The sequence below is a fragment of the Pollicipes pollicipes genome, unplaced genomic scaffold, assembly GCF_011947565.3.
Source record: "Pollicipes pollicipes isolate AB1234 unplaced genomic scaffold, Ppol_2.1 Scaffold_7231;HRSCAF=8579_pilon_pilon_pilon, whole genome shotgun sequence".
Taxonomy (NCBI): Eukaryota; Metazoa; Arthropoda; class Thecostraca; order Pollicipedomorpha; family Pollicipedidae; genus Pollicipes; species Pollicipes pollicipes.
The window spans coordinates 28,812,841-28,953,564 of NW_023597034.1; the positions used below are offsets into that span (position 1 = coordinate 28,812,841).

General features: G+C 55.1%; 7 protein-coding genes and 1 pseudogene across 15 annotated transcripts in view; 6 read left to right on the forward strand and 2 right to left on the reverse strand.

Moving 5' to 3' along the window:
• LOC119109955 (lisH domain-containing protein ARMC9) overlaps window positions 1-1,111 on the forward strand; it is a 7,617-nt gene extending 6,506 nt beyond the window's left edge. The window contains exons 9-11 of the mRNA XM_037233700.1: window positions 1-15; window positions 312-339; window positions 1,012-1,111. The exon at window positions 1-15 is cut by the window's left edge and continues 82 nt beyond it. Coding sequence (XP_037089595.1) covers window positions 1-15; window positions 312-339; window positions 1,012-1,111 — 143 coding nt within the window. The remainder of the gene's footprint in view (window positions 16-311; window positions 340-1,011) is intronic.
• A 10,989-nt stretch (window positions 1,112-12,100) lies between these two features.
• On the reverse strand, window positions 12,101-24,570 carry LOC119110645 (transmembrane protein 164-like; annotated as a pseudogene).
• An 874-nt stretch (window positions 24,571-25,444) lies between these two features.
• Window positions 25,445-35,526, forward strand: LOC119110311 (phosphoserine phosphatase). 6 transcript variants are annotated; one of them, XM_037234087.1, is made up of 7 exons: window positions 25,445-25,593; window positions 28,922-29,078; window positions 30,623-30,757; window positions 31,175-31,320; window positions 32,948-33,109; window positions 34,196-34,212; window positions 34,680-35,526. In XM_037234087.1, the coding sequence occupies exons 1-7, from the start codon at window positions 25,560-25,562 to the stop codon at window positions 34,692-34,694; spliced, it is 666 nt and encodes a 221-aa protein (XP_037089982.1). In that variant the 5' UTR covers window positions 25,445-25,559; the 3' UTR covers window positions 34,695-35,526. The 6 variants fall into 6 exon arrangements, with proteins under 6 accessions (XP_037089982.1, XP_037089976.1, XP_037089980.1 ...); XM_037234085.1 differs by adding an exon at window positions 26,217-26,319 and having other exon boundaries at window positions 25,558-25,593; window positions 34,196-35,525; XM_037234081.1 differs by having other exon boundaries at window positions 34,196-35,525.
• Window positions 35,527-36,481: 955 nt separating this feature from the next.
• LOC119109135 (clustered mitochondria protein homolog) lies at window positions 36,482-60,023 on the forward strand. 3 transcript variants are annotated; one of them, XM_037232694.1, is made up of 21 exons: window positions 36,482-36,551; window positions 36,847-37,080; window positions 44,206-44,366; window positions 48,535-48,732; window positions 49,147-49,300; window positions 49,783-49,916; window positions 50,345-50,481; window positions 51,106-51,335; window positions 51,604-51,935; window positions 52,428-52,640; window positions 53,391-53,677; window positions 54,081-54,286; window positions 54,661-55,073; window positions 55,515-55,635; window positions 56,294-56,483; window positions 56,981-57,240; window positions 57,678-57,820; window positions 58,237-58,362; window positions 58,677-58,892; window positions 59,213-59,421; window positions 59,588-60,023. In XM_037232694.1, the coding sequence occupies exons 2-21, from the start codon at window positions 36,966-36,968 to the stop codon at window positions 59,748-59,750; spliced, it is 4,008 nt and encodes a 1,335-aa protein (XP_037088589.1). In that variant the 5' UTR covers window positions 36,482-36,551; window positions 36,847-36,965; the 3' UTR covers window positions 59,751-60,023. The 3 variants fall into 3 exon arrangements, with proteins under 3 accessions (XP_037088589.1, XP_037088590.1, XP_037088592.1); XM_037232695.1 differs by having other exon boundaries at window positions 49,786-49,916; XM_037232697.1 differs by lacking the exons at window positions 36,482-36,551; window positions 36,847-37,080 and adding an exon at window positions 41,913-42,220.
• Window positions 60,024-64,315: 4,292 nt separating this feature from the next.
• LOC119109137 (coiled-coil-helix-coiled-coil-helix domain-containing protein 10, mitochondrial) lies at window positions 64,316-68,078 on the reverse strand. Its single transcript, XM_037232700.1, has 4 exons — window positions 67,863-68,078; window positions 66,270-66,379; window positions 65,123-65,505; window positions 64,316-64,545 (listed from the first exon to the last, which is right to left on the reverse strand). The coding sequence occupies exons 2-4, from the start codon at window positions 66,374-66,376 to the stop codon at window positions 64,538-64,540; spliced, it is 498 nt and encodes a 165-aa protein (XP_037088595.1). The 5' UTR covers window positions 66,377-66,379; window positions 67,863-68,078; the 3' UTR covers window positions 64,316-64,537.
• Window positions 66,400-78,251, forward strand: LOC119109136 (GMP reductase 1-like). 2 transcript variants are annotated; one of them, XM_037232699.1, is made up of 7 exons: window positions 66,400-66,420; window positions 73,014-73,117; window positions 73,534-73,653; window positions 74,297-74,554; window positions 75,060-75,248; window positions 76,094-76,296; window positions 78,015-78,251. In XM_037232699.1, the coding sequence occupies exons 2-7, from the start codon at window positions 73,031-73,033 to the stop codon at window positions 78,211-78,213; spliced, it is 1,056 nt and encodes a 351-aa protein (XP_037088594.1). In that variant the 5' UTR covers window positions 66,400-66,420; window positions 73,014-73,030; the 3' UTR covers window positions 78,214-78,251. The 2 variants fall into 2 exon arrangements, with proteins under 2 accessions (XP_037088594.1, XP_037088593.1); XM_037232698.1 differs by lacking the exon at window positions 66,400-66,420 and adding an exon at window positions 68,853-68,897.
• A 30,718-nt stretch (window positions 78,252-108,969) lies between these two features.
• Window positions 108,970-126,614, forward strand: LOC119110476 (WD repeat-containing protein 86). The gene is made up of 10 exons (XM_037234313.1): window positions 108,970-109,042; window positions 109,730-109,837; window positions 117,541-117,673; window positions 119,392-119,513; window positions 121,800-121,945; window positions 122,432-122,617; window positions 123,404-123,529; window positions 124,566-124,740; window positions 125,189-125,363; window positions 126,225-126,614. The coding sequence occupies exons 2-10, from the start codon at window positions 109,759-109,761 to the stop codon at window positions 126,418-126,420; spliced, it is 1,338 nt and encodes a 445-aa protein (XP_037090208.1). The 5' UTR covers window positions 108,970-109,042; window positions 109,730-109,758; the 3' UTR covers window positions 126,421-126,614.
• Window positions 126,615-133,150: 6,536 nt separating this feature from the next.
• LOC119109956 (WD repeat-containing protein 86) overlaps window positions 133,151-140,724 on the forward strand; it is a 10,415-nt gene continuing 2,841 nt past the window's right edge. The window contains exons 1-7 of the mRNA XM_037233701.1: window positions 133,151-133,341; window positions 133,574-133,695; window positions 134,970-135,109; window positions 135,613-135,840; window positions 136,803-136,928; window positions 137,732-137,906; window positions 138,375-138,546. Coding sequence (XP_037089596.1) covers window positions 133,154-133,341; window positions 133,574-133,695; window positions 134,970-135,109; window positions 135,613-135,840; window positions 136,803-136,928; window positions 137,732-137,906; window positions 138,375-138,546 — 1,151 coding nt within the window. The 5' untranslated portion in view covers window positions 133,151-133,153. The remainder of the gene's footprint in view (window positions 133,342-133,573; window positions 133,696-134,969; window positions 135,110-135,612; window positions 135,841-136,802; window positions 136,929-137,731; window positions 137,907-138,374; window positions 138,547-140,724) is intronic.

Below are 140,724 nucleotides of genomic sequence, written 5' to 3' on the forward strand. Positions count from 1 at the left end.
TCCGGGCAGGCTCCGGTGCGTCCACGCGCTGACGGTCCGGTGTGGCTCGGATGCAGGGGGTATGGGATCATCAGATGCCCGAATGCAACCAATGACGTCACGATATGCCGTCCGTAAGCTCACACGTGCGCAACCGGTGTTGGTGCGTCGTTAGGTGAGCTGCGCCATCAGCTTGTCGCTGGCGTCCAGCAGGCAGCCGCTGCTTTATCACAGCTTCCCCAGCGAGCTGACGCTGACGCTGGCGGTCGGAGCCCGGCCATGGCACACGCCTGTCGCCTCATGCCGCCCCCCCCCCCCCCCCTCGTCCGCAGATGGTGCCGGCAGGACTGCAGCGCGGCGGTCTGACGCGCGGCCGGCGCGAGCTGAGCGGCGCCCGCGCGCCGCAGAGCCCGGCCGAGGGACGCCCGGCCGCGACAGGGCCGACCGTCGGCCGCGGAGGTGAGCTGACGGCCTCTCACACGGGTCACACTGCCGCCGGCGGCCGCTCACATGGATCACACCGCCGCCAACAGCCGCTCACACGGGTCGCACCGCCGCCGGCGGCCGCTCACACGGGTCACACCGCCGCCGACGGCCGCTCACACGGATCACACCGCCGCCGACAGCCGCTTACACGGGTCACACCGCCGCCGACAGCCGCTCACACGGATCACACCGCTGCCGGCGGCCGCTCACACGGGCCACACCGCCGCCGACGGCCGCCCATACGGGTCACACCACCGCCGGCGGGGCTCACACGGGCCACACCGCCGCTGGCGGCCGCTCACACGGGTCACACCGCCGCCGACGGCCGCCCATACGGGTCACACCGCCGCCGTTCGACGGAGCGTCTGCTCTGCTATTCACTGTTAAAGCAAGTTGGCCCAAGAGGCCGCTTCTTCGCTGCGCTCTCAGCTGTTAGGTGAGAGGCTGGGGTCTGGTGGGACGCCACTGCCGGCGGCTCGACACCGCAGTGTGGCCCGTGGCGTGTCCGGCCGGTGTGCGCGTGCTGACGCGGCGCGTCCTCCGCAGCGGTCTGTCGCCGCGTCAGGGCGGAGCGGTGCCCGGCCGACCGGTCTCGCCCCGTCTGCCGAGCACCGCCCACAGCGACTCGGTCCTCGTGGTAGCGTGAGTCTCCGGCAGTCGACCACACTGGGCGTCGCGTGCGCCCGGAGAGCATGGGGCATGCGTCGTAAATCGGTTAAGCGTGCATTTCGGTGTGCATGGGGACTGTCGTCAAATGTTTTGCTTGGCCGACCCTCGACGAGAAGTGAGACCGTGATGTGCGGAAAGCGCACATCATGTCGTGTGGTCGCGCCAGGCTGGCTGCGTGTGAGCGATCGTGCTTGGCAGCGCGGTGTCTAAAGTGCGGGCGCCGCCGAGCGCTGACGTACCGTGTCGCCGTGTGACGACGGCTGCCGCGGCGCGCAGGAGCCGCTCGCCGCCGCCGCCGGCCGCCATCCAGAAGAGCCGCTCGGAAGCGGAGCTGGTGGTGCGCCGGCCCCGGCCGCCGCCCGGCGGCAGCCTGGAGCGAGCCAGACTGCCGCGCATCACCGCCGCCGCGCTGACCACCGCACCGCCGCCGCCGGCCGAGAGCGCGTCGCGTTCCGCGGCCCGGCGGCGGCGGCGGACAGAGGCGCGACCGCAGCAGCCGCCGCCGCCGCCGCAGCAGCCGCCGGGCCTCTCCAGTCGCCTGCTGGAGCGGCGGCCCACACTCGAGGCCAACAAACTGCCGCCGGCTGCTCAGGGTGAGTCGACACGGAGCAGCGAACGCCCTACGACGGCTGACTGGGAGGAGTCTTCTGCGTGGGCGCGGCCGGGCGCAGCGGCGTTGTAAAGGTTAAGTGTGTTTTAGATCGTGTGCTGCTTACCGATCATTGTTTGGATAGACAGTGCTGGACATAGGTGTGTAGCTGAGCCATAACTCGGTGTTAGCGTTAATGACGAAAGTGTACTGGTTTTACAGTGGCAGCTGGCTCTGGACCCACCGCGAGGACCGACTCCAGGAGTCGAAGACGAGAGGGGGAGCATCACGCAGACCCCGCCGCGAAACGTCCCGGGCGCAAGAAGCCGGCTGTCGGGGCCTCAGACGCAGGCTTGAAGCCTCTGGACGGGAAGAGCCGGGCTCCGGACGGGCCTGCACAGGCCGCCAAGCCCGCCTCGTCGGCGGCTGACGACAGCGCCAGGCCTGTGAAGGGAGCCGCGCTGGCTGTGGCTGCGGCTGGCGCTGCTGTCGGCGCCGCACGAGCTCTGGACGCCGCGAGCCTCGCTCCGGCTCCCGCAGCCGGCCCAGGTGCGGTGCCAGCTCCGTCCCCGGTCCTAGCTCGGTCCCCGGCCCCGGTGCCGGCCCCAACTCCGGCTCCAGCGCCAGCTGCAGCGCCAGCCCCAGCTCTAGCGCCAGCCCCAGCTCCAGCGCCAGCGCCGGCTCCGGCTCCAGCGCCAGCTCCAGCCCCAGCTCCGGTGCTGGTCCCGCCGCCAGTGACGGACCCGCTCATCCAGCGTCTGCCGGCTCCGGCGTGAGTAGCCGGGCTCGCAGGTCCGCCGCCGCGCCGCCGGTCGCGCTCGGCCGGGCGCTGTCGGCCCCGGCTCAGGTGTAGACGGGCTCGGGACGGCCCGTGCTTCGCTCTGGAGCGGGTTCAGGCGAAGCTCTGCGTGACTCCGGTCCACAAGGTCTCTTCCCACACAGAAGCGCATCGTCTTGCTGTAGGGTGTATCCTGTCGTTGTCATGGAAACGAGACGGAGCTGTTGCGAGCCCCGGTACGGTTAGGGCCCAGCTCGCCTGTTGGACTGGTTCGCTGGCGGGCGGAGCTCCCAGTGCGTCTGCGCTGACCAGCCGGCCGCGCGCTCTGACGCCGCCCTGACCTGCTGTGATGGCGCGTTCCAGCGTGCGTGACTACGTGGCGGCGTTCAGCTCTCGGCCGCGGCTGTCGCGTACGCCGCCGCCGCCGGACACCGGTCCGCAGCGGGATGCCCTGCTGCCGCCCATCGGCTGATCTCCTGAGCTGAGCATCGGGCGGAGCAGCTCCGGCCACAGCGAGGTCAGCTGGCGGAGCAGTCCCGACCAAAGCGAGGTCGGCTGACGGAGCAGCCCCGACCAAAGCGAGGTCGGCTGACGGAGCAGCCCCGACCAAAGCGAGGTCAGCTGACGGAGCAGCCCCGACCAAAGCGAGGTCAGCTGACGGAGCAGCTCCGGCCACAGCGAGGTCAGCTGACGGAGCAGCTCCGGCCACAGCGAGGCCAGCTGACAGAGCAGCTCCAGCCACAACGAGGTCGGCTGACGGAGCAGCTCCGGCCACAGCGAGGTCAGTTGGCGGAGCAGCTCCGGCCACGGCGAGGTCAGCTGTTAGACCGACTCCGATCCGAGAGAGGTCAGATAACCAGCTTTGACCGGGCGGAGGTAAGCAGAGCCCCCACCGGACGAAGGTCGTCTCGATGTGTTCCGACCGGCGAGGCCGGTCAGCTGCGCCGGACTAAGGTCAGCTGAGGTGTCGCGCCCGCTCGCCGCAGCAGGCTCGGCTCAGCGGTGCGAGTCTTAGTGGCGGCCGTGCTCAATAATGCGCGCCCGAAACGGAGTGCCTTGAGTGACCATGAATCAAAGCCGTTATCGGGTAACGTCGTGAGAAGGGGCTGTTTTATTTGGTCGGTGTTGTACGAGTGCCGTGATCTCGCGCAGCGAGACGTTGGATCTGCAGGCGCGCTAATGGTCTGTAGTCCCGGTCCGAATCGTTCAAACCGCCACCCCCGATCAGCGGGTGTGCGACAGTCGGCGCTGACGACGTACGCCAGGCGTCACGTGACAGCCTGGCGACGCGCCCATGCGGCGGCTCAAACCAAAACGTCGGTGGTGATTGCAACTTCGTACGCATTGTGATATAGTGCCTATAACGTCATAGAGTGCAAGGGCCTGCTCTTTATGGCGATCGATGCTTGGCATGTGATGGTCGCAGCGCCGCTCCGCGATGCATATGGGGCGAGCTGTCATTCATGTGCGCTGCCAGCAGTGGCTGCACTGTGTTTTGGGCTGTTTGGCATGGTGCCTTTCAATACATTTACGTTGCATGAACCTCGTGTGTGTATATATGTAGCGCGTGCTCCGGGTTGTCCGGACTTAGGCCACAGATAGATTCGCCCAGCAGGTAGTTTCGTAACACTGAGGGCATATATCCCCGTTTCCCAGAGCAGGCCGCTGCCACCATCGTCACCACCTGTCTGAACAGTTCCGTACAGGTGCATTTCGGCAGTGGTGCGAGCTGACGTCGGTGGCACGGGGATGGTGCTGTGGCGGCAGCTGCCGCTCCCATGCCTGTCTGCCTCGTGGTGATGATGCTGCAGGCATGGCTCACTTGAAACGGACGCATGCCGATCCTCGTGGTGTCTGTACAAGTCAAGGGAGTACGGGGTTAATGATCTGAGCGTCAATTGAGAACGTATTAAGCCTGAGGGCATGTGGAAAAGAAAGCAGGCATAGGCCGCCTTTATGCATGTACCTGGATGTCCAGATCCCTTTCAGCGCCCAGGCTGCCCCAGGGGGCTACGTACCAGGCACGCGTTCGTTCACGCCAGCGTGAAAATATTCAAGGTAGGTGCCAACGATGTGAACATATATATATATATATATATATATATATATATATATATATATATATAGATATAGATTAGATATAGATATAGATATAGATATATAGATATAGATATAGATATAGATATAGGTATATATACATATATACATATATATATATATATATATATATATATATATATATATATATATATATATATACATATATATCATGTCATACGACTTCTGGCTCCGCCGCCTCCGGGCCTACCACGTTTCACTTGCTCCTAATGCGTCGTCAACCTTTGACCCCGGACCTTTATCCTAACCTGCCTGCCCGATACCGTCGCCCTTTGACCCTGGATCCTCATTCTGACCTGCCAGCCCTTTGACCTTGGATCCTCGTCATGACCTGCCCGCCCGATTTGCCTCTCCTTGAGCGCACAGGTGACGGGTTGACCGCCATCTAGCTCAATGCTGATTGGTCGATCTTGAGCGATGGGAGGAGCAACAGCCGATGAATCCGTAGACACGGGGGCAATAACACGGAAACATAACTGCGCCCCCCCCCCTTGGCACCCAAGTGGCTGACCTTTTCCACACTGGTGCACACTTCAACACGCTGGCGCTTAAATTTGTTTTTTTCTGGCGCGCATGGCCGAAATGAGTGCCCGGTCAAAATCTTGCAAAATGTGGCGCATGCGCAATACAAAACATGTGGATCGCCCTGGGTCGAGACGCCGCATGCGATACTGCCTCTGCAAGCAAGACATTGGGACGGTGACGACGGCCCCAACTGATATCCATCCCGGTGGCTCAGTTGGTTAGAGCGCCTGCATTCAAGTTCATTGGTTAGAGTGCCTGCATTCCGAATCACCCAGCCGTGGCAGGGTGAATTCGAGTCACTTTAGAAGTTCCCTATTTGGTCTCGACAGGTATGGCGCGCGGCCGGCGGCAGCGACCGCGATAAAGGTCAGATGAAGTCAGAAGGCAGGACAGACCATACCGCGCACTGTGGCACGATAAGCTTTCGCCACCAGACTGCTCCGTCGACATGGAATTACGCGATCGGATGGTGAGTGAGCTCTGATCCTAAAAATACATCCACTCAAAAGCTTCGATTTTTTAGCCACAATGTAGACAATTCCACCCGACTCGATCACGTACCGACGGGAAGACACGGCCGCGGCGACACCAATGTCTGTCCGTGCTGGGCCAACACTGTCGTGTGGGCTGTACGGTCTGTCTGCCCGAGCGTGGCCGACTACGGCCGGCGCAGCGAAGCGATCGGAGCCGACGCCGTCACGTGTGGGCTGTACGGTCTGTCTGCCCGAGCGTGGCCGACTACGGCCGGCGCAGCGAAGCGATCGGAGCCGACGCCGTCACGCGTCACTTGACGCCACCGTGAAAACGTCACGACGACAACAGGAGCATGACGTCAACAAAATGCTTCGCAACGGCGGGCAGTTTTTGTTTTTTTTGTTTTTTGCTGCGAGTGAATGTCACAACAATAATCAAAAGAGCGTGGGTAGCAACAGCACGTGAATGGATGCAAGCTGTCGTTTACGTTATTGACCAAATCAAGGGACCAGAAAATGTGTCGTGTTGTAAATGGTGCTGGACACATACATTGACAGCGTAAAAAAGGATTTCGCTTGCGTCTCCCAACCACCGCAATATTTGCTCAGAACTTGGGTGCCGCATTTTGGAAAGCCGTATTGCATACCCCTGCCCGGCTGCGCAGGCTGGTGACTCGCAATTTTGCTGCAAGTCACGCGGGCTAACTTCTGGTTACCAAAGGCACTGCACGTTGTGTACGTGTTCACCGTGCGTGACCGCGAGCGGAAATAGGTTCTTTGAAGGGGCTATTTCTACCCGCAGTGCGCCGAGATGCCCGGCAGCAAGAAGGAGAGGTTCGCGCGGTCGTCGTCGCGGCGCCGCAAGTCGATGCAGAGCTCCGTGCAGATGACCCAGGACGCGGGAATGACGGCCAGCGCGTACACGCTGACGGGCCAGCTGTCGGTGGACTTGCCGGTCGTGGCGCAGCAGCAAGGCCTTGAGTTCATCCCGCCAGTGCAGGTGGTGCTGCTGCCGCCGTCGGCGGGTCAGCCGAACGCTGCCGCTGCTGCCGCCGCGGCCACCGCCGCCGCAGAGTCCAGCCCGCCACCGGAGCCGGGCGCCGACGAGGAGCCGACCGAGCCGCCGCCGCCGCCGCCCAGCCACTACGAGAAGCTGCTGGCTGCCATCACGGAGCACTACCAGTTCTACCAGCCGCGCCTGCGGCTGCAGATGCGCGCGCATCTGGCGCAGCGCGACCCGGAGACAGGCCAGCTGACGGGGCCGGCCCATGGCGTGCAGGTGAGCGGCTGGCGCTGTGAGGCCGACCACCTGATCGCCATGCGCCGCTGCTTCGCCGCCATCGAGGGCCTGTCGACGCTCAGCCTGAACAACGCTGGCCTTGACGAGCCGGCCGTGGCGGCGCTGGCCACGCTACTGGCCGAGCGGCCGAGCATCACCACCCTCAACCTGGACTGTAACCCTGGCCTGGGGCCGCTGGTGGCGCGCCTGCTCGAGCCGCCGGTCAGCCTGCAGGTGCTCTCGCTGCGCAGCTGCGCCCTCACCGACGACGACATGGAGGCGCTGCGGCCGGCGCTGACGGCCGTCACCTCGCGCTCCAGCCTGCGCTTCAACTCGCAGCCACTGCGGGCGCTCAACCTGGCCAACAACCGACTGACGGACGCCGGCGCCGCCACGCTGGCGCGCGTGCTGCGCACCAACCGCCAGCTGAGCTCGCTCCGGCTGACGCGGAACCGCATCGGCACGGAGGGCGCCGTGGCGCTGGCGTGCGTGCTTCAGCCGTTCCCTCTCACGCACGAGGAGACGGTGGCGGGGCGGCGCGTGAGCGCCCATCTGCGTCAGGAGCTGGTGGCGCGTGTTGAAAGCGAGATACGCAGTCGGAGCAAGAGCTGCTGCGCCGGCAAGTGCAGCCACTCGAGCCGGCGTGGGGACACGGACTCGGGGTCCTGCGAGCGGACGCTCAGCCCGGCCGGCTCGAGCCGCGGCGGCGGGCGCGGCGGCGGCTCGCGTGCCGGGCGCTCACCTACCAAGCAGCAGGCGGCGGCGGCGGCGCGCCACGCCGAGGCGACGCCGCCGCCCACGCTGGAGCAGAGTGTCACCGAGATGCTGGCCGGCGTCATCCATCCGCTGATGACGTTGGTGCAGCGCGGTGACGGCATCGTCGTCAACCCCGGCAACATGGTGCTGGCCAGCCTCAGTCTGGCGTACAACGGCGGCGTGGGTGCGCCGGCGGCGGCCGCCTTCCTGGCGGCGCTGCGCTACCAGGAGACGGTGCCGGCCGAGGCCGCAAGCCGGCTGGGTCGCGGTCTGCTGCGGCTCAGCCTGGCCGGCACGCCAGCCGACGGCAACGCGCAGCTGGCGGCACTGCTGGAGCGCCGCCAGCCAGCGCTGGCCGAGCCCGACCCAGTCGCCGAGCCAGAGGAGCGCTCTCGCACTGGTCGCGCACGCCAGTCGGAGCTGGCCGTCCAGCCCTCGCGCAAGACGGTGACACGCTCCGGGCGCCAGCGCAGGGCCAAGGCGAAGTGAGGCGGCGCGACGGCGCGGCGGAGCGCAGGAACTGCGCCGGGGTGTGATGATGGTGGCAGATGGCACCACTGCACTCTGGACACGCGCTGACGGTGCCTCGCCGAGCCCGCGATACGCCACCTCTGGTCTGGCCGGTCGGGACACATGCTCCGTGCCAGCAGCAGCGATGTAGCCGACACCCATCAGTCAGCCAGCTAGCCGAGGCAAGCGGCCTCGGTCGATGTGCTGTAGTCGGGTGGCTGACACGGCCTGGCGCCAGGCGCGAGGGCTGGATAGTGGGGCGCCAGACACTGCGGCGCCCGTCGACTATGGTTACCAGCAGCGTCTCGGCTGTGACTGCCCAAGACCTGTTTGCCACACGCAACAAGCGTTTATAAGCCTGTTCACGCCACGCCGTGGTGACGCGCTCGACATCGGGTAACGGTGCTTAACTGCGTGGAATGGATGCATCCGTTTTACGTAATAAACACAAACATATTTAACTGAAGTCAATTAACCGAAGATGGCAAGCAGCATGAGATCTGCTGAAGATTCTCTCAATCGGCGCGCGACGGAAAGATACGCCGCGCGGCACGCCTGAACGAAACCTGTTCAATCTCGCCCCCGGGATTACAGATGAGTGTACACACCGCCAGAATAACTTACTAACACATCGAAAAACAACGTGTGGCCCACGGTGGGTAGGTAAGCCGCGCGCCAAAACATTAAGTGCATCTAAGTCATCGCCGTAGCATTACAACCTCCCCTCCCCCTCCTAAGCGTGTCCTTACAGCCGGCACGTTAACAGACCCTGCAGAAGCCGAGTGCGGCGCGGTGCCCGGCACAGACCTTGCAGAAGCCGAGCGTGGCACGGCGCACCGGCACAGACCCTGCAGAAGCCGAGTGTGGCGCGGTGCACCGGTACGGACCCTGCAGAAGCCAAGTGTGGCGCGGTGCCCGACATAGACCCTGCAGAAGCCGAATGTGGCGCGGTGCGCCGGTACAGACCCCGCAGAAGCCGAGTGTGGCGCGGTGCACCGGTACAGACCCCGCAGAAGCCGAGTGTGGCGCGGTGCGTCGGTACAGACCCCGCAGAAGCCGAGTGTGGCGCCGTGCACCGGTACGGACCCTGCAGAAGCCGAGTGTGGCGCGGTGCCCGACACAGACTCCGCAGAAGCCGAATGTGGCGCGGTGCGCCGGTACAGACCCCGCAGAAGCCGAGTGTGGCGCGGTGCACCGGTACAGACCCCGCAGAAGCCGAGTGTGGCGCGGTGCCCGGCACAGACCCTGCAGAAGCCGAGTGTGGCGCGGTGCACCGGCACAGACCCCGTAGAAGCCGAGTGTGGCGCGGTGCCCGACATAGACCCCCGCAGAAGGCCGAATGTGGCGCGGTGCGCCGGTACATGACCCCGCAGAAGCCGAGCGTGGCGCGGTGCCCGGTACAGACCCCCGCAGGAGCCGATGTGGCGCGGTGCGCCGGTATAGACCCCGCCAGGACCAAGTTGGCGCGGTGCACCGATACAGAACCCCGCAGAAGCCGAGTGTGGCGCGGTGCACCGGTACAGACCTCGCAGAAGCCGAGTGTGGCGCGGTGCACCAGCACGGGTGCGCAGTCCCGACCAACGGCCCATGGCATCTGGAGTCTCCGTAATTAGAGCCGGACGTGCCTGCTTCCAAAAACCGCGCAGCAGCCCTGCGGCAGCTCGCCGCGCCTGCGCCCTATACCAGCTCGACTGCTTTCAATGCTGACATGCATTCAATGCACCTTATTGAGTTTCTTGTGCGAGTTCGAACAGTTAGTGAGTTTTAGGAGGGCCTCAAGTGCGTTGGTTATTTGCACCAAGCTCGAACGTCCTACCCAACAATGACTATGGATAAACTGATATTGATAGTGGCGTGTGTGCTCATTTTCCCTCCAACTTGTATTGAACCGTTGCAAAACAGTCGGTTTGGTACAACACAGTCGTTTTAGGGAACGTGTCACGTTTGGAGACATTGAAGCGAACATCAGACATGATGAAATAGGCTGACTTATAGCCTAGTATCTTTTAAGTGGAAAAGACTGCTGTAGGCAGCACACGTTCTCTGCATAAGCTCCTCGGTCCTTCATTGTTAGATTGCGTCATCGCACGTTACATATTGAAAGCCCACTGACGGTCGTTTCGTTGGAAATCATGCCCACTAACGCCAGATATGAACGACTCCACAATTGTCTTTTCTTGATCTTGGCCAACGCCTGGCCAATGAAATGACAGGATAGCGATGACGTTATCACGGCGTCTTGGGTGGCTGGGTGGCCCTGAAATGGTCCGCACCAATGTCTGCACAGCCTTCCGGCCGTATAGCTAAAAAAATAGAGGGGTTTAGATCGCAAGAAGGGCGGGACTGTGAACTACACCAAATGATCTCCAGGACGGGTATTCCTGTTCGAAATTCTACACAAATGTGGAACACTTCCTTTAAATGTCAACTACGAAGGCGCATATCGTCCCGGAAAAGACCGGCGCAAAAGGAAAATCACGTCCGAGCTATTAACTGATGCCATCAGGGGCCATGCTGGGGTATCGTGACACGGACATACACCCTCCTCCGTCAAGCAGACTGTATTGAGTACCTTCATCCCACACAAGCCATGCGCTGACGCGGTTGTGCGTGTACGACGGTACACACCTGTAAAGAGATAGATGAATGGTCGCCCCACATTGAAACAGACCCACTCTATCTTCCCCAAAAACGGCGAGAATACAGCGACATTAGCGCCGGGTATCTGTTGAACACACATGGTGTGAGCCAAAACACAAAAGGCCGTTCCCAGCTGTCCAGTTGTGATTGTTCAGTGCCATCTAACATCCCCTTTATCACTCAGATCATGCACGGTCACAACTGTCAAAATGAACGCCGGTTATTTAATGAATGAACAACGCCGTGTGCTGTTTCAGCCCAGTCCCTCTCCCGAACACGATACACAGTAATGCCACCAACGAAGCACCAGACATTCGAAACCATTCAAAACACTCACAAAAAGCGCGTGCCTTTCGGAGGGCCGAGTGGCCGCTTTCCCTGCTGCGCGGACCCCGTCGCGGTGCCCGGGCGCGCGCCGCCTAGCGTTGGAGGACAAAATGACTAGTTTCCAACCCCGTCCGACGTGACGCGGCCGGGCGAGGTCGACTCAGGCCGTGCCGCCGCCCGGCCGGTACGTTGTGACCAGCACTCCTGCCCTAACAAGCTGCCAGCGGCAAAGCCCAGCGCTAACTCCGACCGAACCCTGAGCTCCACACAGGCCGCGCCCCCGACCGCACCCGGCGAGACGCCACATCACGGACTGCACAGCACCCACAGCGGCGATCCCAGATCAGTAACTGGCTATGTTGGCAGCGTGTACAGATTGCCGTTCGCCACATGCACCCAACAGAGGTGGACGATTGCGGGCGATTGCAGACGATTGCAGGCACTGCAGCGCGATGGCACGGAGATTGAGAGGGACGAGCCTGATGCCGCGGTGGGCGACAACTGGCCGCGTCGCTAGCTCGCATCAGTACAACTCTAAACATGGTTACAGTGAAGTGGCTTTCGCCAGCATATCCGATGCTGGCAATCTTCCAAACCGGCTCGAAAGCGCAAGACGTCCAGGGAGAGAGAGAGAGAGCGAGAGCGAGAGCGAGAGCGAGAGCGAGAGCGAGAGAGAGAGAGAGAGAGGAGAGAGAGAGAGAGAGGAGATGAGAGAGAGAGAGGAGAGAGAGAGAGAGAGAGAGGATAGATAGAGAGAGAGAGAGAGAGAGTAGAGAGAGAGAAGAGAGAGAGAGAGAGAGAGAGAGAGAGAGAGAGAGAGAGAGAGAGAGAGAGAGAGAGAGAGAGAGAGAGAGAGAGAGAGAGAGAGGAGAGAGAGAAGAGAGAGAGAGAGAGAGAGAGAGAGAGAGAGAGAGAGAGAGAGAGAGAGAGAGAGAGAGAGAGAGAGAGAGAGAGAAGAGAGAGAGAGAGAGAGAGAGAGAGAGAGAGAGAGAGAGAGAGCCATACAGTGTCGACGGACCTCCCAACGGCGCTCATCAACTGCCCAAAGACAAGTCACCCGCCCAAGACCTGGCGCCCGGGCCTCAGGGGATTGAACGATACATTTGAGGAAACCAACTCTTGGGCACGAGACAACTGTGCAGCGCTTATGGGAATGCAACGTGACCGGTCGGCAGATATGTGCGATATAGCAGCACTGCCCGCGCACACCAACATACCGAATATGGGGCAATAGGGTAATAAGTTCGGACACTGGGCCGGGCGGTGAAGACATGCGAAAACAAATCACGGCTAGAGAAATCCAGCAGCCTCCCGTAAGGCAGTCTAAGAAGCTGACGCTCAAGTCGGCCGTACCAGCGCAGACAGCGGTGGAGGTGTCTACGACAGTCGTCCCCGAGAAGACAAAACGCTCACAGCGCCTAAACCGAAGTCGCTCGAATGTGCGGACCGGGGCAGCCGCGGCTGGCCGCCCTCTGCGGCTGCCGCAAACGGGCCGCGCGCCGCTGACCTGTGGTCCGCACCCCTGACCCGTGCGGTCTGACCTGTGGTCCGCACCCCGACCCGTGCGGTCCGACCTGTGGTCCGCACCCCTGACCCGTGCGGTCCGACCTTCGTCCCGTCAAGTCCACGCGTCTACGAGCGCGGCCTGCCACGGTCACCTCTCAGCGGCAGCCCAGTGATTACACGCACATAGAGCCACGGCGAAGCAGTAAACCTGTTTGGGCTTCAGTATTGCCCGCGGTTGACGCGCGGCCCAGTGTAGAACACTGCTACCCAAGTCACAAAACCCGTCCAGAATGAGCCCTCCGGCATGCCACAAACTGAAATGCAATGTATAAACTCTGTGGACCGCGATAAGGCGGGCGGAATGTCTTTGCTTTCTGCGGCGCGTGGTACAATTTCGAGCATCAGCGGTAAAGCATGCCTGACGTATTTGCGCACGCCACGCAGGGCGCGCTCAAAGGGTCACAGGGGACAGTGGCCCATTTGAACTTATTCGGTACGCATTGCGTACATGCGTTCAAGCAGCTTTAAGCTGCATTTCAAGCTATTCACCGCGCAAATTGGACTTATGACCCTCTTTACAGAAATCATGTGCACATACGTCACGTCGGGTCCGTGCCGTGAGCGACCGGTTCGAGTCACATTTTATCCGGGGACACCAATAACAAAGAATAGCAAAAATAATCGTAACAGCTTTGACAGCTTTCTCAATCGATAGAACAACCAAAAAAAAACAGCTAATGGCAATAACAGTACCTCTGTCATTTCCAATGCCCAAACTCCACCTACGAACGAGTCTTGCTGTTTTGATCATACAAAAATGACCGCCTGAACGCCTGCCAGGGGAGCAGCCAACCGAAATCCAGCTTCCATCAGCGTGGATGGCAGCTATCCTTACGATCAACCCGGAGATTCTCCTCGATTCGTGTGCCCGCCACCACTGGGCCTCCGCGCGGCCCGCTGCTGCGGACCACCTCCTGCCCGGGGCCGAGAGCAGCCCCGCCCCGGGAGTGCAGCCTCCACGGCGCCCGCTCAGTCGGCCTTGTCGCCGCCGACGGTCGGACGCAGCCCGTCGCCGGCGCCGCCGTTGCTGTAGGTGCGCCGGTGGCAGCTGGCGCAGCGCGGCTGGGCGCTCCGCTGGTGCGCCGCCTCTGTCACATCCGTCCACAGGTGCGGCTTCACGGCTGTCGGCTTGAACTGCAAACGCAAGCGCGTCAGGCATGACCATGGTGGGCTTCGCTCACGATGATGGGGCGGCGCAGGCCCTGTCGTGCTCAGTCACGCGGTCGTGCGCGCGTCAGTGGGACAGGGGGACGATGGGACCACTGATGTCCAGGCAAACCGCTCAACCGACTCACGCGGGATACCCATATCAGGGGCTTTACTATTCGCTAAGAAAATACTTTTATGGCAGGCCCCTACATAGAACGCAGGGTTTAACAAGTCCGACAACGTACAGATTACATAAATATATAGGTTACCAGAAGGTTACAGAACAGAACTGATGAGAGTTAAGAACGTAATCAGATATCATGAATGAAACAATTCATCGGATCATTCTCGTCTGGTGTGTTAGTACGCACAAAAGGCTTCCTGATTAAACATCGCCCTTCCCAGCTAGCACTGTGGTAGAGCGCTGGACCAGTGATCCGAGGACCCTAGTACTAACTTCAGCTTTTCCAAGGAGACGGCTCCGGGTGCGATGAACAAATGCATGCGCGCGTGCGTGAAAGCTAAAAGCCATCTAATCCTTCGTGCATTTGATTTGAAACCGATGATCGACCAGGGGATTCCACCAGTACTGATGACTGACAACGGAATTTCACCAGGATCTATGATCGACCCGGGGACTTCACCAGGACTGATGATTGACCAGGGGATCTCACCAGGATCTAAGATCGACCCGGGGACTTCACCAGCACTGATGATTGACCAGGGGATCTCACCAGGATCTAAGATCGGCCCAGGGATTTCACCACCACTGATGATTGACCAGGGGATCTCACCGGGATCTATGATCGACCCGGGGACTTCACCAGCACCGATGATTGACCAGCGGATCTCACCAGGATCTATGATCGACCCGGGGACTTCACCAGGACTGATCATTGACCAGGGGATCTCACCAGAATCTAAGATCGACTCGGGGACTTCACCAGCACTGATGATTGACCAGCGGATCTCACCAGGATCTATGATCGACCCGGGGACTTCACCAGGACTGATCATTGACCAGGGAATCTGACCAGGATCTATGATCGACCCGGGGACTTCACCACGACTGATGATAGAGCTTTTTCGGGGGTTTCACCAGGCGAGCCTAGGAGTAAAAGCTCAAGCCGCGCACGACACTGGGAAAAACAAGGGGAATCATACTCACCTGAGTCAAAAAGAATCGGGCGATGACACAGAAGACCTTGCAGCAGAGCGGTATGAAGAGCGACTGGTGTATGAATGCCGCCACCCGGTACCAGGGCCCGTAGAAGGGGTCAGAGATGGCTGGGCACACCATCGAGTTCAGGTTGACCGTGGTCGCCTGCAGTAACACACGGTGGGTTGGAGTGATCACCCGGTACCAGGGCCCGTAGAAGGGGTCAGAGATGGCCGGGCACACCATCGAGTTCAGGTTGGCCGTGGTCGCCTGCAGTAACACACGGTGGGTTGGAGTGGTCACCCGAGGTCGGGGCCCGTAGAAGGGGTCAGAGATGGCCGGACACACCATCGAGTTCAGGTTGGCCGCGGTCGCCTGCAGCACGCACGGTCGGGTTGGCAGTGGTCACCCGGGGCGCGGTCAGCCGGAGTCCCTCGGCTACAGGCACGCAGCATCGGCACTGTGGCGCGGCAGCGACGCGGCGCGGCGCAGATCGCGGCCATGGTCGGTCACCCCAGAGCTGCCTGGTCGTTTCGGAACTTCGTGCGCTCCGCAGACATCAAGAAAAAAACGGGAGCAGTAGACACGTGGCCAGCGACATTAATATATCCGGTAATGATGTTACAGTGAACTGGCTCAAAACTCGCCACCGCAAGCATTTAGAAATGCATGAATGCACGCCCTCAGTGCTGTCAGATGGTCGCGGCCTGGAGGCGACGGGAATCTGGCTCCCTGTTGACTTTACTCCCAACGATGCTAGATAGATTAACCCACGGCAATTTCTCCGCATAATGCCTGCATGATACCCTGCCCACTGTCTGCTCGTAGAAGCCACAGGTAAAATACTTCCAACGTCAAATGGGGTCATTAATCAAAACTGCAGGACGTTCAACGATCAACACCACGAACGTTCCACATCCGAAACATTAACACTTTCGCGCAGGCAGCGATTAATTACCTGCAAAAAGTTTAAAGTTGCAACTGGGCTTCGAACACGAGGATCGCTGCGTGTTACAACAGTGCTGAAGTCAATGGTCAAAACTAGAAGCCGAACTACATCTGCCCATCCTGAGGAGGTGAGGTTGGCAGGAGCCAGAGGTCAGAAGTTAGAGGTCTCTAAAGACAGAAGTCAAAAGTCAGAGGTCTCTAAAGCCAGAGGTCAGCAGCAAGAGGTCTCTAAAGCCAGAGGTCAGCAGTCAGAGGTCTCTAAAGCCAGAGGTCAGCAGCCAGAGGTCTCTAAAGCCAGAGGTCAGCAGCCAGAGGTCTCTAAAGCCAGAGGTCAGCAGTCAGGTCCCTAAAGCCAAAGGGGGTGAGGCCTCAGCCTCTACGCTGCCGTCCGGAGACACAGGTGCATGGCACGTTTGTTTATTGTTTCATGACGGTCCACCCACCTGGCGTCTCCGCCCGGTGGCGGACGCTGCCGGCGGAACGGCTCACCACGTGGTACAGGGAGGGAGAGGGGGGGGGGGGTTGTCACGCGGGAGCGGCACGCGGCGCGGTGGCAGTGGGAACCGCGTGAGGTGACCGCCCAGGGGCGAGTCTTCTCTAAGCGTAGTGTCGTAGGTGCACATTCCTTGCGCCGACACGTGCGGCTGTGGTGTCCACATTGTTCGCATAGCGAAGTCCACGCAGTCGGTCTGTGGCATCTTATGAGCAATGATGCTACGAATGTCTGTAAGACAGACAGCCAGCGCCTCCTGAACACTCCACGTTCACGGGGAACTTGATCGCGCCAGTAGAGGCAGTCAATCCTGGCAATTAACACCAGCATCCAACGCTCCGTGTGTCTAGCTGAGGCCTCGTGCTCATAGCTCCGGCAAGTCGCCAGCGTTTCGTGTGTCTAGTGGGGCCTTGTCAGCTTAGCGCCCAGTTTGGGTAAGTCTCCAAAGCTGAGATGTGTGTCCAATGGGTGTCGGAGGGACGGTGCAATCAGCTGACTGCTCCGCCGGACGCACGTCCCATCAGCGACCTGGCATGACCGGATGTGGCAATGTGATGGAATGCATACCTCGCGTGAACACATCACACACACGCACGGCCGGTATGAGGTGAGTTGTCTGCATGCGGTGACGGCCGCGCTCGGCCGCACACGTCCGGCCGCCGGCGAGGCGGTCTGAACAGCGCCGTGTCAGCGGCTGCTCTCCGGTTTGCCGGCTCGACAGGCGCCAAAAACGTAAGCTACGGGTCCATCCCGTTCTTTATCGGCTTACTGCGCACCTTAGCATCTTGCCGTACAACACGTGGTGACGTTTTTAGTTTCGCCACTACTTAGGAAAATAAATGGGTGGAATAGATTTCGCCGCCAATGCCCGTGTTTAGACGCGAGTCTCCACTGGCAGATCGCTGCAGTCACAGAGCCACTGCCGCGTGACCTACGGCAGTCGATGCGCCCCAAAGCCCCAAATCACCATCACGGAGATACTCACGATCCCAATGGCCTGCAGCACGGTGAAGTGGTACAGCATCGACATGCCCAGCGACATCACCGACCACGTCATGTCCTGCAGCTTCTCGATGGTGTACACCCCTGCAGCGACGCAAACCAAAAACCGTTGTCAGGTTCCATATCACAGGACGGCATGGATGAAGGTCAGGCTGCTTTGTCTTGACGTTGATGCTTCTTGATTTCTAATGCACGCTGTTGTAACATTGCCAACAAAAGTACCACACGAGAGCGCATGCGCCCCAGAGTTCAGGACAGCAACACAGTGTGCACAATATACCATGACTGCGTCATTACATGAGCCGGTTGGCGAAAGAAACTGCCGTCTCTGAGAACGATCCTTTCAAAAACCATGCTTCTTCAAAAAAGCTTCCGCATGATTGACGAACAGAGGTGGTCGCAAAAGCCACGCGGCACGCGTCTGCCCGTGGGTGGCCGCTCAGTGTCGGCCCGGCCGCCAGAGGAGCCGGCGCCGCTGGGCTCGCGGTCCGGCGCCGTCCCCGCTCCCTCATCCCCAGCCTACCTCCCAGGCGGAGCATGTAGTATGGCACCACCAGCATCATCGAGTGCTGGATCCAGTACAACTCGGCTTCGAACGGCAGCTGGAACGCCGGCCCAGTGGTTAGCGCGTCGGCCCGACGGTGCCGGAAGAGCAGCGGCGGCTCCAGCCAACCGGTACCGGCAGGGCACCGGTACCGGCGGAGCTGCCGCAGGGACCGGTACCGGCGGAGCTGCCGCAGGGCACCAGCACCGACGGAACCCAGGGCACCGGTACCGGCGGAACCCACGGCACCACGCCGTCCCCCCCCCCCCCCCGTGTAACCTACGAGGAGGGGTGATCACGAGACACCAGAGCTATTTAGGATCGGCACGTGCTTGACGTGGCTCAAACGCCGACGACAGCTATCTGGCATGATGCGCCTGCGGACACATGCTATAATTCTGGGCAGGGGCCAGTCAAGGGCCTTGCACGGTCCCTCATATAGTTGAGGGCCCCCGAAATGTAAATGGTTCTTCCCTTAGCGTTATCCTGGATCCGCATAGGACAAGCACAAATGAACGGACACGGACACACGCGCAAATGAACATGCTGAAGCGGGCCAGCGCACCCTTGCTGAAAAGGACGACTTTGACAACCGACTATTCTTATCAATCGCCAGTTTGACATCGATGCACGTCTTCAACTGGTCCCGAACACATGGCGTCACGAAGCGGCGATTCGCCACACGTAGTACAGCTGACTACCAGTCACGTACCAGACGTGTGTTCATGACGGGAAAGAGAAGGGCCAGAACGGCGATTCGCCACACGTAGTACAGCTGAATATCAGTCACGTACCAGACGTGTATTCGTGACGGGAAACAGAAGGGCCAGAACGGCGCCGTTCATGAAGTTCAGGTGTATTCGGAATATGATGGTCGTATACTTGCTCGGCGGTATAGCCAGCAAGATAATCTGGAAGCAATCATGCCCCGATTAGGTTTGACAGGAGGGAGGGTAAATGGCAGAAAGGTTTACAGCAGGGTTGAGTAGCATGATGAGAAGTGAACACTTATCAGTGCTGATATTCTCCTCAGAAGGAACACTTCACTCAGCAGCACATGCGACCCCCAGTAAGTTGGACTCTGGTTCAAGGCCAGAAACGCCATCGCCCTGCGGCGGCAGCTGCGTCCCCACTCAATGACCTCCGGTGATGAAGTCGTCGCTAAACACCAACAACCATTATTCACTCACACAGATCAAACTGCAATTATAATACCACAGACGACAAAAGGAAGCAGTGGATGCCTGTGCATACGCGGCGCCTCGAATATCCTTCAATAAAATACAATTCTTATTATCTGACCCGACGGCGCACGGGACGACGACTGGCCGTCTGACCAGAAGTATTGATCTGGCTGGAATCCGGCCGCGGCTTGGCACGTTGCCGTGGAACCATAGCGACATGGCGCGACTGGATTTCATGCTGCCCGCGAGGGGCTCACTTCCAATCCGATCCACAGCGAGCCATACCAAAATCGTACGAACAGGAACAAAAGAATCAAAATCATCACGTGCACATTGAAAACGTACGCGTGGCCGAATGGATCATATCGAAGAAAATGACGTTATGGGGTGTCCACGCATCGCTTGAGCCAATTCTGTTGAGTTGCCATGGCGCAAGGCGGTGGTGAGCCGGCCTCGGGCTCTCCCCTCGGCCACAGCATTCCAGGGCCACACCAGACACCAGGTCCCGCCGAAGTCCTAGCCAGTCATCGGAGAAGGGTAAGGCCGTACTCGGCCCGAGCGGCCGGGCGGGCGGGCGGAGCGACCGCCCGCTGGGCCGCCCTGTCCGTCCGTCCGGCCGACCGGCCCTCGAGACCACGCGGGCCGGTCCAGCTCTGCAGGTTCGGCCGGCCTGAGCCTGCTCACCTGTGTGGCCGTGGTCACAGTGACACGGGTTCAGCAGGTAGATCAGCTGCCGCGTGGCCAGCTTGAAGCCGATCTCGATGCCGAACATGAGTGACATGACGACCAGCAGGATGCGGCGGACCGGCGCGGTCCTTCCTGCCGGCGGCCAGGCGGGCGGTCCGTCAGCTTCTGACACGCGCGTATCGGCCGGCCGACGGAGGGCACAACCGTCCGGCGACGCACGGCCAGACGGGACCTAAGGGGCCTCGCAGATGCACTGGACACTGATGCCTCAGACCTTAGATGCCTCACAGATACACTGGACACTCACGTCTCAGACACCAGACGCCTCAAAGATACGCCAGACACTCACGTCTCAGACACCAGGCGCCTCAAATAGACACTGGACACTTACATCTAAGACACCAGATGCCTTACAGACACTGGACACTCACGTCTCAGACCTCAGATGCTTCACAGATACACTGGACACTTACACCTAAGACACCAGACGTCTCACAGACACTGAACACTCACGTCTCAGACCTCAGATGCTTCACAGAGACACTGGACACTTACACCTAAGACACCAGATACCTCACAGACACTATACACTCGCGCCTAAGGCGCCTCGCAGAGACACTGGACACCTCGGCTTCAGACACCAGGCGCCTCACAGAGACACTGGCCGTTGCCATTTCGATCCGGTGTCGGTAAAGTGCCGCATGTTTGCGTTGCGATCCGATGGGAAACACGTCGCAATTTTATGCCCAAACGTGGGTGAGCCCACTTTACTGTGTCATTCGGCCACCTAGTACGTATTCCAGCTTCGAAAGCTGAGATCTAATAAAGGACCTTGTTTAGGCGCCGTCAAAGTGCGCAGCGACAACGCATGACCATCAAGTCATGGATAACGCCACGCCTGTTCAACGACGTTAAAATACGCCGCATAATACGCACCGCTACTGCACATTCGCGTGACAGCCAGCCCATGGCTATACCGAGCTTCTGAGAAAACCCAGGCCCGGGGCGGCCGTGCCACAGCATTTTGCGGCACGTAAAACCATTCGCATTCCTGGCTGGCGAAAGAACGGAGGCAAAATTATCCGTTGAGCTGGACGACACGATCTGTGCGGTAGGTTTGGGGTGCACGCAGCGAGCTATGTTTAGCCGGTACTCTGAACCCAAAGCTCCCATTGAAGACCACTCGGGATACACTTATTCAGAAAACAAAGAATGTCTGGGATCTCCATCTCCATGGGTAAAGCGTTGCCACGGTGGCTGATGCAACGAAACGACAGATTAGCTAACAGACTATTTGATGTGCTCAGGGACTTGAGGTACAGACAGCCGACACACAGCATTATCAGTGCACCGTGACCACAAGACCGCCGGGCGCTGCAACGTCAGGTGCCACACGAACAAAAAATGTGGGCTGCCCGGTATCAACGTCATCTAGACACTGGAATGCGACGAAGAGATTAAGCGTGATGTCCAGAACTTGACCTATAATCACAGCACCATTTCCAGCACTCAACGCGTCGACTTGTGCCACCTTCTTCCCGCGTCGTTTCTCAAACAACATCGTCAATTTGACGACCTATTCAGCCGAACGATCAGTGTTTTGTGTCATGCATACTTCGTAACAGTTTCGTCCTTGCTTTAAAGCTTTGACTAAAACCTTGCAACTGAATAGATCTCTACGGCCGAGCTCATGTCAAGCAGTGCCTGTTACGTGAAAACCGATACCACCATCACCACCATCTGAGCAATTCAGGTCAACGACGGAATTCCGTGGCGAATTCAAAGTTCACAATGTTGAACGCGGCCTGCTGACAATGTTGACCAGCCGCAGACCAACTCAGTCGTAACCAAACAGCACAAGGTTAAAACGACTCGAACCCACCCCGTCACGGGTGGACGAATCCAACGTCAAACGCGTAACGGACTGCCGCGCCGGGACGGACAAACTTCGCAACACAAATTTTGCTGAATTTCCGACCAATTTCATGGCGTTAACGGCACAGACATACACAACCGATTACAGGGGGTCGGCATCTCTTACACCAGTCTGCGTAAGCACGCGGAATCGTTCCAAACCACAGACAAGATAGTACTGTCCACGGGCACCTGTCACAGTGCACGCTAGGGACCAATATAACAGGCAATACGTCGACGCTTATCATTGAACCTTTTGAAACGGCAAACCATTGAGGGTACGAACGCTGCATTCAGACATGTATTTAAACCTTATGCTCTGTCGAATAAAAGCACGTTCCGCTCGTGGTACATGCAAACCATCAACACTTGCATGAAAACCAATAACACTGCAAACATCACGGACATTGTGAACATCGCCCAGACGCGCTCCCATCTCGCCAGCGCTAGCCCTACGCCAAGGTCATCTCCGCCCCCCCCCCCCTCCCCCCCGCCACCGGCGTCGACCCCGTGTCCGGCACTCAGTGCATCCGAGCGCCGGCCGCGTGTCCCGGTCAGCGCCGGTCGCGTGTCCCGACTAGCGCCGGTCGCGTGTCCCGGCCAGCGCCGGCCGCGTGCACCAGCTCAGCGCCCCGCCCACCGGGCTAAGCCGGCCGCCCCTGCGCCGCCCACTGACCTGATGAAGGAGGTAGCGCGCGGCAGCGTGACCTGCGAGTAGCCCCAGGCCACGTAGAGCAGGCTGATGCCGACGGCGATGACCGTCTCGATGACGCGCACCACGGGCGGCAGGAAGTCGCGGCACTCCTCGCCGCCGTTGCCCGGCAGTCGGAAGTCGACGCCGCCGTACAGGGCGTCGGCCAGGCCGGCCCATGTGTAGCCTAGCATGCTGATGGTGGCCCGAGGCTGGGCGCGGCTGGCGGCTGGCGGCGAGGCGCGGGCAGGTCATGTCAGCACGGACCGCGCAACGGCCGCCTCTCAGCGGACCGCGCCAGACATGCTCTGAACACTTCTGATGGCCTCCAGCCAGCATTCAGCAAATGACCACATCACAAAGCAATGTGCTCCTGAGATTTGAAAAGCTTTGAAAGCAGCCTGTGGTTTGGAATGATGAGTGCTTGTGTTTGACAGATAGTGGTCATGTCATATGAACTCAAACTTCTCAAATGTGTTAAAGTTGTATCAGGAGTAATATGGCAGGCATATTAACAGCTTCTGCATAGCATCTATACCATCTGTATGCCATCTCTGTGACAGGGTTGCCTGTGGCATCAAGTTCTCAGTAGCTGGCTTAAATTAGTCATTGTGCTGGAGCAAAGTTCCTGATGGTACATGCCAATTAGCATTACCTGGTTCTCAGAGTATTTGTCATGCTTATGTTGCCTAACTGGAGGCAGGAAAGATCATCTTGTTTTTAGGCCTTTACCCTTCAAACTACCTCTTCACCCTCCAAACCCCTTCAAGTCACCCTCTTTCACGACACCAGCTGGGGTCTCACAGAGCAATATCCAGCTCCCATCGGTCAAGTTGATGCCCTCATGCGCTGTTCAGGATCTTTTATACATCAGAGTTGTAAGAGAGCTCCAAAACTTCATTTTATGTTCAACAATATTTTACATCATTCTTCTTCACATTTACTAGAGCTGCCTCTATGTATCTGGAACAAATTCTGACCCCCATTTGATTGGAGGCAGGACTACAGCTCATATTTTACATATATCTAGTTCTGTATAGAATGGACACCAACTCAGTATGCATAATAATGTGATGGAAAGGATGAATTATGAGAACTGATCTTCATATTAGTGGACAGAATGCATGCTTAAATGACCATAAAAACTATCTCTGGACCACATAACTACAGCCTCTTGTCTTGTCTCGTGTTAATCTGATTTACTGTTCAAGAAGAGAAAAGCCAAAAAGTGACTTGGCAAGTCAAAGCATTAAAATAATATAACCATCCATGTCTCAAGGTAGGCCACATATTCTACCTGTGGCCATGTAAGCTCACTTGTCATGCACCTTCAGAACCTGTTCTTCCACAACTGCTGATATGGCTACAGTTCTGTGATTACAGTTCTTGCACAGCTAAAGTTGGAGATGCAACCACATCATGTTTCAGCACTTTCTTGATTGCCCAATCAATAAGTACCACCCTTCTCCTCTCTGACCTTGATATGTCAACACTGTCCTGCTCATGAATAATGGTTTGTGTCAACAATGCAACACAATTGCCTATGCGATACTGTAACTATTTCATTGTAAGGTTTGAAGGATAAGATCAAACACCTTTTCTCACTTCTATTTGCAGCAGGGTCTAAAGAAGTCATCTGTACAGAGCTTTCAGACATCATGTCAGTTTTAGTCTGCCAATGGATATTGACATTAAAAGCTGCAATAATGTATGACAGGAATTACAAGTAATCCTTACAATACACGTTTCACAAAACATTTTTATTCCACAACTGGCTGTTGGGTGGTAAGTGTAAACATTTCATGCACTTTGCCATGAAGGGAGCTCATCAAGCCCTTATTTATCACTTCCTCGTCACAACATTTCTATGCTCTCATATTTACGGAAAGGATGAACAAAATGTACAAATTATCAATGAACATAACACAATTTTCACGCGGAAGGAACACAAATACGTGGCTTCTTTCAGTGATTCAGCTTAAGAGATGAGCCTGTGATCAGATTACCAAATTGTCTACCAACCTAGATATCAGAGAAGCTGCAAGTCCCCTGACCGCGGCGGCACCCGCGCGCGACGCCGGCCACCAGACTGATATTGGAGCGGTGGGCGTGTGACGCAAATGCCGGATGAGAGGCAAAACTGTCCGGTGATTCTCGTTTAATATTCGTTTAACGTAAGCGTGACGTAACTGGTGCACAGGCTTTCTCGTCCTGAGGGCGAAAACATGAAAGCGTCCCTATTCACTTGGAGAGAAGAGGCCTCAGCCCTCCCCTCCCCCAACTTGGATTCCGGGCTGCCCCAACGGTGGAAAGAAAATGGGTCAAATTTGAGGAGAAACCTGTTTGTTGGCGTAGGTTGGAGGTAGGTTGGGTCATTTTCCACTGCTTTCCTCTCGTTTTGTGAAACTACATGCTGGATTGAAGGGAAAGTCCCACAGCTGGAGATATCAAAACAAACATAAGATCTAACGTATTAAGCGCACTTATATGTTAAATCTGTTGGTATGCTCTCTAGTGGAAGAGACTGCTGTTGACAGCACAATTTCTCTGCTTAGCAAATCATATACTATTGGTATGTTTTTACGTGGAGAAGACTACTTTATACAATAAAATTTTCCCCTAATGTTAGTACTCCCCCTTTCCAAAGCATTTGAATTCTATCGGTTTGGAAAGACTAGCCCACTAGACCATTGTAAATTGAAAAGCGCCAGCCAATTTATTTCATGAAGTCATAACATGTTTGTGCTTATCCGGTTCGTAAGAAAAACTAATTACGTAGTTTTAATATCCATGTAAGAGCAGGCACAAGGTAATTTCAAATTTACAAACATACTCTGATATCGACTTTGTCTGAAACCTTCATTCCAGAAGATGTCCAATGAAGGATGAAACGTGCATTGAAGATATCGGCACCCTTGGTGTTTCTTTACAACCCAGATACAAATTCAGACAACTTTTTTGGGTTCTATCGGCTTAACTGAAGTCCATTAGACCATTGCAACATAAAGAGCGCTGGCGATTTATTTCATGCAGTCATTTAATGGGTGATTTTGTCAGTTTATTTATCATAACCTTAAAGACAAAATTAATCTTATGGCAGGGTGGGAGCAGATCCCAGCTGTAGAAGGTAAATGTGTAACACGCACACACACACACATACACACACACACACACACACACACACACACACACACACACACACACGCACATTTATATATATATATATATATATATATATATATATATATTTATATACATATATACATAGAAGCATAACATCCTAAAGACCCAGTGATAAACTCTGAATGGTCTACCTCACAGGTCTCCTTTGCTCAGTTAACAATAAGTGAGTTTCTTTTCTGGCAGCCAGAAAGGCAGCGACTACCACCACGAGCGACCATCTATTTGCTTTATGCACGTCGGACGTTGTAGAAACGCTGTATGCAAATCCCAAATTAATAAGGTTGTGCGTGTGTACCCTCTAAAATGGAGGGCAGCCTTGACTAATCACAAATTCTGAAATGATGAGGTTGGGGGTAGAACCATGGGTCTGGATTACAGGAATGCTTGTAAAGTGCAAAGTGTGCATATTTTGAATTTGTATCTTTTATATCAGAATTTTATACCAGAGTTTTGTCACTTAGAGTTTGTCACTGGGTCTTTAGGATGTTGTGATTATGATGGATTTGGCCATGAATGTAAAAGCAAAAACATTGTAATACTTAGCAACCTTGCCTATTCTATTCTCAGGCCATGTAAAGTTGGTAAAAGTCAGCAAAGCTATGCACTGGGCCAATGAATGATCTATGCTATTTTGAATTATGAAGACCTGTTCTGGGGACATTTGGTTGAGGTGAGGTGAGGGCACTACAATACAAATTACTGGCATTTTGTGTTGTGTAGCAGAGTTGTTAAATAACATTTTTATTGCAAAGTGTGGTCTTGAGGCCAGTCCTCATACTTGGACTTGGGTCAATCATGAGTAATCTAACATATAGTGGAGAGAGGATGTTACAAGCTGGTATGGGCCACTAATAGGAAGGAAGAAGAATCAGCTGCTTTGCTGTGTGGTAGACTAGATAAATGGAGAACTTCATTGCCAAACTGCTATTGCAGCTCTATTTACAAAAAAAAACTTCACTCAATATGCCCATCTGTTTTAGGCTGTGATGCATTCACCCTTAAAAGCAAAAACTAGTGGGTTGGTCTTAGCACCTGATGAAGGTCAGGTAGCCAAATGCCTTAAATGTTTGCTACATACTACAAATACTACAAATGCATACCAGCAGAAGACAACAATGAAAGCAAAAACATATGACGTTTATTATGATTAAAGCTTGCCTTAATCAGCCCACAGAACCATTGTAATACCTCCTGTCTTGGTCCCATATGTTTTAGGGGCAGTCCAGATGTTTTTTTGTTTGCAGGAAGCAATGTATGCTGAATTTGACTTCAGATTTAGTCTCATGATTATGAACTGAGAGTATGGCTTCCATTGTAGTGAAATTAGCTGGAATTCAGCTTTGCATATTTAAAATTATAAGTCCAGGATGCAACAGTGCTGGATATGGTCAGAGAAAAGTGCTGTGTTCAGCCTAAAATTAGTCTTTAGTGCATTTTTATGGTTGACAAGCTTTTCGCTCAATTCCTACACAACCGTGCATGTACAAAAGCTGTCACAAAATATTTTCTGAGAAAAGGGGTAGTTTTGAATTTTAGCAGGACATCAGATATGTACAGGCAGTGAAATTTAGGTGACAGTAATGCAGGAGAATGGTGACTACAGTAGTTTATTTTGGTCATGCAGATATTAATTTCATAACATACCTAATTTGTGCTGTCTTGCAGCACATTGTAAAAAGATGTATTGTGATTCCTGGGCCAGTGGCCACACAGCATGGGAGGGCCACATTTGATCAGGAGCAGGTCCTCCCAGAATGGGACTTAGTTGTGCCTAAACCTTGACATGGACACCAACAAAGTAGTTTCCTGTCTACCAAGCTGCCCCATCCTGGTCCTGGTGATAGATGATAGCCATCCTGGCTGCTCTGGATATCACTGCATCAATCTTTGCCAGCCAGATATACCCGAAACATCACAGAATTACCCAGTGGGCACTAGAGCCCTGCAATGATCTGGACAAAAGCAATGTGCAGCAAATGTTAGAAGGATAACTGAATGGAGAGCTATGAAGAAGAGACCCTGGTGGGCTAGTGTGGAGCTAGGCCACAACATGCTCTAGATTGTCTTGTACACTACCCAGCATATGTATCAGCAGCATGGTCATATTGAAGTAGCATATTGCCTTTTCACTTTTGCAATGAAATATCTGGATGTGAAGGAACAAATCCAGAAACTAGTGTGACAAGATACCTTCAACAGCAACTGAGCTTTTTCACTGTCCAGCAACTGTTCCAGTAATTGATGCATTGGTCCATGTAATGGGCCCATGCATATGTAATGGAGCCACTTGATGATAACAAGCTCATGTAAGCAGCATGGCATGCTGTTCCACCTGACATCATATGCCCATGCCTTCCCCATGCTTGGTCAGGTGTGAAGTCTGATCCAGAAAATATAATTATGCCCAATATAACCATCCTGAAATAACAAGTGCTTGGTCCAAATGCATGCTCTTGTTTCTGTTGTCAACTCCTGCTTCAGGATTTCTCATTTCATCTGGTTAGTCTAGTCTTATATGTGTCTTTTCCAGAATGATCCCTTTGTTCAGTGAATGCTGCTTTTTTGTTAACGCAGAGGCATTTGCAAACCCTCTGTAAAATCAACTTGAAGTATTTGGTGACGTGGTACATATACATTACACACGTCACCAACATGGCCATAAGGTTATCATCTGCTGCTGGTGGTGGCCAAAGCTTCCAAGGGCTTTATTTTGATAGCCAACGTGCCCTTGAAATCCCCACATGTCAGGAGGTCCAGATACTGACGTTTCGGTTTTGTTGTGTCACCTGAAAAGCAGCGTTCTCTATGACGGCGGATGCCTTTGCAGCCACAATTGGGGATTGACTGGGATAAGAAGTCGAGAACTTGGATTATGTGTTTGAAGTAATGTGTCATATAAAAGTAATTTTTCATGAAACATTTCATAGTTTTCCCATTCCCTAACAATTTCCTGAAATAAGAACCACTGCATTATCCTGGATTAGGTTAGCAAAGTGACATTCCGGGACTACATGCGACTTAAGAATTATAGACATTCCCCCACAAAAACGGCCATGAGAACGCCCCTTGTTACCTGACCTGGAAAATCATCAAAATGTAGCCAGGTCACGGGATCGAGGTGCGCGCCATACGCGGCGGCCGTGCGCCGCTGGGTGGCGCAGCGCCGGCGTGATGGCCCGCCTCTGATCCCGGTCCCCGAACAGCTGCTGCCGCGTCGGTCGGGCCCCAGTGCCGGCCCGGGCCTCAGTTGACCGACGCCGCCCGGCCGGCAGAAGAGGCCGCCATGCCAACCGACGCCGAGCTGGAGGCGCGCCGACTCTGGCGGGCCGCTGACGCCGTCTGCTTCGACGTCGACTCGACCGTGATACGCGAGGAGGGAGTCGACGAACTGGCCAAGTTCCTCGGCAAGGCGGACGAGGTGGCGCAGCTGTGAGTACGTCGGCCGTTTTCTTGGGTACGCTGTCATTGTCTCGGGTCTGCAGACGTTGTCTGGGACCCGGCGCCGTTGTCTCGAGCACGCCGGCCGGTGCCTTGGACCGGCCGCTGTTGTCGTCTGGTCCTGATTTCGGCGGCGACATCAAATTACTAGCGTTGGTACTGGATGTGACGATTTCTTGCGACCGGGTGAGAAGGGGGTGGGGGATAACAATCAACTTCAAAAGACCGTTTGATAACCGAATTGTCGCAATCAACTTCAATAGCTGTTAGTGTAAACCAACCGCATGCTACATGCTTTGCTGATTGTCGATGTGTAACACCTGCTCAGATAAGTATCATATGCCGACGTCGCGGGCGAGTGTAAGTCTCTTGCAAGACCTGTCACATTTCTAGCTCTCAACTGGTACGACGACCAGTAACCTCAGTACGCGACTTTGCTGCCACTATTTTGCGGTGCTCAGAATGCTGACTACGTTGTGTTAAGCCCTGTGGCTTGTCTTGGTTTGATACATGATTGGATGCAGCTTATTGACTGCCTGCTGCCCATCGACGCGAGACTGCGTGCGTCTCCGCTTCGGGTCATATATTCCGGCTAAGCGCGGGAGAGTCCCTGAGACAGCTGTGACGACGCTAAGACCGCCATGACGTCCGTGAGACGGCAGTGACGTCGCTGAGACGGACGTCACGTCCCTGAGACGGCCGCGACGTCTTTAAGACGGCTTTGGTATCCTTGAGACGGCCGTAGCGTGCCTGAAACGCCCGCAACGTCCTTGAGACGCCCAGAACGTCCTTGAGAGGGTCGTGATGTCCCTGAGACGGCCGCGACCTTCCTGAGACGTCCGTCGCGTACCGCTGAGGCGGTAGTGTCGCCCTTGAGATTACCATGTCGCCGCAGAACGGAAAGCTCAATGTGCGGGACGATGGACTTGCGCAGCGCCGTGGAGCGCACCCTGGCGATCCTGAGTCCGTCCCGGCAGGACATAGCGCGCTTCCTCGGCGTCCGCTCCCTCCCACTCTCACCTGGCGCCAGGTGAGCCGCCCCGCGCCGACGGGAGACCCCTCCTTCTCCGGCACGCTCCTGTGTTCAGCCCGGCCGAGTGGGTCGTTGTGAGGCCTGGGTGGAGGCTCGGCGCCCGCACAAGCCGTGGTGGCCATCCGTCGTGTCGTTCCGGTTGTCTGAGGTGACAGTCGGGACCGGTGCGTCATTTCCTTCTGTCTGGGCGTGGTTTGTGAAGAACCGGTGTTGCATCGTGCTCGTAGTCAGGAGGTGTGATAGTATGCGGGCGATAGGCATCCACGGTGACAGACGAGTGCCCCTCTCTCTCCCTCCTCACCCGACGCCCTCCCAGCACGCCTGACCGCGGCTGTCCCAACGGCCACCAGCACGGGATCGGTAGACGTGTTATCGGCACCCTCTCCCGAACTGCCGGGTCACCGCCCCGAGCTCGTGATGGCGGGCCGCGTGCGGCAGCGGTCAGAGGTCCTGCACGCCGGGAGGATACCGGCTCACGCGGCTGCTTCCGGCCCGTTCGCAGAACGAAGCATGCCATGAGTGGCGCGCTCGAGTTCCGCGACGCGTTGAGCCAGCGTTTGGGCCTGCTGCGGCCGTCCCGCGCGGCTCTGCTCGAGTTCACCGAGCGGCAGCAGCTGACCGTGTCCCCAGGTATTAGGTGAAGTACCCTCGTCGCCTATCTGCATGTCCTGTGGCGCGACTCGTCGCGTGGCCCACGCTAGTGTGGATCTGTCGCTGCCTGGACTCGGCATACCGTTACGTATGTGCCGATCAAAAATCCATTGCATTCGTGACATACGTGCGTGATGTTTATGTGCCGGCTGCCGGTGCTAGCAGTATCGCAACCCTGCTCCGGCAGTTCAGCGGTAGCTGTGTTCCCTGGACCGGCGGAGCATCTCGACTGTGTCTTGTTCAGCCACAGCGCTGGCTTGTGTTTGCCGGGATGCCGCTGCCTGCTAACGCGTTGCTTCCGGTTTTCGCCGGGGACCGCCGCCCGCGTGTGTCGGCCGCGCAGCGCCGCGTCGCGCGAGACTGCGCCCGCGGGCGCCGTCTGACGCGCCTCCTCCGGCTCCAGCGAGCTGGTGCTGCTGCTGCAGCGGCGCGGCGTGCGCGTGTTCCTGGTCTCCGGCGGCTTCCACTGCCTGATCGCGCCCGTCGCCCGGCTGCTCGCCATCCCTGAGCAGCACGTCACCGCCAACAAGCTGCTGTTCGACTTCGATGGTGGGTGCTCAACACCAGCGGCCCGCCGTACGACTGGTGGTCCCGGCGGGCTGTGCAAACACGAGCCCGCTGGATAGGGTGGCTCTGGCCGGCCCAGGATAGGCCATTCGAGGATTATCATCCAGGATGTCCAAATATCGTGCTAAATCGTGTACTGCTGTGGTTAGTAGTCATGCCTCCCTGCGCCGTCCAGTTGGTTTTCACCGGCTACATTGCTGTCCTTGCTACAACACATTCACGGTCTTGACTGCCAAGTAAGTGCTCCTGTTAGACAAATCTGAGTGTAGGAGGCGACACCGCTGATTTAACAGCGCACTTTTTTAGATCAGATTTGGGTCGCGCTGTGCTATTATTTTGTTTACGAGCACCTATGGTGCCGTGGCCAAATATGGTCATTGTGGTTTAGCAAAGCGTCCAAGTCAGTTTTACCCAAGACTGTCAAAGGATTAAAACCACCTCAGCATCTACATGCCACCCGTCATAGCTGGAATGTGCTGCACGAAATATCATACAACACATCTTTTGAATTTACCCGCCTAGCAGTAACAGTCTAAGTTACATCGCAGGACGCCAAAACGCGCAAAATGCGTGCCGACACCCGATTTCGTCATAACCGTCCCGTCGTGGATCATTAAGTCGGTAACATCCCCACCTGCAGATCATTAGCGCACGGGCTGTGCTCTGGTGCAGCTGTCTGTAATTGAACTGTCGTGCTAGAACAAAGCGACACACCACTCATTAGCATCCCTGTTGTCGAATGCAGGAACGGCTCCACTTATTTTGTTAAAAGAGCGTGGGGCACAAAACCAGAGAACCAACGGAATGTACTTCATCCGCCACGCGGTAAGGATCACGAGCGTATTTGTTTCAGCTCAAATCCGAAACTTTTGAATGTCTAGTTTGCCTGGAATCAGCGCCTGTGTCAGGCGGTGCGTACAGGCTGGTATGGGCTCAGTTGACTGACGGGTTGTGTTCGAATTTGCAGAACCCACGAGTTCGGCGAAAGGACGGTGCACACAAGGGGGTTTCCGGCTTCAAAAACGGTCACCGGCATTGAGCAAAATCTGTTTGTTGTGAATGTCACGCTGAGGGTACGGGCAAGTTTGAAAGTTTGGCTAGTCTGGCGCTAGTTTTTTTAAAGCTTGAAACCGTTTGAAGGGATTGCGTTTTCCGAATGTGATTTTGTTTTGCTCATGGCCTACACAAAAGGCTCTGGAATGTCCTCTCGCCTCGTACAGGCCGTGGTTTTTACAAATGCCTGATCTTCTACAGGATTTTGTCTTAAACATGGGCACGAGGGACGCCCGGCACCCATACGTACTTACCATGACACTCAAGTCGTAACACTGAGGCTTTGTGCTGCGCGCCAACTCCGTGTAGGAGATATGACAGTTCGATCGTCGTTCACATTGGCTGCGCTTGTAAAGCTAACTTCAGCGATCGCCATTTACTCGCCGCCCCAGAACTACAGCTCTGGCAGGTCGTTCTCGTGATACCCAGGCGGTTGTTCAGCCCGGAGAAATGCTCGTCAAATGGAAGGCAAGCCAAGCTCGCGTTTCGGGTCTGTTTTCGTGCCTGCAATCGAGGTGCGATTAATATCACTGTGATCACTCCTTGTGATCTACAGGGAACTACGCGGGCTTTGACGAGTCGCAACCCACGTCGGCTTCCGGTGGCAAGCCCAAAGCCATCCAGCGACTGATCGACGAACACAAGCTTCGGTGCGTCGCCATGGTCGGAGATGGCGCCACCGACCTCGAAGCCGTTCCGCCAGCGCACGTGTTTATTGGTAAATAAACATTTTAAAGGGCTCGAGGCTCTTCCGCATGATCGAGAGCATTATGCGAGCCATTAACACCAAGCAGACCCTGTAGACGTGTCATAAGTTACTGAATTAAATGTCACGTGCCTACCAGTAATGTGTGAAGAAACCCGCCCAGATCGCCCCTTAGCTACAGCTGGGTTGCTTTGCGGAGGCGTGTGACGCCCGGGCCGTGTAAGACCGTGGTGGGGCGTTCGTGTTGTAACGGCGGCGTCGGCAGTCAAGGGTCCAGCCGTGTTGAAGTTTCCGCGCAACAGTTGGTGGGAGATCACGACAGCATTCGCCACGAATGCGTAACGCCGTAAAATAGGAGGCGTCGGTATGATCCAACTTGTCGACGGGTCGATGTTACCCGAAGTTACTGCTCGATTAGAGCATGCGCCTTAGTTGTATTCTGCTGCCCATGATGCTGATGTGAAGTATTTTTTGAGCGTCACCTAAATTTTTCGCTTCCCTCCAGCTTAAGGTCTCCACCCTTTGCCTTGAGTACTAACGCGTGGGGCGTCATAGTTGTCACCCTAGCATATTGAGGGTCGGATAGTTTCAGCATCAGAACCTAAACTGCCGGAAGCCAGGAGCTCGACGTTTGTCACGCTTTAGTCAATATCTCTTATCAGCACATCTATCACAAGCACAAATTTGTTACCGCCCTCAGCCACTGGGCCTATTTCACCGCCTGGCCGCCGCCCTTATGTGCTCTCTTGATGCTGCCAGATGTGTGACCCCGCCGCTGCCCTTGTGTGCTATCCTCGTGCTGCTAGATTGTGACGTCACCACGGTTCTCCACCCTGCCACTGCCCAGGTGTGCTCTCCTCATGCTGCCAGATGTGTGACGTCACCACGGTTCTCCGCCCTGCTGCTGCTCTTGTGTGCTACCCTCTTGCGGCCACATTAAAACGTCACCACGGCTCTGTCCGCTGCTGCCCTTGTGTGCTGCTTTCGTGCTGCCAGGTGTGTGACGTCACCACGGTTCGCCACCCTGCCGCTGCCCTTGTGTGCCATTCTCGTGTTGCCAGATGTGCGACGTCACCACGGTTCCCCGCCCGCCCACAGGTTACGGCGGAAACGTGGTACGTCCCGCGGTGGAGGCGGCCGCGCCCTGGTTCGTACGCGACTTCCGGACGCTGATCGAGGCCCTCGCCGACTGACGGCCGGGGAGCGGCGTCGCCAGTGCTAGAGAATCTCACGCGCGCCCGACCACGCGCCGTAGTGTCGGAGTGACTGTAGGGTAGTTTGTAGGCTGGTGCGCTCGATCGCATGGTGATTACATTGCTGGGGCGTACTAAAGGGCAGGGGCTCTGATATCAAGGTGTCTTTAGTGAAGATCTTGGTGGATGTAACCAATGCTAAACGTCAATGGTTCCAATTTCAAAGTGTCTTCGGGGAAGAAGAGCTTAGCAAATGTAGCCTGGATAGTTATTGATAGTGTATTGCAAACAGCCATGGTTCAGGCTGGCCGGATGCGTTAGAGCTGTTGGACAGCCTTTCCCAGCCTGTTTTGTATGTCATGCATATATACGCAGTACGCTTCCTTCAGACATATTGGCCATGAAAACCACCACATCAGTAGGACTGCTGGTCGGCCATGTGAACCATCACATCAGTAGTACTGCTGGTTGGCCATGTGAACCATCACATCAGTAGGACCGCTGGTTGGCCATGTGAACCATCACATCAGTAGTACTGCTGGTTGGCCATGTGAACCGTTACATCAGTGAAACTGCTGGTTAGCCATGAAAACCATCACATCAGTAGGACTGCTGGTTGGCCATGTGAACCATCACATCAGTAGTACTGCTGGTCGGCCATGTGAACCATGACATCAGTGATACTGCGGGTTGCCTCCTTTGATCCATCGCGTTGTTGCGCGGTTCGGTGTACCAGATAGCGGTGCCATGACTTCGCAATACCGTTAACCACGGCCTATCTTGTACTTTACCACCACGGACACTGGAGGTGTCATACAAAGACTGGGCCTAGTTCATGCCGCAGTCCGCGGACCGGGCTGCGGCGTTGCGCAACACGTGACAGTGCACACCGCTTTCCGGAAGTGTTGCAGTCATAAATAGTGTTCCGTTGGCTGCACAGGTGCTTGCTCAGATTAAGCGACTTTCGTATTGATCAAGTGTCACGTAGCGGCCAAATGTGAAAGACGACCTCCCGTTGGGTGATGCTGAACGTTTTTCGCCACACGAGTGCCAGATCGAGCTGTCTTTCGGTAAATGGAAAGTCACGGGTTCGAACCAGTAGGTAGAATGTCAGCGTACCTGAGCTTGCAATACTGTGACGACGTGCGCGAGGAACTGTACAGTGATGCGTGCCCAGTATCTCGTCCGCCAGCTGACGGCAGTGTGTGGTGCTTCCATTGCGCGGAGCGGAGGGGAGGGGAAATCGCGCTACCCGTGAATATACATTACTCAGTGCATTCGCGGTGAACCTCGATCATGTGACACCAATCTACTTTATTCGTCGCCCTCATGGGGACGAACTACCTCAAAAGCTCCAAGATCTCTGAGACTCTAGGATTCATGGTTCTAAAGATTCACTGTAATGGGCCCGAGTTGCCTGTTTCGGGTATTCACGGACCTGCATAGCCGCTTTCGGGGCCTGGGGACATTTTTTTACTACCGACTCCTTCAAAGGGCCTTCGATCGTTAAGATGGATATGTTATCTCCAGACCAGGGTTGTTACGGGTTCCGGTATCTCCCAGGGTTCATAAGGTTCTCAAACCACCAAGGCAACCGTATGGTTATGCCGTGCGCAGCAGTTCTCATTGCACCCCTCGGGGTAGCGAGTGCCTTCCATCGCATCAAGACGCCACCACTCTTCCCACAATTCAGTAGCCAACTAAGAAGCCTTCCCGAACGATGCGGTTACGCAGTGCCATGCGGAGTGATGCAAAATAGTCCAGGGGCTCGGAAGTTAGCTGCCTGAAGTTAAGTTAAAAGTTAAGACTGAAGTTAGCCTTATTGAAGTAACGTCCGCCCAAGAGGTGATTGCAGCCACCGAAGCGAGCTGTTCCACTAGTCAGCAATGCTGGGACTCAGGGAGACAGCCACTGTCTCAGTATGTAATACCTCGCTTTCTTCCCACGGTCTCATTTGCAGCCACCGAAGCGAGCTGTTCCACTAGTCAGCAATGCTGGGACTCAGAGAGACAACCACTGTTTCAGTATGTAATACCTTGCTTTCTTCCCACGGTCTCAAAACGCGGAAAACAGCTTTTCGTCAGTTCTCAACTTTCTTACGTAACTCGAATGGGCCCAGGAACGAACTGCAATCGATCCACTCGGAGGCATATCACGTGTTTTCCTGCGGCGTGCAGTGGCGCAGAGTTGCGGGAGGCCTTTGCACTCGGCTCTTGAGCGAGGGAGAGAGGAGGCGGTCTCTATTCCTCGGGTTCTCTGACGTGAGAGAGGTTTTGGTCGCCTGCGCTTGTTTTTGGTGCCCGAAGTTTGTCATCGCCTGCAGACGAAGCATTTGTGCACCTTGACATGTTGTGCAGACTTGAAGGCAGCGTGACGTTTGCAACATTGGTGTGCAGTGCATTCAAACTGACATTGCCATGTGGGGAATCGTGAATGGTGTACAAGTGCTTGGCTCAAACGACATATTTAGAAGTGAGCAAATATTCCATGATCAGTATGTGGGGAAAGGAGATCTATCATTCCATTGTGGTGTGCTGTATGTGCCTTGTGTTTCAGGTATTTCTAAGAGTTTTGAAGCATTTGTGTCTGCTCAAGACATCTCACCTGTAACTAAAGCCACAGTCTGCAATTCTCTAACTTTATTTCCTGTTAAAATTTGTGTGAGCTCAGAGCTTATGGCAAGAATACCTGCAGCTCAGGATGAAGCAAGTAACAGTAACCCTCACCAGCCAGATGCAGGAGAAAGCAAATCAGATCTTGGAATACCACCAAAAAACTCTGGTGATTATGGTAAGTTCACTTTTTTCTAACTGTTGTAAAGTGACGTGAATTAAAATGCCCAAGAGAAAGCATTTGATATCTGTTGGAGCAGATTCATCACAATTTTGCATCAGGCCCCTTCAATTTATGTAATACAGCACATGAATTAAAAACAGGCATACTTCAGCCAGAATAGGTGGTTTCACTGAAATATTTCATGGTTGCTGTTGGTGGACTTCCCTTCTCCTTTGATCACAACACTACAAACAGAATGTGTAATATGGTTTTGCTCACAGCCCTGGTCTGTTAGCACTAACTGTTGAATGGACAAGAGTATGTATCCTGCCACATAGTCAGAAACATGGTTGTAGAAATTGATCTGACCATAAAGCAATTGTGTAGTTTTAATTTGTGGGCAGGGCTGGAAAGGCTGATAAAATCATGAGGCTTGCTGTCATGATCTACAATTATAGGGCATGTGCCCTTTCTTTAGTGTGTCATTGCTGTTGGCATTTGTACCATTCCTTAATTGTCACCATTGTTGTCATTTCAGCTTTGCATTACACTCAGCTGACTCTACCACCTTGCTATAGATCACCTCAAAGTCCTCTTCCTTGTATGTTTATAATGTTCTTATTTATATTTCTTTAATGCATGATAGTATGTGCTGTTTGCATGGTGGTCTATACCAAATCCAGTGAGACTGGTTTAGAGTGTATGTATTCTTAAAGCCTTGCTTTGATTGTAATAAATTGGTGTAGGTATAGGATAGCAGAAATTTGTGTTAGGTGTGCTCATCTAGACACTCTGTAATATGTTCTCGCAGCATAGACTAATATGGCGGGCTGTGAACACAGCTGTTCATGACTTGGTTATTTTAAGGAGCTATTTGAGGCAGTCATGAAGCTAGCAGGTGTAGTGCCATCTATGAATCATAATGATGAACTACACATGCTTTTTCCAATAAGCAGTCTAGCATGGAGTTTATTGAGCTGAGAGACCAAACACTGCTGCTTCAGTGATGAAGAAAGTTTGTTGGCTTCAGGAGGTTGCAAATTGAGACAGGTTTGATTACAGAATGGTCACACTTATGTCAAGACTGCACACAGTCTATCAGCAGACAATGGTTGGAGTGGAAAGCTATGCTGAACTACAGTGGTGTGCCAATACAGCACTTGGATCACAGAAAGAGCCTCTTAATAATTTACCATGGCATAAGCCTGGAGCCGAACCTCAATCATTAATTTATGTACCGACTTGGCACTTCAAGTGCATTCAAGTGGAAATAATATTCTGATACTCTGATACTGTATTGGATGCAGGCATGCAGTCCATCAGACATAGTGTGATGTTGATTATTCATTTTCAATGTGACAGGTGATGACATCACTTCCCAGAGGTCAGCATCTCATTCAGTCTAAACTGTTACATAGCTGGCTCATAGTACCTGTACATGGCAAGTACCTGGCACACCAGGCAGCCCCAGCTGTTGCCCAAAGATGCACCACAGAAACCTAGACACCAGGCAGCCCCAGCTGTTGCCCAAAGATGCACCACAGAAGCCAAGACACCATGCAACCCCAGCTGTTGCCCAAGGATGCACCATGAAAGCCAAGACACCAGGCAGCCCCAGCTGTTTCCCAAAGATGCACCATGGAAGCCAAGACACCAGGCGGCCCCAGCTGTTGCCCAAAGATGCACCTCGGAAGCCAAGACACCAGGCAGCCTCAGGTGTCGCCCAAAGACACACCACAGAAGCCGAGACACCAGGCAGCCCCAGCTATTGCCCAAAGATGAGCCTTGGAAGCTGAGATACCAGGCAGCCCCAGCTGTTGCCCGAAGACGCACCATGGAAGCTGAGACACCAGGCAGCCCCAGCTGTTGCCCGAAGACGCACCACAGAAGCCAAGACACCAGGCAGCCCCTGGGCGATTCACTTGCCGTCTACTACAAGCTCATCACCTTAGCAGTCACTAGCTCACCACATGCTGGTGCCTTGTTTAGTCCCTCCTTGCCATTCATGCCACTTCATGCACGTCTCTGTGCTCCGTCGCGAGCTCTGGAAGAAAAACAATTTCCTATGAAATGAGTGGCGTTATTTCTTCGCTTCCTGGATAGGAGTGCCAATTTTGAAGTAAGACCTAATGATCTGGAAATGAGACTGCCTGGCGTATTCGAGAGCCTCCCATGTCGCCTAAATTACTGATTTTTGATGAAAACAACTTAGCACATCGCATGCGGCTACGTGGTGCTGTGTGCGCAGCAAGTTTCAACAACTGAAGTTCTGCCCTGGGCCAGAACCTGGTAGTCTTGGCATCAGACACGTGGCTAATTGCGTCATAAATCTTTGATGATTGTCAACCCATACGGGCAGGCGTGAGTGATCTCTGTATTGCTTGCTGACACACAACGCCGCACGCCCCGCATATTGGCCCGTCAGTGTCAGGAGGGGTCATTCCGTAGCTTTCTTTTTTAGACATTTCTAATATGACTGCGCTCGCAGGTGTGTTTTGTATCAGCCCCGTCAGCTGTTGAGCATCGACGACGTCGCTGATTCTGATCGACGTTTCCGTCGGGGAACGGTGCCAGAAAACCGGCCGCGGGATCCTGGTGCGAAGGCACTGTCCGGGCATAGTATAGGGGGGTGTTTAAACTAAATGACGGCATGCAAGCCGACAGGAAGCGCGTTGTTTGAAGCTGCGTTTTCCCATTCTGCGTTATTTTTGTTTGGTAATGTTTGTGTATCATTTCGCAGCACATTTACAGAGTATCATCACTGCCAGAAATATGATCGTTTTTAGCCTCCTTGCTGTCGTCATCAAAGATTCAAAACTGAGGTAGGTTTTATGGCTCGAAATGTTGCTTGACCCCCACCCCCTGTGTGAACAATTGAAACATTTTGGTAAGTCGCTGCTCTTGGATTGACTTTCTCGCCCGCGTTCGGGTGCACAGAACACAAAGGTACTTGGTATGTAAGAACATATCTATCCCCACATTTGTGAAACCAGGCCTTATTCGCTGGGCCACTGGTCTTTTAGGGTCGTGCTCTCATGGCTGTAGTTTTTGTTTTACTCCGATAGCTTCTCGACGAGGCACGCGCACTGTAGGTTTTCTGCCTCAGTAATTTTGGTTGAGTGTGTTGTATTTACATCGCGATGTTTCGTTTCTCATCTCTTTTGTCTCGGTCATGGTCGTGACGAAGTAGTTGCATTTCCACAGTCGTTCTTCAAAAGTCTAAGCTGCTTTCCTGCGATGGTTCGCCGGGATTGTCGGCCTCTTCTTCACAGCTGATCGCCAGTAGTGTGGACTCGGTCCCCGCAGTTGATCACTAGCAGACCATGCCTCATCTCCAGATCACATCGTAGACGAATTTGGCATCAGCAGTGTACACCTCGTCTCCACAGTGGATCTTGGGCAGTCTCAGTCTCGTCCCCAAGGCATCTGCAAACCGATGACTGTGTCTACAGTCGGGTGTCGACGGTGGGAGCGGTGACTCCACTGTCGTCAGTAGTCTAGCATCTTCTCCGTGTGATGGACCGCTGGGCCAACAGTCGGAGCCGTGTCGTCACAGCCGGCCCACGGTAGTCGGAGCCATGTCGTCACAGCCGGCCCACAGTAGTCGGGCCATGTCGTCACAGCCGGCCCACAGTAGTCGGAGCCGTGTCGTCACAGCCGGCCCACAGTAGTCGGAGCGTCACAGCCGGCCTACAGTAGTCGGAGCCATGTTGTCACAGCCGGCCCACAGTAGTCGGAGCCGTGTCGTCATAGCCGGTCCACAGTAGTCGGAGCCATGTCGTCGCAGCCGGCCCACAGCAGTCGGAGCCATTTCGTCACAGCCGGCCCACAGTAGTCGGAGCCGTGTTGTCACAGCCGGCCCACAGTAGTCGGAGCCGTGTCGTCACAGCCGGCCCATAGTAGCGTGAACCCGCGCAGCACCGCTCCCGGAGTGACGCGTCGCCAGTCCGGACCTCGCCCGCACTGGCGGCGGTCAGCAGTCTCAGTCTCGTCGCGACAGTCAGTCAATAGGCTCACCTGCCACTCCACCACACGTTATCAGCCGCGTGGCTTTCTCTCTACAGTCACTTGTCAGCAGCAGGAAGCTCGTCTCCTTGGTGGGACGTTAAACGTTCGACCGTTTTCTCCACATTCGGTCGTCAGCGTGAACGTCGTCTCGGCAGTCGCTCGTCAACAACCTGGTCAGCCCGGCCTGGTCCACATTCGGTCGTCAGCAGCGAGCGTCGTCTCGGCAGTCGCTCGTCAACAACCTGGTCAGCCCGGCCTGGTCTTTATTCGGTCGTCAGCAGCGAGCGTCGTCTCGGCAGTCGCTCGTCAACAACCTGGTCAGCCCGGCCTGGTCTTTATTCGGTCGTCAGCAGTTTGAGCCTCATTTCCGGAGTATGTCATCGCAGTTTGAATGGCATCTCCACAATCCACATGTTGTCGCCAGCAGCCTTATCTTTGCAGGCGGTTGTGAACAGCTTGAATATCCTCTCCACAGTCGGACGAACAATCCGTGCCCCGCCTCCAGAGCCGAGCGTGAACAATTCGAATCTCAACTCCGCAGACTTGGTCAACAGTCCCTCCCCACAGTCCGGGCTACCGCCCGAGGCGCCGCACCGCCGCAGCGAACCTCTGACGCGGAGATCCTACGGAGATGGCACGCGGTGTGTTTGCGCCGTCGGGTCGGCACCTGCCTCGGGATTGGCCTGCGCGCCGGACACACCCCCGTATCGACCAACCAGCGACGGCGGGCCTACGCTCGGCCGCGGCTTGGTGTCGACTGGCGGCGGGCGGGTCTTGCGGTGGCGCGCGTCCGAGGCGAGCCACTGCGCGCTGGCCGCCTCGCTGCGCGCCCGGTGTCCGTCGCTGAGGGACGTCCCGGCACGAGAGTGCCGTGCTGCGAGGGTGGGGACGCCGTGCCGGTGCTCGCTGGCGGTGTCGGCTGCTGAGGGACGTCCCGGCGCGGGAGTGCCGTGCTGCGAGGGTGGGGACGCCGTGCCCGTGGTCGCTGGCGGTGTCGGCCGCTGAGGGACGTCCCGGCACGAGAGTGCCGTGCTGCGAGGGTGGGGACGCCGTGCCCGTGGTCGCTGGCGGTGACGTCGCGACAGACGGCGTCTGATCTCTCGCCACCAGCGCTGTGCGAGCGGCCATCTGGTGTCCAGCCCCACGTGTGAGTGGTCCGGTGCCGTGATCCCCCCCCCCCCCCCCTCCTTACCCCTCCGGATGTCACTGGAGACTGGGACGGTCGCGGCGCCGCGCTCCGACCGGCCGGCGCGGATGGAGCGCGCTGACAGGACCGGCATCGGCTGGCGCGCTCGCCGGCCCCGGGCGCTGGCTGCCGTGGCCGCTGCATGATGCATGGAATGGACTTACCTCTAACGTCAGCTGTGACATAATGAGTTCGTGACGGCTGTCCGTTAGATATTCGGATTCGGCACAGAGGCGTTGCGAAACAATCAGCCGGTCAGTCTTGGCGAAACTCCAACATGGCGGCCCGCATGATGAACGCGTTGATATTGTGGACACAGTGCAAACACTGTTCAGTGTTTTCTCTGGGTCTCGATGGTCGCATCGGTGCTGCCGATAAGCGTCTGAATGCACCCTGCCCAATCGGACCGAAGGCGTTCTCATACGCAGATGTTTCTGGGGCGGAAAATGCGACAGGGACAAATATCCACCGCCGCCTGGTTTTGAACGGGAGTCGGCCGTGTTATCGAGATCGGCGCGATCGTTGCTCCCACGTGGTGTTATTTTCAGCCGCGCTCAAAGTCCACGGCCGCGGCCGGCCTGCCAGCGCGCCGGCCGTGGAATCCGCCAGTCGCCCGCAGACGCTCCCACCCCGCCTGGCATGTCAGAGGCGGGGTCTTGTAGGCAGCCGTCCAGGCTGCGTGGTCACGGCTGTTTTGCGCTGTTTGTTTGTCTCGGCAGATGAATGATGTTCATGTCCTCGTACTTTGCACGCGGGTGTTAACGCCTTGGGATCACATTGAGGCTATTAGGAAGCTGTGGATGTCGGCCAGACCCAAATGTCGGATCGATGTGGACTCACTGCTGACGCATGACTTGGCAAACGCGAAGGCATTATTCTATCGCATTTCTACGACTTCGGTGCGGAGCACTATTGAACTAGCTGGCGCATTTCTGTCGACTGCATCTGTGTGCCGCGGCCGTGAGCGCCTCGCACCGCTGCCACCGGTGCGGGGATCGGCGACCGGCGACACTCGCCGTGCCGTCGGCGGCGCCCGAGCCGTCGCGTCCGACGCAGGCGTATAAATAGCATCGGGAGCGGTGCCAGCGCCGGCGGCGGCCGGCCGTCCGCTCGCCCGCCCGCTCCCCGCTCGGACGGGGACAGGGGACGCGCGACCGGCCGCCGCGCTCCCCCGCACGCGGCGCCGCCGCCGCCCCCGTCCCGCGCAAAGGGGCGCAAGGCTCGGCCGGCACGCACATGGCGGTGGCGGCGTCGGGTGACGCCGGCCCCCCTGGACGTCCGCTGGCCGGCTGCGTGGAGGGGAGGGCGCAGAAGCCGCGTGGCTCGCTCCGTCAGGGTCGCGCCGCAGTTGGCCGTGTTTGTGTGACGTCACATACCGCGTGTCCTCGGACGACGCCAGCGGCTCGGCGCCGTTGTGCCTGTAACACCCCGCGGAGGTCTGGTGGGCGTAATGCTAATGAGGTGCCCGTTAGCCCGTCCTGGCGGCACCTGGCCGCGCGGGACGCTCGGCCGGTGACCTGTAGTTTTGCCCGGCCCTCTTTCGTTCTTGCAAGGGTGTTGCGCCCAGACTTCTGTGCTCATTGAGTGTGCGGCGTTTTTTGGCGATGCTATGATGTTGCTTGCCGCTCGTCATGCTGGTAACGTTTGGGCGGTGGTTTTTACAAGTGCTCGCCCTTTGCTCCGACCGTTTTTGTTTTCGTTGTGTGTAACAGACGCGGCCCATCGGGCCCGCTTGTTCGGCGCCGCTGTGGCGGCCGCTCTTTTCACTGGAGCCGTGACCCCGTGTTTGGATTGATCCGGTCCCACCGGCAGCACTCGCGGCGAGAGGGCTGCCGGTGGGCGTATCGCGGCGACCTGCGCTGCGGGCGTCACAATGCGCTGTTTGCGTGGCCCGATCGTCGCATGCTCTGGGTACTGATGGCGGCCTTCCGCTGGCTCGCCTCCAGACAACGCCGCGATGGAGACTGACGGAATGGAGAAGGACGGCGTAGAGAAGGCCGAACTGGAGGAGACCAAGGAGAGCGGCGAGAAGTCCGGCGAGACCAAGGAGAAGGGCGGCAAGGACCAGGAGGTCGTCTTCATCCAGGATGTGGGATTCACAGTCAAGGTAGGTACGAGAAGGAGGCGAGGGAAGGGGGGGGGGCGGCTTCTTTTGGTGACATCGTCTTTTCACCTGTTGCTCGCTTCGACCCTTCTTATACATCAAAACACATTCTGTAGACATCTCTTTGAGGCACTGTCAATCAAGAGTCGTTATTCTGCCAGTGATCTATCTTTAATATATCCGAGCGTGCTGGTTAACAATGTTATCAGACGTGCCTTGGTCATTTCGAAATCAATACACCCGGTGGCCAATGCTCCCTTGATGACGCCGTCTAACCATTGCCCCCGAGTATATTGGATGCCGACAGCAAATTGTCAGAATAAGAACTCGAAGCTCATAATGCTGAAAAAAACGGGAGGGAGATCATTTCTTGTTGATTTCAAGTACTTCCTGAGGGCAGAGACAAAGAAGACCGTGAATCCTATGGTTTTTGTTTTGTCTCGTCACAGTTTCGGCCCGGGCGTTGAAGTGCGGAGGCGTTTCCGGGGGACCCACGTGGCGTTTCGCTTAAAAAAAAAACTGGTGTCGCCTTTCATGGCCCAGGAGTGGTTCCAGGGTCAAATTGTGGGTGGCATGAAATGATAAACCGCAGTGTTTTCAGAAACGTCCACAAACAGGTTTCATCGTATTACTGAGAAAAAAATGTTGACTGACGTAAGTGCATGCCATCAAGTGCATCATAAACATTTACGGTATAGGTGGAGGACTAGATAATGTAGAGGATGTGTAAGGTTTGACTATGCCACGATGAAGCGACATCGGTGGCGAGGTAGACACATGTTTTCCTAGATTATGCTTCTTAATCCTTCGTCAAACTCGCAATCGGCGCCAAGTGCAGCCATATTGCAGAGGCGGGTAAAGAGAGTTGTAGTGGCGGACCCGGGAAAATGTTCCAGAAGGGGAAGGAGGGGCAGACCAGAATTTTGATTTAAGAACCCGAGGCTGATTGAGAATGATTTACAAAGATGGGAGCCAAAGTGACAATGAGAACGTATAAATGGACAGTCACATTTACAAACAAGCTAGGAGCCATGGGCGCTGCCGTTCTAAGAACTAACTTCGTGTTTCAGTGATATTTCGGTGAGATTTTCAGGAGAGGGTGGACCAAATTGTAATGCATAAACATGCGTCAGCTTTGGTTGCAACTCCCGCAGATCGACTCAGTGGCATGGGGGCGGCGAGACCATTGCATCATCATTATGCCATGATCGCGATACTGCGATGCATTACAAGACGCGTGCGGCTTGACCTGATACAGGCATAGGGACAGGCTATCGTAACTGGTGGACACTGGTGGGGTCTGCGGCCGGGTTGGGCACAGGCTCCGCCCCTGTCCCCGTCTGGTACGGATGCTGTCGTGGATCATGTCAGCCGACAGACTTTATCAGCGTACGGAAGGGGAGGAGAGTAATGGCGGCCCCCCTTTGCTGAAATCTCAGACTGCCTGATGTTGAAGGCATTCTTTGAGCGTAACGCATGATGGCACAAATTATCCCAGAATCGCTCGCCATTTGGTCTCGGGCTCACTTTGTCTGATTTGCTACAGAGATCACATGTTTATTTGTAGCTAGCAAGTGTTGTATCAGTGCGCCTTCGGTGTCGCGGAAGATTTTGACGAGGGTCAGTTGCACGCCAATTGTTCAGGTGACTATAGCGTAGCAGGCGTTCGCTGCACACCGGGTATGGTTCGTTTATTTAGCGGGATTTTGGTGTGCATGTGCGTGGTTGAGCACTCTTCGATTATTTGCAATTTAGTATTCTTATTTCGCTCCTCGGCTCCTCGGCTCGTCCTTCGCTCCATCAGGTACTGACGTATAAACCGACTCGGGGTATGCTTTTTTATTGGTAACCTGGCGTAAACGCTGAGCTTGCCATGAAGTTGGTGCCCTTTTTCTTCGAGCGGGGAAGGCGTTCTGATGCCCACTGCACGATGCCGTCCTGCTAGTCCCAGCTTTAGAGACTGATGTCTTTATCAGCATTCCTTTCGAGGGCACCGCCAAAAGACGACCGGTGCACCGCCTGCCCTGCGCTCAGTCAGCCCATCCGGCTGTTTGGCTGAGACCTCCCGCCCGGGATCCTCCACCGCGCGATGGGGAACGGAAAATGCACACACTAGAGAGAGAATAGTGTAGAGAAAATTATTTTAGAGAGTAGTGTAGAGAATATTTAATAATAAAATAAATATATGTGTAGAGAGAATATTTCCGGAGGACTGACTTTTCCATGTTCGGTCAAGCGTGTCCGTGCCTCGCTCCGAACACCTTTGCTCTAGTCTGAGACTCGGTTCTTGAGCATTCCAGTAATACAGGGCTGGGCGCGAATGGCCACAGTAGTCGACGCGCCCTAAAACTCCAACCGACAACAGCAACAACAGTAATACAGGGCTCTACAGCTAGAGGCGAAAGGAACGGCACACAGTTCGTTTTTCACCCGCGGCAGCTGTAGAAGTGGTGCTGCGGAAGACCGAGGTCGTCGGCTTGCTATATGACTGCAAAGTACTGGCAGGTCTCTAAGAATAGGAGGCTCTCTGACTTAAGTGGCGAGCTTGTTTGAGGCGGTTCGACGGTATAAATAGCTGGATGGGATGGGAACCGGCCATACGGGGCGACTTGAAAGGCAATGGAAATCGCAATGCCTCAGCGTGGGATCACGTCCAGAATATATCACATCGTAGTAGCTGCGTGTTTTTAGGATCTACCCGAATTTACCTAAATGTGTACGAGCCCAGTTATGAGCCTGAGTATGTTACTTGAATCCTTTAGTGGCAAATATCCCGCATGGTAGCGGTGTGACGAAGTTGATGAAAAAGGACGCGTTGGTGGAGAAGTCATCCATGACCCCACCCCAGTCCAGTCCAGTCCTGCCTCGTCGAGGCGTCGCCATGTGGCCAGGCAAACCGGTGACGGAGGGTAACAGCTGCCAGCGATGACTTCGCCCCCCCCCCCCCGCCCGCCGGGGAGCGCGGAGGGGGGATACGGCACCAGGTACATCGGCACCTCTGTAGTTTCACGCATTTGTATGAAAAGTGACCGCTGATTACCTTCCGAATGGAGACATCTAGCATCTTTGATACATATCTCATAATCACTAATTCGCTGTCCAGACGCGACACAACATGATTTGTTTCAGTGCGTGTTAGGACTGGAATGTTCTTTCTCCAGTTCGCACAATCGTCAAACCTTTTCCATAAGTTCAATCCGTTAAGCCCGCGTGAGACGAAGAGAAACAACTTTTGTGTTAATGCATGCATGATTTTGAAGCTGTTGCCACCGGAGTGAACAATATTGTTTTGATGCTGCAAAGGTCCAGGGAGTTCAGCACTACCGCTGGTAAGGCTTGGAGGCCGAAGTGAGGTGATAATTGTAAGCGTAGAAATATGTTGCTTGTCCTTGTTTGCCTTTGAGAAACAAATATGAAACCCAGCAAGGCGCACAATAGCGATAGCAGACCAGCGAACTCTGTATTCGTTCTTATCTGACCTAGTTCTCGCATGTGCTCGAGTTTTGCCGTGAAGTCCAAGATGCAATAAATATCTACCAAGCGGTACCAGGATCGGACGTTGACAGGACATAGGTAATCTTTGTCATTCAGAATCGCATACCTCAGTTGCCAAATTGTAGCGATTAGCACGACGCCCGTTGGTGCCTAGTGTGTGTGATATAAACACTGACTCGGTCGCGCAGAAACCAAGCCGTCGATTTTTCGCACTAGCTAAAGGTGTGCTGATGTTCAGCCGGGTACTCCTGCCTCCTGTGGGTGGGGACGTGGCTCAGACTTTCCATGGGGCCGAGGTCTCAACTGTCCTGGGGGCGAGCTCATCCGCTGTCGGTGAACGCCGCCGATCGACTGAATAGCCTGTGCCGTGCCCCCGAGTAACTTGTATAAACGTGTAGCCTGAGTTCGTGTCTCTCGCCAGAGCATAGCCTTCCATGGTCTGGTACGCAACGACCGAGTGGTGTGGGCTGTAGTACAGGGTCGTCCGCACCGAACACAGCCCATACTGAAGTGAAGTCCCAAAGTATGCCTGTGAGTCGGCATCGTCGCCGCCGGTCTGTGGGCGGGCCTCCTTGTACGGGGGTCCACCACGTGTCGTTTGGGGGGGGGGGGGGGTGCCGGGCGCGACGCGGGGTGACTGGTGCCGGTGACTGACCAGCTGGTGCCCCCGCCGCAGATGTACGCGCCCGGACTGGAGCCGTTCGACATCCAGGTGTCGAGCATGGAGCTGGTGCAGGAGATGCACCAGCTGCTGATGGATCGCGAGGACACATGCCACCGCACCTGCTTCTCGCTCCAGCTGGACGGCAACACGCTGGACAACTTCGCCGAACTCAAGACTATCGAGGGCCTCAAGGACGGCTCCAGCATCCGAGTACGCCCACGCCGCGCGGACCGCCAGCCGCTCATTTAACAGACTCCGCCCAGGCCTATCGTACGCTGTCCTGCCCTGTCCTGCCCTGCCCTGCCGTGCCGTGCCCTGCCCTGCCCTCCCTGCCCTGCCGTGCCCTGCCCTGTCCAGATTAGTGCCTAACAACGTCAGAATAAGAACAGCGGATGATGAGCTGGAGGCCGGAGCAGCCAAGCCATCTTCAGCCTGGCTCCCAGCTATCGTGATCTCGTGGACGACGGCGAGGCAGTGTAGGTGGTCCGTCTGTCATGACTGATCCCAGCCTCGTGCTCCTAGCTGGGTGAGCGTGTTGACTCGGGGCGCTGGGCGTCCCCTGTCCTATGTCTCTGTTCTCGCCGGCCAGCGTTGGTCCCTCACGTCCGCCCCCGCCCCCGGCAGGTGGTGGAGGAGCCGTACACGGTGCGTGAGGCGCGCATCCACGTGCGTCACGTACGCGACCTGCTCAAGTCCATGGACCCGGCCGACGCGTTCAACGGTGTCGACTGCGCCTCCCTGGCCTTCCTCAACACGGTCACCAACGGCGACATCCTGGGTACGTGCCGGTGCTGCTGTCGAGAGCAGGCGGGGAGATCGATGTCGGCACGTGGCGGGGTTGACTTTGGGAGGGAAAGGTGGGGTTACTGCGTAGCTGCTGCCGATGAAGAACGTCTGGACTGCAAGCCGTGGACGATCATTGGAGACTCCGCCAGTTGCGAGAGGGTACCGATTGGGTTAGTGGACTGCTGGCGGCATCCATCGTCGCCTTAAACCACCGCCTTTGTGTGAGACCGTGGATCGCGTCAAATCGCGAGGAAACTTTCAGAGAACCGTCGACCGAGTTAGATGGCCGCAGCGAGGTAAGCTCTTGCCAGGTGTCGCCGTTTCACCGAATTGGTTCATAGGACAGCCAGTCAGCCCAATGCCAGCCGCAGCCCCTCGGCCCTTGCCCGTACCCAGGCGGCCGGCTGCCGGTCGTCAGTCGTGTGCGCGTGACCGCGGGAGCGACTGACGCCTGGCCCGGCCGTCGGTGCCCAGCAGAGAAGAAGAAGGGCCGGCCGGAGTCCGTGGACTGCACGCCGCCCGAGTACATCATGCCCGGCTGCCGGGAGCGGCCGCTCGTGCCGCTGATGCCGCAGGTCCGCGAGCAGACCGGGCCGCAGTGTCTCAAGGTGGGTGAGCTGCCGGTGGTGCCGGGCTGCTCGAGTGAAGCATCTGGCCATGGCTCAAGTTGGGCTCACGTAACTTGCGGGTTTGTTCGCAGCAACAGATGGTCTGAACGGCGAGATAGTGCGATTGCTTTTGCATAGATGCGGATGTTTGTAACTTCTGCACTTAAAGGGTTTAGTATGGTTGAACAGGCGACATTGTGTTAGGTGTCGACACGGGGCTGATCACTGCGGCCGGCGCCACCCGTCGCGCGTCCCCGTGCTCTTCAATTTTGTGTCGGCAGGGTGGCGCCTGTCCTGACGCGCTCGCTGTTGGTCATCCGCTGTCTGCACGGACGGTGGCCGCCCTTCCTGGGCCTGTCCCGGCTTCGCATGGCACCTCACCATGCGCATGTGCCACAGCCTGTCACGGTGACTGCTCCTGGCGGCAGGTGCTGACGACCTCGGGCTGGAACCCGCCGCCGGGGCCCCGCCGGCTGCGTGGCGACCTCCTCTACCTGTACGCCGTCACCATGGAGGACAAGCGCTACCACGTCACCGCCTCCACGCGCGGCTTCTTCGTTAACCAGTGAGTGGCGCGAGCGTCGCATGCGGCATGTGCGTTCGGAGTGGAACCGGACGATCCGCCGCCGGAGGATGGTGATTGGCCGGCTTGGAGCGCGAACCGATGGCACAGGTGCAGTGCAACAGACGCGTGAGGGGACGGTGTGGATGACCGCGCGGAGATGGTGCGCAGTGCTGTAGTGTGGGTGTTTCTCGGGATGCTTTCATCACGTATCTGGACGGTACTGATGTTGGCGGCTGACCTTTCCGCAGTTTTCAGTGAACCGCGGGTGACCTGTGACCTCTAATGACCTGTGACCCCGGCTCATCCCGCATCCATGGCCCCCAGCTCAGGTATGAGGCTGGCTTGCCTGACTGGTGACCCCAACTCGCGTGTAACCTTTGTAACCTGTGACCCCGGCTCATCCCGCATCCATGGCCCCCAGTTCAGGTATGAGGCTGGCTTACCTGACTGGTGACCCCATCCCGCGTGTAGCCCGTGACCCCGACTCATCCATGACCCCAGTACACGTGTGAACCCGGCTGACTAGACCGTTGGCACCCCATCTCGCGTGTGACCTATTTAACATATGACCCCGACTCCGCCCAGCGCGTCCGTGACCTCGTCTGACACGAGCCGCGCCGGCAGGTCGACGGACGAGGAGTTCAGCCCCAAGCCGGCGTCGCCCAACTACCTGTGCCACTCGCTGATCGAGCTGATGGCGCAGATTTCGCCCGTCTTCAAGCGCAGCGTCGCCTCGCTGCAGAAGCGGCGCACCGGGCGGCATCCGTTCGAGCGCGTGGCCACGCCCTACCAGGTGTACACGTGGGCGGCGCCGCCGCTCGACCACACCCTGGACGCCATCCGCGCCGAGGATGGTACGGCATGCTGGGCGCCACCGTCCCCCGCACGTGGCAGGGGCGTGCGCAGACAAGAGGTGCTGTGTCGTCCTAGACGTGAACTTGTTACTGAAGCGTAGGAGGTCGGTTTCCGTGATCGGTCTCACCGGCTGCGTTTCGACCGGGTGAAGAGGCTTTACGCGTGGACAGCGAACTTGTCATAGCATGCGCCTGAAAATGCTCGTCAGCTTCTTGGCCGCCTCCCCTGACCCTGGTGATGTTCTGAAACCGCGCTTCGCCCCGGCAGCGTTCTCATCCAAGCTGGGTTATGAAGAGCATATCCCAGGCCAGACGCGCGACTGGAACGAGGAGCTTCAGACGACGCGCGAGCTGCCGCGGAACAACCTGCCGGAGCGGCTGCTGCGCGAGCGCGCCGTCTTCAAGGTGCACAGCGACTTCGTGTCAGCCGCCACGCGCGGCGCCGTGGCCGTCATCGACGGCAACGTCATGGCCATCAACCCCGGCGAGGACGCCAAGATGCAGATGTTCATCTGGAACAACATCTTCTTCTCGCTCGGCTTCGACGTGCGCGACCACTACAAGGAGCTGGGCGGCGACGCGGCCGCCTTCGTGGCGCCGGTATGTGGTCCTGCGTGGCCGTGTGGTGCCGGCGCTCAAGAGGTGTCAAACAGCCGATTAAACGGGGCTTAGACGGCTGTTTGGGAGACGAACGTCTTTGTTTGGTGTGACGCGCAGGTGGTACATATTGTATGCTTGTTTCTGGCTACCTGCTCTAATTGCAATTCGTGAAGTTAACTTTATAAGTACATCTCATTAAGAAAGAAGTTAACTCCCGACTCCATAATGCAGGGGCAAATAGGTGCATGTCAAATGATGACAGTAGGTTATCGTTAACACTGTAGGGTTGTAATAGTCCACTCTCAATTTTTTTATTGTTTAAAGGTTCCCGTTTCCCGAACCCTGACACTCTACCAAACTCCACCAAACTCCCGGAGATCCCAGCAGCGGCGTGTCGCCCTGACACTACCGAACGCCACCAAACACCGGGACATCCCAGCAGCGGTGTGTCGCCGCGCGCTCCACCTGACGCCGCGTGCGCGTGTCCGGCAGCGGAACGACCTGCAGGGCGTGAAGGTGTACAGCGCGGTGGACGCCGAGGGCCTGTACACGCTGGGCACGGTAGTGGTGGACTACCGCGGCTACCGCGTCACCGCCCAGTCCATCATCCCCGGCATACTGGAGCGCGAGCAGGAGCAGAGCGTCGTCTACGGCAGCATCGACTTCGGCTCGTCCGTGGTCAGCAACAGCAAGTACCTGGAGCTGGTGAGTGGCGGGGCCAGCTGGCGGCGGGCCGTACTGGCGGCTGGCCGGCTGGACGGAAGCCGGAGTATTCTCTCGCCAAGTTTTGTACAATGTTCCATATCCTCGACAAAGGCAGAATGATGCGGATGTTGTTAGCTGAACGAGGGGTTTGAATGCTGTGCATGTGGCAGGGCTGAAGACCCTGTGAGGACACAAAAAGCTGCTGTCAGACAGAAACAGGCCTCCATTGAGCTTTTCAAGGACCAGTTGGATAACAGTGTAGGATATTTTGAAGGTGTTCCTGTTGTTGCCCTGCTTGCCCTGTGGGGTGACTAGTACATCTGATAATAGCCGCGGGGGGGGGGGGGTCAGCGGACATTTTGGCCGAAAGTCCTCCTCAGTACTGCACGCACTGAACAGGACTGTTTGTTGATCGTCCTGCTCTTATTAGGGCTGCTCACCGCCGCCGCATGCAGAATAAAGACCAGCAACTATCAGGGAAAAAGCTTTTCACATTCTGTCTGGACCTGTGGGAAAGACAAAACAGAACGTCGCAGGGTTTGTGTGTGTGTCTGTCGGCCGCATATCCTCGATTTCCTCTGTGCACTACATGGACCGCACCTTGACCTTTCCACTGCCCCGATATCATATCCCCCGCACAATGTCTCCCTGTTCTTTGTCATGTGTACGTACGTATAGTTTCCAACGCTGTGGGCCGTTTCCACGTCGCTGTGTGGCATACCCCCCCCCCCCCCCCCCCCTCGTCGCCAGCTGAGCAAGCCAGGCCAGCAGCTCAAGATCGCCACGCACAAGGTCGTGAACGACAAGGGTGAGGAGGTGGAGCTCTGCTCGTCCGTCGAGTGCAAGGGCATCGTTGGCAACGACGGCCGCCACTACATCCTGGACCTGTTGCGCACCTTCCCACCCGACGTCAACTTCCTGCCGCCGGAGACGACGCAGCTGGAGCTGAGCCGGGAGGCGCGCGCCCTCGGCTTCCCCGTCCGGCACAAGCACAAGCTGGCCTGCCTCCGCCAGGAGCTGATCGACGCATTCGTCGAGTGAGTGCAGCGCTCTGCTGCTGCGCGCGAGTCTCTCGCCTCTCGCGGCGTCCTCGGGCGTTCCTTACGCAGGCGGGCTTGTTGCTCCCTTGCTGTTGTTCTCCCTGTCGTGTGTGACGCATACGCGCCGAGCGATGCGTACATGTGTTTTATGGTGGAAACCGCCCATTATGGATTGCTCCGTTTATCGTTCTACAAGTTAACCCGATTTTAACGCAATTAATTGTGATTGTTCCGTTTCAGTTAGAGACGGTCTTCCTGTTAGTGCGTCAGGTTATGTCACTTCTGAGGGTGACCCTGCACACCTGTGATATACCGCCCCATGTGAGGGCGCGGCGCGTTGGAGGCATCAGCGCGCCGTGCCGCCGCCGCTGCGCGCTGACCCCAGCCGTCGTCTCCCCAGGAGCCGTTACATGGCTTTCATCAAGTTCGCCGCCAGTCAGCTACAGCAGATCGGTGACAAGAAGAAGCAGGAGGCGACCGTGGCAGCGCGCGCTGTCACCGAGGCGGCCGCCGCCGGCGACGCCGATCCCAACAAGGTGGAGACGGACGAAGCCAAGAAGATTGTGGAGGACATCACCGACTCCATCACCGGCCAGAAGAAGGAGAGTAAGTGCCTGCCGCGACGTGTGCTGACAAAGGCAGGAATATTGTTCGGAATTGCGCCCCCCCCCCCCCCTGGGTCGTTTTGTCGCGCTTATTTTTAATCGTTCACACCATGGTAACGTTGTCCCGTATGAGTGGTTTCGATGCCCATACAGGTGCCTTGGTGACCCACTGTCAAATCTAAGGTGCACTATACGAGGCTGTGACACACTCGAGAGATCTGAGGCTGCCGAACGCCGGTCACCGGTCCGCAGCGCCGCCCACATTCCCGACCACGTCTCCACTGCAGCCGACAGTCGCGTATGCGGTCTCCGCGACCCTCATCCCCGCCACCCCGCCGGCGCGGTCGTTTGACACACGCCACCCGGCGCCGCCAGTGGAGGAGAGCTCGGTGGAGATCGTGCGCCGCGCCGCCGCCGCCGTCGGCTCGCTCAAGCCGTCCGAGTTCGAGCTGCGCTTCAACCCGGACGCCTTCTCGCCGGGCGTGCGCCACCCGGAGGCGGCGGCCGAGCCGCTGCGCGCCCAGCGCACGCTCATCCGCGACGCGGCCGACTTCCTGTTGACGGTGCAGATCCCGGGCCTGGTGCGCGACTGGCTGGACCACTCGTCGGCGCCCCTGGACGGCGCCACGCTGGCCGAGGCGCTGCACGCGCGCGGCGTCAGCCTGCGCTACCTGGGCACGGTGGCCGACATGCTGGCCAAGGTGCCGCGGCTCGCCTACCTGCACCGCATCGCCGTGGGCGAGCTGCTCACCCGCAGCGTCAAGCACCTCTTCACCGCCTACATGCAGGTGCGGCGCCGCGCCGGTCGGCTGAGCGCGGCGGCACGCTGCGCGATCTCGGCGGGCCGGTGCTAGCGGGGTGTGCGTATGCCGCCCCGCGGCCGCTGCGGTGAACGCAAGCGCCATTGGGCTGCCTCTATCCGACGGAACTAGTGCGGAGGGGAGGATGGCTGCGAAACTTTGTGCTAGCTTTCGCGCTTTGCTCCCGATTTTGTGGCATGCTGCCGCCGGCGAACGGGAGGCCGGGCTCGTATGGTACGGATCTCAGTGATCAGTGACGCCGCTCTGTGTTCGTTGTGCTGTGAGGCGAGCGTCTGCATCTGAGACGCCACCCAGCTGGCGGTGCTACTGCCGACGCCGTGTTCGTATTGCCGAAGTGTAGCCGGCCGGCGCATATCTCGGCCCCGGCTCGTGCTCGCCTGACCCGCCCGTGGCCGGCCTCTGCCGCAGGGCGTGGACATGATGTGCCTGTCGGCGGCGGTGAGTCACTTCCTCAACGCGTACCTGTCGTCGTGCCAGCAGGCGCACCCGCCCCTGCCCGCCGACGAGCTGCAGCCGAAAAACTCCAAACGTGAGGCCCACCTCGGGCACGCTGGGAGCGGACACTCTGTGCGACTGTGGAGGGTTTTGTGTTATCATGATGGGGTTTGGATACTTCCCCGACTCAGTCAGGCATCCTGATAGTATGGCTGGTCGGAACTACTTATTGCCGTCGGTTGGCCGCCACGGTCTATCTAAGTGGTGACGATTCATGATGATAGTTGGGCTCGAGTGCGGGCGATGCTGTCCATTGGACATGCTTTGGCGGTCCGTCCCCCGATCATTTATTTCACGCACGCCTTCTGTAACGTCAGCATCGTTGGGCTCATTAAGCCCCCTGCATTGGTCACATGGCGTCCCAATGGGCACCATATGACCAATGTAGTCAACACACCCTTAAACCTAAATCGTCATCAATATCACATCATTAAGACATCCGTTTTTACAAGCGTGGATTGATACTTTGCATCTCTCCCTAAGCCCCGTTCTTGACTGACGGAGACAGTCCGAGTAAAGAGGTTCCTCGGCCCGCGCTATTGCGCCGCTCGGCGATGTCGTTCTGTGACAAGGTCTGGGCCCAGCCCGCTGACCGCGCGCGTCGCCGACCGTCGCTCCCGATCCGCTTCGTGTAGTCAATGGTGAAGTGTTTCTCGGCCCCGCTGACCGACGGCGCGGCCGGCCGTCGGCAGGGAAGAACAAGCGGCGTCCCCGGCGGCCGCTGACGGCGCCGGAGAGCAACGACTGGGCGCTGGTGACGCCACGCAGCCTCTGGGCGCAGATCCGCGACGAGCTGACGCACTACTTCGGCTGGCAGCTGGCCACCGACGCCGTCGACACCACCGTGGCCAAGTACAAGCTGCAGAAGATCTCGCTCTTTCGGTGAGTGGACAGCGCACCGCCCGGCGCCCGGTGTACAAACACCTGGTGGATCGGGAGGGGCTGGGAGTGGTCGGTGGACTGTCGCTCCGCTCACAGGGGAGCGGCTGAAACGTGGTGGCAGGCGTCATTGGTGATCAACCTTATTGAGCATGATGGAACTGATGGATGAACTGAACTCAGTGCGGACTGTCGTTGTCGTTTCTCGCTGTCACAAATGCCACGCATGCACCCTGCTGCCCATGTTATTCCTGTCGGTGTTTGACATGGGTGGACTGACCCGGCCATCGTCTCGTCGCTCCGCACCAGTCGCAGCATACACCAGACTGGCGCCGGCCGCACCAGACACCAACCAGCATCGCCAGACGTCGACGTGGTAGTGCCGTCCGTTTAGCCAGGTCATGCCGTCGGCTGTGTGCTGTCCCGTCTGGAGTTGGACTGACGCTGGGGTCAGACCGCTCTGCTGTCGTGCCTCACGCTGCACCCGCCTGTGCCGCCAGGTCGTTCTGCGTGGCCACGGGCGTGCAGCTGCTGCTGCGTGACTACAACATGGACGCCAAGAGCCGGCCGTGCTTCAGTGAGGAGGACGTGCTCAACATCTTCCCGGTGACGAAGCACATCAACCCGCGTGCCTCCGACGCCTACACCTTCTACACCACCGGCCAGACGAAGATACAGCAGGGCTACCTGAAGGAGGGCCACGAGCTCATCACCGAGGCGCTCAACCTGCTCAACAGCGTGTACGGCGCCATGCACCCCGGTCAGTGGCGTGGCGGGGTGGGGCGCGGTTTGGAAAGGGTTTGAGTCAATAGCGATTAGGGCGGGGTTTTCGAGAGGGTTTGAGTCGGCAGCGATTGGAGGGGGGCTTGGGGAGGGTTTGAGTCCATATATTGGGGCGAGGGTTGGAGAGGGTTCGAGTCGGTAGTGATTGGAGCGGGGCTTGGAAAGCGTTGCCTGAATCAGTGTTTAAGGGACTTGGTTATGTGGGTCTGCATGAATATGATATTTGTTTGCGGAATCCAACGTGTCCAAGCTCTCCATGCCTCCTGTTTCGTTTGCACTCACAAATGCATGGTTGGGCATCAGGTAAGCAACAGTGATGGGCTCATGCACAGATCCCCATTGCGAGCTGTGCCTACTTAAGTTTGCTGAAAGCGAGTGAAACGGAATATGACGAGCGCTGTGGCCTGTTTGCAGAGATTGCTCAATGCCTGCGGATGCTGGCCCGGCTCAACTACATCATGGGCGACCACCAGGAAGCGCTACAGTACCAGCAGAAGGCCGTGCTCATGAGCGAGCGAGTGAACGGCATTGACCACCCGTACACCATCGCCGAATACGTAAGTCGCGTCTCCCATATAGTGGCGAGCAATGTCAATTCGAGTCGATTGTAAATTGCAATGCCAAGCACTTGGGTGTTAGGGTGTGACAGTTGCAGTGTCGGATATTCCGCAGTGTCAATTCGAGGTTTCCAGCGGATTCAGGCGAATCATTTGGCACTTAGCCCATCGAGTTGGGTGTTGGATACTGGTGGTGTTCAGCTTTATAGTCTTTTTAGGAAGACGGTCTGAGCAAAGATGCTGGCCTCCATCAGGTTTTGTTAGTTAGCCATCGTCGACAGTACAGCCGGGTGGCGATGTCCGTTTGTTTCCCATTTTCCTCAACTGTGGACGGCTCTTTTGACGCATTTTATTAGTGCTGCGTTGTACAGCGCCCGGTGCACGTGGCCGTAGCGTGACGGACCTCCATGTTGCAGACCCACCTGGCGCTGTACTGCTTCGCCAACGGCCAGGTGACGACGTCGCTGAAGCTGCTGTACCGCGCCCGCTACCTCATGCTACTGGTGTGCGGCGAGGATCACCCAGAGATGGCGCTGCTTGACGTGAGTCCCCTCCCCGTCCCCTTCGTGATTCCTGCGGAAGACTCCGCGACTGGTGCCGCTCCTTGACCTGCTGTCGGTGGTCTGCTGTCAGCTAGCCGAACCCCGTCCTGAGAGGCCATGTCAGCGCCATGGTGTTTTATCAGTTGAAATGTGTGATTACATTTACGTCATATTTGTTGCAAATCGGACCTGGTGACCTGAGTCGTGCAGGTGGCGGCAGCGTGCGGACGCGGCGCACGCGCTCAGCGGTCACGCTGCCCGCCGTCGTGCGTTGGTCGCCGGCGCCTCCGACCGCGGCCTGCCTCCGTCGCCAGAGCAACATCGGCCTGATCCTGCACGCCGTCGGCGAGTACAGCCTCAGCCTGCAGTTCATGGAGCACGCGCTGGCGCTGAATCGGCGCTACCACGGCGAGCGTAGTCTGAAGCTGGCTGTGGCGCACCACCTGGTGGCGCGCACGCAGAGCTGCCTCGGAGACTTCCGCGCCGCGCTCCACAACGAGAAGGAGACGTTCGCCATCTACAAGCAGCAGGTGCCGGCGGCGGCGTGGACTTGCGGGGGTGGGGGCCGTCGGCGCTGCCTGTTCGCGGTCGACGATTCTTCGCTCGTGATGATGGTAGTGCGATGGCTATCGTGAAGGATGTCGTGATGGTTGTCGGTACGAAGGACGGTCTGTGTGGGGATCGCTGGCTGGAGGAGCTCGCCTGGACTGTCGTCAGCTGTTGCGAGTGCCTCGGATCCCAGCTCGCATGGGTGTTCTAGGGAATGCGTCTGCCTTATTCAACGTCACTGCCGCCGTGAGACGGCAGCACCAGAGCGCGGTCGGCTGACTGTTTGCTGCCGCGTCTCCAGCTGGGGGAGGAGCACGAGAAGACCAAGGAGTCGTCCGAGTGTCTGCGGCACCTCACGCAGCAAGCGGTCGTGCTACAGAAGAAGATGAACCACATCTACAGTGGCAAGGCTGGCGCCGCCCTGCCGCCCATCCAGATCCAGTCGCCCAGCATGGGCTCTGTGCTGGACATGCTCAACATCATCAACGGCATCCTCTTCGTCCAGATCAGGTAAGCAGGGGCCCCGACCGCAATACAGTCGGTGCAATCCAGTCCCAGTTTTGTGGACAACGGAACCCCGATCGTCGTCTCATCAGGACACTGAACTCCTCATGCAGAGCATGCCGTACTTCAGCCGTCACCGGCGGGACGCTGAGACATCGCTTTCTCCCCGCAGCCAGCAGGACATCGAGAACTTCAAGGCCGAGTTCGAGAAGCGCAGCAGCCAGCTGCAGACTACGGTGAGCCGCCCGGCGGTGACGGCAGCGCCGGCTCCGGCCGTCAAGGTGGCCGACAGCGGCGCCGACTCTCCGCTCTCCTCTCCCGAGGGCAGCAGATGAGGCCCGCCCGCCGCCGGCCGGCAACGCCCGGCTCCGTACCGGCCCCGGCACTCTAGTTTTGATAGCTATTTTCGAGGCATCGCGTCGTGGTGCGGTTATCATGCATCATCAATCGGCGCGCTCGCGGCGCGTCCCTCACGAAGCGGCCGTGCGCGCGCGCGCCTGTGTTCCAGGGGTGTGCTGAGTAGTGGTGCTGCGCACGGGATGACAGTGCAATGTTGAAGCCGGCCGGCGCCGCCGTCGGCTGGCGCGCCGCCGCTCCGGCACGGCTGTGACGCGCCGCGCCGCGCCGGGCCCGCTGGCAGCGCGCGCCGCCGCTGTCTCGTCTTCCACTGGACGGCGGCGCGCGCGGCCGGTGGGCGCCGCGCCCGGCCGCCGCCGCCGCCGGCGATGTCCCCTGAGCGGACCCGGCCGGCGGCCGAGCGGAGCCGGACAGCGGCGCGTCCGCCGCCGGCGGCCCGGCCGCTCCGTGGCAATAGAGCGGCGCCCGGCCGCGCTCGGGACGTCTCAGGGGGGCCTGGACGCCCGCTGTGTGTGAGTGACGGTGTGCGCGTGTGTGAGAGGCACATGGGTATGTGCCGTGGTGCTATCTGCCATATGCCCAACAATACAACGGTTCGAAGCAGGCCGGCGCGTGGACGGTGCGGCCCGCACAGCCAGCGGGGACCACCCTCGAGGCCAGGCTCCAGGCGGATGTATGGGGACTGCCATGGCCCGTTTGCGACATGTTTTCCGAAAGCGGGTTGGCCGGTATCGGTTACACGAATAGTGGCGTGGCGTAGGCGATGGTACACAGGCCAGCCTGAAGACAAAATGCAACAGCAAAGGTTTCCAAAATGCAACAGCAAAGGTTTCCGCTTATTGGTATCCAAAATTGTGACAATGCATTTTCTTCGACGTCAGCGTCCAATTGTCCGAGCCTGTACGGCAAGACGGTGTCATGCGATCCCATTGCCAATGTCTTGAGCATGCATTTTGATGCTTCCTTTACATAAAGACCATGTTCGAAAATTTTACTTTATTTGTGATTTACAGCTGGGCACATTTTGAAGTCTGCGTCTTGGACCTTCCGCGACGCAGAGAGGACTCTTAAGCACAGCTTACAGGTGTGAGGCCAGATTGCTGATAACATCAAGACCGTGGGCGTGATTGTCGTCAGTGTTGACCGGATGCAGTACATCGCACTGCGCTACACCCCATCACTTTCAGGACCTTTCCAGCTGGTAGTATTGTGGAAGCAGATGAACCACCTTTGGCGCTGGGGACAACATGCGGGCACGCTTCACAGCTGACTCATTACCTCAACGGTTCGACTCAGCAGTTTGTTTTCGCTTCTTACAGGAAACCTTTTTTTGCGCAGTGGAAGGCTGTATAGGAGCCCATTTTGTGTGGAAATGACGAAGATGTTCTGAAGTAGCGGCGTTAGTTTGCGTGGTGTGCCAAGGTCGGGTCACGTGTTGGCCGTGGGAGCTAGTTTTACCAAATGTGGAAATCTCCCTGTCAGGCATAAGTACATAGCACTTGCTGCGCTGCTACGTCAGATCGAGGGCTCCGAAGTATATTGCGTCGTACGTGGACTTCGAAACCACGCATTCAGATGGCTTAATGGGAAAGAGGGAGTGAACTCGACGTTTGCGTGTCAAGCCTGTTTTTTTTTCGCTGCCGAAACGCTTCGGCGTTTACGTTCTAGATGGTCGTAACTAAAAAGGCACTGAGTTGCACCGAAGTCGGCTAGGACTTCCCCCACATGTCCGGCTGTAAGAACACGAAGCTGTAGACTGACGACGTGTAACTACCAACGCCCCTTATTGATAACGTTATTAAGCCTTCTGTCAGCGCTGTACCTTGCGGGGAAGGCCGTCGTTCTTCGTTCGACACCGAGCCCTGTGGGCATCGGATGTAATGAGCCTGCTGACGCGTCCGCAAAGCGAGTAGCGAATGCACCGCCCATACCCTTTTTACCCTTGCTGGCCAGAAACTTTTACCTAGCCATCACGGCCTGAATAAAAGGAAAATGGGAACGCTGCTGGGGTCAGACAGCCAATAAGCTTTAAGCGATTAAGCCACCGTTAAGGCCATGGAAGTAGAAATTTCGGAAAATAAAGCACGAAGAGGCAACCTGCAGAATAAGAATTGGCTATACCTACGCAACATAATAGGACTTGTGCGGCGGAGATGGGCCTGATGCCCTTGGTCCGTAATCATTAATTTCGTTCGCCACTTAATTTACAACGAACACAGTTCAGTGAAGAGGGGTTACTTCATCTCGGACGAGATGCTCCTTGTCTTACCCATTCTGACATTTTTGGTGACGGTTCTTGCTCGCTTGCCCTGGGTCACCTATGTTCCTCTCTAGCGGCAGACAGGATTGTCAGTCATTGACGCCCTTCGGCAGCGGTTTAGCGTTGTGTAAGCGCGGGCATGACGGTCGGCGCGCCGTAAAACGCTAAGCATCATCGATGCAGTGGTGCAGTAAAGTGAACCTGAAATTAGCATGTTCCGGCTATGGGCCAACGGGCGATGCCACTGGCCGGGTGCCCTCCTTCCCGGCGATAACTTGTGGGCCATATCCTTTGACATCGCGATTGCGTCGTATTGAATAGACAGGGCAAGCGACATTAAGGAAGGCCTCAACGCTAAGTATGGTTATAAGGTCCACCAGTCGGCATGCGGACAATCACACCACGATTTATGCACCCTGGGGAAATAATTCATGGACGCTCCTGAACCATAAACGTGCTCTATGATTGTGCATATTCTGATCGCTCCGCGTGCCTCGGAATGACGAGCGTTCAGCTCAACGGCCATTGCAATTGAAAATTTCTAAAAATAAAAAAAACATGACGGTAGCATGCAAAATGAACTGCTATGCAAAACAACGCCATAGCAATTGCTGATGCGCCCTTACGACGCACGTGATGTGGTAGGCCATAAGCGTCGGGCGGCGATGGGACCAGCAATCGACTCATCCGTGACCTGCCCCGACCGTGCGGTGATCAGCAGGCCAAAGAAACACCCCGCCATCTAAACCCTGCAGTGATCAGCAAGCCAAAGGTCCACCCCGCCATCTAAACCCCGCGGTGATCAGCAGGCCTAAGAAACACCCCGCCATCTAAACCCTGCAGTGATCAGCAAGCCAAAAGTCCACCCTGCCATCTAAACCCTGCAGTGATTAGCAGGCCAAAGGAACACCCCGCCATCTAAACCCTGCAGTGATTAGCAGGCCAAAGGTCCACCCCGCCATCTAAACCCCGCGGTGATCAGCAGGCCTAAGTAACACCCCGCCATCTAAACCCTGCAGTGATCAGCAAGCCAAAAGTCCACCCTGCCATCTAAACCCTGCAGTGATTAGCAGGCCAAAGGAACACCCCGCCATCTAAACCCTGCAGTGATCAGCAGGCCAAAGGAACGCCCGCCATCTAAACCCTGCAGTGATTAGCAGGCCAAAGGAACACCCCGCCATCTAAACTCTGCAGTGATCAGCAAGCCAAAGGTCCACCCCGCCATCTAAACCCTGCAGTGATTAGCAGGCCAAAGGAACACCCCGCCATCTTAACCCTGCAGTGATTAGCAGGCCAAAGAAACGCCCCGCCATCTAAACCCTGCAGTGATTAGTAGGCCAAAGGAACACCCCGCCATCTAAACCCTGCAGTGACTAGCAGGCCAAAGGAACGCCCCGCCATCTGAACCCTGCAGTGATTAGCAGGCCAGAGGAACGCCCCGCCATCTAAACCCTGCAGTGATTAGCAGGCCAAAGGAACACCCCGCCATCTAAATTCTGCAGTGATTAGCAGGCCAAAGGAACACCCCGCCATCTAAATCTGTATTGATCAGCAGGCCAAAGGTCCAACTCGCCACCTAAACCCTGCGGTGGTCAGCAGGCCTAAGAAACACCCCGCCGTCTAAACCCCGCCGCGATCAGCAGGCCAAAGGAACAACCCATTTAAACCCTGCAGTGATCGGCAGGCCAAAGGAACACCCCTTCATCTAAACCCTGCAGGGATCAGCAGGCAACAGGTTCAATCCCGTCGTCTAAACCCTAGTGATCAGCAGACCCAAGGTCCACTCCCGCTACCTAAACCCTGCGGTGATCAGCAGGGCAAAGGTCCATTCCCGCTATCTGAACCCTGCAGTGATCAGCAGGCCATATGTTCAACCGCATCGTCTAAATCCTGCAGTGATTAGCAGGCCGAAAGTCTACCCCCTCCGTCTAAACCCTGCAGTGATCAGCGTGCCGAACGTCCGCTGCCGTCTAAATCCTGCAGCGATCAGCGTGTCAAACGTCCACACCCCCCCCCCCCCCCCCCCCCGTCGCATCGGCCGTTCGGTGAAGTGGCCGAGCCATGCGGTCCAGCGTCCGTCCCAGCCACGCCGGCGGCCCGTCCGGGGCGAGCGGTGCACGCTCTTCCTCACTGGTACAGGCCAGCGTGCTCGCCGCCAGCCTCGCCTTTGGTGGACGGCGGAGCGCACCGCCGACCGCCGTATGTGCTTACCACTGCACTCCTCAAAACCGGCCGCGCCGACCCACAGATCTGGCGACTGGCCAGCGGCTCTCAAACTCCACGTCTACGCCTGATGTATATTGCATCCCCTGACACGGGACGCGCAGTGTACAGCTGCGCGCCGCGCCTGGCGTTGTCCCAATCACGGGTTAACATCTACACGTGACTACGGCTCACAGGGCGTGCCCGTGGGAGGAGAGTGGCACCGGCCGGCTGGCAGACGGTCAAGACGACACTAAATTTAGCATCCCGGGTCACGGCTTCAACGGCGACGCTATCGATCCGTTACATCCCTGAAAGAGAAAAAATGTTATGTAACAAAGCATTACGTAACGAGAGGAAAAGTCTAGCAGATTCCAGAAGCCGAGAGGTTTCGCTGAAGCCGGAACATTACACAATATCATGCTTTCATCACACGAACACGCTGCGGACAGCGGCCATGAGTTACACAGCTGGGGAACACTTCAAATCAATCTGGATGACAACTCGGTCTGTCCCGTGATTATCGCGTGTCAACACACGGCGTGCATATAAAACGTGCCCTCCAAAAGAGGCTAGTGATTTGAAAACAACCGGAGTCTGGATTGCACATATACGCCTTAATTTCGGCACTCAAGACAACGAAGATCATAAAATTATCTTAAGAGACCAGCTCATTAAGTGGGAAGTAAAGTTGTACTTCGTTCCGAAATACAATTAATCGTAATGTACGAAACGAACAGCGCACGCTAACAAAACGCCAACGGACTAGGTCTGTTTGAACGGGAACAAGTCAATTTGAACATCATCATCGTTAATGTCAGTCATCAGCAATCATCTTGGTTTAGCTGCCACACAAAGCCGCCGCCCGCCGCCAGTGGCCGCCCTCACTGTTGGACGCCTTGCACTGGCGCAAGGCCTCGTTGAAGCCCTCGCAGAGCGAAATGTCCGACTGGTTCTGGGCGCACTGCAGGAACTGCTTCACCTCCCAGGCGCAGGGCCCGGTCGGCTCGCTCGGCCCGCCGCCCGACATGCCCTGCGAGGGGTAGAGCGGTGCAGGAGCGGCCGGCGCCGGCGCCGGCGCCGCCTCGGCCGGCGCCGCGCCGCCACCGCCGCCGCCGCCGGTCAGCGCGTGACCGAGAACGTGGCCGACGGTGGAGCCGATGGCCACGCCGCCGGCGGTGGCCGCCATCTGGCCCATGAGGCCGGGCCCCTGCGAGGGCGCCGCCATCGGCGCCGGCGGATGGGCAGCCGGAGCGGCGGCCGGCACCGAGCTGGGAACGAGGGCGGCAGTCGTTAGGCGCGGTCGAGGCCAGAGGAGCGCACGTTCTAGGTACGCAATCGCGGTACCCAAGTTGATAAATATGGCGTCACAGGTAACCTTAATTGCCTTTACAATACCTTACAACCTTTTTAAAACCTTACAACAGTGTATAAGTTCTGCACTCAAATATTAGTGCTACGCAGTTGTGAGTGCCGTCATCGACGGCGACCTAGGACGGCGTTTGGCAGCGAAGAACAAGCCTGTGAGGATGGGGAAACAAGAAACCATATATGACCAGCGAAATGGAGCGAGGAAACAAAAGGGAGAACAATGACAGGGGATGACAGACAGAACAATGTGACAGCCCCATTCCGCGTGCTAGAGAACTGATGGCTGTGTTCAGTCACACTAAACGAACCAGACACAGAAGACGTACGCCACACGTACGTGCAACCGTCAGGTAAGGATGCTTTCCGCGAACCGCGGACAGACGAGTCCAAACAGTGCCCCTCTCCAGCAGACAGCACGACAAAGAATCATCCAACGCAGGCACGTTGAGCACGACAGATAATCATCCAACGCAGGCACATTGGTCCAACAGACGTGACCCTCTGACTGCACCGCCGGCCATGTCATGCTTACACCTGCACTTGCCGGGAATCGACCAGCACCGGACTTCTTCTCAACAAGTGTCCTCCTATCTCGACACACTCGCGCGATGGCGGTGTGCGGCGATGACGTGGCTGAGCGCGTCATGCGCCGGTCTGAGCTCACCTGTGAGCCGGGGCCGGAGCCGGAGCCGGAGCCGGCCGAGGAGGCGGCGCGGCGGCCCGGGGCGGTGCCCGAGGCGCCGGGGCAGCAGCACGACCACGACGAGGCATTTTCTGCAAAGGAAAGACTGCAATCAGTAGTCAGTCAGCACAAGGTTTGGCAGTAGGGCTACTACTGCCATTTTTTTTTGGGGGGGGGGCAGGGGATATCAGGTTAGAACTAAGCAGGAACTTCATTATTTTGTGTAAAGTAAGTGATGGTAATTTGCAATTATGTCTGATCATATACCACACAGTGCCACTTCCAATGATTTGTACTTCACATTGCTGATAGCTACATGGAGTAAAGGGTAATAATATCCTTGCATATACTTGGTCTAATGCATGGGTTTCCTTTATTGGTAACCACTGCTATCAATGGTTGCAAAAGAATTGGTTTGTAAAAATTGTTGTAGTCAGTCTACCCCATTTGGGAAATTCATTCGATGCTCAAATTGACTCAACAAGCCTCTGGTCTGACTTGTTATAACAGTAGCCTAATGTGTTACCACCAGCCTAGTATTACTGATGTTAAGTACTTTTACCACATGAACTGAGTTTATAATGTGCATGTATGTACAATATATATATATATATATATATATATATATATATATATATATATACATATGATATGCCAGAATAAGCTCTCAATCAGAAATAAAATAAAATGCTATAGACATGAATACATCTGGATGCATAGTAACTGCAGTTCATCCCACCATAATTGAGAAAAAATTTTGAATAACTTCATACCCAATTCTGGCCTAATATGCAACCTTCTAACTTCTAACTTCATACCCAATTATAAGGTCAAAGTACAGCAAAGGTCTAAATGCATCAGGGTCAATGCCCCATAGTGTTACATAACAGACCACCAGATTAAGGCTAGCAAATCACTACAATAATGGAACACTTTGCACTTTGTACTACATGAGCTTTACTTTCTTCAAAGGCTTACACATAAAATCACCTGAATTGAAAGTAAATCCATCATCAACTTTTCACAAATAGATATAACAAGCACAATATTAGTTAACACAAAACCAAATACTGCCTAATCAATTGATGTCCAATATCAGCAACAAACTTTGACACTTGCTGACAATTGTTTTATCTTCCCAGCTGTCATCATGATATGCAGCTACATATCACACTCAGGATGACTGTGCATAAATTGACTCCAGTCTGCACCATATGCATGGTTTCACATGCACAGCATATCCCAAGAAAATGAATGCATAGTGAGGTACTCTTGCACTCTGAGATGCAAGACAACAGAGTTTAGGCCTTGGGCTGCAAACTGAGGGGATTAAGGGATTGATTTGTGCATCAACTTACCCTGACCATGCATGAACCATCACATCCATGACCCATGTCCTTTCAATGAAATCACTGCATTCATTCCACATCAAACCCCAATACTCTACCGCCAAGAATCAGAGCACACATTACGACCCTTATGGTGATATGAACACGCCGTGAGGAAGTCACAGAACTGATTTACACACTGGCACCAATGCTCATGAACGTTTTTTTTCTCGCATACCTCCCTTACCACAAAAACAGGAACTCCGAAACGTCAGGTGTATTTTCAGTCACGCACACTTCCTGAACACAATGCGGAGGCGGGGATGCAAGAATCGTTTGTGGGCTTTTACCACTGAGCTAGTATTAATTACCAACTCTATTCACGAGCGCACCTCTCAACTGCCAACCACCGCGTGTCACCCTTTGCCACCACCAATGCGACTACAACCACGAACACGCACAAAAACGGAAACGCGTCGCACTCGTCCCTCCTGCGCAGTAAGCCCCGCAGAGAAAATTCTAGACGGAGTCGGTGCACACTAATCTACTGCTGTCTATCTGAACATCATAAAAAGACCAAATGTGGTAGATTGTACAATATTTCTGCTATTGAGTGCACCATTAGTGCTTGTATAAGGATTTTTGAATTTAAAATCCTTCAAAATATAAAACTAAGTCAAGCTCTATCTCACATATTGGCCTACCGTTTCGCACAACACCGGGAAGGCAAAAAGTCAAAGGCATGCTCATGCCCGACATTCGTGAAAGAATTAATTGAGCCAAATTGATGTAGCAAAATGCTTGGATTCGAAGAGTTTCATTATTTTGTATTCTATCCCGGAGATCCATTTTGCTACCGCTTGTGGTGTTCCTTTGCTGCCCCGACACACAGGTTTTCGATGCCTGTCTCCGCTCATTACCTCACACTTTGAGTAATGAAGGGGAAAATGCCTCTTATCATGTAAAATTTTGTAGCTGAGATCTATGGTTTCTTGCCATCAAGCGTATTTTTTAGCTGGATAAAACTGTAAGTCATCTCTTTAAAAGTTATCCTTAAAAGTTGTCTTTTAAAGTAAAGCTGGCAAAAATATGATTTAGCTGCAGCCACCCATAGTATTTATGCCCTATAATATGACGCCTTTGTTCCAAAAGCGGTCTTCTCATGGTCTCAAATGGCATCGTTAAGTAGCCTTGGTCTCAGTTGGCGTCGTCTCGTGAGTGATTCTGCGGTGGGACCCGCGAAGCTGCGGTGGTGTTTTCCGTAGGGTCAGGGAGGTGAAAGGTATGGTGCTGGAGCGGTGGTGAAGAGGGTGGGGCCACTTAAGGCGTGAGCCCATGTTTCTGGGAATTATGATGCTTTAATGGTCAGTCTGCAAACTATGGTGAACATGCTGATGAGATGTTTGGATTGCAGAAAGTTCTCATTCAAATAGGAAGGTAGACTGCCGAGTTCGGGGCAATTTTTCAACCGCAAATACATCTTCCTGAGCAGTCCAGTTTAGCAATTTCTGTCACTATTTTTGATAAACTGCCCCAAATTGGAGATTGTTGCCCACCTCTGCCTCAACAGGATCTTGTCAAGATCTGCGATCGGCTGTGGGACTGTTGCAAAAGTAGTGTTAGCCAGAAATATTCTCGAAACTTTTTTCAAGCCAAAATAAGTTGAGAATTCAGTGCTGTTGGTCCAGGCTGAGTTAAGGGCATGTTTGCACCAGGCTTAATGTGCTGATGTAGCATAAGCTTCCTGCACATTGGACGGATTTTCTGCAGGCTGGGCAATATGCAAACTGACATGTGGCGAACCACTCAGTGACCATCATGTTTTGTGCTGTAATAGCACTGCATGGGGTCTTTTAAATACAAAAACATTTTTACCCACTCATGGGTAATGCTGTACCAGTCATGGTATACATCGCTACCTCATGTTAAAAAAGAGCATTGTACATCAATCATCCTTTTAAGGCAGGACATATTGTAATTAATGGTAAAACAGGTCATCAAAACTCTTACCTGGCAACTTAAATAACTATGACAGTGAACATCTGAGCACCACAAACATGCAGCAACTGGGACCCTGGTGCCATTGCTTCACCTGACCACAACAATTCTGCTGCCCATCGAGAACCATAAAAATGTATAGGGACAAGGTAACCAGAATTCAATGAAATATGTTTCTTGGGTATCCAAGCAGTCTTCCACACTGTTTGTAGATTGGTTGAAGTGCTGGGTAAATATGACGTCTTTGGGTGGGGAATGAAAAGCTGTGTTGTACAAGCCTCTAAACTAGATAGGTATCCCTAACAGAAGAGAACAGGGGTGATCATTGGCAGATCAGGCTGAGAAACTGTTTGCCATGCCATTGGGATGACCTGCTGAGTGTTATCCTGTTTCTGCCTCCTGCACCTTATGCATGATATGCACAATATGCATTTGTGCACTTAATGAATGCACTTACCTGCACTGGGGACACACTGATCTGACCCAGTTTGATCAAACTGTCCAAACTGGGGGCTGATCTATCTTGGCACACACCCTGCCTGAGAGTGCAGGAAGCAGTGTCATGCAATTTATGCAATATGACTGGCCTGGTTATTTGGCACAGCACTATTTCACCCTGATATGTTGAGTGTGTGATCTGAAGAATGTCATTTCCTTGAAATGCAGCATAGTGTGTAAGTGTAGCACATTGAACAGGCTATTAGGAGATCCTTGTCACATTTACCATGCTGAGAAGATGACATCCTTGCATGTTTGCATAGGCATGGATTTGAAAATAATTGAGTACAAGGATTTCAAGTAATGAAAAAGTCATCAGGTGCAGTCTTCAGAGCCAGCTGAGTACTTCCTGTTAACAAGCATTCATCTGAGTGCTTGACCAAAATCCCCTGAAGGTGATATGAAAGCTAGTACACCAAAAGACTGTTATGAACCAGGCTTTGGGTTACAGCAGCATAATATGCTCCCTTCTGACAGGGATGATGAAGAGTTCCTGGAAAGTGGATGGGTAACTGGGCTCGGCTATGGAGGATGCCGTTTGTGTCGCAAGAACCCCGCGAGTGCTCCAGCCATTATTGTGGCAGTGCAGAAGGAAAGGCAATGGCAGATCATGGGTAGCCCGGCGCTTAGGCACGGCGATCGGCGCGAGGGGAGCTTTAAACGCGTGACGGGCCGCCGGTTCGCGGATCGCTGCCCTGTCTGCGGCTGGACCAGGATTGCCTGGTGGTTGGGCCGGCCGCCTTTGGGCGCTGGCTGGCCCGTGAACATCCGTCCATTCGGCGCGGTGGACCGCCTGGAGTCGCAGCCACTTCACCCACGGGCCGCTGCGACGGCCGCGCGCTGTACGCGCTGTAGACGCGTAGCGCTGCCCGCTACTGGCAATCGCCGCGCGTGGCTGCGTCGGCCGGGCGCGTTGTCTGCGGGTTGCGGTGCCTGGAGTCCCAGACTGGTAGACCGATGTCTGGTGGTCGCAGCTGCGTGGGGCTCCGGCCACCGCGCGGTGCCCTTGAGCCTGGGCGCCACCCACACGGGCCTCATACTTGGTCCGCCGAATTTGCCACGCCATAGCGGCAGGTTGGGGGAGGGGGGGGGGGGGGGGGCGGGTGAGGATGGAAGGGGAGAGACGCGGGCCGCGTGGAAACCCACATGCTGTTTTCAGCACATATTGCAAGCACCAACTGAAGATGCTGTCTGGTTTTAGAACAGTTTTCCGAGTTTTGGGACCATTACATGGGTGGGAAACACAACATTCTGATGCAAGCTGTTCTAAATTAATTTTCGAATGGTGCAACGCGGTTGATACTCGAACATGTGCGTTTTTTATCACGTTTTCTAATCATTTTGTTAAACCTATGTGATAAACGCCTTCAGTTGTTTGCATCATTGTTTTAAATGCCCATCGGAAGGGAATTGGGCCTGACATCTCACGTCATCACATTAAGATACTTATTTTCGACTCTAGTGTGTTAACTCATTTCCAATGGCCAACTCTCACTTATATTGTGTGTCCGTTTGAGTATTTACGTATTAAAGACGCCATTAGGCGGGAGATGTGAGAAATATGAAACTGTGTTCCCTTAGTGATCTTTAAAACCCTGCCCGTAATATGTACTTTAACGCTGAAATAGTCAATCACTGCCTGTAAACTTGACTCCCCCGACCCCCAAATTCCCCTTCTGAAAGACTTGTGAATTGGCCGTGCTGTCCAATCCATCATCAAAACATGGCGTGTTCGGCTGCGGTCTTGTTTCTCAGGATCCGGTTTTGGGGTCGTCATTCGGGTTCTCGGTGCCAGTGTTATGTAAGGTGCAGTTATTAGTGGAAACCAGCGAAGCAAGCGTACGACTGTGCGTGGGTCCGTTTACAGCACGCATACACAGGTGACAAGCAAGGCGGATGGCTGAGTGACGCCTAGATACTCAAAGACTCCGATGTGCGCATTGAGCCAGCCTTTTCAGTTCCCGGAATTACATGTATAATCGATGGTCCTCTGCGTACATCACCTCAGTTACCCCTATCAACAAGCCTGGGAGGCTGGTTAAACAAACCTGCCAGCCTCGTCACTTTGACACACTTGAATTATGATGTATGTTGATAAGTCATCATGCGTAAACTTGATAGAGCCGATCTTGACCTTACCTTCACGTTTCACCTTGCAGGCCGATGAACGAGCCTTCAGAGTGAGGAAGAGCTCAGGAAATTTTAGGGCGCCACTGACTGTCTCGCCTGCACGAGGCCCGCCTTTGCGTGTCAGTTTGCTGAGGTTTAAAGCATTCTTCCCTGGGTCCACGGCTTTAAATAGTCCTCCTTAGGTGCGCGGCTTTGCCGGTTGGACAGTGGTCTGCAATAACATGCTGCATGCTATGTGCCCAGTTTGTGGGACGGTGTGCTACTGACAGCAGGATGACAGCAAGCTGGCTGTTTTGATGGTTATTTCATACCGGTGCATGTCTGCTGAACACCATCTAATTTCGAATTTTCCGGGTTCCAAGGCATTTCGGTTTGTTGCTTGCCATCCACCACCATAAACTCAATGAAAAATCTGTGGTAACTGGGTTCCCGAGTCCCTGCCCTTCCCCCTCCCGCCCCCCCCCCCCCCCCCCAGCGTTATAGCGCAGCAGTTCCAGCGCCTGTGCTGGAGTCATTTGCCATTAGACGTCCCTCGCCTCTGTATTCCGAGCTGTTCATACTGAATACCCCAAAGCAGGTATGTCATTAAGGTAACGACTGCCGAACGCCGTGTCGCGTGGTGTTATATACGGCTTATACGGCATTACCATACACACGGCACCTGAATAGGGATGTGGTGTGTGGGCACCTGAGCCAGGGGTGCCGGGTGGTGTGTGTGTGTGGTGATGCCGTATGTTGCGATCCCGCACTATACGTCTGCTGTATTTCACAGACCCGTAGCGCTTCACTATGCCGCGCATCGATACAGACGTGAAGCTGGACTTCAAAGATGTTCTGCTGCGACCCAAACGGAGCACGCTGAAGAGTAGGGCAGATGTGAGTCAGATGGATAGATATGAGTCAGATGGGTAGATATGAGTCAGATGGGTAGATATGAGTCAGGTGGAAGATATGGGTCAGGTAAGCGGATGTGATTCAGATGGGCAGACGTGATTCAGACGGGCAGATGTGAGCCAGATTAGCAGATTCAGTCAGGTGGGCAGATGTGAATCAGCTGGCAGATACCAGTCAGCTGGGCGGATGTGAGTGGGTAGCAGATGTGAGTGAGATGGGCAGATGTGGGTAATCTTAAGTTCAGATTGCCTTCCATCATTGATGCATGAGACGCATGTGTACTTCCGTTAAGTCTGCGTAGAAGGTGATGTATATTGGACAGATTCCAAGTATCGGTATGTCCTCTGCCAGCAATATTTTGGCTTCTTAAATACTAATCGGAATGGCTCGGTCGCCAGGTATGCGTGGAAAGGACGATCACGTTTCGCAACTCCAAGTACACCTGGACCGGGGTGCCCATCATAGCCTCCAACATGGACACGGTCGGAACGTTCGAAATGGCCGTGGCGCTGGCCAAGGTATGTGGAAGCGGTGTCTGCTGCGCGGCGCCCATCGACGGCGCGCTGACCCTACACGAGCGGGGAACTGCACACCACCCCGGGCGCGGTGGCGTTAATGGCGGTGGCACCATGTGGGCCAGGCGCTAACACCGTGACCTGACGTCGTTGATCTGAGGGTCGTTAGTTAGGTCATCGTCGGTGGAATATACGCATGCATGTGTAATTCACAGCATGAGCTGTGCCCACCATTTGTTTGCGTGAAATACAGCAAAACGTCAAGGGTGACCTGGCTTTAGTTCATCGATCGTCATTGGCACAAAGGTTTTGAAACAGCGAATATATCGTGTATGATGATCTTACCGCGTGACTTGCACGCTTTGAACGCGCCAGTGCCACTGCCCGCATGCCGCCTGATGCGGATCCGAACTCAGACCGTTGTTGCCCGCGACCGATATGCAACAAAAACACACATTTTGCAGAAGTGAGGATATGATTTGTGCTGGTGCTATCACGTACTCGTCATCCCGCTGCCTGACACCCTCAATTCATGGACCTCAGCCGGTGCACACCGCTACCCAATACCCTCCGGTGTCGACGCGACCGCAACCCCGCGCACCGCCGCCTCATGCGAAGCCGAACCGCGCCGTGCCTGCGCCGCCAGCACAAGATTTTCACCACCATCCACAAGCACTACCCGGTGGAGGCGTGGAAGCAGTTCGCCGCCGCGCAGCCGGAGACCCTGTACTTCGTGGCGGTGAGCGCCGGCACGAGCGCGGCCGACTTCGACCGGCTGGCCGAGATCGTGCAGGCCGTGCCGGAGCTGCGCTTCATCTGTCTGGACGTGGCCAACGGCTACTCGGAGCTCTTCGTCGAGTGCGTGCGCAAGGTGCGCGCCACCTTCCCGCATCACACGATCATGGTGAGGGACGCCGCGGCGGCCGGCCGGCCGGGCGCACGACCGCAACGGGTGGCCGGTGGGCCTCGCGAGCGACGGCGGGGCGCGGGGCGTGTTGAGACCCCCGTAGGCGGTGAGCTGGTGACGTGCAGAGGCCAGACCGGACCGCTGTGTTTACGCTGGTGGCAATTTGCGCGTTTTAAGGATAAGCGGAGGGGGAGGCGTGCAGTATATGTATATGCTCTGTAGCATGACGTGACGGTGACCGGTGATTTAACGGCCTCATCCCGATGGTGTCTCCAGGCCGGTGGCAAGTCACGCTTTAAATCATGCAGCTAACTTCTCTAGCTCTCGAGGCTGGCAACAAGACGCCAGGCGCTACTGGTGGGAGAGGTCATGAATGGTGATAGTGCATTATAGGTTTTCCGTAGGTCTAGGCAGCTGACGCGTTGGCGGATATCACAAGTGTCTTGCAGTTCGCTGGCGAGGTTGGATGTGAGACGGTCGACTGACCTCCGTCGCACCGCAGGCCGGTAACGTGGTGACGGGCGAGATGGTGGAGGAACTGCTGCTGTCGGGCGCTGACCTCATCAAGGTCGGCATTGGGCCCGGCTCCGTCTGCACCACGCGCAAGAAGACGGGCGTCGGCTACCCGCAGGTGTCGGCCGTGCTCGAGTGCGGCGACGCCGCCAAGGGGCTCGGCGGCCACATCATCTCGGTAAGTCGGCCGGGCCGCACGCTCTTGCCTGGGGTGTGACGTCCGCCGGTCTGGTGGGGTGTGTGACGTCAGCCGGTCTGTGGGTGTGTGACGTCAGCCGGTCTGTGGATGTGTGACGTCCGCTGGTCTGGCGGGGGGGGGGGGGGTGACGTCCGCCGGTTTGGCCGGGGTGTGACGCCCGTGAGTCTGACAGGGTGTGTGACGCCCGTGAGTCTGGCAGCGTGTGTGACGTGTGCCGGTCTGGCCTGGGGGGTGACGTCCGCCGGTCTGGCCGGGGTGTGGCGTCCGCCGCTCTGTCTGGGGCGCGCTGAACATCGGTGTGCCAGGCCACGTGCTGTGTGCGTTGTGAGCCGGGCCGGGCTTCGAGCGACGACCGTGTTGTCGTCTACAGTCTCGGTTTTAGCCGGTCTTTGGTGCCACCATATGAACTCGTTCAGATGTATCAAGCCGCATCGCATCCGGTTCATGTGTCATTTATGACAGGAATTTTCTAACGCGTTTAGATGTGTGTTTGAGACGGCAGAAGTCGACGTGACTTGATGCTCCGTATGTCTCTCGTTTGTCTATTGGCGCCATGATGTGTCAGGCTGCCATTTCGTCCACCTTCACGTTTTGCTTCTTTTTTATGATGTATTTCAGACCTGAATGACCAAGTAACTTAGTGTTCGACGTCAGCAGCAACATTTTGTCGTCAGCCTTTGCTTTAAGGACAGCCGTTGCGCGTCGCTTCACCGCGCGCCAAGCGTGACCACAGACGATCGGGGAGCCCGACCAGCGGTGTCGGGGACCGTGCCGCGTAGCCGTGTGCCCCTGACCGCGTCCAACCCGCCCGGCCGCCACCCCAGGATGGCGGCTGCACCTGCCCCGGCGACGTGGCCAAGGCGTTCGGGGCCGGCGCCGACTTCGTCATGCTGGGCGGCATGCTGGCCGGCCATGACCAGTCGGGCGGCGAGGTGATCGAGCGCGACGGCCGCAAGTACAAGCTCTTCTACGGCATGTCGTCCGCCACGGCCATGCAGAAGCACGCGGGCGGCGTGGCTGAGTACCGGTGAGCGTTTGTGGGCCGCGGGACGTCCGAGGCTGCCAGAGCCGGCCCGCTCGGCCAGCGACGCCGGGTCGGCGCGGCTGACCACGCGGGGCTGAACGAGCCGCGCTGGTGCGGCCAGTTTGTGTGAGTTGGGAGGGAGAGCGCTGACGGCTTCAGTGTCGGGTATGGACGGTCAGATAGACCAGGCTGGCTTTGTCGGGCTGAATGGGCTTGCGGGTAAACCATTTTGCTAGTATTTGCAGAGGTCGCTCTCATTGACCAATGCCAACTGGTGCGCAAATATTGGAGGCAGAACGAACAGTGTTTCCGGACGCCGCAGAAACAGCTTATTGTTGACTGTGCATTTGTATTTATGAAGCCAATTTCCAACGGCCTGCCTGCATTTGCAAAGTGAAGTTTCCGGCAACGGAGAACCGCATTGATTCGACCGGTAGTATATTTTCAAACAGTGTCCTTGTGGTGGCTGGCGCTACTCGTTCCAAACATCCATTAATGTAACGGTCTCGTGCTATGCGCGCTCGGGACTCCTTTGAACGTTTATGCGAGGTTCGGACCGTTAGGCTGTCACGTTTGTTATTCGTCGCAGATGGGCCATGCGGGGCTGCCATTCAGGCGCGACCGCGCCCACTCTGAACCCTTACCCGCCACAAGCTGTGTCCCTCCCGAGTCTGCATGACTGATTGCGCCTGGGCAGCTCGTTGGAGACTGGCGCTGTGGTCGTGCTATGTGCCGCGGTCACGTGCCAGATATAGGATTGGTAACCACGAGGGCAATCAATCTTGCTGGCTGGCCTGACTCGGTGAGCTGTGACCGGAGACCCGCGCAGTGACCGGAACCCCGCGGAATGACCGGAGACCCGCGGAATGACCGGAGACCCGCGCAGTGACCGGAACCCCGCGGAATGACCGGAGACCCGTGCAGTGACCGGAGACCCGCGGAATGACCGGAGCCCCGCGCAGTGACCGGAGACCCACGCAGTGACCGGAGGCCCGCGGAATGACCGGAGACCCGCGCAGTGACCGGAGACCCGCGGAGTGACCGGAACCCCGCGGAATGACCGGAGACCCGCGCAGTGACCGGAGACCCGCGCAGTGACCGGAGACCCGCGCAGTGACCGGAGCCCCGCGCATTGACCGAAGCCCGCGCAGTGACCGGAGACCCGCTCAGTGACCGGGGCCCCGCGCAGTGACCGGAGCCCTGCGCAGTGACCGGAGACCCGTGCAGTGACCGGGACCCCGCGGAATGACCGGAGCCCCGCGCAATGACCGAAACCACCCACAATGAATGGAACTCCGCGCTACGTTGGAACCCCGTGTAGTGACTGGAGCTCCGCGCAGTGACCGGAGCTCGGCGCAGTGACCAGCCTGAGCTGTGGCGAAGGGGCGGAATCGCCGCCTGGTTGGATATCTTGTTCAAGAGCGATTGGTTTGATGAACGTGCAGCCGTGACTGGTCAGACAAAGTTGCCTGGCATGGATTCGTCTCACCGATTTCCCTCATGCTTATTCCACCCGTGCTGTTTGCATGAAAAATTCGCTTCAATCGAGTCGGGTAACGGTCCCTCAAGCTGACCGGCTGAGGTGTGTGGGCAGAGCCCTCTGTCGCAGACAACTCCCTCGGCCCTCACGAGCCCCCAGCCGGCGTCGCCGTACGGACTGCCGTTGGCACCCCGGCTGCGGGGCGGCGACGCGCCGGCGCTGACCCCGCCCCTTCCGGCAGCGCCTCCGAGGGCAAAACCGTGCAGATCCCGTACCGCGGGGACGTGACGGCCACGGTGTTGGATGTGCTGGGTGGTGTGCGCTCCGCCTGCACCTACATCGGCGCCGGCAAGCTGAAGGAGCTGCCCAAGCGGACGACGTTCATTCGTGTCACCCAGCAGCTGAACGAGATATTTACCGGCAATGAGCGCAACGACTAGCATCGCGGCGGTGCGCCCAGACCCTGGTCTGGGGTCGGGCTTGGGCTCGGGCTCAGGCTCGGGCTCGGGCTCGGGCTAGGACTCGGGCTAGGGCTCGGGCTCGGGCTCGGGCTCGGGCTCGGGCTCGGGCTCGGGCTCGGGCTCGGGCTCGGGCTCGGGCTCGGGCTCGGGTTGGAGGCTTGGGCTCTGGTTGGAGGCCCGGGCTCCGGTGTGGTTCTCGGTCAAACTGCGCTGGGGCAGGTCTGGTCTGGTCTGGGCTGGGCTGGGCTGGGCTGGGCTGGGCTGGGCTGGGCTGGGCTGGGCTGGGCTGGGCTGGGCTGGGCTGGGCTGGGCTGGGCTGGGCTGGGCTGGGCTGGGCTGGGCTGGGCTGGGCTGGGCTGGGCTGGCCTGGCCTGGTCTGGTCTGGCCTGGCCTGGTCTGGTCTGGCCTGGTCTGGTCTGGCCTGGTCTGGTCTGGGCTGGACTGGGCTGGGCTGGGCTGGGCTGGGCTGGTCTAGTCTGGGCTGGGCTGGGCTGGGCTTGGTTCAAGGTTGGGCCGCGTCTGGGCTCAGAGTCGGATCGGGGTGGTGCTCCGTGTCGGCTGTGTGTACGTGTTACTCCCGTGATTGCTGTGCGCTTACCTCTGCCTTGACTAGTCGCATGCTGTTTCGCTGACTGCTAAGTAAGTGGGCTGACCAAAACCAGTGGCTCGTCGCGTTGGAGCTAGTTGCTGATTTTCTGGCGTTGTAAGGCTTGCAATTGGTTCCTACAATACCTAGAAATAGCGAGGCACAAGGTCCGGGACTTTTGTATGTTGCTGAGCTGTACATGACTCTGCTGGTTTGTTGTGCATCTCTAGTATTCGTTATTGTGTCTCAGCTGGGGCTCGTAGGTACATTCGTCGCCGCCGCCGTGGCCTGCGCACAAGGGACAGTATTAGGCCACTATCCCCAGTCAGCCGATATGTCGTATGTTTTGCTATGCCCGTTTGTGAAGGCCCCATACCCGCTGCTGTGCTGTTTGCTCATATCACTCTTGAGAGCCGCCATTTGATCGCGAGTTACCCGTCTACTATGACGTACGGTGTGCAATATATTCAGGTGGTTTGGTCGTTACAAACCAATCTGATCAGCGGGGCAAGGAAGAGAAGGGATTTGTCACGATGCTTCTAGTAGACGGGCACATTTGCTTATTGTGGAGGTGGTACCGGTTTTTCGGGGTTTGAATTCAAGCGTAGCTGCCGCTGGGTGACGGTTAGCGGAAGGGAACTACCGGCAAAGAGGTCGGCTTTTAGTCACTGTTCCAAACGTAAGGTATGTATTTCACTTAAGATGCATCTCAAGTGAAGACGGCGCTAAGGTTTCAATCAGTGACGTTTAGACGAGCACCAGCGCCCTCAGAATAGCGCCTGCTCTGGCACGATGCCGTGAACGCTGCACCGAACGGGCAGCCGCCCTTCTGCGAGCCGGTGCGCCAGTCCAGGTGAGCCAGCGCGGTGCTGGCTCACCTGGATCCCCGCCGGCACCACCGGAAACAGTGGTGTGTTCCAAGGCATCTGGCGCTCACGATACGAGATCATCGGTCCGCGGATGCGGAAAGATGTGTGACGTTCTAGCTGACGTCACCATGAGGTTCGAAAAAGGAATTGGGGACCCTGAAGACCAACGAGATGCATGTCCGGCTGTGGAAATGCCAGGACCTAGTGTACGAGATCTATGTCCCGGCGTCCAATTCAGAGGTCCTTCTACTTGTATCTGATAATACGATGCATTGCCGGGTCTTGTAGTTGTCATACATTTGTGCAAAAAATGCAGACGCAAGGCGTCATTTTCCGACGAACAAGACCGGATCAATCTACCTTTACGTGGCTACCCGCGCTTTATAACCGCCATGCGTTTAATCGCACTGATGGCCATTTGCCGCCAAGGCCCTACTTTCAATCGGTCTTCAAAACGACCTATCGCCTGCTACCTTTGGCACGGCCATTGTTGCTTTAGAAGCATGCGTCAAGCCAGCTTTTAAAGCTGATTGTTGAAGTGGAGAGCGCCCGATGCGCAGGCATTCGCCAGCTTTCATGGCGCCCCATCGATCCACGGGTTGTGGGCGTTTTGTTCTGTTCTGGCGTGTTGTTCCGTGGTTGCCGATGTCCTGGATCGTGATAAGCTGCCTTGCGTGGGTGACCGGCGGTGGAGGCGTCCCGCAGGGCTGGGTGGCTGCCAGGCCTGAGCCACTATGACGCATGGTAACCAGAGAGAATTGGCGCGCCATAAGGCTCAGGGGTAGCAAGCCGAGTCAAAGAAGGCAGGGAAAATTGGTGGTAACGAAGGACTTCGCATGGAGCAGGGGAGGCAAGGGGACGCGGGCACACTGCGGATGAAGCAACAGAGGGCGGCGGAGAAGGCCGCTGCGGCCGAGGCCGGCGGCCCAGCCAAGAAGTGGTCACGTCAAGCTCGAGCTGCCCGGCGCCCGGACACGGACCCGTGACCTGGACACGGACCCTTACCCCAAGGCGGGCTCGGCTCGCCCTGTGTCCGGGCACCGGCGGGCTCACTCAGGCCACACCGTCCAATACCATATTCAAACACAATCGTTGCAAATTCGCCTGTTGTTGCCCAGGACCTATAGCGCTGCACTTACTGGCGTGTTTTCGAGTGCCTCTAGGCTAGGCGAGGTGCTCTCCAGTGGCCTCCGGGCGTGATACCTCTGGGTCACCTTCGACATAGCTTCTTTGATTTGACTGGAACACGTTCACGAACACCTACACGCTGGTGGGTTTTGTATCCCGAGTTCCTGTTTCTGTGCATGCACGCATGCGTGAGGGGGGGGGGGCGGTTCTGGGATGGGCGGCGCGCGCTACACGGCTGTCGCTACCCCCTTTTTGAGGGAAGCAACAGCAGTTTACCCTCTTACCCCCTGTCTGCGCGCCGCCGGCTGCTGCTGTCACGCCTCCCTACAAGAGCGGGTTTACAGTGACGAGCGCATTGGTCAGCATACAAGCCAGATGACACAAGCGGTCGGCTCGGCACTGTGCGACTCCGGTACACCCGACATCAACACACACTCATGTGAGCCACAGAGCAAGGATGAAGCGGGCCCGGCCGGTGGGGTCGCATGGCCAGTGCCCCTCCCCCGTCCCCAACTACACGAGTGGGAACGGATGGCCGTGGCCCGCGCCCGCCCGGTGGGGAGGGGTCAAGGGACACGGGAGCGCCAGCTGTCTATGGCCCGGTAAAGATTGGGATTGGGGCTAGGGTTGGAACAACGGGACACCGGCGACAACATGCCTGCGGACTTCCCGTGCTTGTCGCCGGTGTCCCGTTGTCCACGGAGCCAGATGTCGCCGCCACCACCTCTCCTCCGCGCTCCTCACTCCTCGGGACTCCCCGAGAGACCCCTCTCTCCTGCAGCGCCTCCTCGGGGCTTCCCTGCCTGTCTCCCCGTAGGGCGGTTATCGCAACATGTAATGTTCTTAACCATGACTCCCGAAGACCTCGCGCCACCTCTAATCTTCTGCGATTATTCCAACTCGGTCCGCCTACCTTCGCTTTTGCGCATGAACCAGTAGATTTGTCGCCTCGCCCCCGCCGTCCAATATGTCGCCGGACCGGCCTACGCTGCTTCCAGAGTCCGGCCTCCAACGTGCCCCTGGGCCAGATTTCGGGCGTGGCGTCGCTGGCGATGACGCGAGGCCCACCCGCTCTCGCCCCGGGCGGGCTCCGCGCGTCTCCCTGCGTCTGACGCCAGCTGGGATGACCGCGGCGCCGGCGCGGCGGGGTTCTCTGGGCAAAGCGGCACATATCTTCATGTCAGACAAACATGCCTGCGTGCGTGATGTTTCATCGGTAATCTGGATTTTCGCGTCCATCAGTCTTGATCGGCCGGCGGAGGGCAGGCTTTCCCTTTGACGAGATGATCCATTTCCGTAAAGTAGGCCACCGTCAGGGCCGTTGCGAGGGAAAACGGCGGCTTGTCCCACATGGCCGGGCGACACACACCGTTTTCCTCGCAGATCCGGTCAACAGTGCGGGCCGATCGGCTGGGGCGTCGGACGGGCCCGCATCCAGCTCTCAGGCCCGCTCGGCCTGACAGTCGTGTTTGATTTGACGGGGGGGGGGGGGGGGATTCCTGGCCATGGCCGGTCTGCTCGCCGTCCCACGCTCAGCTGGGGAAGCCTCACCGACTCTGGACGGGTGGTGCGCAAAGTGGAAAGAAAGAAAATGCATGCCTACAGTAACAAGCCTCCTTTGATTTCACGTCCCTGTGAAAAGTTAGAGACCCCTCCTTGACCTGGCCCCTCTTCCTGCTCCCCTACACGCCGTAAATCCCCCGACGCACACCCCGGACGATCGTTAACTCTCCCCCTACACAGCACGGACAATCATGAACCCTCATTATACACACATAAGCGGCACTCACATGGTACCTCATTTCACGTATGCCACTGGTTGCCGTCTAGCAGGACTGCCAGCGAGTCGGCAGCGACGGTCCCAGCTGCTCGCCAGCTGCGCCGAACGCTGCGTGATGTCCAGCGGGGCGGGCGCGGCGAGACGCCGGAGCTCCCGGCTGGCTGCGTCGTCCCGAGATTCTCCCGCCTCCGCTCACTCGGTTCGGAGGAGCTTAGTTCCTCACTGCTACTTGACGCCTGATCGCTTTTACTCAATTGTTCGTTCCATCTTCTCTTATTTTCTGAAACATCCCGGTCTATTTTCCGTGGTGCCAATGACCTCTGCATAATAGTCTCATAAAGTCCGGCAAGCAAGCCATGAAGTCGTTGGGTCCACTTCCGCCAAGCTGCACCACCGACACGCGTCTCGCGCGGAGGCTCGGATGGGCCCGATTTGCGACACCTGGGCGTCTGCGACCGTGGGGACACTGTCCTGGCTTTCGAATTAATGCACAGCACGCGAGTCTGGTGGCTGACGTGGTCAAAACATCCTGCAGCTGTCGCCGCTGTTTTTGCACGCTGTTCTTATGCTGGCGGCTGAAGTGTGACACTGTTTTTCTGATCTAGTTTTAGGGCGATTTATGACGCTATTTTTGAGAATGCGAACAAGTGAACAACAGATAATTTCGCTTTCGATGCCCGATCTCGTATAAAAGCCGCATGGCCGCAGACACCGGCACAGTCCGCGGTAGTGAGCAGAAGTACCCCGCACGCAGCAGAGGCCGCCGATATGTCCCGCGGCAAGTTGCCATCGGTCGTGACCGCAGTTTGTCTGGTGACGTCATGTGTAGCAAGGCTGGCGACCAATGAGCTGCGTCAGCCGTTGGCAGCCTCTCCCATTGAGCACAGGGCTGCCAGAGCTCCAGCTGACAGCGGCTGGACGGACGACGGTGACCGATCGGCGCTGTCTGAGAACAGCGCTCCGCAGACCGGCGACGAGCTGACGGCCGCCGGAGAGGAGCTGCGGGACGAGCCCGCAGCCGGGGCCTGGAGGAGACCCCCGCCAGGGAACTTCACTGTACTCGGGGCCAGGGCGGGGCTGGAGGGGGCCGGCGCACCGAACCACCTGGCCGGCGCCGTTACCAGCGACAGTAGCCGAACGGTGGTGCGGTGCGGCCGCTACCTCGTCTACCCGGGACAGTACATCATCCAGTCTCCGAACCACCCGTCCAACTACCCCAGCCGCTACTTCTGCCGCTACGAAATGCGCCCGGTGGCCGGCAGGCGCATCAGCCTGTACTGCCCGCGGTTCCGCTTGCAGTCCAGCTCCTTCTGCCATCACGACTTCTTCTTCGTGGCGGGAGCGGGCCGGTTCTGCGGCACCCGCGGGCCCACCATCCGCAACGCTCGCACCCTCCACATCGAGTTCCGAACGGACTCCAGCGTCACCCACAGCGGCTACAGCTGCGTGGTCCGCGTGTGAACGCGGCCTGGCAGCGGGCTGGCCGTGCGGCACCGGCATCTGGCGGCAGGGTGCAGGTGTCGGCGGGTCGGTGTGTGGCGGCACAGTCAGCCGGTCCGCCCCCTGGCAGGCTGACACGCCTGACACGGGCTGTCAGGCGTCCATCCAGCTCCGTGGCGCCGCCCTGTCCCCCGTCGCCGTGGCTGACAAGCCTAGCGCGGTGGTGCGGGGCGCTGATAAGCTTTGTGGGGATTTTGCTTCTGTCCGTTTTATGACCGATTTCAGTTGCGACTTTGGGGTGTGTCGACTCGTTGTCTGGAGGCGATCCGTGGCGTTGCTGTCAGATGTCGCATGCAGCCGATTGAAATACAGCACGCTTTGAGACGCTTTGTTTGGAGATGAACGCGTTCAGTTGCGCCCGCGCGCCGAATGCACCAAATGCTCCTACCTGCCGGATAGGAGATCAAGCCTGATTGCACCACGAGCTTTCTAAGGCGCAGGCGTGGGAACAGGGGCGTAGTCTCACAAAACGGGTTAGTGGAAGGCTGGGCAGGGAGAAATGACATTACCAACCCCCAAAATATGCCAACAAACGGGTTCCTCGCCAGATTTGGCCCGCTTTCTTCCCCCAGTTCGGAGAGGGGGAGGGCTGGCGCCCAAGTTCGGGGGCTGAAGTCCCCCAACTGAATAGGAAACTACACCCCTGCATACGAACGCTTCAAAAAGTGTTTTGGGGTTCAGGTTCGTGGCGTACTTAAGGAACTTTTTCCTTGGAGGCGAGACTGGCGACCGGGTTGGGGGATGGGGTAGAGGGAAGATCATCCGCTCTTAACTCGCACAACACATTTTGAAGATATGTGAATGTCCTAGTCGCTATGCTTTACAAACGCCTGTCACTGTTTTCTCCTGGTGCGCAATCTTACCCTCTCGGCTGATCTATGCCATTCGATAAATAAGACTAACCAGGTTTCTAAAATTATTCAGCCGTTTCAACATTGTGTCTCCTGAGAAGGCAAAATTCCACCATCGGGGTGCCATTTTGGATCATTAGGGAGGCATCTGCCTCGTTGTCGTCATGAGAACTTTACGACGAACTCAGCTGATGAGGAACTCAGCGTCGTCTACTTTTCACCCCAACAGGCAATCCTATCGGCAACTAGGCATTTATGTAGCAGCTGCCCAGGCTTGACGTAGCTGGTTTGATCTGCTTTAGTATGTAGGACAAAGGTACGCACTTTTCTTAAACAAGCTGCGTGCATATGTCTGTCGCCGGTGTGCAGCGTAGCCCGGTATTCTGGAAAGAAAGCGAGCATTTTCAAAGCCAGAAAGCACTTCGATTATCACCAGCGGTCGATCGATCGATGAAAATGCGGTCGTTATTTGAACTGCTTGATAGGTTTTAGGTGCTTTCTGCAATCACGGTTATTACTTTATTTGCCTGATGAATATATATAATATCTGAGCATGTCATGAAGCACCCTGAATGGTGGGTGAATAAAGCGTGCAGAGAATGCTCCGGATTGCCATTTCATGTTCGATGTTAAATTGAATGATCACAACTGTTCACTGAGCTTTCTCTCCCTATAATACAACTAATTACACTACCCTCTCAAGCGTTGGCCACGTGGTCCTCAGTTGTTGCAGGCTCGCGGTTTGGTGGCGGATCATTAAGGACTAAGGACTATCTTACCCATATGGTCATGTTTATGCCGGTTCCCGCACTCGTGTCGGAGTGGCTCAGCTTCCCTATTCGAGCATTGGGTAGGCGCCTGAGGCTGAGTTCCTGAGACGGCTGGCTGTTGGACCTGGTGGATACCAGTTGGCGGGACGTGCGATGCATTTGGTGGCGTGTTTACGGCTCCTCCGGACGGTCGCATGCGCACTTTTCTGTCGAGATAGGCGAAATGGTAGTTTGAATAGTTATCTCTGCAAGCTGTTTGGACTGAACTAAAAAAGAAGAGACTGATGTTTTTTCCGAAAAAAACACCACCGTGTATTTCATGGCTCAACACGGGTACCGATATTGTGGTGGTTGAGCTGCTCGCCTGGGAAACCAAAGGTACGGCGCTTGATTGCCCTGCGGTGCCCGCCCGCCCTGCCAGGATGAGGGGCGGACGACGCCATGTAGCCTCCACAGCTGAGTGCGTCGTGATGCCCTAATGACGACGACGACGGCCCAACACAAGCAGAGATCAGAGACGATACTGGAAGGGTACAACCGTCGTCTTCACAAAGATAAGACTATTTTTATTAGTTTTTAAATATACCTAAAAGACCACAGTGTCCAAACAGCATCCTTCAGGTACCTAAGGTTTTTATCACGTTAACAGCCTCATACGTTAAGCCAGTCTGCAAATGCGAATGTTACGCGCAGCTTCTAAAAGCACACGTTGGCCCACTTAAAAATTGACGCAGCTTTTCTTTAACAAAGCCAAGTGTGTTTTTACGATGTACAGTGCATTTGTTGTGGCATCGTGGCTGTGGTTAAACAACACGGTCAGCGACAGCATTTGTCATCAGCGATTCCTTATTAAGATTGCCTGAGAAGTTTTCCTGGGAGTTACACCGCATTGTAAGCTTTTCTCAAAAAGGCAGCTCACATGAACTTGAAATGGAAGTCACTCCTGTGATGGAAAAAGATCTTGCACCTACGAAACATCAGAACAAGTTCTGATTACCTTTGACACCGAGGACGCAAGTTCCTGTGGCCGAAAGTCGGGGAGAAATCAGGTTTTAGGGGTGGTTTGGGTCAGCCTTTTCGCCTGAGCCCTACGCCGATATTAAAAAGGTGACAATCCTGGACATAGCTGTTTTTCGCCTCTATTAAGTATGTGTGATGTATACGTGGTGAATACCAGCTGCAGCTGGTTGTCTATAGTGAATTGACAACGGGTATTCTGGCATTTCTGCATGCTGGACCAGCTGGTGGCCATTTTGGGGCTGACGCGTTGACGTGTACAGCCAGACGTGAATTTTGGTGGATTGAGGTGCAGTCAACCATCAAGGATTTTTGCAGCCAGTGTGCAAAGTGCAATTCTCGAGCTTGCCCGGTTCCGCGCCCTGGGGCTTCAATGGGTGAACAGGGCCGCGCAGCGTCGGCGCCCGGCTGACACTGAGCTGTGCTCAACGGGTGGACAAAACGATGACACATTTGACAGAAGTACCTCTGAACGCTTTAGGACGTCAAACCATACATTTGGAAGGAAGCCGAACGCATATTTCAACTTTGTGATTTTTAGATTGATGATTTAAACGGATTGGCTTATATAGCACCGCGAAGTGGTGCTGGAATCTGGTGGTAGAACTGAAGGCGTTAAGGTAGAATTTTTAATTTTCGTATTCCTGTGGCTGTTTATCTATCCAGGGACAACCTCAAAGCTGTCAAAAAGATAGGCCCAGCCTAACCTTTAAAAGCTACGGGCTAATTCCCAGAGACCCCCGGAAGCATTATTCACGACAGTTGCCCTCGCGTGCACGACACTCGCCGTCTGGTGTTACTTGCAGTGGTCAACGGCATTCGGCATTCTGGGAACTTCAACCCAGGTTATCGCTCTCCTTGACTCCGGGAGTGTGCGGGCACGCACACTCAAGCCTTTCGAAAATTTGTTTCGCTATTTTTTTCTGAGAAAATACACATTTTCAGGCAAACATGAGATGGCCTCGATCGTTTTGAACTCAATTCGACTCACTCTTTTCAACACTAATGAGACTCCTTATTTCTTTCTGGGAATGATCCCCTTAAAAAGAACACCAGAGGGACATCATTATTTCCGGTCAAGGGATGTTATCGAGCAAACGGGCCGTCACTGCCGGCGAGGCAGCGGCGTCTCCGCGATGGTGTGAGCCGCCCCTCTGCCGATTGGTCCCCACCATCTGGAGCCCATATGCGGGCCGCGTAGGTTTATGGGGACACGCGGGCGGGGACGCACGGTCCCTGCCGAGCAGTCCACGTTCAGGGTCCGACGGCGCGGCTCGACGCGAACCGCGTCAGCGTTTACGACGACGCCGACTTCTGAGTGTGCGACGCCGCCCTTCCACCCCTCTCTTACATTTGCCTTGCAACTCTTTGGCTAATAGAGACTCTCCTTTTCAACGTCTGTTTTCGAATCAAGTCGATAGCCCTCGGGAATACTAACGAACTCTTTCGCACGAACATTCTGGTCCTCCGGACCGGATGTAAGTGAACTGGTGAACGGATTACAGTGTTCAGTGACGACGAAACGCAGTGTTATCGGTGATGTCTAACAACCGGTCAGGACGAGACGGCGATGCAAGACAGAAACGAAGCAGGACGTCCTACCGCACCCGGAGTGAGGCAGGTGCCAGCACAGCCTCCTTTCGCCTCAGCGAAGCTCGCCGCCGATCTGCGCTGAGCAAGCTCCAGGCGGAACAGGGGCAGCGCGCGGTGGCAGTTAAGGCGGAGCTGGCGCGTCAACAGGTGGAGGCAAAGGTAGCCCTCGAAGTTCAGGAGCTGAAGGATGAAGCGGAGCGCCGCCAGCTGGAGCTGGAGCTGCTGGAGCAGAAGGAGCGTGGATCTCTGCACGCCGGCGATGCAGCGTCATTCGTCAGAGGCCCATTGGCAGCTGTAGATAAGCCGCCGGTGCAGCTGCGTGAGCAACCGCAGTCGGATGTCTCAGCCGCACGCATCAGGGATTGGCTCTCCCAGCTGCAACCGAACGTGCAACCGACAAGCGCAGAGCCTGCCAATGTCTCGCCTGCACCGGCACCTTTGCTGCAGCGCCCGACCGGTGCTGAGAGAGGCGAAACCCCATCTGCCGCGGATAACGCTGGACAAGTTGAGCGGCTCCGCTCTCGAATGGCCGAGATGGATCGCCCTGTTTAAGGCGTTGGTGCACGACCGCGCCGACCTCACAGACGTTGAGAGACTGACATTTCTGCGGGCACACCTGACAGGGCCGGCAAGAGAGGCGGTACGTGAAATGCTCTGTAACGCCAGCCTCTACGGCGCAGCCCTGCGTGAGCTAGAAGAGGAATTTAGCAACCCAGCGCGTGTGATACACGCAACTACGAAAAAGCTCCTCTCGGCATGACCGGTCAGAGATGGTGAACTATCTGCTCTGACCGAGCTGTCACGAGACCTGCGCACTGCAGTGAACGTCCTGCAGTGTCTGCAGTACGAACCAGACCTCGCCGCCGCCACAAACGTCACAGCTGTGGCCGGCAAACTTCCTGCCAGCCTGGCATGGAGATGGGGAGAGCATGTCGTGGAGAACGGCATCACTCGCCCCACTTTAATCGACCTCGAGGGGTGGCTGCGTCGGCCTGTCGCTGCTGGTCGTGTGGCCTCGACACAGGCGGGCCACAAGCCGTCACCTAAAGTCAGTCGGCCTTCAGGGGCCGCCACCTCGGTCGGCCGCTGAAGGCCGACCGAGGCGAGTGTTCGCCACAGCGTCAGCTGTAACGGCCGTAAAATCGCGGGAGATTGCGACCATTAACTCGCCGGCGGCCGCGGGACATGACGCGTGTACCATCTGCCAAGGTACACACAACATACAGTGCTGTGACACATTCCTGGCGTTGGCGGTGAGCGAGAGGGCAGAGTTTGTCGGCAGAAGCGGACTCTACTTTAAATGCCTGTCTTGCGGTCACATCAGCGCCAGCTGTCCGCGAGACAAGAGATGCGAAGCCGAGCGCTGTGGGAGACAGCATCACACGCTGCTCCACAATGGCATGCGAGTGTTCCCACGACGCAATAAGATTGACAGTTGGCCTCCGGCTATAGACGCTAAACACGTCGGCACAGCGGCGACTGAGCCACGCAGCCAGGTTCTACTACAAGTAGTGCCCATCACCGTGCACGGTCCCTCGGGGAGTCACACGACCCACGCTCTCCTGGATCCCGGGAGCCAGGTCACGCTGGTGACCGATGACCTCTGTGACCGGCTTGGTATCTCGGGGCCCCCGGACGGGCTGGTCCTGAGTACCCTAAACGGAAGTGAGCGGCTCCAATCACGGCGCGTAAGTTTCTCGGTCCAGCCGGTGGGCAGCGGCGACAACAGGCACGTTATCCGAGACGCTCAAACGACGCCGACACCGAATGTATCGAATCATGCGATGGACTGGTCAGTCGAGAAAAACAGCTGGCCTCACCTCACCGAGCTCGACATTCCGATTACGACCCGCGGCCCGGTGGAAGTGCTGCTGGGCACAGACAAGCTCGAACTGATAGTGCCGCGGCAGGTAGTAGAAAAGCCGCCAGGGACGCCGAGCGCGGTGAGGACTCTGCTCGGCTGGACTGTGACCGGTTGCACGCCGCGGCGGTCGATGCACGCACCAGGTGATAAGCGGGTGCACCACGTCCGAGTCATTGACGAAAGGAGTGCTCTTCTGGACCTTCAAAACCAGATTAAGCATTTCTGGACGACAGAGGCCTTCGGCACAAGGTACGAGAAGGCACAGCTGCACTCAGAAGCGGACCAAAGAGCGATGTCTATCCTGGACATCACCACCAAACGGGCCGGTGATCGGTACGAAACCGGTCTCCCGTGGCGTGAAGACGGTGTGCAACTTCCTGACGACAGGCCAGCCGCGCCTGCGTGCATGACAGCCCGCCCCGGAAACGAGGAGGCGGCCAAAATGATGGTGACAGCGTGCCTCACTGTTCCGGTGGCGCCGGCCATAAACGCCAACTCCGGCCATAAACGTTACTCATCGTGGCTGAGGCCGCTGCGCGTGACAGCATGGGTGCACCTCTTCGCCCACAACAGCCGTACCAAGACGGATCGACGATCGGGGCCACTGACCGTTCACGAGCTGCGTGACGCTGAATGCGTCTGGCTCCGCAGCGCCCAGGCAGAGCAGTTCGGCCCCGAAATCGCCGCTTTGCGACAAGGAAAACGACTACCAACCGGCAGCCATCTCCACCAACTACCGCCCTTCATGGACTCGAGCGGCCTGCTGGGAGTCGTAGGGCGACTGCGTCATTCCCAGCTCGACAACGAAGCCGAGCATCAGGTAATGCTACGTGCGAAGGGAGACGCCACACGGCTGCTCGTCACTGACCATCACAAGAAGCTCGCACACACGGGTGCCGAACACGTCCTGACTCACATCCGGCAGCAGTTCTGGGTCATCTGTGGCCGGGCGGCCGTAAAGCGATACACCCGCGCCTGTATGGTGTGTTGTAAACGGTCAGCTCGGCCAATGCCACCACTGATGGGCGACCTGCCAGCCTTCCACGTGGGTGACCCGGTCCCATGGTTCGCTAGAGTGGGCGTGGACTTCTTCGGACCCTTGGCGGTGAAGAGACAGCGTAAAAGGGAGAAGAGATACGGCTGTCTGTTCACCTGCCTGTCCACTCGAGCAGTCCACATCGAGCTGGCCCACTCACTGGATACCGACTCATTCATCATGGCGATGAGACGCATGATGGCGAGACTGCGGCAAGACCAAGCTGGTCTGCTCGGACAACGGGGCAAACCTCCGAGCCGGTGAACGCGGGCTGCGTCCAGTCGTGGCAGCAGTGGAACCAGGCCAAGATCGCTGACACGCTCTCACAAGAAGGCGTGGAGTGGAAGTTCAACTCTCCGGCTGCGCCCCACTTCGGCGGCGTGTTCGAGCGTCTGGTGCGCTCAGCCAAACGTGCCCTGTCGACCGTGCTGGGTGACAGGGCTGTGGATCACGAAACGCTTCGGACGGTGGTCACCGAAGTCGAGGCGCTCCCTCAACGGCCGATCGCTGACGCACGTCAGCACCGATCCCGACGACTATCAGCCACTAACGCCGAACCACTTCCTCATCGGAAGGGCTTCTCCTCAGTTGCTTCCTGGCGTGTTCGAGGATGGTGACCTGTGCCGCCGACGGCGCTGGAACCACACACAGGTGCTGCTAGATCACTTCTGGCGGCCCTGGCAGCGGGAGTATCTTCCCGCCGCTGACCACCAGACCAAAGTGGTGAAGGACACGGCCGACATCAAGGTCGGCGAACTCGTGCTGTTGGCGGACGATAACGTGCCCCGTGCCCACTAGCCAGTAGGACGAGTGGCCCGCGTGCTCCCTGACGCAGACGGCTGGGTTGGCGTTGTGGACGTGACGACACCCACCGGGCAATATAGGCAGTCTGTCACCCGCCTCTGCCGTCTCGAGCATGACGCAGACGAGCGCTGATGTGACGAGTTACCATCCAGTGAGTAGTTTATGGCGGTGCCGTGCGACACTGCCGCACCGTGACCATGTGCGCCGCGATACTGTAGTTAACGGTTTATGATGTCGTTTGGGATGCTGTCATTCTTGCCCGACGCGCGCCGCGAGCGTTCGTGTCGTAGAGTGTAGACGTAGTTATAGCCTTAGATTAGCTCGAAATGTAGCTGGTGCAGAAGCGCTCGCCTGCCGCGGACGAACAGCGCCCGTTAGTTACCTGTTGATGTTTATGGTGTTATACGGATGGTGTTATGTTTATTCGACATGTGCAGCGTTTATGGTCCATAGTTTGCTCGCTTGTAGATAGATTAGATAGGGTTTTCCGCGAATGGCGCGAAAAACCGGGCCGGCTATGTTAGCGAGCAAACGGGCCGTCGCTGCCGGCGCGGCGGCGGCGGCTCCGCGAGGGTGTGAGCCGCCCCTCTGCCGATTGGTCCCCACCATCTGGAGCCCATATGCGGGCCGCCTGGGTTTATGGGGACACGCGGGCGGGGACGCACGGTCCCTGCCGAGCAGTCCACGTTCAGGCTCCGACGGCGCGGCTTGACGCGAGCCGCGTCAGCGTTTACGACGACGACGACGACGACTTCGGAGTGTGCGACACCGCCCTTCCAGCCCCTCTCTTATATTTGCCTTGCAACTCTTTGGGTAATAGAGGCTCTTTTTTCAACGTCTGTTTTCGAATCAAGTCGATGGTCCTCCGTACTGCTAAAGAACTCTTTCGCATGAACAAGGGGTAAGGGGTCATTTCGTCCCACCGCGGGGTGTCCTCCGGCAGTCACCCTGGCGACACGAGGTGGGATCCCTGGCCGATCCGGAGGCCCTTAGAGGTATACATCACATCACATTGGTCCCATCCCTGACGCTGGAGGCTTTCCGACCCGCGCAGACCGCAGTTGACCCCGGACTAACACAGGAACCCTTATTGACGCAACGACATTCCTGATCGCTGTAGGTGGTCCGATAATTAGTATGCAGACACCAGTTTGACGTAACGGGCCCACGCTAGCGTTGGGTTGGAGAACGGGGTCCCTGATTGGCATGGGACCTTTCCATTGCTTTAATGTGAACAATCATCATAAGCTAACATGCCTCCCTTCATTGTCATTTTTCATTGCGGCCCTCGCGGTCTATGGGAAAGGTGCTGAAATCGTAGTCCAGGGGCACTGGGTATGAGTCCCAGAGCGGGCGCATTGTTTGGCCCGACTGAAATGGAAAGGTGAGCTGGCAACTGGCCAACGAGGGTCAACCCTGGCCCAGGGCTGCCGTGTCGTAGCAATGTGCGGCACGTAAGATCCTCCGCATTCCTGTCTGGCGCAAGAGTGGAAGCAAAATTTTCTGTCGAATTGGACGACACGATTTGAGTGGTGGGTTCAGCGTACACGCAACAAGCTGTGCTTAGTAAATGCTCTGAGCTCAAAGGCATCCATGCAAACCATTCGGAATAAATGAAACAAACATTATCAGAGGGCCCCGCACAACGCAAGAGGCGTCTGCTATTCGGGGTTCCGCTCCCGTCCGTGTTGAGCGCATCTTTATGTAACCGACTCGAGGCCCCTTGCTGGCACAGAATACTTTGTCCGGTACTGTGGACATCTGAAAGATACAGGGGCCCAGCATTGTGCAGGGGCCCCGACCAGTGTAAATCGCGAGCTTGGCCGTGTCCCTGCTTGGAAAATTACCCTCAGGGCTCGGACTGTCAGGGAATCAGCCGCTCGGTGTTCGTGGTCTCTGGCCGACTTAGACACCCGCATTGTTTCAGGGTGTCCTCGAACGGTACAAGAACATCCCTGACTGATATCTCAATTCACGACGCTACGCGTCGCAGTTCTTTATGTGACATACAGCCAATCCTTTGGGCGCTTATACCCTCATTCAAACCGTACATTTGATAGTCTGTTCCGTTGGGCCGCCCGGGCCTCTCTCTGGGCCTCATCGAACACTGCCCTTAGTCGCCCCGGGCCTTTTACGAGCATAGGACCCTCTGTTAGGTACTGCAGGCCGCTGACAGATGCAGGGGCACCGACCGTTGTAAACTACCGGCCCCGGCTTTGTAGCTTATTTGGAAGTGAGCCCTCAGGCACATACCGATACGCAGCGGACCGCACGGCACTGGTGGTGCCTGACCGACATATAGACCTATATCGACTCAGGATGTCTCTGATCGTTACAAAGGGCTCTCTGACTGTCATTTAACGATCCGCCCCCGCAGGCCGGGGCCCCTGAATGAGACTCCGACTAGCCCTTCGTACTCTTAGACATTCCAGTCGAGCCTTCGATCGTCGGACCCGGTGGGTCCTGTAGGCTCTTCGGGCCTTCTCGAACACTGCCTCTGGCCAACTTGAGACTATTTGCCAGCACAGGGCCCCCCCCCCCCCCCCGTTAGGCACTGTGGAGCCCCGACCGCTGGCCCGGACTTTGTCCCTGCTTGGAAAATTAGCCCTCGGGCCCATGCCGCCACGGAACGGACTGTGCATTATTGATGGTGCCTGACCGACTTATAGACCCTCGTTGACTCAGGGTTCTTACATCAGCACGCAGGGCCCCTTGCCTTGCACTGGAGTGCCCAGCATCGCGGGTCCGAGCTCCTGAATACGACTTCCGGTGGACCTTTTGGGCCCCTCGGGTGCTCGAGGCGGGCCCTTAATCGTAGGAGACGGGGGAAATTTCGGACCCGTCGGGCCTATGAGATGGGCACGTGCCGCCTGAGCCCTTTTCATATCGGAAAAAGGCCCTTCCCGTGTCTGAAAGCATTATAGGGGTTTTCTGCCTTGAAACTGATCCTTTCCGGACTTGAAATTGGCTCTCTACGATTACTTTGATAACACACATGCATGCTTGGTTGTCTTATACCAATCATCGACAAACACGTTCCGATCAAACTGATGTCGTTGAGTAATCCAAGTGCACCAGCTGTCACCCTGGTGACCCTTGACCTCATGGCACAGCTGAGGGGCGTGTTGCGTCGCAGGGGGATCGCCGGCTTTCCTCGAACTGGACTGTGGAGGGAGGTCGGCCATCAGGTGAGACTGCCGGGCGGGTATTGAGGAGAGGTTGCGTGAGCAGGGGAGCAGTTCTCTGTATCGCATTGTCCGTCCGGGGTTAGCGGGGAAAGAGCAGCGCTCGCCATCTCCCTCCCGCGATCCCGGACGACACAAGTGATTATTTCGCCAATGTCGGGTCCCCGGTGTTGCAGCCAACCGGCCGGTCTCGGACAGCCACCTGACGTCCCATGTCGCCCGCTCAAGGCGGGCGCTTGCGGTTTCCGGGTGACTGGCGCGACCCTTGATGAGCTGCACGAGGCCATGCTCTCCATGAAGCGTTCCGGGGAGTTCGGGTCTGATGGCGTTTGTATTCGTATCCTGTTCGGCTCTGTTTCGATGTTATCGGCCCTATCCTGAATATTATCAGCATCTGTCTCACCTCCTGCGATTTTCCCGATTCCTGGAAGCACTCACTGGCTCATCCTATCTCCAAATCCGGGGATCCAACCCTTGTCTCCAATTACCGTCCTATTTCTATCGTCCCTATCATGGCTAAGATTGCCGAGCGTGTGGTGTAGCGTCAGGTGTTCACATGCATGCCCGACAATAATCTTCTGTGCTCATCCCAGCATGGTTTCTGTCCCCGCCACTCCGCTGAGACTGCTCTGCTCACCATGACCAATCGCATCTTTTCCGAGCATGGATCGTGGTCATCTTTTACTCCTGTGCCCCTTAGTCTCAGTAAATGCTTAGACGCCATTCCTCATGCTCAACTACTTTCCAAGCTCCAGTTCCATGACATTGACCCGGCTTGGTTCTCCCCTATCTTTCTGGTCATTTCCAGCCATTTCGCATTCCTTCTTCTCCTGGTGACAGAGTGGTCTCCAAGACTCTCTCCAGTGGCACGGAAGTCTTCCAAGTATCAGCCCTTGGTTCTCTCTTATTCACGACCTTCGCCAACGACCTCAGCTTACATGCGCCGGACGCTCATGTGACCCAGTACGCTGACGACACCTAAATTCTCACTTGCGATGTTGAATGCAACCTTCCTTCCCCCATCCAACGCATGGGAACCACCCTTTTCTCCCTAGCATCGTGGTTCCATACCCAGTCTCAAGCTCACAGCATCCAAAACCGAACTCGTTCTCCTTGGTGCCCGACAGAGCACCCGCGGGCACTCCCCTGCCCGTGAACGGGTCGTTGGGGAGGCCGTTCGGGAGAGCCTGACCGTATACAAACTTGGGCGTGCTATTTGGTCGCCACCTGAGCTGGGACGCACACGTCAGTGATGTGCTAAAAAGTGCAGAGGCACCCTGATCGGTCCCCGCCACCTGAGGCGCTTCCTCCTGCAACGACTGCTGCTGACCATAGTGCAGGGTCTGGTCACCTCGCGCGTGGAATACTGCACTTCGGTTTATCGCCAGGGGTCAGCTGTTAACCAGGCCACGATACTTGAAGTAGTTAACTTCGCCACGAGAGTAGTTACTGGCCTACGAAAATGCGAGCACGTGTCTCGCGCGCGGGATGACCTGCGCTTTGCCACGCCTCGTCAAATGTGTGACGTGCTTTCTGTTATCGCTGCGCACAAAGCCCGCGAGCGAGGTGAGCCCGAGGATTTTACACGTTTACTTAAACATACGCTGAAGCGCGGACCAGTGACCGAAATACCCGCATGGACCGTAACCTACGCCACCCCGGCAGTGCGCACGGCGGCAGGACAGCGGTCCTCTGCGTACCGAGCGGCTTCTCTCATCAATGGGTTGCCTGAGGATGTTCCGCGACTAAATTTAGCAATCTTTAAGCGCTCTGCCAGGTCCTTTTGTGCGATAGCGTTGTCTCATACTGTTTGTGCGTGCATACATCTATGTGTTTTTTATTCCTTGTGATTTTTCTTATTTTTGACATCTTATCTTATCTCTCGGACTAATGACACGTTACAGGCACGTATGTATGAGGAGTGTCAGCTGGTGTCAAATACAAACACCAATACACACGGCAAACAAATTTGTTCCATATATCCGCCATGGGCCCCATTCGGCCGCCTGAAACATGGGGAAAAGACAGTTTTGACCTTTATCTCATACATGGGGGAAGTTTGCCTCGCGGATACGCCGCTACTGGCTTTCTGAGCCTGCTATGGATTCACTCCAGACCAGAGATGTACCCTTTCCAGGCCAGAGAGTGAGGGAGGCATTTTCTAAGCCTAAAGCTTCCATTTATCAGCCTATACTGGGTCCCTACCTGACTTGAGACGAGCCGTTTCTGAAGTTATGATGAACCTTTTCCAGACTCGAGGGGCCTTCTCTGAGCCTACGATTGGTCCTTTTTCCGACTCGAAACATCCCTTTTTGACGGGCCCTTTCCAGGCCAGAAAGCGGCCCTTACCGTGCCAGGAAGTAGCATGGGTGTTTTCTCGTCTTCAAATGGGCAATTTCCAGCCTGAGACGAGCCCTTCGCGGACACGAAATAGTTCCCCTCTGAATTTAAAGTGAACCCTTTCCGGACTAGACAATGGCCCTCTATGCTTGCTTTAGAAACACAATAAGCAAGTACTGCCACATACCTGCGGGCCCCTTCTATGCCACCTGCAATTATGTGAGGGGGCAAACAAACCTTTGCCCGCCTCAAAAGATGGCGTGGGCAGTTTGCCCCCGCTGCCCCCCCCCCCCCCCTCCCCCCGGATACGCCGCCACTGCTTCGATCGGCACTTCTGCCCGGCTGCCCATTATTTGTGAAAGACAGAAACCAAAGAGACTTGTCTATGTGCCGTCACTTACTCTTCATCTGCCAGGCCCCACGCGATAGGATGTGGGCAGAACTACCCAGCCAGTTCTGCATCACAGCAGTTCGTTGATGAATTTTATCTCAACGGCTTTATTGCAAATTTTATACATTGAGTACTCCGGTACAGCGCGGAGAAAATATCAACAAGGAAGTGAACATGGGAAAATCGAGTCAGCGCACAAATAGCATTATGACATCACAGCACTGGAACGTTGCTATATGCAGCAAGCTTTACATCTTTAAGCCTTTTGATCATTTTCGAAGGAAATATTGTGCTTCACATGTATCTTGTTTAACATCGCAACAAACTTTAAGCCAGTTTTAAAAATGGCGATACATAAAAGCTGGGCAGGCTCAGCAATCCGAAAATTATCCACGTTAGAACTATAAAAGATATGGGGGTGGTAGTGGAGCATAAAAATGTAGTATGATAACTTGCAACACAGTCTAGAGCTGGACAGCCGCCTGGTCACGGATCCGGTCAATTTGGCGGGAGGGAGGGGGGGGGGGGGGAGAGATAGAACGCACTCAATGGTGTAGTTGTTTTGAAATTTAACATCACGTCTACGTTAGATGATTCCAATATTTATTGTCGTTATAGCGTCGCATGGTAAGGACATGTCTCACATGCGCACCATCCTCATCAAGAACACGATTTTGTGACGATTCCTCGCGACGGACGGCTTGTAATACGGCTGTGCTCTGCGAAAGAGAGACGGCCCACTAGTCCACCCCACTGAGAGGACAGAACCGCTCCTCTGACCTCGCTACGCCCGGGAAGAGGCCGCTCTTCTAATCCCGTCGGAACTTGCACAGTACAGACCGATTGTTGTTGGCGACATCCTTGCGGTCAAACCAATAGCCGCTATTAGAATTCATGACTGTGTGCAGCAGGCCGTCATGATGCAGCTCGTTGGGGTCGTTCCCGCCGAAGTAGGTGTAGTTGACCGGGCCGTCGCGGTCGCCGGCCCAGCGCCAGGGCTGGCCGGGCGCTGGTCGGTGAAGTCCCAGGTGCGCCTCGACCACGTTCCTGGCCGCAAGCAGACGCTGCACCGCCTGGTTCTCCTCGCTCGAGAGCGGCGCCGCCAGCCGCGCTGAGGGCGTGAGCGCGCCGCACAGCGCCGCCGCCGCCGGCCACAGCTCTGTGCCCGCCCACACGTACGCGTGGCCGGCGGGCGAGACGGTCGCCACGACGTGCTGGCAGCTGGTGGTGGACGGCAGCGACAACACGCCGCCGCAGTCAGCCGCGCGTAGGCAGAGCGCGGCACACTGCACCAGCGAGAGAGCCCTCGAGCGCTGCCGCACCTCGACCGCCGCCGGCGGTGCCGAAAATACGGCCACGAAGCGGCCCGGCCCGGCCAGCATGTCAGCTGACGGCAACAGCAGCAGCGGCAGCAGCAGCGGCAGCGGCAGCGGCAGCGGCAGCGGCAGCGGCAGCGGCAGCGGCAGCGGCGGCGGCAGCGGCGACACCATGACTCCGACGGCCGACGGCGGGCGACTGACCGCAGCCGTTTGATGGCGTCGGCGCTGCGTGATCGGCGAGTGGGACCCTCAAACAGCCGACCTGGGAACCATGGATATTAGGGCCGGCCTTGAGACGGCTTCTAGGAGATTAAAGCACTGCCAGTGGCTGTTCAAATTACAGTCTGTTTGTCGTCTGCAAAATGACGAGGCTGACGGCGGATCGACGGACAAGTCAAAGCATCTCGCCGAACGATATGGTAATTGGTACGCGATATTTGTTTGGGTGGGTGGACTGCAAACTATGTGCATTAACCACTGCCAGCCTCGGCAGGTTACCAGTCTTCAACGGCGTATGCAGGGGGACCGGTTACAATGCTCGCTGGCTTGCACTGAGTGGTGTGCAGAAAAAGGGGGAACAGAACCCGTACAATCTTTTCAAACGACGTTAGATCATATTCTATAGATCTAAAAGTACAAAGTTAGTCATTTTTCTTTAGCCAGCAGATAAGCAAAGTAAAAAATAAGGACCGAAACAAGTCTGTGGCGCTATTTATCAAGTTCAATTAAGGGCTTAGCAGCATTGTATTTCTGGGGAAAGAATCTAGGTCCGCTATGACAATCCCACGGGATCACATTCGTATTAGATTAGCTTGAATTCGCAAAACCCTTGGGCCACAGTGTTCTTGCTATCAGACTAAAAAGTAGCATTACGCTCAGCAATGCCACGGTTTGCTACGACATGACCATTACTTATAATTGCCTTGGAATCAACAGCCGAATTGAGTCTTGATTATACGGAATGTAAGGATGAAATTGTCCAGCGTGTAAGTCTATTGTGAATATCTTCGGTATCAATTTTAAGGTGTCACCTGCTCTTCACGCAAGCCGACCAGCAGTTAACTTGTCCTAGATGTCACAACTGTCATGGTTTTGCTGTGCTTGGCCATATCTGATTTAAGAAGGTGCTTCAGGGTTTTCGGGCAGGGAGGAGCGTGCGCTTCAGTGTGAGCTTCAAGCGGCCGCGGATATTGCTGGAACAAGCGGCTTTATCCGAAGAACAGGCGTGGGAAGTATCTTCCACTCGCTGCATGGCCGGTCAGGACGTTCAAGCAAGTGTTATGTGTGCGAATCTTCGGCAAGCGTGTGAATATTTTGCAAGCCTCCGCATCATCAATCGAGGACTGGTCAGGAAGAAAGTGAACTGTCGCTCTGATTGTTTCCAGGTCAGTTCGTACAGAGCGTTCACTTGAGGTGAGCTCGAATAGTCAGCATCACAGTGGCATTGCTACAACAGCGACCACGGAAAAGAGAAACATCTGAGGCTCGTACCGCACAACTGCATTGGCACCAGCGCCCGTGTTCGTGTACCGAAGACCCTCCCACTGTGCCGAAAGCCATTGATAGTCTGTTTCTGCCCAGCGTCAAAATGTCGTTTCAGATATCAGCCGGGTCGACCAAGTCTCGATAATCCGGTCAACGCACAGAGGGCCATTGTCACATTTTCAAAAAGATGGAGGGTAGGCCCTGGCTCCCCTGTCCCACGCTCCTGTATATCGGTAGCCTGATCAGATACCGCATCGAAATCATCTGCATGCAGTGCAGTGGCTCGGCATGCCCGTCAGTCGTGAAGTATCTTTAATGCCACTCTTTCCATGGAATTAGATGTACTTGTAGAGTCGCGTCTTGTGTCCGGACTGCTGGGAGGCTGCGACAATCAGCCGGTATCGCCCGTTTGGTTGGGGCCCTCCTCGTGCGGCGATCGGGTGGTCAGCAGAGGTCACGTGGTCCGGATGCGGGGGGTCAGCGGAGGTCACGTGGTCCGGATGCGGGGTCGGCCGACGGCTCCAGGATAATAGGTCACGTCGGGGTCAGGCAGCTACCACGCGGTTCATTCTAACCTGCGAGCCGGACGAGGTGGCTGGTGACTGTATGGTGGACTGTGTGGCTGGAGCATGAGTAGCGTTATGTTGTGTTGATGGACTCAGACGGGTAAGATTACTCAGGGCCTAATATTACGTTAATTCAGGTATTGGGTGGAAGGCACTGTAGCTGGAATATAGAAGCGCTACAGCACTCATTTGTAAAGGCGCCGTAAAAATTCAGCTCGAATATACGTCGTTTGGGCCTGCGTCAAGAGGATTTGTCAGAGAAATGAATGTGGTCATATGACTAAAATATCATCGCCAGGGCATGATATTTTATATCCCACGAGGGCAGGGCTACGATGAGCGTTCTAAAAATTACTGACACACCCGTGACAAATAATTATCATTCAGCGACGAACCTATTGTCATGTCGTCCAAATCACGTACCGAGGTCACCCAGCTGTACTCAGTCCGTAGCAGAATGACGCCAAGTCAATGCTTGGTGCTCATATTTTTAACCTAAGTGTGTTTCTACTGCACAAGAAGGCAACACTCCACATTATTTATCAAATATGAAAGGTGTAACACACGAAACGGAACCCAGTGAAACGCATATACCATTTATCCATTATTCATGTCGATGAAACGAGGATCCTGTGGTGGGTTCAGAACACATGGCTGAACCACCGTTCAGCCACGTGACATTAAATTAAACCAGACAGCTGCGATTCAGCGCGCGTTATTGATCGGGTCTTTACTGCACAGACGCATTTGAGAATTCGTTGTTGATGAGTAGAAGGACAGATAAAGCTGAAAGCGCCTGCCACCGGTTGCAGACATAGAAACTTGTGATATAACACAACATCATTTCTAAAGCTGACGTCAAAAAATCGTAACTCACTAAGCACACCAGGCTGAGCCTGTTTCGACGAGGCACCTAATCACAGTCCCAAGGCCTGGCGCGATGCTTCCCGATTGAGAAGGTCTGATAAAGTTGTGTCATAAACCGGCTGGTAATCATCGGAAGGCTCAAGCGACCTCAGGGACTAGGTGTAGTTTGTATGCCCCCGAATATTTTAAATGGCTTTTCAAGGCGGCTATGGTAGTGACGAAACGTGTTCCATACAGCGCCCGCACGTAATGGATATGCCGTTGCATTGGTGCTGATTGCCAATGCATCTGAATGTGAATCGTCCGATCAGGATCTGTCGTAGCGTGTGTGACATGCCGAATGCTCACCGCATTACTGAGGGCTCATTTACGACATGCGGTGAAAAGGAACTGTGTAAACAATGAATCATGCCCACGACATTCACGACCTAGTATTCAGAAGTTAGCATTGACTGCATATTGACCCGGCGGAAAATGGCGCCGTTGTTACCCCTCTCGCTCGCTGCTCACTGAATGACCCAACGACCACTGGCTTATTATCGACCCTCGCCCTGACTTGCCATTTTTTTTTCATGACGCGGCCTAGTAGAGGGTGGATTCGATACATACCTGCAAGGTATGTGTGATGAACATACCTGCCCCGCATGGTGGAGGATAGGTATACCTACATGATGGATGCATCCCTGCCGTTTGCAAACTAAGAAAGATCGAGCTTGGTACAAAAGCACGAGTAGATTGGTGTGATCAGGATATCGCGGTTGGTAATAAGCAGTATGCTCTTATACCAAAAATGAATCCTATTATTTCAGGTCAAAGGTGAGTTTTCCTGCAAAGCCCTCTGCTACACAGCCTCATACAACCGAAGCCAGGCCTTGATGCGACACAGAACCTAACAGGCTTGTTTCTTATCGTATTTTGAGTACAATGGTGCATGCTTTAATGCGTTAATGTGTTTACGATGCATGACTCCAGTACTAGTACTATAACAATGTCTAGCCACCCCGCACGTTCCGCGGTATCGTCCGCTGCTGCCCGCTGGTCGTGCTGCCCGCAGACCGTCGAGCAGTGTTTCTGAAAAGCCCGTGGCTCCGAAGGCAGAAGTGCTGGGAGGGTTTCTAATGTCAAAACACATGCCAATAGACACCCCTTTAGACACCTGAAAATTTAGACGCGAATGCACGACATGTCGAAGTGTTATTTTAAAACCTTACGGGGTCGCATCGATTCCCCACCTGGGCGAGGACTAATCGGAAGACACGCTGTTGGAGTAAAGCGTCGAAAAAAAACGAGTAATGGTACTTTTAATCGTCATTTTCCGGAGAGAGAGAACAATAATTGGTATAAATAATATTATTGGCTGCAACGAAAGTGCGACATAACTAATGTGGTCAGCGGGGTTCGGATCCGCAGCGGGGTTCCGATCCGCAGCGGGGTTCGGATCCGCAGCGCGGTAATATATGTGCATATGCACGACATCGACACTGGGCCACAGCTCTGGTGAACAAACTCCCGAGTCAAATCTGGAGACATGACCCTCGTACTGACGGTGGTTCGCGCCAACTTTGCTGACAGGTCGCGGAGGGTAGGTATGTTCATTACATCTGTCCTCTATCATGCAGGGCAGGTATGTTCGTCACACGTACCCTGCAGGTATGTATCTTTGGATTAGAAACGGCCAGAGAAACGAGCGCAACATCATTCAAGGGCTACTGCAAATATTGAAAAGATTGGCAGTTTGGTGCTTGTGCAAATCAGATGAAAGGATACTTTTCTACCGTTTGATCGTGTTTTCTCCTAATAATGCATATTGATCTAATCACTGCTGGAATTTTCCTGTCTGATCTGTTATGAGGACTGCATATCCGCGATTTGCATAAGCCAAGGATGTTTGGCACTGGTCGTCATAGGCCGTTGATATCCGTTATTTCCTTCGAGCTCGAGGTGTCTTTAGCAGCTAAGTATGTTTCTTTGAACTGGCAGCATTCGTGGATAGTGTCAGAACCGATTTCTACAAAATCTCGGTTTCATTTTAATATTGGTCATTGACCGTCATAGACCTTTCCAAAGTCAGAGTGTCATGCCTGTGTAAGAATTAGATACTAACGAAAGGAGTGCGTTGGGCAAAAGGTGAACGAAAAAGAAAAGAAAAAACCCAGATCTCAAGGTCAGATAAGGTCAATGAGCTCACTATACTAATGATGTATGTTTGGTTCACCGTAACCCCTTAGAGGTGAGTAAGTGACATTATGGAGTGAAAGGGACAATGGGACCGACAAAAACAGGCAATACTTCCCAGTTTTTCAAAGTCCAGACCTCCAGGTCAAGTTAGGTTAGCGACCTTTGATGAACTTTGGGATCGAAATGCTGCTCAAAGTTAACGAAGCATGTTGTTGAATGAAGTCCAATAAAAACGATAAATTACACTATTCTAAGGAATGTGACCAGGGCCAGAGTTTTAGGCTGTGTTAGGTCGGTGAGCTATGATGATAAAAGCATGCTAATGGAACGTCAGTGAGAAACATCGTTAAAAGAACAAGCTATGGAAACCGTGGGGAAATAACAATACAACGCGTTGCCGGAAAACCTGAAGTGCAACCTTGTTTTAGCCCGGTGTGCTTAGATTGAACTGTCCTAGGCCACTGACGTGACATTACCTGAACTTGAGAATGTCTTACTTGAATACTTGATTCATATTCGATTGTTTCACTTGCGTATACTTTTTTCGTGCAAGAACATACTGATTATTTCAGGAGTGTCAGCTGCTCTCCATTTTCTCCCGACAACCTTAAAGTGGTGGGACGAATACTTACTCTCCCTTCTCAATGCGAGAGATACCAGAAGTTTTCAAAATATTGCACCGTATAGAGCATGCACCCGCCAAAAGTTGACTCACCAATAAACAGGACACACCGCAGCTTGAAAAATAGGCACCAGAATCATTTTGGATGACCAGCCGTAGACGTGTCCGTGGAAGCTATGGAGGGTATGTCCGATTAATAAAAGCCAGAGGTAATAAACTAAACGTATGCGGAGGTGTACTTGCACCACATGCTGAGCAGCACTGCGTTATCTTTAGAATACAAAGCTGATTTTCAAGGTTATTTGCGCTAGCGCAACACGAAATTGGTGTTATCAAATCGTTCCCGCATGCAGTAAGCGTAAAACTTTGTTTCATTCGTTTGCTTTGGTATGTGCATGCACATATATCCAAACCTCGATGGCGAGTGTGTGTTACAACATTGCACAACAGGCATCCGGGTCAGCCTCAAAGCAGCACGCACATCATACCGTCAAGTAGCCATCGTCCTTGCCTGCAGGCGTAAGAAACGAGTCTGGATACTGGTCGATTGTCTGAGGACGAATGGGCTTGGCTTCGCGTCGGTGCCACGCGGCACATGGATACGTTAAGAGCCACTGTCGCTCAGCGCGCACCTGGGCTCCCTGGAGAAAACCTGCCTCAACGGGAAGTGTAATAGGTACGCAGGCAAACAACCCCGCGGCTTGCACACCGCCGTTCGACGCAAGACCTGTCAGAAAGTGGCCACTAAAGTAATTAACAAAGTAACTAACATAAAGTAGCTAGCTTCCTGTGAGTAAATGGAGGAAGTGTATGGATCATCGTCAGTGAGCCATTTGCTTCCAGTTCCATCGAGTTTGGCCTTGCGGGGCTGGTGACGCCACGGACTGGGCACAGGACGCGGAGGCGCGGGTTGGACGGCACCACACCCAGGCGCCACAACAGATACTGCTGACCTCGACGCAATATGCCGGAGCCGAATCCTCATCTGTTCTCCACACAATGCAACTAGTCTCAGACAGTCTGGACGGCGGAGGACCGTTTCCTGCGTTCTGTGGCGGCTTGAGTCCGGCTCCAGGAGATTTATGTGCAGTGGTCGTTGGTGCGATGAACGGGTCCCAGGTACGCACGGTAGCGCCATCTGTTGGTAGATTCATACACCACCACCGTGCTCTCGAGTCGCCCGGTGGCGCTGCAGTCGTGGGTCAGTTCGGACCGCAGGTTTGGGAACACGTCATCACATCGGCCATGATTTCAGCCCTGGCTGCCGCCAGTGTCACCGCGTATTGTCGTCCCGATGGGAGTGCTGCCTACTTAAAACTCCTCCTCTCTTATCAAAGAAGGCACGAATCACACAGGATCACACTCAATGTTCCCATGACACAAGCTTACAACAGTACGGGTCGTGCCGCTGAGGTGGCCGGACAACGCACCCAGAGCGCGTGACCACCGGTCCTGCTGGTTTGACACAGGGCGCCAGCGCAATACGTGGAGGTGATGGAGGGTGAACGACCTCCCGAGGTGGAGAAACGGGGATGGCGGAAGCACGTTGCCACAGGAGGTGAAGGCACGACACACAGAGACGGTGGAGGACACATTGCCACCTCCCGAGGTACCGCAAGCACCGCGGGCGGAATTGCAGGCATTTATAAACGCAGGTATTTCTTCATTGCCCTCCTGCTCAACGGGTGCACCATTCACATCCGTGTTATTGGGTTTCAGGCGGTTGTGGTGCACGATCACACTTGGATGCTTGCCTTCCTTCCCAACTCGATGATTCAAAGGACCACACATCTCAACGATCGCTGCTGGACGTCACCTGTGTCGGCATGTAGCTTCGAGTCTGACAGGAGCCGTTTTGGGGGGGGGGAGGCAAGAAAGACCCAAAAGGTCTCTCGAGACCAAAGATCAAGGGTCCGATTAAAAAGCTAAAGACCTCGAAGTGCTGACTGTTGGTCACATTGAGGATCCCCGCCTGTAGGGCCGTAATCTGTAATACCAATTAGACGCCCTCTTGCACCGATTGGGAGCCCCTGAGACTGTGTGTTCTTTTATTTCGGCCAGAAATCACCAGCACCGAGCAGTCTGCTCCGTGTCGGTCTGAGCCCTCGAGGTCATTTTCCAAGCAGTGATAAGGCCGGGCCCGCGATTTACGTTGATCGGGGCCCCTGGAACAATGCGAAAGCTCAGGAACGAAAAGGGCCGACCCATTTTTGCCTGAACACGTTCACTGTTTTCCGAAATCGACCAGTAAAGTGAATCACATCTAAAAGTTTTCAGTTTGCACACTTGTAATTTCAGCAGCAGGAATATCGATAACCGGGGTTGCAGCTTCAGTAAAACCAAACGGCACTGCCCACTGCAAGTAACACCAGGCCGCGGACGCCGTGCGCGAGAGCGACCGTCGTGAAGTCTTGTCTTGTCTTTGTCTTGTCTTGCATCTGAAAGTCTTGCAAAATCAACTCGCTCCGTTCAAAAATTAGACTGGAACGTATGTTGTTTGTTCTGTTGTTGTTTATTTTACAGCTGTGAGGTTGTCATCCGGGCCGACTAACAATTACAACACTACGGAAACAGAGATTCTACCTCTTTTCTTCCGGTTCCACCTCTAAATATTTCCGCCCGTTGGCCACCGCTTAGTGCGACCGCGGGGCTGACGCCGCACGGCCTATGAAGACTGCAGCGCCGAGCGTTGAGGTGTCGGTTGCTGAGGTTTGCTAGCGCGCATTTTCGAAACCATGCACCATATTTTTCTCATTAAATGACTGGCTAAATGTTGAACATTTCGTGACAAACCCAGGTTGACGATGTTAGTGTCGATGACGATGACGATGTTAATAAATGACGATGTTAATGTTTTTAGTCATTTCGATCTGCAATCTACGTTCGTGGTGTCCTCAATTTTACTGAAAAACACAGACCAAAATTCTGGCAAAGCTTCTGAGTTCTGTCGGTGTAGAAAAAAAAAACAATGAACCGTGATAAAAGAATGAGGACCGGTGATTTATTCTATGTCGCTGTTTAACACATGATCTTTTCACCTATCGAAACACAAATTTAAGCAGAGTTGATCGCGCTTACTTTCTGCCCTCATCTTCAGTTAGAAAAGGTCAATATAGCAGTAAAGCAACGGCAACCATAAACGTTATTAACAAGTGAGTCATATCCGGCTATTTTTTCTTTGTATACCCAGGGCCTTGCTTTCTCCTTGTGAGGGCTCTGGCTGCGCCCCTGTTTCTATCAGTTTGATAATGCGATCTTTAAACATTTCTTATCACTGACATTTCAAGTCAGTTCAAAATATGGCCAAATGACGTTTTTTTCCAACGTCTCGTAGCTCTCCTTAGATTCGAAATAGTTTGTTAAGGTTCAACCATGCCACCATTCATTTCTATGGAATAATGTTAGGTCCATGGGAATGACCAAACGAGCAATAGCTGTAGCTTATATCGTACCTGAGTTAGGTCATACAAATAAAACGTTATAGCATACTTCTTCAGACCACTTAAATCACTACGGAGTGAGACTGCCCAATTGAGATGGAAGGGGATAAACAAAGTGTGTTCACTACAAAAATATCTTATTGACCACGAACCAAAAATAGCCGTGAGATGCAAATAGTCGGAAGTCCTAACTCAGTGCTATGATCTGACAAGCATCTCACATCTTGGAGCAAGGTCACAAAACGCGAGGGACAAGTTATAAAAGTAAACAATCTGGCACAGAGTCTCAGCTGTTCTGACCGCGCCACGCACACGAAACATGCTGCATCAGTGTCGCGGCCCGAGCCCCAGCTGCAAGACCCGTCGCCGTCGGTGCTCTGCTCTCGCGGCGCGTACAGCTCACGTGGCGGGGGCCAGCGTGTGGGGTCAGCGGCGGTCGGTGCGGCTGGCCATCGATTGGCGCGTGTTGACCCGGTCACCAGGGAGTGCAGCCGGCCGGGGCCCGGGCGGCCGGTGTTCCCGACGGTGGTCGCCGCAGCGCTGAGGCCCGTCCGCCGCCAGCGTCCGGCGCCCGCGCCTGCAGCCGTCCAGCCAGCACCCGCTTCTGCAGCGCCGTGGTGAGTGGCGCCGCCGCCAGCCGCGGCGCGGGGGTGGTTCAGACCATGGACGGGCCATAGGGATGGACGGACCGGGAGCAAAGGGCTCACCCTCATGCTGTTACCAGTCCTGGGCTCAGCACTTCCACAATGAGATGACCATCCCATGCTATGCATGCTTCTTGCCGCCACATGAGGGCTTTCTGGATCCAAAGTGCCCGGTACCAAACATGCAGCACCACTGCAAGCTTGGCCTGAGCCCTTTATGATGCTTAGGGACCTGCGTCTTTGTACCCAAACATGAGATATCCAAACATGGTTAACGCAATTTCTCTGTTGACCGCCAACAGCTTCATGTGGTGAACTCCCAACCAAAATTGCAGTGACTAAAAAACGCAACTTACAGAGAACGTACTGATGCATCAACTCGTATAGGAAAGTTACTCCCCTTTCAGGCACTTCGTTTTTTTGTGATGCTCTTCTGGTTTATTTGTTTCGCCACGCGTGCGGCTCGCATAGGTGCATATCTTCCACACTTGCACACGTATATATATATATATATATATATATATATATATATATATATATATATATATATATATGACAGGCGCTCTGAAATTAATCCCTTATGTGCATTACCCCATTTTTACACGCAGTCACACCGCCCTTTTACTGTATGCGGACATTTAACCCCAGCTCCATTTTCAGGCGTTCCTGCCAGCTCCCAGCCACCAGCTATGGGATGCCGGGGGTCCAAGGAAACCACACAGGACGGCAGGAGCATCTATGAGCGAGAATCTCTCGGAAAACGTCCAAGTAAATACCCTCTTCGAACTCTTGCAAGCTAGCCAGCACACAATACTCGTGTCGGGCACAGTCAATAACAAACCCTGTTTCCTGGGGCTTGGGGGACATCCCAAAGGCTGCTTAGTTTGCTGTCTTCAGTGAAACCGCAGTGACTGTCTCTGTGAGTTTTTGTTACCACCCAATCTTAAATCAAACTACAATATTTTTGTGTCGATCACGTAAGCTTCCTGGACTGCTTTCATCTCAATACACTTCCGGTGATTTCGCTCACAACTGGCCGGAGGCCAGTTATCATGGTTTGTTGCATTTATTGACAACCAATCAAATTTAAGGCAATAGCTTGGGAGAAGGCAAAAAAAGCACCGCAAGATCGAGATCACCGTAAACAGATGAAACTCATTCCCTCGCCTTTTAGGATTTGGTGCATCCTTTGCTACTTAACTTGCCTACCAGCAGCAGTACAGGAATAGTATCTCAATATTTGTCGACAGTAATGTCGAGGAAAACTGGATTTCGTGGCAATTGCAGCCAAAAACACTGCTTCACAAATCAACGGTTCAAGGGATTCAGTGTCCGATGCTCTTGACGGGCTGCGCAAAAGACATGGCATGAATCGACGTGTAGTATACTGTCGGATTAAAATATGTAGAAATTCGAAAGGAAGGCTCGAAAAAACGTGTGAGCAATTTTCATCACTAAACCTCAGCCCAAACCAGGCCAGCGAACCTCAGTCAAATCAGTCCTGCTCGCAATCTCCTAAAGAAGACAGCTGACCTTCAAATTCTGAAGCATGAACATACATCTGAGGGATGCCGTAACCGAGATGTGACGTCACTGGGTTGCACATTTTTACGCTATACGGTGTGCTTTGTCTGTGCGTTTTCCGATGTGCGCGCCTTGGAAAGCGTTGCCTGCAGTGTCATGTGTTCGTCGTATGATCTCAATTCCGCATGACAGTGTTTTTAGCTGTGTGTCATGAATGACCTCACGCTCGTTTTTATAACGGGTAACATAGCTGGACTTTAAATCAGCATCGGAGCGCCTCCAAATCGGCTGAATAATTGATTATTGGTGCTGCGGACGCGCCGTCTACTGCGACCACTGTAGCGCCCATACTCCCACATGAACAGACGTTATAATTGCCCACACCGTTTTGGGTGTTGCACTAGAACTCAACATATTGACCAAAGTTTGTCCAACGGCCAAATTAATTATGCCACGAACTCTCGCGGTGAAGCAAAAGCGGCGCTGCATTTCCACGATAGGGAGGAACGCCGTCGCCTGTGCTTTTTTTGTGCGCGTTTTAATCTTTCAGCAGATCACATTGACGTAATCGATAGCTTAGTCTTGAACATTTTGGCATTTCATCTGAATGCTTTAAGTTCATTCAATGAGTTAGACCTTGGTCACACAATGCGCCAGCTAAAACTTAAAAAGTTAAGTCCGTGAAGTTAGCGATTTATTCAGCGATTTTTCAGCGACGAGTTCTGATTTCCCTGAAAAATGGTTTCACAACCAAATGTGGCATAGGAACACCAAGAATGACCCTTATTTTGCAATATCATGTGACCTTCAAGGTCAAGAGCTGGGTCAAAGGACGGGGAACTCGATGTCACCCAAAAATTACCGGCCGGTTTTTAACTTACAAAGATCAAAACATTTACCACAAAAAGAGCTAGCGTTCGTAAAAATCCTGGCCTCTTAAGGTCACCCTTCAAGGTCAAACGCGGTCTCAAAAGACGGGGAAATCCATATCATCAAAAAATTTCCGGCCAATTATTAACTTACAAAATCAAATCATTCACCACAGAAAGATCCAGTGTCCGTCAAAAAGTCCGGACCTCTCAAGGTCACTCTTCAAAGTCAACCTCGGGCTCAAAGGACGGGGAACTTCATATCAACCAAACAGTACCGGCCGATTTTAACTTACAAAGATCAGCACATTTACCACAAAAAGCGTTAACGTCCGTCAAAAAGTTCTGACCTCTCAAGGTCACCCTTCAAGGTCAAACGCGGGCTCAAAGGACGGGGAACTCCATATCACCCAAATATTTACTCACATCACTTTTTCACGGACGCTAGTTCTTTCTGTGGTGAATGTGCTGATCTTTGTAAAATACAAATCGGCCGGTAACTTTTGGATGATATGGAGTTTTCCGTTCTTTGAGCCCGCGTTTAACCTTGAAGGGTGGCCTTGAGGGTGAGGACTTTTTGACGGACACTAGTCCTTTCTGTCGTGAATGTTCTGATCATTGTAAAATAAAAATCGGCCGGTAATTTTTGGGTGATATGAAGTTCCCCGTACTTTGAGCCCGCGGTTGACCTTGAAGGGTGACTTTGAGAGGTCAGGGCTTTTTGACGGACGCGAGTTCTTCCTGTTTTGAATATTCTGACGTTTGCAAGCTGAAGATCGGCCTGTAATTCTCGGGTGATATCGAGTTCCCCGTGCTTTGACCCAGCTTTTGTCCTTGAAGGAGACATGATATTGCAAAATAAGGGTACTTTTTGGTGTTCTCGTGCCACAATTGACCTTCAACCATTTTTCAGGGAAATCGGAACTCGTCGCTGAAAAAGTCGCGAATAAATCGCTAACTTCACGGACATTAAAGAGTTGTCATTTCGCAACGGATTGTGAACACTCTGTGCACAGTATATTACTGTGTAGTAGTTCGGAAGCCTAAGGCGATTATACACGCATGATCCATCAATTTCTTGACATTTAAAATGGTCGTTTGATGTAAAGATCGTATCAGGGTGTGTCATGCCACAAATGGAATATAATTCTGGCAGACATTTTACGGCACATTGAGTATTTCAGTCGTATATTAAGATGATAAGAAAATAAGAAGCTAAGCTCATCGATTTCAGGGTGATAAAAGATCACTGAATGGTCTCAGGTTATCCCAAATATGTTACAAGATATTACACTTTTGACATCAATCACTTCAAACAAATTGTGGTACGCACAACCAACCTAAAAGTTAAGCGATTTTACCTTAATCCCTAGCAACTTCACTTTGTAAATTTATGAAACACTGCATAGAGCACACAAATAGTGATCTGACCTCATCTGGCGCGCTAACAGACGGCACCCACATCTGAAACGCTCACAGATGGCACCCACACCCCATCTGGCACGCTTACATATGGCACCCACACCTCATCTGGCACGCTCACATATGGCACCCACACCTCATCTGGCACGCTCTCATATGGCACCTAAAACTCATCTGGCACGCTCACAGGTGGCACCCACACCTCATCTGGCACGCTCATAGATGACATCCACACCTCATCTGGCACGCTCACAGATGGCACCCACACCTCATCTGGCACGCTCTCATATGGCACATAAAACCCATCTGGCACGCTCACAGGTGGCATCCACACCTCATCTGGCACGCTCACAGATGGCACCCACACCTCATCTGGCACGCTCACAGATGGCACCCACACCTCATCTGGCACGCTCACAGATGGCACCCACCGTGCGCTGACGCAGGGCACGGCCAGTCATGGCTCGGCGTCTACAGGCACCGTGGCCGGTGTGAGCACTGAGAAGTGGGCGCAGTGGAGTGGTGGCCTAAAGCCCGGGCAGTAACCTCGAGAGGCGTCGTATGTAATTTCGAGGACCCTGATTTGCCAGCCCGTAGGTTTCCATGCAAAACACACATGTCTGTCAAATACTGCGTGGTGGCGTAGAAAGTACTATGCCAGCGAGTGCGAGAACACCGCGGTCTGATCATCGAGCCACTTTTTATAAGAACACACTCACACACACACTCACACACACACACACACACACACACACACACACACACACACACACACACACACACACACACACACACACACACACACACACACACACACACACACACACACACACACACACACACACACACACACACACACACACACACACACACACACACACACACACACACACACACACACACACACACACACACACACACACACACACACACACACACACACACACACACACACACACACACACACACACACACACACACACACACATATATATATACATATATATATATATATATATATATATATATATATATATACATATAGGCTGCTCTATGTAAGCTGAGCGGCTAAGGTAGTATTTTAGCTCATAGTCCAGAGAGAAGCACCCAAACGTCTGCCTGAATGAGGGATGTCTCATCGTCATATGTTTTCCCTTTTGTAGTCAGAAAACGCTGTTTCTCGATTCAAAATAGTAAAAAAAAAAATAGCGTTTTTAGAGCACGAGCAGAGGCCTGTTCTCGCGCTCTGGAATTAAGGAAATTTTGCATTGTACAAAAAAGGCACATGCTGATGACGGGACTTCCCGAAGTACATTTATGTACATTATCTTGTGGGTCCAGTACCTGTTTTCAACGTTGGCCTCTGATTGAATTGCGCAAAAAGTGGCCATATCCACCGATGAGAGTTTCTGCTTTCTGAAGGCAGAGCCACACATGCCACCTGACCCCGCGACCAGGCACAAGCCAAGCGGATTTGGCACACATGCCACCTGACCCCGCGACCAGGCACAAGCCAAGCGGATTTGGCACACATGCCACCTGACCCCGCGACCAGACACAAGCTGAGCGACTTGACACGGTACGAAGGACGTTCCGTTGTCCTCGTCTCCCTTTGCCTGCAGAGTAAAGCTGCTTCGAGACAAACCTTGGACCATTCGTTCGAACTGGGTTAGTGAGATCGTCGATGTCAGTTATCAATCGTTCATCATCTTGCGCTCGGAAAGCCTTGCAATCTATACTTGTAATGTACCCCAGTCATTCATGATGCAAATAACAATGTATGCTGACATTCCTTTGCGAGATTTCAATACCTGAACTTACACAATCTTGACAGCAACTGTCTTTCAAAAGGCCATGGACGATGAAGTTCTTCACTACGAAAGGCCATGAACGATGAACGTCTTCAATACGAAAGCGCTCTAAACTTTCACGCGCGGAGCCCCTGTGGAATCAAAGAAAGGCTTAGGTTTGTGAGTAAGGGCGGCCAACTTTTCATCACACAACCCGCTCATCCGTACGACCCTATCCATCATACCAAACGCAGTGCCCCTGCACAAAAGCATAATATATCAAATGCGAGCGCTGAAACCCATTGTACAAACAACAGAAAGGAATGGCTGAGGCTATCGTGCAGAAAATGCCGTAATTACAGCCCTAAGTCTGAGAATAATGCGTGTGACCGCGAGGGTAAACGCATATGCTAGACAGCATAGCGAAACTCCTTGCCTGTGCAAAGCAATTCCTCAACTAAAAGCTGGGAGCTCGTCGCAAATCGTCCCTTTCATTCGCCCACGGCCGACAAAATAACGCAGCGTCGTAAATTGCAGCCCGTGAATAATAACACGGCACTGAGCGATCAGTGGAAGTACAGTACCAGACCACTGACCCTCGCGTTTCAGGCTGCCATGCACCCCCATTCCCCAGATCTGCGGGTCTTTATGATAAGAGAGGAGCATTCCAGCGTCCAGTGTCTTACCATTCAGAACACTACCAGGTGTAGAGCGGTGTAATCCGGACCCGTGATTACACTGACTGCGCCATTCTGCGCTGCTCAGGCCGCACGCGATTATAAAAGGCGTCCCTGAGTGTTCGGCTTGGGGACTCAGCATTGACGCGAACCCACGGCGATTCGAAGCGCTATGCTCTAGGATGGGTTCAAACATCACGCGGTCCTTTCGCGCGCTATCAAGTTAACACGGACGGCTTTTAGCTATCTTTTACAACAGCGCAGATCAAGTGAGATCAAACGACACGTTTTCCTTCTCTAAAAGTCCTATGTGCATGCCCGCAGAGAAAAGTTGCATAAAATCACTCGGAAGTGAGAAAGTTACGTTATCTGAGGTCACTGAAGGGCACTCCATGACCTTAAGCTTGAAGCACACTGCGCCGACAGCCCTCACACGCCACTCCGTCTGGCTAAATGCAGATGTCGAGCATGTGTGCTCCACGCTATGTGGTGGTCTTCATCCTGCCCCTCTCCGGCGGCGCCGCCCACTCCTGTTCGCCACGAGAACGCGACCACCGCCGTGCGCCGTCTGCTGCCAGATCCGGCTGACCCGCACAGGTCACGATGGCACAGGTCATCGTGCAGATGTTGTGCTCATCGCTCTTGGAGTCGGAACTGCTGCGGTGCAGTATTTATAGTGCAGCAGCTGCGGCGCCGGCACACAACAGTACATAAGGATTGGCCGCACCGGCACACAATAGCACACAAGGATTAGCCACGGCGGCACACAACAGCACACAAGGATTGGCCGCACTAGCACACAACAACACACAAGGATTGGCCGCACCAGCACACAACAGCACACAAGGATTGGCCACGCCTGCACACAACAAGTTCTCACGGCGACATAAAGTTTTGATCTAATGTGATCTTAACCTGGAATAGCGTATACAGGTGTTATAGAACTTCCACGAAGCGCTTCCACTTCCACTTCCCACATTTTAGCATGTCTGCATTTTAGCCGCGATCTTAACTACGCAGTTATTGCTCCGAGACCTAGCAATGCAGAAAGTTGAATATTTCAGGTCAGGTGAAGATATTCGTTATTATTTGGTATATCTCAGCAACTTAACACACAGTAGCAAGGGCTGTTTGGTCAATATGTCGAGGCTCTGCATCACCGAGAACGATATATAAAATGTGTCCACGAGCATGTTAGCACAGTGTAAGCAGAAAACACACTGTAATTTTACCCCACATATAATTTTCTTTGAGTACATTAGCAGACCGCGCAGGGGCATAATAGCCTGATCGCAGACGTTATTACGGTTGGTATTATCAGACTGTCAGCAATGTAACTTGCCCCACAAAGTCAGCATCGACAGTGGAAGGTGATAAGGAGTGGGCCTCAAAGAGCAAGTACAGCAGCTCATTTTTGTTCCACCGTCCAAATAATACGGTCACGAAAAGATGCACAAGCCCTTTACCATAGATTGACCGTACACCGTTGACACGTGGGAAGGATGGATGCAATGCGCTTATGTTCGTAACAATTGTCTTTCCGCATGTCCAGTACTTTGGTGTTTCCAAGTTCGCGCGCTGATATAGCATGCAGGTGGGCTTCAGTGATTGTTTCTGGTCGTCTGTCGCTGCCTGTAAATGATTGACACATGATGTGGTGTTTGAATTTCACCATTTCTGTGAACGGCGAGGATCGCTGTCTCTCACACAGCTTCTCGCAGATGGTAAGTATTGCTACAATGGCTAACCTCCGTAACCGCACCATTTTTAGATCTGTGCCGCTTTCGCCCATTTTCAATGCGTTCCTTTTGTCCCGGTCATAGGCAGCCGCAGTGCGAGTCGGTCCGCCCAACCGGGGAATTACCACGATGCAAAGAACAGTAAGTGTTGCGGAATCGGAATGCGCTCGCGGAATCGGGCACCGTCCATTATAGTGCTCGATGAAATGCGGCGGCGTATAGAGGAAATAGGGTTATCCACTATCTCTCTACGCAGTGCAAGCGATAATTGTACGGGTTGTTTAGTTAAGTGAGAGTTAAAACGGTAACATAGGTAACGTACGCAGAACTGGTTAGTTATATGATTCGTGATGAGGGCCTGCGCTTCCGCACGATGTACCATGCAGGCCAGAGGGCCGCGCCTGACGCGTCTGTGTGTGTGCCTGACGCGCGGCGCGTGTCGCCCACCAGCCGACCATGACGGCTCCATCAACTGCATGGCGCTCAGCGAGGACGGCTCGCTCCTGATCACCGGCTCCGAGGACTGCACCGCCCGCATGTGGAGCACCAAGACCGACGACACCGAGTGCCTGGGCGCCCTCGAGTGAGTCCTTACGGGGTGTCTGGCTGTCCTCGAGTGAGCATCATCCGACGTTCCGGCGTCCTGGAATGGGTCCCTACGGAGTGCCTGGCTGTCCTCGAGTGAGCACCATCAAATGCACGGGCGTCCTTGAGTGAGTCCCTATGGAGTGCCTGGCTGTCCTCGAGTGAGCATCATCCAATGTTCCGGCGTCCTGGAATGGGTCCCTGCCGAGTGCCTGGCTGTCCTCGAGTGAGCGCCATCAAATGCTCGGGCGTCCTCGAGTGAGTCCCTACGGAATACCTGACTGTCCTCGAATGAGTACTATCCGATGATCGGGCGTTCTCGAGTGAGTCCCTACGGAGTGCCTGACTGTCCTCGAATGAGTACTATCCAATGCTCGGACGTCCTCGAGTGAGTCCCTACGGAGCGCATGACTGTCCTCGAGTGAGTAACATTCAGTGTTTGGGCATCATCGAGTGAGCACACGTCGGGTGTCCGGGCGTCCTAAAGGAGTGCCAACCGGGTGTCTGGGCGTCCTAAAGGAGTGCCAGCCGGGTGTCCGGGCGTCCTAAAGGAGTGCCAGCCGGGTGTCTGGGCGTCCTAAAGGAGTGCCAGCCGGGTGTCCGGGCGTCCTAAAGGAGTGCCAGCCGGGTGTCCGGGCGTCCTAAAAGAGTGCCAGCCGGGTGTCCGGTGCCTTCGAGTGACTTTAAACCGGGTTTCCAGGCGTCCTCGAGGACTTCACACCGCGCGTCCAGGCGTTTGAAATGTACAATGTAGATGACATCAACCAAATCCATGAAACTTTGGGCGGGTTTTCAATAGTTTCACGCCAAGTTGGCTTTGATTCATCCAATTCTTGCATTGAGAGCAGCGAATTATCTATTCACTTGCTCATGACCCCACTACGCCTCCGCACTTTCCAACTCTGCGTTATCTCCGATATAATTCGGTACGAACCCCTCTGCGCGAGAGCCCCACTGTAAAGCTAGGGCACGAACTGCGAGCACGAGCCTGCTAGGAGCGGTTGCGACTGCCCACTGCCGGGTGACGCCAGTTGTTTGGACTCGGTCCCGTTGCCGGGCTGAGGACGATCGATCGTAACACCGGCCAGCAGCGGTGGTGACATGACCAGACGTCATCAGCTGACGCAGCGGCGCCCTTGCAGAGGCCGTGCGTCGCTCTGTCGTTGCGGGCGCGGGCCATTCGCTGATGGCCTCCGTTATACAGTGGTTGATGGAAGACCCCAGTGGGCCTGGTTGCTCTGTTGCGTAAAACTGCAGCCGAACGTGCATCTGTTGTTATGAAAAGCTGTAATCAGGCGTCCGAAGCATTCACAGAACAAATCCTATAAAAGCTTCTGTTAGATATATTTTGATTGTTCAAAATGTAATTGATGAATCGTAATCGCGATTCCTCCCCGTGGACATTTGCCTCGCTGTTGATGGCATGTCGAAATCTCCGAATGACGGGGCTCCCTACGGGCGACAGCTTTGATCGATTTGGACAGACGGCACTATATTCCTTTTTACGGCAGCTTCATAAATTGATAATTATAAACATGACGCAGCCTCGATGCATCCAACAATGATGCAACCCAGCAAAACACCACGTTTATTTGGGATTGAAACCGAATCGTCCCAGATAATTTAATGATACGTCGTGACCCGACTCGATCACTTACATCTACTGTACGCCAACTGACCTTTGTGAATCATGACCTTGACACGCCTCCTCGCCAGGGGTCACACGAGCTACATCACGTGCGTCGCCTCGTGCGATACGTTCGTGGTGACGGGCTCGGCCGACAGCACTATCAAGAAGTGGGACATGACCAGCTGCGACTGCCTCTTTACATACGAAGGTGGGAGCACGAGCCCGACGCCGTGGTGCCCCGGCGCCAGCGCTTGGTGACAACTCTGGAAATGTTAAAGGATGCATCCTTTCCAGTTGTTTTCAACCGGTGGGCCAAGACTAGAACGATCTGCTGGTATATGGGAAGCTATTGGTAGGTCTTTAAATATGAGTTATCTACAAACAATAATGCAGGCAAAAATAAAGAAGTTCGGCACGCTGCAACGCTTGCTGTTGGCTGAAAAAGGCACGGATTTGTTGCCAAGCTGATTTTTATTTTGGCTCACCACCTGGTATTGTTCGTGTCGTTTAGATCCAATCAGCTGTTGTGGCAGCTTAAATCGGACCCTTTCAGCGTCAGGTGATTAACGCCGTTTGATATGAGCTATTCTACATGGATATGTCAAGTGAATTAAAGTGCTGCTGTTGGTGGTCACCAAACAAGCTTGGATATTATTGTGTGCACGTTATCTGTTAAGTAAAGCAGAGGCCTTTTACGAGCCAATGCTGCGCCAACTGCGCTGCGAAAGCTTACTAATTGCTATCGAATAACAGTAATACCGCATATTTTATCACACGCACCGTTGTTATCCAACGCGGGCCGCCAATCACATCGGACGATGGCGTATTTCGGCGACGTTCGGCCGACGGTACATTTTTTTCCAGTGAAATTTTCCGTCCGAGCGTTTCCCTGCTTATCCTATCCGCTGTACATCCGCGCTTCTGCATTAGGCCGCCCTTGCCTCAATTTTCTACGCGCACCACAACTGCCTTCAAGTAAAACCAATTTAACAATAAATTTGAAAGCTACTATAAAACGAGCTCATACCCTCACTGTAATGAGTTTTCTTAATTCATTTTGGACTATTGGCCAATTCATCATCCATACCAAGAAAAGGTTTCATCTTCAGTGTGGAAGTTCTCTGGGATTATCAGCAACCACGGATCGAAAGCCATTACAAATGACCTTAAAAAGCTACGAATAATTTTCTCAGATTTTTTTAACTTTTAATTTCCTTTGGTCAAACGCCCTGCAGGGTCAAAGCGGCAGACAAGGCGCAGTGATATAATGAACTTAGCTGCACCAAACCAACACCGAGATGTGGCTGCACGATATTCTCAACGACCCGGCGTTCGAAATCATCCGGCCTGGAGCCTGTGCTGCTGTGGATTTAGTTCCCGGCAGCCATTAAGTTGGGGCGGGCTGTTGGACCCGCCAACCGCAGCGACCATTCAATGTAGTACATCTGGCTGGACAGGTCCAGTGTCCCCCTGGCGTGCCGGTCCGCGTCGCCGCTTGGAGTGCTTCAATGTCTGCCTCGTGGAACTGCCGGGACCATTCGTAATACAGCTGATCACGCCGGCTGTGGCAGAGCGCAGTGAAACACAGCCGACCGTGGGTCTCGAACCGGCGCCGGCTGTGACAGGTAGCAGCGAAGGACAGCCGATAGTGGGTCCCGAACCCGCACCGGCTGCGGCAGAGCAGAAACACAGCCGACAATGGGTCCCGAACCGGCGCCGGCTGTAGCAGAGCAGAATCACAGCCGACAGTGGGTCTCGAACCGGCGCCGGCTGTGGCATAGCGAAGCGAAACACAGCCGACAGAGGCCCCCGAACCTGCGCCGGCTGTAGCAGAGCGGAAACAGCCGACAGTGGGTCCCGAACCGGCGCCAACTGTAGCAGAGGAGAAACACAGTCGAAAGTGGATCTCGAACCGTTGCTGGCTGTAGCAGGGCGGAAACACAGCCGACAGTGGGCCTCGAACCGGCGCCAGCTGTGGCAGAGCACAGAAAAACACAGTCGACAGTACGTCTCGAACCGGCGCCGGATGTGACAGAGCACAGTGAAACACAGCCGACCGTGGGTCCCGAACCGGCGCCGGCTGTGACAGAGCACAGTGAAACACAGCCGACCGTGGGTTCCGAACCGGCGCATTTGCATTATTCGGGCGACGCTGTAGCCGTGGGTTATGCGGCACCCCAGTTTCGCACAACTGACCTGATTTGCCGGCCTGGGCAATGCATCTGTGTCCGTGCGCTGTACCCATGTCATATGAATCAGTCGTTTCGTAACAAAAGCACACACACATTTGTGAGCTATCCTCTTGGTTTCGTAGGTTCCAGGTTCGAATCTCAACCGCTGTGCACTTCGGTGACGTCTTATGTGGCAGCTGACACAAGGGCGGCTGCCACGCCTCTGGCCCACTCAGTGACGTTCGGTAACGTTACCGTTACCACGCCTCTGACCCAGGCAGTGACGTGCGTCGAAATTAAACGTGACGGTCGTGACTGTCCAGGTCACGAGTCCAGGATCAGCCGTATAATCTGCACGGGCGAGTTCATCTTCTCGTCGTCGTACGACAAGACGGCCCGGGCGTGGCTCTTCGACACCAGCGACCTCGGGGACGGCAATGAGAGCAAGGCCTGCATACGAGTCTTCAAGGTATTCGCCCTGCGCTCACTTCAGACCCACGACGCAAGCGTTATCTTGAACTGAACACGAAAAACATTGCATCAGCGCAGTCTGTGGAACAGTTGGTTGCAGACCCAAACACAACTCTTGGTCGGACCCCGATTGTTCTGAAAAACTTTCAAGTTTGGATATGCGCAAACAATTGGGCTATCTTATCGAAAAGTACTCATTGTCCCAGCGAAATACCTGTCAACTGGCACGATACAGAAGTTGAATGCTGGCAACGTTTCGAGGAAGCTTTTAGGCTTGATGTCGGACATTTGAGGCGTAATTGTGATAGGTCGACTCGTAAAGCTTCTCCACGCTTGACCGTGACCTGTCCGAGAAATTTGCAAACCCAAGTGTCGTTCACCACCACCATCGTTCAATCTACCCGAGCATGGACCGCTACCGAGTGTGTGGCGTGGCGCCGGCTTGGTGTGCCGGCCCGGGCGCTCACCTCATCCGCGGTCACAGGGTCACCGCGGCGGAGTCTACCCCATCATCTTCGTGGCGGCCCAAGACCAGGGCTCGGACTCGGAGGTGGACGACGCCGACGCCGACATGGTCACCATCCACCCGGGGGACCTGCTGCTCACCGGGTCCGTCGACAAGACGGCCAAGTCGTGGAGCTTCGACTCCGAGACCGGCTCCAGCCTCCGGGTGCGGAAGACTGCCGTCTGGCCGGTCTGCGGGCCCGCGGGTGTCCGGTGCGAGCGGGCTGATCCAGACTCATCTCGCCTGGGGTGACAAGGGCGCGTCCACTCCGAGTGGCACGGTCCGAACTCACCCCCGATCTCGAGTGACGGTCCGAACTCACCCCCGATCTCGAGTGACGGGGCTGTACCGAGCGTGCGATGGTGTGTGTATTCAGAACAGGAGGCTCTGTCACGACTCAACCGGTCCAGTATATCTATCTATCTATCTATCTATCTATCTATCTATCTATCTATCTATCTATCTATCTATCTATCTATCTATCTATCTATCTATCTATCTATCTATCTATCTATCTATCTATCTATATATATATATATATATATATATATATATATATATATATATATATATATATATACACGACCTGGTGCAGTAATACGCGTTGTGGCGGACTGCTATAATGTAACAGAAGGCGCCTTACCATGCCAAATCAAATCTCATAGTAGACTAAGCTACGGTCGAACCGGTCGCATGACTAACCCCACGAAAGGAACGATCACTGGGAGAGCGATACGAGGGAGGGTGAGTGTTCAAAGTGATGCGAGGAGAGTGGGCAGTGACGTGCTCCGCTCACAAACGCAGCGGTATGCTATTGGCTTGCGATATGATGTGAGTCAGGGAATGGGTCAACCAAGGACGTCACTGAATGTCTTTTCCGTTTGAAGAACACCGGACTACCACCATTTTTTTAGGCTGTCGCCTCTGTTTAATTGTGACACCCTCTGACAGACGTTCCGCGGCCACACGGCCCCGGTGTCGTGCATGGCCACTGACAGAGACGGTACCGTCCTATTCACTGCCGGTCCGGATCGTACCATCAAGATCTGGGAGATCTCCTCGGCGATCTGCAAACAGGTGAAAGATCTATCCGTTTTTTATAAGTTACCCAAGCCGCTACAAAATCGTGTATAAGGTCCAGTGACTGTAAAATAGTGGTCAAAGGACGTAAAGTGCAGCCATGATAGCACCAAGCGGCCACATTCGCAGCCGGAAGCCAAACTCCGTCTCACCTTATGACAGTGCCACGTCCCTCAGAGTGACAGTGCCACGTCGCTCAGAGTAGCAGTGCCACGTCGCTCAGAGTGACAGTGCCACGTCCTTCAGAGTGACAGTGCCACGTCCCTCAGAGTGACAGTGCCACGCCCTTCAGAGTGACAGTGCCACGTCCCTCAGAGTGACAGTGCCAAGTCCTCAGAGTGACAGTGCCACGTCGCTCAGAGTAACAGTGCCACACCCCTCGGAGTGACGGTGCCACGCCCCTCAGAGTGACAGTGCCACGTCCCTCAGAGGTAAAGTGCCACGTCGCTCAGAGTGACAGTGCCACGCCCCTCAGAGCGACGGCGCCACGTCCCTCAGAGTGACAGTGCCACGTCGCTCAGAGTGACAGTGCCACGTCCCTCAGAGTGGCAGTGCCACGTCCCTCAGAGTGACAGTGCCACGTCGCTCAGAGTGACAGTGCCACGTCCCTCAGAGTGGCAGTGCCACGTCGCTCAGAGTAACAGTGCCACGTCCCTCAGAGTGACAGTGCCACGTCCTTCAGAGTGACAGTGCCACGTCACTCAGAGTGACAGTGCCACGTCCCTCAGAGTGACAGTGCCACGTCCCTCAGAGTGACAGTCCCACGCCCCCTAGAGTGACAGTCCCACGTCCCTCAGAGCGGCAGTCCCACGTCCCTTAGATCGCACCATTATGCTGCCTGCTTCGCGGTTCTTTCCCTTAGTTTCAAGCATTGCATGCAATGGCACATCAAAATGCGCACGTATAGGCCATCAGCATGCATTTTTCAGCATTGAACCCAGGGCGTTAGCGCGTAGCATTCCACGCTGCACGTGCGATTGACGCTGGGGCCCTCGAGGCATCAGTAAGCATTGCCTGCGCCGGTCCGTTTCAGACGATGGAGGGCCACAACCAGTCCATAGTCTGCATGCAGGTGGTGAACAAGCTACTGTACAGCGGCTCAGCCGACACCACGGCCCGCTGCTGGGTCACCGAGTTCGGAGACTGCACGCGCACCTACAAGTCCCATAAGCACTCGGTCATCTGCCTGAAGGTGGCCGACGGAGTCGGTGAGTGGGCCCGAGCCATGGCCGGTACACCCACGGACCACGCAGTCGGCACAACCTATCTCACTGCCGGCCAGTTCCGAAACTCAGGGAAGTGTTGCATTATAAACATCGAAAGTATGGTATGTTTTCTATCATCTTTTGCTTGGTCGAGCCGGGTGGACAGTCTTGTGTTTATTGAAAATATGGGTGTAATGTGCACTATGTTGACTGTTATTTGCGTTGGTCTATTTCCCCGGCGGCCAAGGTGCCCTTTTGCTACAAAGTGACAGTTAGGACAGTAGTATTAGCCTTCTTCCTCAGAGAAAAACCGGGTGAATAGAGATATGGTTGGGTTAATATTTCGGCAACATGTCTTTATCGAAACAAGAGCAGAAGTTGAGTTCAAGGCATTAAGACACAGACATGGAGTGAGAGCTAATTTACGGTCATGTCGATGTCCCGCTTGCAGTGTTCACCGGCTGTGGAGACACGCTGGCCCGCGCGTTCGACGCCAAGTCCGGGGCTCTGAAGCGAAGTTACATGGGCCACGAGGCGGCCATCAACTGCCTGCAGTACATCGAGGGCAAACTCTACACGGGCAGCAATGATGGCGTGCTCAAAGTCTGGGACGCCAAAAACATCGCGTCAGTGTGCCCGTCCCAGTCCCTGGGGCTGCACCCCAGCTGCGACTGCTGACAACATGCATTCCAGATGTCCTCCCAGCACCTGGTGTCATTCCCCGCCTGATCACATCCCTTGATCGGATTTTCATCCTTCACACCCGCCCTGCCTTCAACCGGCTTCGTCCCTCACCTGCCATCACTTCATCACCTGCTTTTCTCCGCAAACATGGCGCCTTTCCGTCACCTGGCATCCTCCATTCACCTGGCGCACCTCGTCACCTGCCGTTCTCCATTCATTTGTAATTAGTCAGCTATTGAGTTTTAACGGCCAGTCAACTGCAATAGTTATTTCCGCCCTATTTATCTGGCATCCTACCTTAACATGATGTTCTTTCCCACGTCATGTGCTGTCTGCTACTCTTCTCGCTCTTTTTCTCTGATGTCTTGCCTGCACGCGGTGTGCATCCTTCACGAGCTGCATTTGTTCTTCTGAGTGCTGCCTTCACTTGCCTCCTCTCTTCACCTGGCATCCTTCTCTGACGTGATGTCTTCCCTTCACTTCACGTGATACATACTCCGTCACTTGACATCCTAGCTTTACATCATATCCTGCATTGAGCCGACAGCTTTCCTTCACTGGACATTTCGCTTTCCATGGTATTCTCCATTCACCTCGCAAACCCCGTTCAGCTATCCGTCCCTTCACCTGATGAACCCCACTTACTCGCCGCTCTCTCGTCAACCGAGACTCTCATTTCAACCGAGGATCTCCCTTTAACTAATGCACTCCCTGCAACTGACGTCCCTCCACCACTTAGAAGACTCTCTTCACCAGACATCCACCTCAAATTGTCCCTTCAGCTGACGTCCTCCGCTCTCCAGGGACGACCCGCCGCCGGAGGACACGCAGAACGAGGACGAGGACGAGCAGCCCGAGGAGCGCGGCTACTACCGCGAGCAGGACAAGCGGCTGAAGGACCTGGAGCGAAGGCTGGACGGCGCCAACCAGGACAACATCAACCACGACGACGACATCAAGGCTTACGAGCGCGAGCTGGCTGCCCTCGACGACGACTAGCTGAACAGCGGGCCCCGGCCGGGCCCTGACCGGGCCCAGCTGTGCCTGGCTGCGTTTGGCTGGGCCAGGCTGGGCCAGGCTGGGCTTGACTAGGCCTAGCTGGGTCTGGAGATGTGGAAAAAGGCTGGTAGGCCCAGCTGGTCCCGGTCAGGTACCGCGGCACACAGTTGGGCTCGGGTTCCGCTGCGTCGGACGTGCGGAGCACGTTTCGGCCCGGGCCCGGGCTGGGCCGAAGCCGTGGTTTCGGCCAGCGGGCGCGGGCCGCGGGGGCCGGCCGGCTGGCCCGGAGCTGGGCGGCCGCGGCCACTGACGCCGGCGAGAACCACTGCGGGGCTGGGCAGGGGCGTCAGGGCGGTGGTCGCCGCCAGCTCCCGCGCCGAGCGGCTCCTCCGCCCGCCGCCGCCCGAGCTGGCGGCCCGTCGCCAGGGCGCGCGGCGGTGCGGCGGTGCGGCGGGCCGCGAGCAGAGCGACTCCACGCCCGCCGCCGCCCGAGCTGGCGGCCGGTCGCCAGGGCGTGCGGCGGTGCGGTGGTGCGGCGGGCCGCGAGCAGAGCGGCTCCCCGCCCGCCGCCGCCCGAGCTGGCGGCCGGTCGCCAGGGCGCGCGGCGGGGCGGCGGGCCGCGAGCAGAGCGGCTCCTCCGCCCGCCGCCGCCCGAGCTGGCGGCCCGTCGCCAGGACGCGCGGCGGTGCGGCGGTGCGGCGGGCCGCGAGCAGAGCGGCTCCCCGCCCGCTGCCGCCCGAGCTGGCGGCCCGTCGCCAGGACGCGCGGCGGTGCGGCGGTGCGGCGGGCCGCGAGCAGAGCGGCTCCTCCGCCCGCCGCCGCCCGAGCTGGCGGCCCGTCGCCAGGACGCGCGGCGGTGCGGCGGTGCGGCGGGCCGCGAGCAGAGCGGCTCCCCGCCCGCCGCCGCCCGAGCTGGCGGCCCGTCGCCAGGGTGCGCGGCGGTGCGGCAGTGCGACGGGCCACGAGCAGAGCTACGCCCCCTGTTCCGACGTTCGGTAGATGCTTACGTTTTGGTCTGTCAATAGATATGTTAATAGTGAACTGCGACATGGTCTTGGTCGTGTTTGTTTTTAGTGTGGCTTAACGCGACTTTCAAATCGGTTCATTTGAGAGAATTCGGGACGAGGGCAGACAAAGGTCAGAGTAGTCGTTATATTCGATCGGGCTACGAATAGGCTTACTCCATATCAAACACACGGGTACAGAAGACGCTAGTTAAGTTCATGTATTATTAGGTGCATTTTTCAAGTTGGGTGCTTATTCTACCTGGGCACGGTGGGAAGGCGAATAAAAAGTGCAAGCATGGCTACTGACTTGTCACACATATTGAGTACATTATAACATTTTCAGACTGGATTTTAGCTTAGCGACAGTTGTAGATTATTGCACCAGAAAGGCTTCAGAGCTTGTACTGTTCCTACAGAGCTCCCGCACAAAACCCTTAAATTGTGACTGACTTGTTTTGGCTGAAGTTCACTCCATCGCCTTCTCACAACTATGTCCCCCATCATGACGACGGCTTTTAAATGTCGGTTTGTCTTCAGAGCCGGACATACGTAATTGTTGCATGAATAGCAATTTCGATGTGTTCAATAAATAAAAATCATAGGAAGCGTCCCGTTAAATGAAGCGTGATGAGCAGCGCGCTCGCGAAAACAGCTGGCGAGGTACATTCGAACAACATCCTTATTCATTTCAGCAGAACACCTTATGGATTGCTCCCAGAATCTAGCCAAACCCCATTCGCCACCTTTGAATTTAATTCAAAAGATAATATTCCACTGCTTCACAAATTCCAAATGCCACCCGGTCCTATCTTTTAAAGCATAAATTAAAGCCTTTGTGATGTCAGTTACAATATAGATACAGGCATACCCATGACTTGAAAACGGCATCAGACAATGCTTTTTCACTCAACTGACATTAAACAACGGTTTGTCCAATTAGTACCAGCATGGTATGCAATGACAGTTTATAGTCCAGTACAGCCCTAATCCTTATCGCGTGCAGTTTCCCCACGTCCAGTCCAGTCTATCCCTTAATCATGTGTCCATGGATTTGACCCAAGAAGAGCTGCATTCTTCAGGTCACACGCCACGACCGATAGCTATTCACACGTTGGTGGGCGACGATGACGCCCTCGCACATATGAAACGTCAACGAGTCACCGAGAGGTATTCTTACCTAACTACAAGCTAAAAATGGTTCAAGTGCCAAAAAACATCTCGATTAACTCCATATCAGTGTAATTCGAGATATCCTACAATTGCTTGAAGTTGAAAGTGCATTAACTGAATAAGATGAACCATTTGGGATAAAACACCCTACCGTATATAATATCTGTTTCACAACAATTCAGTGAGCATATATATATATATATATATATACATCTCTCTCTCTCTCTCTCTCTCTCTCTCTCTCTCTCTCTCTCTCTCTCTCTCTCTCTCTCTCTCTCTCTCTCTCTCTCTCTCTCTCTCTCTCTCTCTCTCTCTCTCTCTCTCTCTCTCTCTCTCTCTCTCTCTCTCTCTCTCTCTCTCTCTCTCTCTCTCTCTCTCTCTCCTCTCTCTCTCTCTCTCTCTCTCTCTCTCTCTCTCTCTCTCTCTCTCTCTCTCTCTCTCTCTCTCTCTCTCTCTCTCTCTCTCTCTCTCTCTCTCTCTCTCTCTCTCTCTCTCTCTCTCTCTCTCTCTCTCTCTCTCTCTCTCTCTCTCTCTCTCTCTCTCTCTCTCTCTCTCTCTCTCTCTCTCTCTCTCTCTCTCTCTCTCTCTCTCTCTCTCTCTCTCTCTCTCTCTCCTCTCTCTCTCTCTCTCTCTCTCTCTCTCTCTCTCTCTCTCTCTCTCTACATGCTGTGCGTTCACTGGCTGACCACTGACATGACATCGAGCGAATTTGTGTCGCGTGAGGGTGTCGACCGTCGGGGCAATGCAAGGTCATGCAGGATATTGCACGCTCGAAAATCAAAGATGTTGATCTGTTTCAAGTACATAGATATATGTATATATATATATATATATATATATATATGTATATATATATGTATATATATATATATATATATATATATATATGTATATATATATGTATATATATATATATATATATATCTCTCTCTCTCTCTCTCTCTCTCTCTCTCTCTCTCTCTCTCTCTCTCTCTCTCTCTCTCTCTCTCTCTCTCTCTCTCTCTCTCTCTCTCTCTCTCTCTCTCTCTCTCTCTCTCTCTCTCTCTCTCTCTCTCTCTCTCTCTCTCTCTCTCTCTCTCTCTCTCTCTGTCTATCTATCTATCTATCTATCTATCTATCTATCCATCTATCTATCTATATCCATCTATCTATCTATATATCTTTATGGTAAAGTACATCCTGGTATGTACTTGAAACAGATCAACATCTTTGATTTTCGAGCGTGCAATATCCTGCATGACCTTGCATTGCCCCGACGGTCGACACCCTCCCGCGACACAAATTCGCTCGATGTCATGTCGGCGGTCAGCCAGTGAACGCTCAGCACAGCGACGGCCAACTCCACCGGTCGTCAACCTTAACAACGACTGGGCATGTACAAACAGGTGGCCTGGCTCGAAGGAGGGCTGAGGGGGGAGGCTGACAGGCAGGAAGGACTGGTGCTAATGCAGATGTTTATCTTCCGCGTGAAACTCCATGCAGCGGGCACTCTGATGCGTTTCCAAACCTCATGAATGTTTGAAGTCAGGTGTAACCCAAGAAAAGTAATGCTAGACGTTAGCTGACTTATCGATGCAGTGGCAGCAACGTGCTCAAGAGCTGCAGCTCCGGCGGACCGTCGACTGTCGGCGCTGGCCCCCGCAACTCATGTGGTTGACTGCACGAGCGCCATTCATTATCACATGGCGCCTTTTCACTGGTCACGCGCCCCCGGCTCATTGATCGACATGTTTGTGGAAAGCAATTCCAGCATCACTTAACGCACGCACCACATCCTCAGCTATATTATGGGCTGGCATATTTATTCCAGACTTCTTCTTTATCCGACAGAGTTAATATAATTAGTTGGAGAATCTACCAGTCACATACCTCATCATGAGTGGTGTCATGCACTCGATGGGTTTCTGAGATTTCCAAAATTTGGGAACACTTGGAGGGCGATGGGCACCGCTGAGGGACCTGATGAGACCCCTTCATCCATTGTTAATATACAAGGGGTTCACAATGCATCGCTTGGTATTTATAACTCTGTTTTTTGCTTTCTTGAGCAGTGTACGCATGCCATCGGGCACCAGTTTTTTCCGAGTAAAAAACTGAAGGCCAGGTTGCCTGACCGATGCGTTTACCTCGCCTGATCCCAATCCCTGCTCTCTTGCAAGGGCCCGTCTGGCCCAGCGCCTGTATGGGTGTCCGGTATGGTGGGCCCGTCTGAACACGCCCGCAGTGTCCAGTGAGGTGGACCCACCAGCCCCTGGTCCCGGTGTCCCACGGTAGTCTCCGTGTCCGGGGCGGTGGGACCCGCGTGACATGTGTGACCGCGGGGTCCCCTTGTCCGCTGCGGTCACCCATTTGCCGCTGATCTCTGCTGGCTCAAGGCGGTGATCATGACTGACCTCGGCTTCGGAGTCCGTTAGTTCAGCTGATCTAACCCTGATCTGGGTGCTCAGGGTGGCGGGCCCGCCTGACCTTGGCCTCGGTGCCCGGTGAGGTGTACCCATCCGACCCTGATCTGGGTGCTCAGGGTGGCGGGCCCGCCTGACCTTGGCCTCGGTGCCCGGGGTGTTACCGTCCGACCTGATTGGGGCTCAGGGGGGCCGCCTGACCTTTGCCTCGGTGCCCTGGGGGTCCGACCCTGATGGGCTCAGGGTGGCGGGCCCCGCCTGACCCTGACCTCGGTGGCCGGTACGGAGTACCCGTCTGACCCTGATCTGGGTGCTCAGGGTGGCGGGCCCGCCTGACCCTGACCTCGGTGCCCGGTGCGGTGCATCACACGTCTGATCCCGATCTCGACACCCGGCGCGGTCAGCCCCGTTCTGCCCTGCTCGCGGCCCAGCCGCGCTGGCTCGTCGCTGCGATCGCGGCCGCCGTGCTCACATGGCGACCCGGCAGCGGCGGTAAACAGCGCTCGCCCGGTGCCAGGCGATGGGCCAGCGCCGCGTTACCCGGCCGGCCAGGCAAACAGGCGGCCTCGGCGCCGGCCACTCAGTCGGTCTCGTCGCCCCCACCGCCGGCCCGAAGCAGCCACACCGGCCCGATCGCCGGCGCCAGCACTGGTACGCACCCTCGGGTAGGTGAGACCGTCCGGGTGCCGTCTGCGCTCTTCACTCTCTGGTGCGTGAGAAAGCGGGGGCCGAAGCTGTAAGAATGAGGTGTTTAGGACAGGCGAGACTGTCATAATCGCAGTGTGCGTTATTCTATTCGGATCCACGCGCTACTGAGATGACAATGGTGCGGCAACGAATGCTTAACGTTGAGGGGTATTGCGTGTGAACAGCACACGACGGTTGCTGGCTTTAACTCACAACCGCGTGAGGAAGTAACCAAGTCATGCTGCCGCCGATACCTTCAGAATCGATCCAACAAAGTCCGGTCGTCTAATTTTTTTATAATCACCATCCCACTGGTGTGACACATTTCAGCAAATGTATGCAGTGCTTAAATGTGCTAGGTCAGATCACGGCGGTATGGGGTCATTACTTTACAGCTGTTTGTGCTATTGCCAGCAAAAATTTGCAGCTCTTCTTCCAGTCAATATATCAGCTAATTTGTCAGAGAAATGTACAGTCAAAGACAGTATCATGTGATCACTATATTAAAATCGAGTCACGTTTTGAAATGCCAATACACGCCAGTTCGCTTTAAGCCAGTTTTCAAGCCGTATGGATGCCTGGTCCACAAAGCCGTCAGACGACTCTGGCGTCCTTCGAGGTATTGTAGCAGTGACATCAACCACCTGGAAAAGGAAACATAGCACCACCCGGTGTCAAGTTGCCAAGCTCATTCATTGCTGTATAACTTTTCTCGGTTCATTTCAGGTGTATTGACATGACGGGTATTTTGAATGCATCCAAAGAAAATCGTGATCTTGTGCTATGTTTATTTCAAGTACCCAAGTGTCCGTTACACGTGACCACGCGTCAGAAAGTTGTCTCGCTCATAGAGCAATAAGAGCAACGCAAAGAGCCATACTTCAGACAAACCTTAATAGCTGTAAAACAAGGTTGTTGCATCCGATGTTAAGATATGTGACAGTATACATCATTAATACAGGCTCGCAAAAGCTTAGACCTGAAAGGGCGCATATGTACAACTAAAAAAACAGTGCTGGCATAGAGGTGGCCAAAAACCCGATGCATCCAGGAATATAAATTTGGTTGCCCACTACAAATATTTCCATTTCAATAATTTCACATACACTTTTTGTTTGGTGTCATCAACCAGGCGTAAAATATGTAGATACTTTTTCGCTTTAAAGATGACTGTATACGGCAACGTTACATAGATCTGTCCTGTTCCCCAATAGGGCTTTGATTACATGTTGTCAACGTTTTAGTTTAGTTCACATGTTGGGCTACATTTTCAACATGACCTCATTAAACTTCGCAGCTGCGGTTGTAGTGGTGGCCTACGTGTGACGCTGCCTAATGCGCCTACGTGTACCGTTGCTGTTCGCTCCACTACACCCGAGCTACATTCCGCCCAAGCGCAAATCGAAACCAGCGCACGGCGATCTCGCCAGCCTCCTCTCGTTCAGGTGTCCAGCCAATCTCGTCAAGATGGGGGGCGGCATGAGCAAGGACCGCAACAAGAACTGGGACCTGGAGGCGATCATCGACCACGAGAGCAGCATCAACGTGATGGCTGTGAGCGAGGACAAGTCGGTGCTGGTGACGGGCTCCGAGGACTGCACCGCCCGTATGTGGAGCACCCAGGGCGAGGAGACCGAGTGCATGGGCATACTCAGGTGAGGACCGTCGGGCGCAGACGCGCTGAGGACGGGAGGAAGGCGACGGCCTGTGCTGAGGACGAGGCGGGGGTGTGGCGTGATTGATCGGGTGGGTTCGCCGGGATGACGACATTCGGCTCGGGGAGAGCCGGTGTCGGACTTCGTGAGAGCTTCTGTAAGGCTTGTCGAGCTTGTTGCGGCAAGTTTGGGCATTGGAGCTCCAGTGCAGCTGTTCTGATGCGTTCCACAGGGGCCACAAGAACTACATCACCACCATCGGCACGGTGGGAGTGTACGTCATCACGGGGAGCGCCGACACCACCATCAGGAAGTGGGAGATGGCCACTTGCGCCTGCGTCTTCGTCTACCAAGGTCTGGGCGGGCCCACAGGCAGCGAGAGACGCGACCCACTGGCACAGACATTGGGGACGTATCTGATAGCCGCTCCTCGTTTAAAGCTATGGGTCCTCTCGCGTGTACCGGGTAGGACGAGCATATAGGAAACGCAGATACCAGTCGATCCAGTCAGTAAACTGCCATCCTGCCAAGGTCTTGATGAAGCACGCAAACACCAATTCATTTTGGCGTTGAGTGGAGAATTCGTTGGACCTCGTACTATATGGTAATTTAACAAATCCAGAAATAGTAACCAAAGCAATTCAATTGCACGAGAATCTGTCAAACGGCTCAACCACACTGTGAACATGTTTTAAAAGCAGTTACTATAGCAGGTGCGCAGCATATTGCGTTCATAGGGTGTTGAGCATAGCGTGTGCCTTTTTATGTGCATGCATGCATAAAAAGCCAAACTGCCCTCACCCCATGCCCAGCCGTGATACATCCTTTCAGGGCTTGCATCCCCAATGACATTGGAAGCTTCTTCCTTACTTCATTTCCACGGCTGCACTTGAAAATCTTGGACTTGAAATATTCAGATTTTTTGTTGTTGAAAACGTAGATTTTCATTTTTCTTTAAATTGTGTGACCTTTAACAAACACGGAAGAGTCCAGTTAGACGGTAGGTTTGTGCTCAACAGTTGGAAGTTCAAAATGACCATAAGATGTAAAAGTGTATAATGCCTTTACCATTTTAAAGCACACACACTTTGGGTGTGGCTTTTAAGCTGCTTTAAACGTATTCTGGTGCTCTTTTGAAACGCATAAAGTCTCAGCCTGAATTTACTCTTGGTTCTTTTTTCATTTTTGAGTTTTCAACCGTTTAGTTTTGCCATCTAATCGCATTTAGTACGCAGCTATTTGATACAGAATAACCGCAACAGATGTTGGCGCTCCATCTTTGGTTGCAACGCCACTAGTCAAAAACTACCGCAATAGGGGTACGGTCACGGCATTTTACTTCCCACAGAGTCTGTTAAACCAAAAACTTTGCAGGAGTATTACAGGACAAACGGAAACCTGCCCACACCAAAGAAGAGTGAAATGAATCAGGGGAGGGGCACGCCGTAAATTCCCATGCATTTAATTGAAAAGAGCTTGTTTAGATGTCCCTTCAACGCAAAAAACGCGGCGGTGGACAACCAAATCCAACACTTTGGTGTTCACCCAGTCAGCCGCGTCCTCAACCCAGGGCCTGCCGAGTTTTCTGCAGTGGCGCGCCGGCTCACCGGGCCCTCCCCACCGGGCAGGCCACACCTCGCGGGTCACGCGCGTGCTCTGCACAGCCGACTTCCTGATCTCGTCCTCCTACGACAAGACCTGCAAACTGTGGCTGTTCGAGACCGAGGATGACGACGACGAGGAGTCCGTCTGCATCCGCACGTTCGAGGTAAGCGCTGTCCTCCGCGTCCTCTGGGGACAGGGACGGGAGCTGTGGCTCCTGACGGCGGTTTCAAGGTGTTAGTGGTGTCCCAGAAGCGTTTTGCTCGTTTTGATGCTTCCGTTATTCGGTAATACAGTGCTTAGATATTGTACTGCGCTGTGGCGATGAATAACGATGACAAGATAGACAAAGCGCATTACAATGGCATCAACGTCCTAATTAAGATGGACCAATCCTTGGAGGTCACGTGCACAATTTGCTCTCACATACGTTGGCAACATAACAGCTCATTTGACTCATCGTAATTTGCAATAAATTCTTAATGAGGTCTATGACATCTCAAGCCTCTGGCTGTTGTTACGTTAGCATATCAACGCTAACATGCTTTGCCATAGCGTGACCACTGCAACATCTGACGAGACGAAAAAGGATTGTTTTCGGGAGCAGCCAACTTCGTCACGATCTCGTCATCGCTGCGGTGGCTTGAGAGGGGTCGTCCGGTCCAACAGGGTCACACGGCCGGCGTCTACCCGATCTGCTTCATCCCCGGCGATGACGAGCAAGGGGACGCGGCCAAGACGGAGGCCGGGGCCGAGGAGTCCGAGAACCAGGAGCAGCAGCGGGAGGAGGAGGACCAGGACCTGGAGGCTGGCATCAGTCCGCGGGACGTGCTGGTCACGGGCTCGGCGGACGGCACGGCTCGCTCGTGGTCGGTCGCCACGGGAAGGCAGATCAAGGTACCGGCCGTCTGCGCTCTGCAGCGCTGCTGCCGACCCACGGCTGATGTCATGTATCATACGGTGCCTGCCGCCTGCGCTCTGCAGCGGTGCTGCCGACCCACGGCTGATGCCATGTATCACACGGTGTCGGCCGTCTGCGCTCTGCAGCGCTGCTGCCGACCCACGGCTGATGCCATGTATCACACGGTGTCGGCCGTCTGTGCTCTGCAGCGCTGCTGCCGACCCACGGCTGATGTCATGTATCATACGGTGCCGACCGTCTGCGCTCTGCAGCGCTGCTGCCGACCCACGGCTGATGTCATGTATCATACGGTGCCGGCCGTCTGCGCTCTGCAGCGCTGCTGCCGACCCGCGGCTGATGTCATGTATCATACGGTGCCTGCCGCCTGCGCTCTGCAGCGGTGCTGCCGACCCACGGCTGATGTCATGCATCATACAGTGCCGGCTGTCTGCGCTCTGCAGCGCTGCTATCGACCCGCGGCTGATGTCATACATCATACGGTGTCGGCTGTCTGCGCTCTGCAGCGCTGCTACCGACTCACGGCTGAACCCATACATTATACCCGCAATCATGTCCGATACCTTAACCATCATTATGAAACTGATAAGTAATTTATTGATATCCGTGCTTCACAACTTGGTAGCCATGTTGTTTTATTCATCATTGTGTTAGGACACAAAAGTTGCAAATTGTTTGCAGAAAGAGCGTGATGTGGTATATTGACAGTGGCATACCGCGATGCTTTATAACAAATCAGTCTTTATCTTTTCCACACTTATCATTTCCTGAGGCAGAGTCAATTTGACACTCGTATGTCAAACATGATCTTACCTCTATAACAAACATGATCTTGACCTGTATGACGGAACACACGCCATTTCATGTCATCCGCCTAATCCGTTAAGCGTACATGCCAGCTTGTCAGTAATGATGCAGCGTCGCGTGGCGCCGTCGGCAGATATTCAAAGGGCACCGCGGCCCGGTCAGCTGCATGGCCATCGACAGTGACGGCAAACTGCTGTACACATCCGGACCGGACAAGACCGTTCGCGAGTGGGACATCGAGAAGGGCGTCTGCACCAAGGTGAGGCGGACAGGAAAGCAGACTCTGTCGCAGTGAACTCGGCACGAGACAAACTGGACCATGGTGAGTTTTCCGGGGGGACGAGACAAAACACACTGCACTTCTATTGCAATTTTCTCGGTACATGTTGCTTAGGTTTCAGTTGGTGTTTTTGGAGTGTTCCGGAAGGGCTCATAGGATCCCTTATTCCCTGCCACTTTGCACCTATCCGGCCAATAGCATCCCTCGTCACCGATAATGGCCCTTCCCCACTCCTCTAATGCGCGAATGGATCACTAGGCCCCTCAGCACCGATCATATCGGCCATTTAACATCACCTGGTGTGCCAACATGGCTGCCGCTGCACCGCGCCCGTCGCGCGTTGACGCCGCGTCTGACAGCTGCTGCTGCAGCGCGTCTGACAGCTCCCGATTCAGCCGCGCCTAACAGCTCTGATCCAGCCGCGTCTGACAGCTCCTGATCCAGCCGCGTCTGACAGCTCCTGCTTCAGCCGCGTCTGGCAGCTCCTAATCCAGCCGCGTCTGACAGTCCCTGCTTCAGTCGCGTCTGACAGCTCCTGATCCAGCCACGTCTGACAGCTCCTGCTTCAGCCGTGTCTGACAGCTCCTGCTCCGCCGCGTCTGACAGCCCCTGCTGCGCCGCGTCTGACAGCCCCTGCTGCAGCCGCGTCTGACAACTCCTGCTTCTGCCGCGTGTGACAGCTCCTGCTTCGCGAGCAGTGGCTGTCGCCGCGCCGCAGACAATGCCAGACTGCCGCCGTGCACAGACGGTCGCTAACGTTCTCGTGGCTCTCTCCGCCGCAGCTGTTGAGCGGCCACAAGGACGCCGTCGTCTGCATGCAGGTGGTGAACAAGCTGATGTACACGGGTTCGGCCGACACCACGGCCCGCTGCTTCATCACCGAGTTCGGAGACTGCACGCGCACGTACAAGTCGCACCGCGACACTGTCATCTGCCTGCGGTTCCATAACGGCATTCGTGAGTGTGGCCTCGCCCGGGGAGCGGGAGGAGAAGGGGGAGGGGGGGGGGGGGGCGGGGTGCTGCTGCTGGCGTTAGTATGACGGAGCTGTGAGGGCGCTAGGAGCTGGCTCCCAGCTGGACACGCTCAGACACAGGAGGCAAGTGAATTGGATTGTCCCGGGTGAACTCATGCGGGGTGTCTTTGGGATCAGTGCAAAAAGGTTAACTCGGGCTTAGAACACACATACGACATACCGACAGTTTTAGAGAATTAAACCTGCTGTGCTGGCAAAGCTTTTTACTTCAATATTCCAAGCGAACTTTTTCCACAAAACCCGCCATGAGGACCACCATGAAATTTTTATGGGTGTGACAGACCCTCGGGCCGTCACGTGAGGCAGGAGCGCAGCCCGCGGTGCCCACCGGCCGTGACCAACTGGATTACAGCTACACCAGCTGCCTGACACGTGTACGGGCTCCTCGCAGTGTTCACCGGCTGCGCCGACATGGTGGCCCGTGCCTTCGACGCCAAGTCGGGCAACCTGAAGCGCGTCTACATGGGTCACGAGGCGGCCATCAACTGCCTCACGGTGGTCGGCAAGAAGCTGTACACCGGAGGCAGCGACGGCACGCTGCGAGTCTGGGACGCCGACGTGCCGTGAGTCTAGCAGGCACAGACTGGGAGTCCGGCAGGCACAGGCTGGGAGTCCGGCAGGCACAGGCTGGGAGTCCGGCAGGCACAGGCTGGGAGTCCGTCGGGCACAGGCTGGGAGTCCGGCAGGCACAGACTGGGAATCCAGCGGGGACAGGCTGGGAGTCGGGCAGCACAATCTGAGAGTCCGACGGGGTTAGTCTGAGAGTTCGTAAGAAACGGGCTGAGGCCGGCGGAGACGGGCTGAGAGCCACGCTGAGAGTCCGGGGGACAGGCTGAGGGCCTGGCAGGCGCAGACTGGCAGTTCGGCGGGGACAGGCTGGGATCCCGACGGGAACAGGCTGAGAGTTGGGCGGGGATGTGATAGGAATCCGACGGGAACAGGATGGGAGTCAGGCGAGGACGGGCCAGGATTTCAGTGAACATGGACTCGGAGTACAACGCGGACGGGTCAGGAAGCCCGCGCGGCCGGGCGCTTAGATGCTCACAGTTTGGAAATTCACGAGTCATGAAATCAGTGCGCATGCACGGAGAAAGTGGAGCGTCTTGTGGTTGGGAGCCCTGACACTGAGCTGTGCAGGCACGGATTTGGGAACGCGACACCTCACGTACAGAGCTTTTGATGTTGCGTGCATTGCCGTGCGTTCTTCCATCGTGATCTGTACTTCTTCTCTATCTGTCGCTGTTCCCTGCTGTGAAGCACACAATCTGGGACAACACGCGGTTGTACGTGCCAAGATTTTCGAGGTATGCAAGCGCTTTGGATTCTGCGCTGGGTGACCACCGGACATTTGATCGTTACACACTTCAAGCACCACGTTGGGCTCGGCGTAGGAGACATACGGCTTCACACAGTCATCTCTTACAACAGGGGCTCATTTGAATCCAATCCTTGCATCGCTGGAGCATATTCAGGCAGCATGCGTACGGCGTAAGTAGGTGAACGTGACGAAGTGCTGCAAGGTACGAACTTGGTTTGACCAGTTCCATGTTTACACATGACAAGATCTCATTTTGCCTCTTCAGCCGTATCATTGGCAAGCTGTTGTATTATGTGCACTACCTACAGGTAACCGGTGGCGCGCATAACACTTTCGCGGTGTTCTACATTCCTTCCACTGTAGTGAGTGGCAGATCGCGTGTGCTTACCCGCTTACAGCTTTGCTAAAACTGTTTTCACGCTTGCTGTTGCTTGCTTGGTTGTTTTACGCTTGCTGGCAAGGCAGGGAAATGCTCGCAACTCCCGAAGCCCCTTCACACCTTGCTCCCGGCCACCCGACGTTGTCTATCCACGTACCAAAACTTACCCTTGCCATGAGGGCACCCCACACATATCCCACGCAGCCCACACCCCATAGTATGGTGATAGTCAAATGAAGCAAGTTATACGTACCGCGAGCACTCCGGCCTCGCAGACGCTAATGCATAAGAACCAACAATGCGCAAGGAAAATCGCACAACTCTTTCTCGACGCAGGTTCCGCCACTAAAATCGCAAGAAGTTAAAATGTCAATGCAAACCTCGCTGAAACACTTTCATCAAAGAAGTTCTACTTATGCGTGTCGCTGTGCACAGCAAGTGCCATTTTCCAGAGCAAAATAGTGAAATGATGGCCATTTCAAAAGACGAGTTACCATTTTTTCAAAAAGATGGTCACTTATATGTTACTTTATAGATACTATACCATTACATTTGTTCAACAGATACTATGCCATCGCGCGGCACAGGCCGCTCATTTCCAAACGCCAGACTTGTATTCTTCTGACAGCCATGACATACATGACACGCACGCTGTCACAGCTTCCTGGCCTTACCTGCTGAGCTCGGTCCTACCCTCGCGCGCTCGCGCACCCCCAGCCCTCCCTCACCGGTCAGGGTCCCATCCGTCTTCCTTGCTACACAGCCGCGCGCTCGCGCACACTCGGCCCGCCCTCACTGGTCTAGGTCACGCCCTTCTTCCTTGCTACACACCGCGCGCTCGCGCACCCCCAGCCCGCCCTCACTGGTCCAGGTCACGTTCCTCTTCCTTGCTACACACCCGCGCGCTCGCGCACCCCCAGCCCTCCCTCACCGGTCAGGGTCCCATCCATCTTCCTTGCTACACACCTGCGCGCTCGCGCACCCTCGGCCCGCCCTCACTGGTCCAGGCCACGTCTCTCTTCCTTGGCACACACCCGCGCGCTC

Coding starts and splice junctions, on each gene's coding strand:
- LOC119110311 (XM_037234081.1), top strand. CDS start 25,560: ATGGCAGGGTGGGAGCAGATCCCAGCTGTAGAAG. Junction 30,758..31,174: donor ACCGTGTCCCCAGGTATTAG/GTGAAGTACCCT, acceptor CTCCGGCTCCAG/CGAGCTGGTGCTGCTGCTGC. Junction 31,321..32,947: donor GCTGCTGTTCGACTTCGATG/GTGGGTGCTCAA, acceptor TGTGATCTACAG/GGAACTACGCGGGCTTTGAC.
- LOC119109135 (XM_037232694.1), top strand. CDS start 36,966: ATGGCAAGAATACCTGCAGCTCAGGATGAAGCAAGTAACAGTAACCCT. Junction 50,482..51,105: donor CGCGGCTTCTTCGTTAACCA/GTGAGTGGCGCG, acceptor CCGCGCCGGCAG/GTCGACGGACGAGGAGTTCA. Junction 55,074..55,514: donor TCTTCACCGCCTACATGCAG/GTGCGGCGCCGC, acceptor CCTCTGCCGCAG/GGCGTGGACATGATGTGCCT.
- LOC119109137 (XM_037232700.1), bottom strand. CDS start 66,376: ATGCCTCGTCGTGGTCGTGCTGCTGCCCCGGCGCCTCGGGCACCGCCC. Junction 65,506..66,269: donor GCTCCGGCCCCGGCTCACAG/GTGAGCTCAGAC, acceptor CCTCGTTCCCAG/CTCGGTGCCGGCCGCCGCTC.
- LOC119109136 (XM_037232699.1), top strand. CDS start 73,031: ATGCCGCGCATCGATACAGACGTGAAGCTGGACTTCAAAGATGTTCTG. Junction 73,654..74,296: donor TGGCCGTGGCGCTGGCCAAG/GTATGTGGAAGC, acceptor CTGCGCCGCCAG/CACAAGATTTTCACCACCAT. Junction 74,555..75,059: donor TCCCGCATCACACGATCATG/GTGAGGGACGCC, acceptor GTCGCACCGCAG/GCCGGTAACGTGGTGACGGG.
- LOC119110476 (XM_037234313.1), top strand. CDS start 109,759: ATGGGATGCCGGGGGTCCAAGGAAACCACACAGGACGGCAGGAGCATC. Junction 122,618..123,403: donor AGACCGGCTCCAGCCTCCGG/GTGCGGAAGACT, acceptor ACCCTCTGACAG/ACGTTCCGCGGCCACACGGC. Junction 125,364..126,224: donor TGGGACGCCAAAAACATCGC/GTCAGTGTGCCC, acceptor TCCGCTCTCCAG/GGACGACCCGCCGCCGGAGG.